The sequence below is a fragment of the Dendropsophus ebraccatus genome, chromosome 14 (assembly GCF_027789765.1).
Source record: "Dendropsophus ebraccatus isolate aDenEbr1 chromosome 14, aDenEbr1.pat, whole genome shotgun sequence".
Lineage (NCBI taxonomy): Eukaryota > Metazoa > Chordata > Amphibia > Anura > Hylidae > Dendropsophus > Dendropsophus ebraccatus.
Window position 1 is genome coordinate 63,382,373 of NC_091467.1, and position 144,179 is coordinate 63,526,551.

The window sequence follows — 144,179 nt, forward strand, 5'->3', positions numbered from 1 at the left end:
CAGGATGATCCACCATGGTCTCCACCATACTTTCTCTCAATTAAGGTCCACCTCAGATGGTGTGTGGTGGAGCTGGCAGCATGGACGCCTCCTCGCTCCCACACCACTTCCCGCACATTTTATTTCCAGCTCCTGGATCAGATCAGAGACTGACAGTGACGGCCTATCCCCATGCCTGGACACCTCGACAAAGCTCAAGTGATCTTCACCCCCGCTCTAGAATTGGGGAAAATTCAGCAAAAATTAGAAATTAAACATCTACTAAATCTGGTTTGGAATGTTTTAATGGAACCTACAATGAGGTCACACTCCACCACATGGTCCCAAAGAAGTGCTGCATGGTGGCAGCCTGATCTACAAGCTCCTCGGTCCGGTCCGACACATAATAACCCACCTGGTCTCTCAGTGATTGGTCGCCTGACAAACATTTGGGGCAGAAGGGACAAATCAGTTCTCGCTTTGAATGGACATCAATAGGATCCTCTCACACCACACCCGCAACACTGTCCCCAACCCCATAGACTTCATGACACATATCAGTGGATGCATCAAATTTGCGACACTGCTGCTCTCATATGACCGTCTTGCAGTGTTGTGGCCAAGATGTCCTCATCTCCTTGTTGATGTAGATGTAGATCCAAGTCAAGAAAGGGAAAACTGAGATGGACGTCGCTACCAATAATCTGAACCCACCGACCGAAGCTCTGTAATAACCAGTAAAGATTGTTATAACTGTGATATATAGGAAGCAGTATTAGGCTATGTTCACACTACGTAAGTCTCCGGACGTAGTGTGTTCCGTGAATAAGCGGTCGGAGATTTACGTAGTTTGCGTACAATGGAAAGTATACGATGTACGGCTGCACAGTTCACACTACGTACGAACTTACGCCGGGATCGTACGCGGCGCCGTAAAAAATGAACCAGACCATTGTTCCAAATGCCGTAACTTACGCCCGTAGCGTTACATGCGGTCCCGTACGTAGTGGTGATTTCTTCATTTTTGCAGCTTTTTGTGCCGATCCAAAAGGTTCTGTCGGGTGTCCGGGGCTAGCCGAAGATTTCCAAGTAAAAGACCGCTGTCAGATCGCTACGTAGGGCGCTCGGGAAGCATAAGTAGACTACGGGCGTAAGTTTGCGGTCCGTACGTAGCCGGCCGCAAGTAGCGTAAATCTCCGGCCGGAGTTTACCGCGTATATGTCCGGCCGCGAAAATATGCGGCCGGACATATACGCAGTGTGAACATAGCCTTATAGTAGTTATATTCCTGTATATAGGAGCAGTATTATAGTAGTTATATTCTTGTATATAGGGCCAGTATTATAGTAGTTATATTCTTGTATATAGAAGCAGTATTATAGTAGTTATATTCTTATATATAGGAGCAGTATTATAGTAGTTATATTCCTGTATATAGAAGCAGTATTATAGTAGTTATATTCTTGTATATAGGAGCAGTATTATAGTAGTTATATTCTTGTATATAGGAGCAGTATTATAGTAGATATATTCCTGTATATAGGAGCAGTATTATAGTAGTTATATTCCAGTATATAGGAGCAGTATTATAGTAGTTATATTCTTGTATATTGGAGGCAGTATTACAGTAGTTATATTCTTGTATATAGGAGCAGTATTATAGTAGTTATATTCTTGTATATAGGAGCAGTATTATAGGAGTTATATTCTTGTATATTGGAGGCAGTATTACAGTAGTTATATTCTTGTATATAGGAGCAGTATTATAGTAGTTATATTCCTGTATATAGGTGCAGTATTATAGTAGTTATATTCCTGTATATAGGGAGCAGTATTATAGTAGTTATATTCTTGTATATAGGAGCAGTATTATAGTAGTTATATTCTTGTATATAGGAGCAGTATTATAGTAGTTATATTCTTGTATATAGGAGCAGTATTATAGTAGATATATTCCTGTATATAGGAGCAGTATTCTGTTTGCTGCAGCTATGGTGAGTGTAATACCTTATCCAGACTTGTGCTGCTTGGGGGCGACCTTCTCCGCCGGCAGTGCTGGCCGGGTTCTGGTGTGGTGTTTTTGGGTCTGGTCCTGTGGCATGGGGGTCGCAGGGCCGTCCCATGGCCCCCGTTCCCTGACTGTGCACGCCTGCGGGGTTGGTGGCCACTGACTGGCACGGTGTGGACTTAGTGTAGGGACCCATGTGTATCAGATACCGGCACGAGGTACATGGGGCAGTATGGCTTGATCAATTCATACACAAAATTCTGATGTGTTTTTTATTTAGCCTAGGGGCACTAGTATCAGCCATAGGTGTGAGGTGCAGCACTCTGCTTCTTCCCTGAACCGCATTATAGTAGTTATATTCTTGTATATGGGGCAGTATTATAGTAGTTATATTCTTGTATATAGGGACAGTATTATAGTAGTTATATTCTTGTATATAGGGACAGTATTATAGTAGTTATATTCTTGTATATAGGGGGCAGTATTATAGTAGTTACATTCTTGTATATAGGAGCACTATTATAGTAGTTATATTCTTGTATATAGTGTGCAGTATTATAGTAGTTATAAGGTAAGAGCTGGGTGGCTGGCACTACGACTGTCCACGATTAGTTAGCGATTCAATGGGCTACTGTCTGGGTAAAATGTCCGGCTAGTGGAGGTGCTCAACGTCAAAGAATACAGTCCAACATGGAAAAGGTAGAACAATAGAGGCGGTCACTCACCACAGAAGATGACGAAAAATCCTTTATTCATCTGGGAATGAACATAGCAGGGAAGGGGGAAGGTGGAGGAGCGGATGCAATAAGACAAATGTTTTCACGCTATACGCGCTTCGTCAGGTCTAACCTGACCTGACGAAGCGCGTATAGCGTGAAAACGTTTGTCTGATTGCATCCGCTCCTCCACCTTCCCCCTTACCTGCTATGTTCATTCCCGGATGAATAAAGGATTTTTCGGCATCTTCTGTGGTGAGTGACCGCCTCTATTGTTCTACCTTTTCCATTATAGTAGTTATATTTTTGTATATAGGAGCAGTATTATAGTAGTTATATTCTTGTATATAGGGAGCAGTATTATAGTAGTTATATTCTTGTATATAGGAGGCAGTATTATAGAAGGTATATTCTCGTATACACATGGTATTACCTTCCGGTGTCTTTACAGAGATAGATCCACAATGTGATGATAAGTAACCCAGACAGCTCCCTAGAAGACAATATCCTTGTATTACTACATCACACTATTCTCCTGAATATATTTCTGCTGCCAGTTATCCTCATTGTTATATTTTCTTTATACTTTCTTTCTCCCTACTCCTCTATGTGTGGGTTCACACTACGGAATTCTCGCAGATAAACTCAGCGGAATTCCGTTGGCTGTCCGCGCCCACGGCCGCACGCCTTTCCGTCGGCTCCATAGACTCCATTCTATGGGCCGGCGTATTCCGCTATCCGACGAAAGAAGTGACATGTCACTTCTTTCGGCGGAAAGCAGAATAAGCCGTCCCATAGAATGGTGTCTATGGAGCCAGCGGAAAGGCGCGCGGCCAGCCGACGGAATTCCGCGGAGTTTATCTGCGAGAATTCCGTAGTGTGAACCCACCCTATATGTGTCAGTCTTCACTGCAGATCTATTATTCTATTCATACATCATAACCTGTAGTCCTCGCTCTTACCTTCCCTCCTCTGCGTGTAACATGCTTCTTATATTACCGGAAAGCAACAGCGCCCCCAGGAGATAAGAGGCCCCCAGCAGACAGACGGCGCAGTGAAGCCCGGACAGTGTCCTCCAGATCACATGACCTGCACAATGAACAATGGGTGTTGTTCCATTATGCCCCTTTATATTTTAGCAACTATGGAACGATATGGGAGTGAGCGGTGACCCCCTGATCCCGGTTACTATCTCACCTGTTATGTCTGGATTTATACCGAGGAGGAAAATCAGGACGGCTGGGATCACGTAGATCACCTGGAGATGACAGGAAACACAATGAAGTGTTATGGTCGCCTTTACAGACACTACAGGGGTTGTTACTCAGCTTCCTTGGAGTCCTGAATGGCAGATTTGTCTAAATATATATACACACACAGTAGGCCAAGGCTGTGGCCTACACATATCTGCCCTGGTGGCGTCTGACTAAAATAAACGGCTGCTCTCCACCAAAAACAGCGCCACCCCTGACCGGTGGTTGTGTCTGGTATCACCAATTTCTTTACAAACAAGGGACTAAATTTAGAGGATTTCCCCAACAAACATTATAGATGTGGCCCCTTTAGGAGAATAATATATATATTACATTTATTAATATACTTATATATTCACGTTACTGGGAGATACTCACTATCCAAAGCTCAGCATCCGGATCATTGATCTGCAGGAAAAACAGAGCAGAGAAAGGTTAGAGGAAGCCACAAGATGGCGCTCAGTACCATGTATAACGCCAGAGGTCTAATGAGACGAGAGTCTGTAATAGAATAGGATCATTACTGCATAAATCCTCTGTGCTGCTGTGACCTCCCCTATAAGATCAGCACACTCCTCTCCTGACATCCTCTGTGCTGCTGGGACCCTGCTCCTCCTCTATGTAACTCTCACCCTGTGACCTCCCCTATTAAGATCAGCACCCTCCTCTCCTGACACCCTCTGTGCTGCTGTGACCTCCCCTATAAGATCAGCACCCTCCTCTCCTGACACCCTCTGTGCTGCTGTGACCTCCCCTATAAGATCAGCACCCTCCTCACCTGACACCCTCTGTGCTGCTGTGACCTCCCCTATAAGATCAGCACCCTCCTCTCCTGACACCCTCTGTGCTGCTGTGACCTCCCCTATAATATCAGCACACTCCTCTCCTGACATCCTCTGTGCTGCTCTGTCCTCCATACAACTCTGTCTGTGACTTTTTCTTCTTAAATCCTCTGTGCTGCTGTGTACACCGTCTCAGCAGCACACACAGGGTTAAACTCACTTGCACATAAGCAGCCAGAGCAAAGAAGCAAGCCATGATGAGATTGCAGCCCCTCCATAGTGTCAGCCGGTATTGGGGACCCCCTACTCCTGCCATGTCCTACTAGCTCCTCCTGGAGTTCTCTTCCTTCCCTGTAACCCCGCCCACATCTTCACAGGCTCCGCCCACAAGCATTAACCCCCTCACTGCTAGCTTACATGACGATAACTTCTCACAGCTGAGGGTCTGTTACAGTGGATGGAGTGTAGACAATGCTCTGTAAGCTAAATACGTGAGGGCCGGGCATAATGTATCATCAGGCTGCTTCACCCCTGTCATAGAGTCCTAGAAAATAGCTGTAATTCAGGGATGAGGAACCTGCGGCTCTCCAGCGTTTGCAAAACTACAACTCCCATCATGCCTGGACAGCCTTCGGCTGTCCAGGCATGATGGGAATTGTAGTTTTGCAATCGCTGGAGCGCTGGTTGATAAGGGTTTTCAACGTAAACAGGGGGCGGGGCCACGAGGGGGCGGGACTTCCCTGAGCGATCACATCCAGTGCCTGCAATGCAGCCGTATGAGGCGACGGCAGCGCCGCCGGGTGACGTCACACACCATGCCGGGTAAGAGGCCCCCCTGCCATTAACCCCTGCAGTGCTGGGCCCCTCAGGATAGCCCCGCCTTCCTCTGCCCTGGCCCGTGCTTCTATGAGGGTCTGGTGGTCACATGGGTCAAGGCCAGGATGTTTGTACCTCAGAGACTACAGGAAGGAGAGAGAGCTGCCATGTCCTGCCAGAGAGCCAGGTAACTCAGGTATCATGGCATTCTGGGTGAGGGGGTAACATGGTGGCGGTGATACTAATGCCCCAAGGGGAGTGTAACCCGCCCAGGAACAACAGAGAGGGCCAACATGGGTGACTGCGGGCACGATACTGGCATATGCTCACTGTCGTAGCGGACCCTCTAAGTGACCCCCTTTAAGTGACCCTCTCCCCTTTAAGTGACGTACTTCCCCTTTAAGTGACTCTCTCCCCCTTTAAGTGACGTACTTCCCCTTTAAGTGACCCTCTCCCCCTTTAAGTGACGTACTTCCCCTTTAAGTGACCTACTCCCCCATTAAGTGACCCTCTTCCCCTTTAAGTGACCCTCTCCCCCATTACGTGACCTTCTCCCCCTTTAAGTGACGTACTCCCCCATTAAGTGACGTACTCCCCCTTTAAGTGACGTTCTCCCCCTTTAATTGACGTACTCCCCCATTAAGTGACGTTCTCCCCCATTAAGTGACGTTCTCCCCCATTAAGTGACGTACTCCCCCATTAAGTGACGTTCTCCCCCATTAAGTGACGTTCTCCCCCATTAAGTGACGTTCTCCCCCATTAAGTGACGTTCTCCCCCATTAAGTGACGTTCTCCCCCTTTAAGTGACCTTCTCCCCCATTAAGTGACCTTCTCCCCCATTAAGTGACCTTTCCCCCCTCTAACTGACCCCATCTGCATGTCAGTCTCCACTGCCGCTACCACATTCTATTCATGAACCAGGAAGCTCAGGATGAGCAGCGTTAAAGAGAAATTCAAGTAAAAAAAGATTTTTTTCAAATCAATAAGTTTCAGGAAGTTTTATAGCTTTGTAATTTACTTTACTTAAAAAAAATCTCCAGTCTTCCAGTGCTTATCAGCTGCTGTATGTCCTGCAGGAAGTAATGTATTCTATCCAGTCTGACTCAGATCTCTACATGTCAGGAACTGCCCAGAGCAGCAGCAAATCCCCATAGAAAACCTCTCCTGCTCTGGACAGTTCCTGACATGGACAGAGGTGGCAGCAGAGAGCACTGTGTCAGACTGGAAAGAATACACCACTTTCTGCAGGACATACAGCAGCTGATAAGTACTGGAAAACTGGAGATTTTTAAATAGAAGTAAATTACAGATTGATATAACTTTCTGACACCAGTTGATTTGAAAGAATTTTTTTTTTCCTGCTGGAGTCTCCCTTTAAGGGTCTTGGTCACATGTAGTAGATTAGATGAGGATTTCAGTGTAAATCAAAATAATACGAGGGGCAACAGTCTCCTTTCTGCCTTAGCTAGAAGCTCCCCTGGAGTAATTAGGATCAGGTCTAGCCCAGTGTCTCCCCCTAGTGGTCTCATCTTCCCCTGACATGATTGTTTCTCCCAGGAGGCACGGCCGGCTCTGTGGTTACAGTCATTTGTTGTGTTAGTTGACCCCTCTCTGTATTGCAGAGGTGGAGCCCCCCGCGGGTGAGGACATGGCGGACCCCTTGTTTACTTTTGGCGTCATCGCTGACATCCAGTACGCCGACATGGAGGACGGTTACAACTTCACCAAGACCCGGATGAGATACTACAGGAACAGCCTGTCCCTGCTGCAGGGCGCCATGCAGGGGTGGGCATCAGAGCGCCTCGCCCCCCACTTCATCCTCCAGCTGGGTGACATCATAGACGGATACAACGCCACCTACAGGTCATCCGAGGCCTCGCTGCACAAGCTGCTGACCGAGCTGGAGAGACTGAAGACCCCCGTCCACCACGTCTGGGGGAACCACGAGTTCTATAACTTCAGCAGGAAGCAGCTGGTGGAGTCCAGACTGAACAGCTCCCGCCTGCCGGGGACCACCCCTCCTGAAGATGGCGCCGACCCCCTGGACTCCTTCTACGCTTATCACTTCAGTCCTTTCCCCAGATTCCGGCTGCTTTTGGTCGACTCTTACGACTTGAGCATCATCGGGAGAGATCCGTCCAGCGACAAGTACGTGAGGTCCTCCAAGATGCTGAGAGAGAAGAATCCCAACGAGGACAAGAACAGTCCGCAAGGTATCCGATTGGGGGTGGGTGTCATGTGACTTATTACTACCTGTCTGTGGTGGAGGCGTCACCGTCATCCCTGGTGCAAGTATAGTGGATGGAGCTGCGAGCCAGATTATAGAGTGCACATTGTGTAAACGTTCACCGTGCAGGGGGAAAACGTCATCTCTCCTGCTGTGATCTGATTTACAAGGTGACTGAATGAATAATACATGGACTCCGCCCTGACATTCTCCAGTGAAACAACATCTGGGTGTGTCAGGTCCCGCCATATTTTTGTGTACAGCAGCAGCTTCCTCAGTGGAGAATTCTATCATCACCTCTTCAGTGTATGTCTAGTTGTGGGATCTTCTGTTGGTCTTTTGCTTTCCCCCCTTTATCCTTTTTCAGGATCACCGGTTGCACTCTTTTGGTGATCTTTATAGATGCTCACTCCCAATTTGAGGGGGGGGGGGCACCCCAGTTCGGGATTTCTTCTATTAGATAAATTGATGTTCTTCCTGTTCTGTAGCTAACATCTCAGCTCTTGGGGCAGGCATCAAAAGGGTTCTTTTACTTTTTCTCCCTGCATTGTGGATGTCTACTCATTATACTCAGTAACACACATGAACAGGACAATGCTGTGCATCACCTATCACAGTTACACTGTCTATAACAATCAGACCACATTGTATCAGTAATAAGGGTTGATTTACTTTTTCTCCCTGCTTTGTGGATGTTTACTCATTATACTCAGTAACTTACATAAACAGTTACAATGTGGTCTGATTGTTATAGACAGTGTAGCTACGGTAGGTGATGCACAGCCTTGCCCTGTTCATGTGTGTTACTGAGTATAGCAGGGAGAAAAAGTAAGTGAACCCTTATTACTGATACAAGGTGGTCTGATTTGTTATAGACAGTGTATCAGTAATTAAGGTTCACTTACTTTTTCTCCCTGCTTTGTGCATGTTTACTCATTATATTCAGTAGCACGCATGAACAGGAAAAGGCTGTGCATCACCTTACATAGTTATACTGTCTATAACAATCAGACCACATTGTATCAGTAATAAGGGTTCACTTACTTTTTCTCCCTGCATTGTGGATGTTTACTCATTATACTCAGTAACACACACATGAACAGGACAATGCTGTTCATCACCTACCATAGTTACACTGTCTATAACAGACCACCTTGTGTGAGTAATAAGGGTTCACTTACTTTTTCTCCCTGCTCTGTGGACGTTTACTCAGTAAGATATGTGAGGACTGTGGGTGTCATTAGGGTTATTTTTTTTCTTTTTTATGCTGTAGGTCTTACTGAACCCCAGTTCGTCCAGTTTAATGGAGGGATCAGCGCAGATCAGCTCAGCTGGATTAATGACGTTCTCGAGGCTTCGGATAACAACAATGAAAAAGTGATAGTAGCAGGTAGATCGCCATTACCTAGCTGTATACCGAGCTGATGTTCGTGATGTCTGGTGCCTCCAGAGGGCGCTGTGTTATATCATAATGCTGCCATCTAGTGGTTTGTTGTATGTCTTCACACTGGTGTAATGTGTTGTTCTTTACAGGTCACCTCCCTGTCCACCCCAACGCCACCGATCCCATATGTCTGACCTGGAACTTTGCGGAGGTCCTGGCTATCCTGCAGTCCCATCCCTGCGTGGTGGCATACTTCTCTGGGCACGATCATGATGGCGGCTACTGCCAGGACCACTGCGGAATCCACCACTTAACCATCAATGGAATCATAGAAACTCCTCCCGAGAGCCAGGCCTATGGCACCGTGTATATATACGAGGACAGGATGGTCCTGAGAGGCCGCGGCCTCCTCCCTGACAGAACGCTGCTCTACAGGGCCACCTAGTGGTGGATGGGGGAAGTTACTGACAATACGGAGGATAAACATGAAATATCAGCGCTCCATCCATCATGTAATATATGTCCACAAATCCTATACGGAACCCTGTGTAATATATACTGTCAGATAGCGGATCTATTTTACACATCAAATATATAGCTGCTTATTTTAGCATCGGTATAACGTGTCATTCTTCTCCAAGAGAGGCAGTATTATAGTAGTTATATATTCTTGTATATAGGGGGCAGTATTATAGTAGTTATATACCTGTATATAGGAGCAATATTATAGTAGTTATATACCTGTATAAAAGAGCAGTATTATAGTAGTTATATTCCTGTATATAGGAGCAGTATTATAGTAGGTATATTCTTGTATATAAGAGGCAGTATTATAGTAGTTATATTCTTGTATATATAGGGGCAGTATTATAGTAGTTATATTCCTGTATATAGGGGGCAGTATTATAGTAGTTATATTCTTGTATATAGGGGGCAGTATTATAGTAGTTATATATTCTTGTATATATGGGGCAGTATTATAGTAGTTATATATTCTTGTATATAGGGGGCAGTATTATAGTAGTTATATTCTTGTATATAGGAGCAGTATTATAGTAGTTATATTCTTGTATATAGGAGCAGTTTTATAGTAGTTATATTCTTGTATATATAGGGGCAGTATTATAGTAGTTATATTCCTGTATATAGGAGCAGTATTATAGTAGTTATATTCTTGTATATAGGAGCAGTATTATAGTAGTTATCCAGTCCAAAAAAGAAGAAAGAGCTAGCACTCACCATTTGCTGAAAAACATTATCCAGTTTATTCGGGGTTCAGTACAGCATGGATCACGGGGAGGGAGGTGGAAGCAGTAGTTATATTCTTGTATATAGGAGCAGTATTATAGTAGTTATATTCCTGTATATAGGGAGCAGTATTATAGTAGTTATACACGAACTGGAGAGAATGGAACGGCTGCACATCCCATCTATGGCTGATACTAATGCCGCTAGGCCTATATTAAAAATCAACACCAGAGTGTCTGTATATGAATTGATCAAGCCATATTGCCCCGTGTACCACCGCGCAGGTCCTCTGGTCCACACGGGTCCCTACGCTAACTCCACACCGTGTCGGTCAGCGACCGCCAACCCCGCAAAGCGTGCACATGCAGGGAAGGGAGGCCATGGAACGGCCCTGCAACCCCAATGTCACAGGACCAGACCCAAAAAGCCCCACCAAAACCCAGCCAGCACCACCGGCGGGGAAGGCTGCCCCCAAACGACAGTTATATTCTTGTATATAAGAGCAGTATTATAGTAGTTATATTCCTGTATATTGGAGCAGTATTATAGTAGTTATATTCCTGTATATTGGAGCAGTATTATAGTGGAGGTATTCTTGTGCTTGTACTTTACCAGTAGAGAGAAGACATTGATCCTATAGGGAGTACAGTATGTTTGCTCCTTTGTATTGTGGATATAATATACTGTTTCTCTGATCTCTTCCACATATACTGGATGTGAATCTCGTTCCTCGCTGACAGTCTCCATGGCTGCACTGTAACTAAGGACGACCATTTATCCTTCATATTGGAGGCAGAGAGATTCTGAGGTCATATCTATGTATTTCTGGAAAATATTTCTCTCCAAAAAATAATTCAATCAATATGTAAAATAACATGTTTACTCCATCTTAAAAGTTCAGGGAGACCCCATAACCTCCATTTGTGTATGTCAGAGTTTTCTTGTTCACTATCCACACACAGGGGCCTCTCCATTACACCTCCTGTCTCTGCCCACACCATCTCCACACACAGGCAGACCCTCCATTACTCCTCCTGTCTCTGCCCACACCATCTCCACACACAGGCAGACCCTCCATTACTCCTCCTGTCTCTGCCCGCACCATCTCCACACACAGGCAGACCCTCCATTACTCCTCCTGTCTCTGCCCGCACCATCTCCACACACAGGCAGACCCTCCATTACTCCTCCTGTCTCTGCCCGCACCATCTCCACACACAGGCAGACCCTCCATTACTCCTCCTGTCTCTGCCCGCACCATCTCCACACACAGGCGGCCCCTCCATTACACCTCCTGTCTCTGCCCGCACCATCTCCACACACAGGCAGACCCTCCATTACACCTCCTGTCTCTGCCCGCACCATCTCCACACACAGGCAGACCCTCCATTACACGTCCTGTCTCTGCCCGCACCATCTCCACACACAGGCAGACCCTCCATTACATCTCCTGTCTCTGCCCGCACCATCTCCACACACAAGCAGACCCTCCATTACACGTCCTGTCTCTGCCCACACCATCTCCACACACAGGCAGACCCTCCATTACACCTCCTGTCTCTGCCCACACCATCTCCCCACACAGGCAGACCCTCCATTACTCCTCTTGTCTCTGCCCGCACCATCTCCACACACAGGCAGACCCTCCATTACACCTCTTGTCTCTGCCCGCACCATCTCCACACACAGACAGACCCTCCATTACTCCTCTTGTCTCTGCCCGCACCATCTCCACACACAGGCAGACCCTCCATTACTCCTCCTGTCTCTGCCCGCACCATCTCCACACACAGGCAGACCCTCCATTACTCCTCTTGTCTCTGCCCGCACCATCTCCAGACACAGGCAGACCCTCCATTACACCTCCTGTCTCTGCCCGCACCATCTCCAGACACAGGCAGACCCTCCATTACACCTCCTGTCTCTGCCCACACCATCTCCAGACACAGGCAGACCCTCCATTACACCTCCTGTCTCTGCCCACACCATCTCCACACACAGGCAGACCCTCCATTACACCTCCTGTCTCTGCCCGCACCATCTCCAGACACAGGCAGACCCTCCATTACACCTCGGGTCTCTGCCCGCACCATCTCCAGACACAGGCAGACCCTCCATTACACCTCGGGTCTCTGCCCGCACCATCTCCAGACACAGGCAGACCCTCCATTACACCTCGGGTCTCTGCCTGCACCTTTTCCAGGCACTTAGGAATTTGGTTCTATAGCACCTGTTACATGTCCGGCTATTTAAAGCAACCACAATCGCCTTTATATTCACTAAACAAGATACCTGGACTGCCATGGACACACTGCCCCCTGCTGGTGTGATGATGTGAGTATACACTGCCCCCTGCTGGTGTGATGATGTGGGGAGGACACACTGCCCCCTGCTGGTGTGATGATGTAGGGAGGACACACTGCCCCCTGCTAGTGTGATGATGTGGGGAGGACACACTGCCCCCTGCTGGTGTGATGATGTAGGGAGGACACACTGCCCCCTGCTGGTGTGATGATGTGGGGAGGACACACTGCCCCCTGCTGGTGTGATGATGTGGGGAGGACACACTGCCCCCTGCTGGTGTGATGATGTGGGGAGGACACACTGCCCCCTGCTGGTGTGATGATGTGGGGAGGACACACTGCCCCCTGCTGGTGTGATGATGTGGGGAGGACACACTGCCCCCTGCTGGTGTGATGATGTAGGGAGGACACACTGTCCCCTGCTGGTGTGATGATGGGAGGACACACTGTCCCCTGCTGGTATGATGATGTGGAGAGGACACACTTCCCCCTGCTGGTGTGATGATGACATAGGACGGTGGTATGTACAGGACATGTGTTGTCTCTCATGACTTCCAGCTGCAGGATAATGTTTCCTATACACACCAGGAATGTTTCCTCTAGATTGTAAAACCGGTCACCAGATTTATTACCAATCCAGCATTAATGGGGAGCAGCGTCCTAGCCGACAGTGTGCAGGATCTACAGGCCGAGCGGTAACATCTGTGCTCACTGTGCTGCAGGAACCGCCATCCTCCATATCCAACTGTATCGCATCCTGTATCCAACTGTATCTCATCCTGTATCCAAATGTATCTCATCTCTGTATCCAACTGTATCTCATCCTGTATCCAACTGTATCTCATCCTGTATGCTCCATATCCAGCTATATCTCATCCCATATCCTCCATATCCAACTGTATCTCATCCCATATCCTCCATATCCAACTGTATCTCATCCTGTATGCTCCATATCCAACTGTATCTCATCCTGTATGCTCCATATCCAACTGTATCTCATCCTGTATCCTCCATATCCAACAGTGTTTCATTTTGTAGCCAAACAAGACCTGCCCAGTCATATCTAGTCTTGTATCCAACAGGGTCCTAGCGCCTCATCCCACATTTATCACCATGAAATCCCTTGTACTGTGTGACTTTGTGTGACAGGCGGTGACACCAAATATTAGCCTGCAGTTTACTTTCCTACCAGCAGATGTCAGGAGATTCTCATAGTAATCTTAGTGGCTTCAGAATGAAAATACACAATATTCTCATTTGTTTTCACTCCTCTCCTGACATCCTCTGTGCTGCTGTGACCCTGCTCCTTCCTCTATGTAACTCTCCCCCTGTGACCTCCCCTATAAGATCAGCACACTCCTCTCCTGACATCCTCTGTGCTGCTTGGACCTTGCTCCTACACTGACTCACACTCTGTGACCTCCCCTATAAGATAAGGCCAGTTCATGGCTAACAGCTGTACATAAGAGGTTCCGCAGCAGCTCTGCCTGTATATGACTGTCAGCTGTACATAAGAGGTTCTGCAGCAGCTCTGCCTGTATATGACTGACAGCTGTACATAAGAGGTTCTGCAGTAGCTTGGGCCTGTGTATGACTGACAGCTGGACATGAGAGGTTCTGCAGTAGCTCTGCCTGTATATGACTGTCAGCTGGACATGAGAGGTTCTGCAGTAGCTTGGGCCTGTGTATGACTGAAATTTCTGCAGCAGCTGTGGCCTGTAGGTGACTGACCGCTGTATATGAGAGGTTCTGCAGCAGCTCTGGCCTGTATATGACTGACAGCTCGGTTTACGGTCTCGGCTCCTCCCTCTCTCCCGGAGGGGGCGGGGTTTCGGGCGGGGAGCGCTTGCGTCACGCTGGGGGCGGTCCCGTGGCGTCAGAGTGAGGGATTCTGGGAGGGGGCCGGCTCAGTGGGGGTTGCTGCATTGCAGCCTTCATTTGGAATCTAATATATTAACAATGGCGACTTCCAATCCGAGCAACAGCGGAGGCGGCGGCGGTGCGGGCCCCGGGCTCCCCGGACAGCTCCAGCAGCAGCAGCACAGCACGGTCAGCAGCATGCAGGGTAAGAGCCCCCGCCGTGTGCCCCGGAGACCCCGTGTACCCTCTGCGGAGGAGAAGACTGAGACCCCTGACCGGGGTACCCGGCTCCTGCACCCTGATCCTGCAGCTGCGGCCCCCCATACCCCCTGCCACCCCCTCCTCCTGCATCTCCTGCCCCCCAGACCTGTGCCCCCTCCTGCCCCATCACCTGTAATCCCTGCCCCCTCCTCCTGCATCTCCTGCCCCCAGACCTGTGCCCTCCCCTGCCCCATCACCTGTACCCCTGCCCCCTCCTGCCCCCCAGACCTGTGCCCTCCCCTGCCCCATCACCTGTACCCCTGCCCCATCACCTGTACCCCTGCCCCCTCCTGCCCCATCACCTGTACCCCCCTAACCCCTCCTCCTGCATCTACTTCCCCCAGACCTGTGCCCCCTCCTGCCCCATCACCTGTACTCCTGCCCCATCACCTGTACCTCCTGCCCCCTCCCCTGCCCCATCACCTGTACCCCCTGCCCCATCACCTGTACCCCTGCCCCATCACCTGTACCCCCTGCCCCATCACCTGTACCCCTGCCCCATCACCTGCCCCCTCCTGCCCCATCACCTGTACCCCCTGCCCCATCACCTGCCCCCTCCTGCCCCATCACCTGTACCCCCTGCCCCATCACCTGCCCCCTCCTGCCCCATCACCTGTACCCCTGCCCCATCACCTGTACCCCCTGCCCTCCTATGCCCCATCACCTGTACCCCTGCCCCATCACCTGTACCCCTGCCCCCTCCTGCCCCATCACCTGTACTCCTGCCCCATCACCTGTACCCCTGCCCCCTCCTCCTGCCCCATCACCTGTACCCCTGCCCCATCACCTGTACCCCTGCCCCTACCTCTGCCCCCTCCTACCCCCTTCTCTGCCCCCAGACCTGTGCCCTCTCCTGCCCCATCACCTGTACCCCTGCCCCATCACCTGTACCCCTGCCCCATCACCTGTACCCCTGCCCCCTCCTGCCCCATCACCTGTACTCCTGCCCCATCACCTGTACCCCTGCCCCCTCCTCCTGCCCCATCACCTGTACCCCTGCCCCATCACCTGTACCCCTGCCCCTACCTCTGCCCCCTCCTACCCCCTTCTCTGCCCCCAGACCTGTGCCCTCTCCTGCCCCATCACCTGTACCCCTGCCCCATCACCTGTACCCCTGCCCCATCACCTGTACCCCTGCCCCCTCCTGCCCCATCACCTGTACTCCTGCCCCATCACCTGTACCCCTGCCCCCTCCTGCCCCATCACCTGTACCCCTGCCCCATCACCTGTACCCCTGCCCCATCACCTGTACCCCTGCCCCCTCCTGCCCCATCACCTGTACCCCTGCCCCATCACCTGTACCCCTGCCCCCTCCTGCCCCATCACCTGTACCCCTGCCCCATCACCTGTACCCCTGCCCCCTCCTGCCCCATCACCTGTACTCCTGCCCCATCACCTGTACCCCGGCCCCATCACCTGTACCCCGGCCCCATCACCTGTACCCTGGCCCCATCACCTGTACCCCGGCCCCATCACCTGTACCCCGGCCCCATCACCTGTACCCCGGCCCCATCACCTGTACCCCCTGCCCCATCACCTGTACCCCCTGCCCCATCACCTGTACCCCTGCCCCATCACCTGTACCCCTGCCCCATCACCTGTACCCCCTGCCCCCTCCGGCCCCATCACCTGTACCCCCTGCCCCATCACCTGTACCCCTGCCCCATCACCTGTACCCCTGCCCCATCACCTGTACCCCTGCCCCTACCTCTGCCCCCTCCTACCCCCTTCTCTGCCCCCAGACCTGTGCCCTCTCCTGCCCCATCACCTGTACCCCTGCCCCCTCCTGCCCCATCACCTGTACCCCTGCCCCCTCCTCCTGCCCCCCAGACCTGTGCCCTCCTGCCCCCTCCTCCTGCATCTCCTGCCCCCCAGACCTCTGCCCCCCTGCCCCATCACCTGTACCCCTGCCTCCTCCTGCCCCATCACCTGTACCCCTGCCCCATCACCTGTACCCCTGCCCCCTCCTACCCCATCACCAGCCACCCCGGTGTCACCCATCTTCTATTATACTGCAGGGGGGGCAGGCTGGTCTCTGTGACCCCCAGATGACACTAGTGACCAGGCTGTATCTCTGTTATCCCCTATGACAGTGATAGTCTACTCATCACACTATTCTGGGTGTACAGGCTGGTCACTAGTGTCATCTGGGGGGTCACAGGGGTAAAGCGCGATCAGGGCTCTATTCTAGGGGGCACGGCGTGGTCCCTATTGTCCGTACTCCTCCTCCCAGTACCTCACCTGTACAGTGAACCCACCGGCCCTCCAGCAATTCTGTTAATGCTTATATTACACTGGTTTATAACCCAGTCTCTGTATAAATCATCATACCGTCCTGTAGTGCCAGTGTCCTCATTATACTATCATACAGTGCTAGCCTCTTTATACTGTCATATAGTGCCAGCCTGCGTCCTCATGCCTCATTATACTGTCCTGTAGTGCCAGTCCGTGCATTGATGCCTCATTATACCATCATATAGTGCCAGCCTGGGTCCTCATTGTACCATCATATAGTGCCAGCCTGGGTCCTCATTATACCATCATATAGTGCCAGCCTGGGTCCTCATTATACCGTCATATAGTTCCAGCCTGGGTCCTCATTATACCATCATATAGTGCTAGCCTGGGTCCTCATAATAACGTCATATAGTGCCAGCCTGGGGCCTCATTATACCGTCATATAGTGCCAGCCTGGGTCCTTATGCCTCATTATACTGTCCTGTAGTGCCAGTCTGTGCATTGATGCCACATTATACCATCATATAGTGCCAGCCTGGGGCCTCATTACAGGGCTCCAGACTAAAAAATTTACCTGGGAGCCATTGGCTCCTAACCTGAAAAATTTAGGCGCCAAATAGAATATTTGCTCGCCAACATTTTAAACCATGTAAAATTAATGTTATGTTACATGGGACTTACTGTGTGCAGAGGCCGCGGCAGCCTCCTCCTCCTTTAGATTCTCTCTTTTCTTAGTTTGAAAATGTTCAACATGGAAACTTGCAACCTGACAACCATATACAGTCTGACTCAGTACTTCAGCTTCACTTGGTTAGCCTTTTAATGAGGCTTACTTTTCTGAACTTGAACTTAAAGGGAACCTGTTGACCCCCGTGCCAGGGTGACAGGCTCCCAACCCCCCGTTAGAACCCCCTATACTCACCTCATCGCGCCGGGTCCCGCTTCTGAAGATGGTCGGGTCACGGAGATCTCAGCCGCTGCAGCCCGGCGTGCGCTGAGAGATGAGTCCAACGCTCATAGAGAATGACGGGAGAGTCCAGCGCTCCGTCATTCTCTATGAGCGTTGGACTCATCTCTCAGTGTGCGCGCCGGGCTGCAGCGGCTGAGATCTCCGTGACCTGACCACCTCCAGAAGTGGGACCCGGTGCGATGAGGTGAGTATAGGGGGTTCTAACGGGGGGTTGGGAGCCTGTCACCCCGTCACCGGGGGTGACAGGTTCCCTTTAAAAGCTTGCAACAGTCTATACATACTGAGCTAGACTTATGACTGCAGCCATAGTGACCCCCCACAAGATGAGTATATAGATAGATATATCTCTCACCTAGTGACTAATGCAAGTGACCCCCTACAATACAGACACCTGAGGGGCCCTGATAATAATAATTGTGCATATATCTATCTCCCAGTGTCTGCAGCCAGTTTGCCCTACACTTATAGATGGCCCCCTCCTTTTATAGAGGCCCCCTCCTCCCCCCCATTATAGATGCCCCCTCTCCCCCCCCATTATAGATGCCCCCTCTCCCCCCCCCATTATAGATGCCCCCTCTCCCCCCCCCATTATAGATGCCCCCTCTCCCCCCCCATTATAGATGCCCCCTCTCCCCCCCCATTATAGATGCCCCCTCTCCCCCCCCCCATTATAGATGCCCCCTCTCCCCCCCCCCATTATAGATGCCCCCTCTCCCCCCCCCATTATAGATGCCCCCTCTCCCCCCCCCATTATAGATGCCCCCTCTCCCCCCCATTATAGATGCCCCCTCTCCCCCCCCCATTATAGATACCCCCTCCCCTTATAGATGCCCCCCCTCCCCCCATTATAGATGCCCCCTCCTCCCCCCCATTATAGATGCCCCCTCTCCCCCCCCCATTATAGATGCCCCCTCTCCCCCCCCCATTATAGATGCCCCCTCTCCCCCCCCCCATTATAGATGCCCCCTCTCCCCCCCCCATTATAGATGCCCCCTCTCCCCCCCCCCATTATAGATGCCCCCTCTCCCCCCCCATTATAGATGCCCCCTCTCCCCCCCCCATTATAGATACCCCCTCCCCTTATAGATGCCCCCTCCTCCCCCCCATTATAGATGCCCCCTCCTCCCCCCCATTATAGATGCCCCCTCCTCCCCCCCATTATAGATGCCCCCTCCTCCCCCCCATTATAGATGCCCCCTCTTCTCCCCCCCTTATAGATACCCCCTCCCCTTATAGATGACCCCCTCTACCCCCATTTCAGATGCCCCCTCCTCCTACCCATTATAGATGCCCCCTCTTCTCCCCCCCCCTTATAGATACCCCCTCCCCTTATAGATAGCCCCCTCTCCCCCCCTTGAACATGGCCCCTCTTCTCCCCCCATTATAGATGCCCCCCTTCTCTTCCCCCCATTATAGATGCCCCCCCTTCTCTTCCCCCATTATAGATGCCCCCCCCCCCCCCCTTTCCTCTATGCTAAGCAGTATTTAAAAAAAATAAACACACAAACTCACCTGACAACCCGCTCCCCCGGCGATCCTCTTCTTCTTCGGACGCTGTCCCCGGCTGATGCGCGGCTGCCGGGGGTGTCCCGTCCTATCCCCGGCAGCGCGGCGCGTCAGTGAGCTCCCTGTACGCCGGGGCTGGGACTTCTGACACAGGAAGCGTCTCTGACGCGCGCTTCCTGTGCCGGAAGTCAGGGCCCCAGGCAGCTTACTGATGCGCCGCGCTGCCGGGGATAGGATGGGACACCCCCGGCAGCCGCGCATCAGCCGGGGACAGCGTCCGAAGAAGAAGAGGATCGCCGGGGGAGCGGGTTGTCAGGTGAGTTTGTGTGTTTATTTTTTTTAAATACTGCTTAGCATAGAGGAAAGGGGGGGGGCATCTATAATGGGGGGAAGAGAAGGGGGGGCATCTATAATGGGGGGAAGAGAAGGGGGGGCATCTATAATGGGGGGAAGAGAAGGGGGGGCATCTATAATGGGGGGAAGAGAAGGGGGGGCATCTATAATGGGGGGAAGAGAAGGGGGGGCATCTATAATGGGGACTTAAAGAGACAGCGCGCCGCCGCCGGGGCCAGTCGCAAATGGCGCCCAGATTAATAAATCTGGGCGCCATTTGCAAAATATTAGTCGCATTGGCGACCATTTTGGTCGCCATCTGGAGCCCTGCATTATACCGTCATATAGTGCCAGCCTGGGTCCTCATGATACCGTCATATAGTGCCAGCCTTGGTCCTCATTATACTGTCATATAGTGCCAGCCTGGGTCCTCATTATACCGTCATATAGTGCCAGCCTGGGTCCTTATGCCTCATTATACTGTCCTGTAGTGCCAGTCTGTGCATTGATGCCACATTATACCGCCATACTGCCAGCCTGTGTCATTATGCCTTATTATACTAGCATATAGTGCCAACCTGGGTCCTGATGCATTGTTCTACCAACACACATTGCCAACCTGCCCTGCTGTGTCATATTGTTCCAGTTATACTGTCATATAGTGCCAAACAGTATCCTGATGCTTCCTTATACTGTCATATAGTGCCAACCTGTGTTCTGGAGCCTCATTATACTGACATAGTGCCAGCCACGTCCTGATGCTTCATTATACTACCATAAGGTGCCAGCTACGCCCAGTGTTTCGTCATATGGTTCCATCCCACATCCTGATGCCTCATTATACCGTCATACAGTGCCAGCCCTCCTCCTCCCATGGGATATCCTGGCTGTTGATGCTCTCCCGGTCCCTCACCCTTCACTGCTGAGTTGGGGGCTGCACCACCTTGAGGATGGTGACGGGACGTGGTGGGTGACTGGGCGACCACTCTCTACTCCGTCATGTCTACAACGTCTGATTATGGTTCCTGCTTCTATCCCCCAAGTAGAGTAGGATGAGTTATGGGACGTGGGATCTGTTGTCTGCATTGACCCCCAATCCTCGCTCCCTATTTGGGTCATGACCACCTGGTGCCCCTGAGGGTTACAATGAATGAGGCTCCGCCCCCTAGGATTGTGATTGAACTAAGAGAGTCCTTCCTAAGGACCGTGATCTGCTGATCTTCCCTCAGAGATTGGGATGAGCTGTGGTGAGTGGTGGCACTGTCTCGCCTCAGTCTTGTCTAGTCTGACTTTATCACTTCTCACCACTATAGAATTTCCCCTCTGGGTGTTTTTTTTTTTTTTCCAGGTGCGGAGACTCATGGGTGATACAGTAAATCACTGTCAGTAACACAGTATCTGTAGACCGGCAGCACAATAATTTACAGTGTCAGCTTTACGAATAGTATTTTTTTATTTTTTAAATGTAGCTCCACCCTCCTGACTTTAGGAATTTTTTTTTTTTAATTTGATAGCAAATGTGAGTATAACAGACCGTCCTATAGGGGGCGCTGCGGCCACCATTGTAGCTTCAGTCTTCATTCCGATACTGTAGAATGTTTTTTGTTTTTTTCCCCCCCTTTGGTCGTCTCTTTGGTGTCTGTGATGTTTCTGCAGATAATGAACAAGAATTTGTGTTTTCTACTTTAGGCCTTCAGATAAACTTCTGTGACAGTGCTCAAAGTAAGCCGTGATTTATCTCTCTCTGGCCTTGTGGTTCCTGTCACCTCCATCTTGGTATTGGGAATGTATCCACTGTCGCTCCCACTAACTGCTCCTTAAAGTGAACCTGTCTGCCTACACTAGGGGTACACCTGGGACCCCTGATACTTATTATAATAATGCCCCCACCGAAAAAAGTGACCTAGCAAATTGTAAGTAGGGATGAGCAAATTTACAGTAATAGGCAAGCGAGGTGCTTCATTAGCTCGGCAATCCGCTTTTTAGTCTGCTGCCTTTTAATTCATTGCCGCTCCTCCCCAGGCGCCAGGAAAAGCTGAATCCAGTCCTGGGAAACTTCTTCCAGTTTCCCGGGACTGGATCCAGCTTTTCCAGAAACCTGGAGAGGAGTCAGCAGGCTGATAAGCAGATTGCCGAGCTAATGAAGCACCTCGCTTGCCTATTACTGTAAATTTGCTGATCTCTAATTGTAAGTATTTAGGATTTATTTTTATTTATACAGTTATTTTTATATTTTATAATTTCCTTTTTTTTTTTTTTTTTTTTTTTTTTTTTTTTTTTTTTTTAGATTTATATAGTTTATAACATTATTTTGCTATATACTTTTAGTTTTTATCTCTTTACATGTATATAAATAAATTAGAAAATGTAAATATAATTATATACATTTTTATAGATTCTACATTTTGTGTAGAATATATTTGTGTTATTACATAATTACAAGATTTTTGCAAATTTTTGTTTTATATTTTTATATATCATTTTTTAAATTTTGTATTTGTGATTTTTTTTTTTTTTTTTTTTGTTTACAATTTAGAAACTATAAATGTTAATGTAATCCTAGTTTAGCATACTAATCCTGGTACAACATTATGATCAAAAGTAAAATAAAAAAAATAATTCCAGACGGTGATGGGTTCACTTTAAGGAGGGGTTCACCATAAAAAAAATCAGCAAAAAAAAAAAAAAAAAGTATGTTAAACTGGTCCCATTGTGCCCACTGGTGCTGTCTGATCTCTCGGGAAGGCGGTTCTGCATCTCCATGATATGAGTGGAACATCTATCAGATAATTTGGGGGAATGGGTTGAGATGTAGTAGATAAAGCCAATGCACTTTGCACTGTTGAACTACACCTATCAGCATGCCCAGATTCAACAGCTGTCAGGCATTGGGAGGTTTCCGGGGTAAAGGGACCACGTTTTGCATACTGATATTTTTATGGTGAAATCTGACCTTTTTTTTTTTATTATTTGCCAAAGCAGCAATCCATTAATCTGGTGGTGGGTCTCTGTATTGTGCACAATGTGATAGAATATTATATATATATATTGGACACAGCCTTTTATTCCAAGGCTTTTATTTTCTGCTATGTAGATCTATATTGAAGACATGAAAACTGTTTTAGATTGTAGGTTCCTTCTCTGGCTTTGCACCCTCTTGGCATTCTCTCGCTCCTCTTCATTGGGTAGTGAAGGACTCTGCACAGGTGCTGAACACTTTACAGCTGGTTTTCCTTCACTACGTGGTTGGGGTTTAATTTGGATGATTGTGCCAACCATGGCATAGGATCCAATCACCCTCCTTCTTGGTCACATGACCCTTATATATCCTGAAGGCGTGTTGGGGGGGTTGGAATGTCGCCGTCCCAATAAGTGCAATCCATACGGAAAGGCATGTGGCTACAGATCGCCGTGTGTCGCCATCACACCACCTCTTTTTGGGATTGACTGACCTTCATGTCCTAAAGTATTGGTGGACCGTTGACCGTCACTTCTCTCTAGGATTTTGCCATAATATGGGTTAGAGCAGCGACTATATCCTGTTGTGGTTGGGAACCCATCCAGGTGACGACATCTTAAAACAGATCGAGAGAATACCAAGAGTGTGCAAAGCTGTCATCAGGGCAGAGGAGAGAACCCCTGAAGAAGCTGCCCCGCTGGGTTTCCATCTGTCCTTTATAGTTGTCTACAAAAAACAATAAAAACCACAGAATGAAAAGTTGTCCAAACCTATGAGCGGCCGTTATGTACCTGCTGGCCTCGGCTTGTATAGTCCCGTATACACAGGTCACAAGCCGTATTGACCGGCGGTGAGATTGCTGAGCTCAGCTTTGGGTGTGACTGGAGTGTAAGACCGTCAGCCGGTCCTCGGTCGCTGACTACCTCTCTTCTTGCCTGAGAGAACCTCTGTTGTGCGGATTGCTGCTTTAAGCTTATTTTTATATATAATTTTTTCATTCTCATTGTGATCACGGTGTCATGGGGAGCAGTGGGGATGGTACTGGGGCTGTTGGTATTATTGTGATATAATGTATTATATATGTGATTATGGTCTCTGGCTCTGCTCAGTTTGGTCCAGTCCTGATCTGGTGACGTCTTCTCTGCTGGGAGTCGATCACCTTCTCTCCCTTCCTCGTCCTAGGCCATCACAGTCCTGGTGCCACCTCCAGCTCCCATCTTTGAACCCCCCCCCCCGCCTGCCCAATATAATGGTGTAAACCATTGTGCTCCTCCTCCTCCTTACTGGTGACCTCTCTGTGCGCACAATTCACCAACACGTAGGAAAGAAATGATCTTTTGGCATGTGTGCACTACAGGGCGACATCTGTTGCTGAGGCATTGAAGACATGTGTCCTGGTGGTCCAGGGCAGTGAGATGGTTAGTGTCAGGATCCCTGGTGGTCCAAGGCAGTGAGATACTTAGTGTCAGGATCCCTGGTGGTCCAGGGCAGTGAGATGGTTAGTGTCAGGATCCCTGGTGGTCCAAGGCAGTGAGATACTTAGTGTCAGGATCCCTGGTGGTCCAAGGCAGTGAGATGGTTAGTGTCAGGATCCCTGGTGGTCCAAGGCAGTGAGATGGTTAGTGTCTGGATCCCTGGTGGTCCAAGGCAGTGAGATGGTTAGTGTCTGGATCCCTGGTGGGCTAGAGCAGTGAGATGGTTAGTGGCGGGAAAGGTAAGTACTCCAGCTTTTATTTTAACGTAAGATGGTGTGGAATGAAGTGTTAAAGGGGTAATCCAGCGCTACAAAAACATGGCCACTTTTCCCCCTACTGTTGTCTCCACTTCATGTGCGGTTTGCAATTAAGCTCCATTTACTTAGATGGAACTGAGTTTCAAAACCCCACCCAAACTGGAGAGAACAGTAGGGGGGAAGTGGCTATGTTTTTGTAGCGCTGGATAACCCCTTTAATTTCCCTAGAAGACTCCTTTAATATTGGCAGTCAGGGGGCAGTGAAGGTGTTAATATCAGTGTTCCTGGTGGTCTCTGGCAGTAATGGTTAGTGCCTGTATCCTTAGTGATCTGGGGCAGTGAATGGGCTAATGTTTATATCCCTGGTGGTCTATGGTAGTGAAGGTGTTAATACCAGTATCCCTGGTGGTCTATGGTAGGGAAGGTGTTAATGCCAGTATCCCTGGTGGTCTATGGTAGGGAAGGTGTTAATGCCAGTATCCCTGGTGGTCTCTGGAGGTAAAATGGTTAGCGTCAGCATCCTTACTCGTCTGGGGCAGTTAAGGGGCTAATGTCAGCATCCCTGGTGGTCTGTGGTAGTGAAGGTGTTATCAGCATCCAGGGTGGTCTGGAGCAGGGTCCCCTCTCCATATCTGGGGTCTTGGCTGATATTAGAGATGGGGGCAAAGAGGAAATAGTGAGGACTCGGTAGCTTTAATGATTAAGCTGTATGGGGGGCTTATCATGTGACCACTGCGGGTCTGGAGGTCGAAGCCCCAACAATCAGCTGATCAGTCATAGGGGTGAGGGGTAATCCTTGGTGGTTTGTGGTTGTCTACACCACCAGTTCCTTTGCTGTGACCTCCAGATGCCCTTGATGACGGCGCCTCCTGCGAGCCTGGGGATCGCCTCCTGGTCACATAACTGGGACTTCTTATTTTGCGTGTGTGGTTTTGTTATTTTTTTTTTAATTTGTAATTTCCCCCCTTTTCATACTGCTCTCGTACTACAGCTGTGCGGCAAGCGGCCCCTAAGGTCGGAGGACGGTGCCTGGTCTGCTGTACTGTATGGGGCCTGTGTGAGGCGCTCCGTGCCCCCGGCCTAGCTTCATCCTTTTATGTGTGCGGAATATTTTCTCTTTCTCTCCTTGTATAGTGTTTGCACACTCAGCAGTTCTGGGGCCGAAAATAGTAACGCAGACCTGTTCAGCCGCATAGTTGTGTCGCCTACCTCGTTCTCGGGCGTAGAGAGTAAATGTTCCCATCAGTGGGGCGGCTTCATGGGTTAATCTTCAGGGATTGGTCGGCCTTGCATTGTAGTGTATTTAGGGGGTCACAGTTACTAGGGGAGACCAGCGGGGGGCAGTATTGGAGAGGGCTAGTGATCACAGTTAATATTGGGTAGAATGAAATACACACACATACATAATATATATATATATATATATATATATATATATATATATATATATATATATATATATATATATATATACTGTGATCACTAGCCCACTCCAATACTGCCCCCCCTCTGGTCTCCACCAGTAACTGTGACCCCTCCAATACTGACCCCCTCCAATACTGCCCCTGTGGCATCCATAAGTAACACTGATCCCCCTCCAATACTGCCCCTGTGGCATCCATAAGTAACACTGATCCCCTTCCTCAAATACTGCCCCCTGTGGTCTCCACCAGTAATCGTGACCCCCTCAAATACTGCCCCCTGTGGTCTCCACCAGTTACTGTGACCCCCCCCCCCTCCCATGCTGCCCCCTATGCTCTCCACCAGTAACTGTGAGCCCTCCAAAACTGTCCCCAGTGGTCTCCACCAGTAACTGTAACCCCCTCCATTACTGCCCCCTGTCGTCTCCACCAGTAACTGTGACCCCTCCAATACTGCCCCCTGTGGTCTCCACCAGTAACTGTGACCCCTCCAATACTGCCCCCTGTGGTCTCCACTAGTAACTGTGAGCCCTCCTATACTGCCCCCTGTGGTCTCCACCAGTAACTGTAACCCCCTCCTATACTGCCCCCTGTGGTCTCCACCAGTAACTGTAACCCCCTCCTATACTGCCCCCTGTGGTCTGCACCAGTAACTGTAACCCCTTTGTGGTCCTCTGACGTCTGTGCCTGATCCTCTCCAGAGGAATTCTTATTTCTTCCATCTTTAGGTCCTCCCTCCACTCTTTCCTCCCGTCACCTTTTATTTTAAGCTGCTGTGTATTGTTTTATTGAGTATAATTCCTGGCTTGTCTGTGACCCGTGGTTTCCTCCTGACGCTCCCAGCTTTGTGCCTCCTGCCCATCACCCCATTGTGACAGCTGCGTCCCCCTCCCCGCTGTGCCCGCTCCTGATCAATAATGTATGTAGCTGCGGTGGGCCGAGCCTTATAGGAATCCTGCTGAGGTGACTCACCTAGGAAATGTGTCACCGGTTCAGGAACGAGAAGTCTGCGGCCTCCATCACAGCCGGGAAGGGTCCCCGGTGCGGCCGTCACTGCCAGGAAATGGATTATGTGAGCCTGACTGTAGACGACCGCCATATGCTGCCACTTCTGCCTCCTGCCTCTCTGTTCTCTCATCTCTGCATCTGCTTAGTGGGAGATCTCAATGTCAGGCTGGGGCCTAAAGCCTAATCCATTAACAATGGGAAAAGGTCGAATTTTAAGGTTTTCCTTCTCGTTTTTTATATATTATGTTTATATTTTTGCCTTTTTATTTAAATAAAAATTGAATTGCAGGTTTTGTTTTTGTTTTATTCCTTTTTGGCTTGTAAAATTTCGGACCACCATCACGTGCTCCACTTATTGGTTATCGGAGGTGCTAGGAAACACGTTGTCTGTTGTTTAACTTGCCTTTATCGCCCCCTTCAGGTAAACGCAAAGCACTGAAGTTAAATTTTGCAAATCCGGCTTTCAAATCCACGGCAAAGTTCACGCTGAACCCCACAATTCAACCTGCGCACTTGTAAGTATCACATTCATCCATGTATCCACCCCCATTCCCAGCCTATGGGGCCTATGGAACAAAATTTAAGCAGAAAAACCAACATATACCCCAAAATAACTCTTACCACTGTAACTTTATCCCTCAAAAATGGCAAAAAATAACACCACCAAATGATAGTAATAATGTGGACATCAAGGCAAATTCTATTATACCTGTGTAAAAGCAAAAAAAAAAAAAATTTGGCACACTTTATCACAGTGTGTGTTAAACAAACTAGTTTAAATAAGTAGAATAAAATATAAACATCGGCAGGTAAAATGTGCAATAAATTTTGCCTAAAAAATTGCGGGACTGGTAAAATTGTATTAAATTCATCTTTTAGTGCTGCTCCCCCATACATGGCAGGGGGGTTGCGGAGCAGTTTTTTTGAGCAGCGAGCACATGGAGGAGGGGGAAGAGATTGGGGGAGGAGGAAAATGTAAATGTTAAAATATAAAATTTCTCTTGTACAAAGGTGGGAGCTGCTAATAATCTGCATATGGGATGCTGCCTATGTCCCAATTGCAGAACATACTCAAAATCAACACAGACAAAAAATGGCGCACCCACAATCATATACCTAATAGATCAATTTTTTTATTAACAAAAAATACAGCAATTTACACAACAAATGGACACACATTTAAAAACACCTAAAAACCCAATAAGGGTGAACCATAACAGGGAAAGCGCATGAAAATATTTGTCGCTCCCACTGCAGCCCCTACACAAAAAGATCTGTACAACATATGACATTAGTGTCTGAGGGTCATTTTGTCATGTGTTGTACAGGGCCTGGAAGGATCTTTTTGTGTAGGGGCTGCGGTGGGTGCGACAAATATTTTCATGCGCTTTCCCTGTTATCCTTCACTCTTATTGGGTTTTTAGGTGTTTTTAAATGTGTGTCCATTTGTTGTGTAAATTGCTGTATTTTTTTGTTAATAAAAATATTGATCTATTAGGTATATGATTGTGGGTGCGCCATTTTTTGACTTTCTGTGTTGATTTTGAAAATGTAAAATTTCAACTTCTAAACATTAAGGGTATATTCCGCCCGTGCCCGGCTCCCCCGCTGTAAGCATACTTTACCTGTCCTTGCTGCACGGGTCCGGCGTCCTGCTCTCCCGTCCGGCCAATCAGTGGCTGCGGCTGGGCAACACACTAATTGGCCGGACAGGAGAGCAGGGCGCCGGACCCGTGCAGCGAGGACAGGTAATGTATGCTTACAGCGGGGGAGCCGGGCGGGAGCAGAAGGGGTTAAGGGCGGTATAATTACATACTCTCTGCGGTCGTTTAGACCGCAGCAAGTATGTAGTGTATGGGAACTGCCAGGACCTGCCGGGCTCGCAGCGAGAATCTCGCTGCGAGCACGTCCGTGTGAATATACCCTAAAGAAAAAATCAGCAGGGTGGGACCATCTAGCCTGCTAATGTCCCTATAGTGCAGGGGTGGGGAACCTCCGGCCCGCGGGCCGCATCCGGCCCCTGAGACCTCCCGATGCGGCCCGCGGCCCGCAGCTCCCCGGTGATGCGCGCCGCTCTGGAGGAGGAAGGAGCCGGCGCACACAGCATCCTCCGGTGTCTGTGACAGCTGCCGGACACAGGAGGATGCTGTCTGTGCCGGCTTCTTCCCCAGCAGAGCGGCGCGTGTCTTCAGTCTCCTGCGGGCCGCGCGCGATGACGTCATTTCATCGCGCGCCGCCTGCAGGAGAAAGGCTGGCACAGAGGACCTGGGACAGAAGAGGACATGGGCAGCGTGGGAGCGGAGGTAAGGTGAGTGGAATGTTTATTTTTTTTATTTGGGGGTTAACTAGGCCACCAGGGACATGCCTGATGGGGGTTAACTAGGCCACCAGGGACATGCCTGATGGGGGTTAACTAGGCCACCAGGGACATGCCTGATGGGCGTTAACTAGGCCACCAGGGACATGCCTGATGGGGGTTAACTAGGCCACCAGGGACATGCCTGATGGGGGTTAACTAGGCCACCAGGGACATGCCTGATGGGGGTTAACTAGGCCACCAGGGACATGCCTGATGGGGGTTAACTAGGCCACCTGGGACATGACTGATGGGGGTTAACTAGGCCACCAGGGACATGCCTGATGTGGGTTAACTAGGCCACCAGGGACATGCCTGATGGGGGTTAACTAGGCCACCTGGGACATGACTGATGGGGGTTAACTTGGCCACCTGGGACATGACTGATGGGGGTTAACTAGGCCTACCAGAGGCATCACTGGGGGGGTTAACTAGGCTACCAGGGACATGACTTGGGGGTTAACTAGACTACAAGGGGCATCACTGGGGGGGGTTAACTACAATAGCAGGGCATCACTGGGGGTTAACTACAATAGCAGGGGAACTAGGGGAACAATACTTTGCCTTGCCCTGGGTGCTGCAAACCCACGCTACTAACTGCCGCACACGGTATGCGGCCCTCGAATGATTTTATTAATGCCCGACCGGCCCTCGACATGGAAAAGGTTCCCCACCCCTGCTATAGTGCATGGCACGCTGAGGGCTTGATGCAGTGGCGTCAGGACACCGATCCCGCTCGCCCTCCTAAGGGTGTGTGCACACTATGGAATTCCCGCGTATGACCCGCGGCGAATTCCGTCCCTCGTACCCGCACGTGGCAGCACGTGTTTCCGCCCGTGCAATAGACACTTCTTTCGGCGGATTGCACCCGTGCATAAAATAATGGCACGGACGGAGATGCGCGCCGCTGCAGGCGGGTACGAACGACGGAATTCGCCACGGGTCATATGCGGGAATTCCATAGTGTGCACACACCCTAATATTTTATGTGGTGATCAGCAGTGATGAGCGCGGTAGATCAGTGCACCAGGTTGGTACTCCCGCCCCCAGTGCACCAAACTGCCTAATTTACATATGATATAGTTCTAAGTTCCTGAAAACAGCACCGAGGATCAAGGTAAAAAAAACTAACCTTTATCCTCAGCACCTCGTGGGCTATAGGGACATATCAGCTGGTTAGAAGGTTCTAACCTGCTGATGGTTTCCCTTTAACAAAACTTTTAATCATAACAATTTTTTCCCCCCCTTTAAAATATTTGTTTAATACTACAAACCAATAAAGAAAAAATAATAAACTCATATTCTACTAGTTAATTAGTCTTTGTTGCAGTTTGGATTGTCTGATACAGTACATAGTAATGGTGCACAGGTCGCCCCTTGCACTGTGGAGGCAGCCATTTTGTCAGTGGGTGGGCTTTTTTTTTTATTTTTTTTGCTCATTTCTCTTAGAAGTTATACAGTATCCAGTTTTTGTTCTATACAGAAATGATTAAGTATTTTTGGAATATCTTTTTATCCCATTTTATTCCCTTGTGACCTCATGTGAATCCCCTGGAGGACAGTGATTTTGGCTTCTTCTCCCTACATGATATCCCTCCCCCCGGGGGCCCCTGTGTAACCCTCTTCCCTTGTGTCTCCTTTTGCCTACGAAGGATGCAGAAAACAGACGCTATGAGGAACTTCGAGACCACCTACCAAAAACAGGAAGTGCGCCTGGCGGGCGGGAAGCAGTTCAGCTCCAATGAGCAGGCGACAAAAAACCGACTGTAAGTGTCTTGTGGTTTATATTGGCAGGCAAGTCCACGGGGTGTGCTCTCCGCCTGCGGCCATTTTGCATGGGCTGGATTTCCCCCCATCCTATAGATTCACAAAGGCACTGTGACGTGAAGCAGCTGCATTCAGCACACAAAATGGCTGCCTATGCTGTGTTTAGCAATGTGCACTTTTTTTTTTTTTTGTTTTTGTGAACAGAAAATATTGGTCCTTCTCGCTGCAGTCCCCAGAGTCGTCTGACACTTCCCTATAGTTTTGGCCGCTTTGCTTGATGTTATATGCAGGATTGTTTCTGCAACTCTTACATAACTTGATGCTCTGACCGTTTTCCCGGGTTCGATGACTAAACGCCGCTCCTCTTTCCTCCGATCAGAGAGCGATTACGAACACACAGCATTGAATCTTCCGGAAAGTTGAAGCTTTCGCCGGAGCAGCATTGGGACTTCACAGCCGAGGATCTGAAGGATCTGGGCGAGATCGGGAGAGGCGCCTACGGCTCGGTGAATAAAATGATTCACAATCCGAGCGGACAGATCATGGCGGTCAAGGTAAAGGAGCCGCGTCCTGGTACAAGCTTACAAAACTAAGAGCGATACATTGGGTCCCCCTAATGGGTTCTGGGCCTGCTGTGACACCAAAACGCCCCAACAAAAGTTATGATTTTATATTTTTTTTTTAATAGCGAATTCGATCAACAGTGGATGAAAAGGAGCAGAAACAACTTCTGATGGATCTGGACGTGGTGATGAGGAGCAGCGACTGTCCGTATATTGTTCAGTTTTATGGGGCACTATTCAGAGAGGTGGGTGTGAGAACATGGGAGGGGCTGTGACAACCGTCTTATGTTGTGGGAGGCTCCAACAACCATCATGTGACTGGAAGGGGAGGGACTGAGACAAATGTCATGCCATAAAAGCAAGCTGGGGTGGTTGTTCTATTTTGAATGGAATATTTCACGCAGTTTGTTGGTGAGGCATATTTATCAGCATGGTCTGAAGGCATCATTTTGTTGCCCCTAGGGGCTGCTTTCATGTGTTGCCCCTAGTTGACTGGTGGGTGACCATCCCCCCCCCCCATGTTACCCCTAACTACCAGTTGGGCCCTAGCATTCATGCATTGCCCTTACTGACTAGGTGAGACCCAGTTCTCATGAGTCACCCCTAAGGTTCAGGGGAAGCTCATTTTTAATTTATGACCCCCAGGAACCAGTGGGTGCCCAACCCTTGCATGTGTTATCCTTAGCAAACAGTGAAAGACCAGATCTTATGTGTTGCTCCTAGCGACCAGGTGGAGCCCAGCTCTCATGTGTTGCCCCTAGAGGCCAGTTGGAGCCTAGCTCTCATGTGCTGGCCCTAGTGACCCTAGTGGCTAGCTTTCCTGTCTTGCCCCCTAGCAACCAGGTGGAACCTAGCTTTCCTGTCTTGCCCCCTAGCAACCAGGTGGAACCTAGCTTTCCTGTCTTGCCCCCTAGCAACCAGGTGGAACCTAGCTTTCCTGTCTTGCCCCCTAGCAACCAGGTGGAACCTAGCTTTCCTGTCTTGCCCCCTAGCAACCAGGTGGAACCTAGCTTTCCTGTCTTGCCCCCTAGCAACCAGGTGGAACCTAGCTTTCCTGTCTTGCCCCCTAGCAACCAGGTGGAACCTAGCTTTCATGTCTTGCCCCCTAGCAACCAGGTGGAACCTAGCTTTCATCTGTTGGCCCTAGCAACCAGGGGGAGCCCTTAACCAGTTCTGTTCCATATTTATTTTACTTCACGTCTTGTCTCTCGCAGGGAGACTGCTGGATCTGCATGGAGCTCATGGCTACCTCGTTCGACAAGTTTTACAAATATGTATATAGTTCATTAGACGACGTTATTCCAGAGGAGATATTAGGAAAAATAACTTTAGCTGTAAGTATGAAGATTTTCTCTATTTCTGGTGTCTGAGATCCCCCGATTATCTGCTATTATATATGGTTATATAGTGTTAGCTATTATATTATATCTAGAGTAAGATTCTCCTTCTCTTCCAGACTGTGAAGGCGTTAAACCACTTAAAAGAAAACTTGAAAATAATTCACAGAGGTGAGACCTGCTACAGTACTTACAACCTGTATTATACCCCAGAGCTGCACTCACTATTCTGCTGGTGGGGTCACTGTGTACATACAATACATTACTGATCCTGAGTTACATCCTGTATTATACTCCAGAGCTGCACTCGCTATTTTGCTGTATTAACCAACAGGGCTGTGGAGTCGGTAAGCCGCAGCTCTGACTCCCAACTCCGACTCCTGAATTTTATCAGGACCGACTCCGACTCCTGCTCCTTCATAAATGGCCGGTCATATACCAGGGGAGTTATCACACTGGCTCAGCAGCTTCTCCCTAATGTCCTACATGATCCTGAGGCGACTTCTGAGGGAATAAGCAAAGCTATAAAGCAGCTTCTCCTGTGTGTGCAGTGGATGCAGCCAGTCTCCAGCCTCTATGTCCTGAACTACTCACAACTAGACTAGATGAAGCAGGTGGTCTTTTCCTGCTGACAGTCTTCTATGTTTCTAACTAAATATTCACCATACTTAAAAAACACTGCTAACAATGCCAGATACCTGTGATAGAGAGAGGTCACACATAGGGATAGAGAGAGAGAGAGGGGTCACACATAGGGATAGAGAGAGAGAGAGGGCTCACACATAGGGATAGAGAGAGAGAGAGGGCTCACACATAGGGATAGAGAGAGAGAGAGGGCTCACACATAGGGATAGAGAGAGAGAGAGGGCTCACACATAGGGATAGAGAGAGAGAGAGGGCTCACACATAGGGATAGAGAGAGAGAGGGCTCACACATAGGGATAGAGAGAGAGAGAGGGCTCACACATAGGGATAGAGAGAGAGAGAGGGCTCACACATAGGGATAGAGAGAGAGAGAGGGCTCACACATAGGGATAGAGAGAGAGAGAGGGCTCACACATAGGGATAGAGAGAGAGGGGCACGTGTGTAAGAGAGGGGCAGAAGATAAAGGGGTATTCTGGGAAACAGTCAAAAATCCAGGGGGGACCGGGGGCGGGTAAATAGGACTTCTAGCACCCCCGGTCCCCCCTGGATTTTTGACTTTCCCAGAATACCCCTTTATCTTCTGCCCCTCTCTTACACACACACAGCCTGCTACAGCAATAGAACACACACACACACACACACACACACACAGCCTGCTGCAGCCATGGTGTACACACACACACACACACACACACACACAGCCTGCTGCAGCCATAGTGTGTACACACACACACACACACACACACACACACACACACACACACACACAGCCTGCTGCAGCCATAGTGTACACACACACACACAGCCTGCTGCAGCCATAGTGTATACACACACACAAACACACACAGCCTGCTGCAGCCATAGTGTACACGCACACACACACACTACTGCAGCCATAGCTCACGCACACACACACACACACTACTGCAGCCATAGCGCGCGCGCACACACACACACTACTGCAGCCATAGCGCGCGCGCACACACACACACACACACACACCTTCAGCCATAGTACGTACACACACACACCTTCAGCCATAGTGCGCGCGCACACACACACACCTTCAGCCATAGTGCGCACACACAGCTGCATAGCCATAGCACACTGAAGAAAAACACAATGACTTCTCCTCCTCTATATTACACAGGAAATCTTCATATTACACTGCTGCTCATATACAATTATCCCCCCCCCACACACACACACACAATAGAAACAAACGGCCAAATAGTGACCAACAACTTTTCCCCTTACCACCCTTATCTAATAGGGCCAGTGTCCTTATTAGAATGTTGCTCATAATATATATTCATTAACAAAACTTATAAATTTCATATCAAAACTCAATCCAAAATTTTTTTTAAAGAATTTTTTTTAAAAACTGGAGTCTGTACATTATTTTTCCCACTCTCGACTCCACAGCCCTGGTAAGCAAAGAGCCCTTTTCTCTCTGTATTACAGATATCAAACCTTCAAATATTCTTCTGGACAGAAATGGAAATATAAAACTCTGTGACTTTGGAATTAGCGGACAGCTCGTGGACTCCATCGCCAAGACCAGAGATGCCGGCTGCAGGCCATACATGGCGGTCAGTGTCCATCTGTACAAAGTTGTCCTATAATAAGTATTGGAGGTGATCGGATAACATTTTTTTTTCTGCTTCCTGTGTGGATAAATGTTAGTGTCCCCTTTAAGAGCAGCGGCGCAGTGTTTATTTTTGCGCCCGTATGCGGTCATGCTCCAGCATCTGGTATCTCTCAGTTTCCGAGCCAAGTTTGGCATTTAAATGCAGGCGTCGGATCCCCGGCATTTCTCCACGTCACTCGAAACGTGTTGGGTCATTCCCAGGATGAAGTCAGCTCCGAGGAATGCAGCGGCTTCCAGGCCAGGACTTCCTATCCCAGTAAAAAATAGGAGCGGGTGCCTGGAGCCGATGCAGCGTTAACCCCTCGATGGGAAGTTGTGAACTGCTCGGACTTGGGCTACACTACAACTTTTGTCATGTGACTAAGGTCGCAATCTAATGAGTGTCACAAAACCTTTTTTGGTTGCTGTGACTTCGCTGGATATTGTGCGAGACTGCAACCTAAAATATATAATTTTTTATTTTTTTTTTGTAATAGAGAAATCGTAACTTTATTATAGTTGTGTGACATTAATGTAGATGTGACTATAGACATGTAGCTGTCACTTAACATGTATATACAGACGTTGCAGGAGGCGGGTTCCCCGGGGGGTTCCTGTTTACCGCAGTGGAGATGCTCTTGGGTTATTTAAGTGTAGACATGAGCTAAGCCTGGGAACGAAGTCGTGTAACACGGGCAGCGGCCCAAGTGATGTCATCTTCTATTTATAGCTCCTCCACGGTATTATAACATCATTCAGCTTTCCTCCTCCTCCTCCTCTCGCTGCTTCCGAGTGAGTAAGCCGAGGTATTTTCTCTGCCGAAACCAGTGAGGAATCTGGTGACGACACAGATCGGCGTGCCTGTGATGGGGAAGGAGCTTAGTCACTGCTCCGGGATGGCAGGCTGTAGTGTGGAAGGAGCTGAGGTCACCGGCAGGGGGAGGGGGGGGGATTCCTGCTGATTTGGAATGTTGTCCCTACAAGTGCTGAGCTCGCATGGAGATGACCCCTTACCCTACTCCAGAGGAACCTTATAAGTAGATGAAGAAGCTACAGAATTACCCCATGGGTGACTCCAGAAGGTCTGCCCCTCTGAGAGGGCTGGGCTGGCTGCATTATTCAACTGCTTGTGAGGGCCTTCCATCAACCATCTCCCACCACTACTGTATGCACGTATCCCTGGCGGGCACCCTCAGCCATCTCTCCCACCACGTGAGGTGTGCAACCTCTGTCCTCTTCTCCCTCCCTGTGAGGCGTGCACCCTCAACCTATTCCTCCTCTGTGTCCTTGATGCCCTTGGCCTTTCACCCTCTCTCTCCCATTAGCCTTCCCTCTCATTGCGAGTCTGGGCCCGGGGCCCTCTGCCTTTCCCCTCTCTGTGTGGGTCTGGCACCCTCTGCCTTCCCCTCTGGGCCCTCTGCCTTTCCCCTCTGGGCCCGGGGCCCTCTGCCTTTCCCCTCTCTGTGTGGGTCTGGCACCCTCTGCCTTTCCCCTCTGGGCCCTCTGCCTTTCCCCTCTGGGCCCGGGGCCCTCTGCCTTTCCCCTCTCTGTGTGGGTCTGGCACCCTCTGCCTTTCCCCTCTGGGCCCGGGGCCCTCTGCCTTTCCCAGTCTATAGATGTGGGGCCTGCGTTATTGGCCGTTTCCCACCGCCGATAAGTCGGTTAGAACAGAATACCAATTTAGTGACTGTAAAACCATGTTGCGGTATCAGTGTTTGGTATCAGCCCGTCCCCCTCCACCCATGCTGATCCTATACAGATGGTTCTGTGGAGGACGAATGTCCAGTCTTGGCCGAGATCCCTCCAGTCACTATTGCTTCTAATTCATAATAGTCTGTTGCTATAAACCACTGCGTTGTGTGACCTGACTATCCACATCCAGAGCTGCGAGCACAGTTCTGCTATCTAGATACACCGTGCACCTTTCTCTATGTTTGCCCCTGTCTGTGGTCTCCTCTTCTGTAGCAGAATTGTGAGCGCAGCTCTGGCTGTGACAGGAGGAGAGCACGCTCCCAGTCTGTGCTGTAATTGAGTAACTGGAGTTTGACCCAGTTTGCGGTTGAGTGTCACCGCCCCCGCGCGCATAGCTGAGCTGTGTCCTCACACATACTTCCAGCATGTTTCTTCCTCTCAAAAAATAAATAGACGAAACACGGGAGGAATCCTGCAGCTTCACCTGGAGCGCGGCCAAGGAGCGGATCCGATGATGTCATTACTACTTGGGGAGGGGGCTGTCACTTCCCAGGACTCCATTCACAGAGCTTGTCCTTTTTAGGAGGTTGTGTGTGTAATAAGGATCTAATGGCCGGGCGCTATGCTGGCCTCTGCAGTTCTACATATCATATAATGAAATAGCATCCATCCTCATCTAATACTTCACAGCTGAGGGTTTGTTACAGTTGCATCTTGTCCTTTATAAAATTAAAGGGACTTATCCAGGATTAGAAAAAAGTTACCTTCTTTCAAAAACAGCGCCACCCCTGTCCTCAGGTTGTGTGTGGTATTACAACTTTGCTCTATTCACTTCAGTGGAACCGAGCTGCAATACTGCTAACAAACTGAGGGCAAGAGTGGCGCTGTTTCAGGAATAAAACAGCTGAGGTTTGTGAGTGAATGCACATGTTACATACCCTCAACTGTGAGTAGGCTTAGGCCAGAAAAGGGGTTTTGGATTAAAAAAAAATTATATATACAGCAAGCGGAGATCTAAATGCGTATTTTTCTATGTTGTCTACACTGTAATGTTAAATCCTTTCTTTTTTTTTTTTTTCTCCCCCCTTATCTTTTTAGCCGGAAAGGATAGACCCCAGTGCATCCAGACAGGGATATGACGTGCGCTCCGATGTGTGGAGCCTTGGGATTACTCTGGTGGGTAGTAACCCTTGTGTTTTTACGTTTTGTTATGTTATAATATAATTGCATGTAATAGTGCCCTAGGGGGACTTACATTAAATTAAAAAGTGTTAATTAAAAAAAAAAAAAAAAAGTATAAATAAAACACACAAAAATAAATTACAGTAATATATTATATATCGTAGTGTGAGCCATTGTCTGATGTAGTAAAATATAACAATATTGTTCCCGCACGGTGAACGGCGTCAATGAAAAGGGGAAGAAAACACCAGGATTCCTGATTTATTTATTTTTTTTTGTAACATTATGTATAATAAAAAAAAAGTCATCTCCAGTCTACACAAACTGATAAAAACTAGAGATCGTGGTGCAAAAATTACACCTCATACGGCCCTCTAGGTGAAAAAAATAAAACAGTTATAAGTGTAACAATAGGAAAAATTTATCATAATTATTTGCAAAAAAAACTTTACGAGTAAAGAAAAAAAAATAAAAATAGTAAAACATAAAAAGCTATGAAATTGTGCAGGTCGTTTTGTTTTGTTCGGAATAAGAATAACTTGAGTTTTACAGTAAACTGCATTACGTAAAAGCCGACGGGAATCCTTAAAATTTACGGCTGCTCTTTGCCAATTTCATCCCATAAACATTTTTGGGGTTTCGTCATACGTTATGCTAGATTGAAAGGCAACATTACAAAGTATACCTATTCCTGAAAAAAGACAAGCACTTACATGGCCCTGTATGTGGAAAAATAAAAGTGCTAGAGCTCTTAGAAGGCGAGGAGGAAAAAAAATTGTCCTGGTCCACCCCACTGTGTCATTAAGGGGTTAAGTAACTTTCCATTATTGCTTCCAGTCATGTACACTCTTCAAGATTCCCCCCCCCCCCCCCCCCCCCCCCGAAGTCCAAATATAAGAAACCTCTGCTCCTAGGGGGTGGTCTGTATGTCTTTGCTACATAAAAGCTCCTCAGGGGCGGGGCCAGACAGCAGGACATTTGTTAGTATTAGAGCCAGATGGTGACTACTCTCTAATGGTGGGCCCTCTATCCCCCAAAATGCATGTGCCCCTTCTTCAAGGGGCTACTTGTGCAGACTAAAGCAATATTAGTCTAGTTTTGCACAAAAATATTCCGTCCTGTCATAAATTGTCTCCTTCTCCCTCCTATAGTATGAATTGGCGACAGGGCGGTTTCCGTACCCCAAGTGGAACAGCGTGTTTGACCAACTGACGCAGGTGGTAAAGGGTGACCCCCCGCAGCTCAGCAACTCCGACGAGCGGGAGTTCTCCCCCAGTTTCATCAACTTTGTCAACCTGTGGTAAGTCAGAAACATGGCTCCTCATCTGCTCCTGAATTCTGCTCCTGTCCTTTTGACACCGCTGCACAAGCGTCTTTACGGCACCAGAGGTGTGTTAGCAATATATGAATCGGCTTGATCGATCAGCCCCTATAAGGGGCAGGGAACCTTGGCCTTCCGGCTTTTGCAAGACTACAACTCCCGTCATGCCTGGACAGCTAAAGCTTTGGCTGTCCAGGCATGATGGGAGCTGGAGAGCCAAAGTTCCCTACCCCTGATCTATAACATACTGATAGCTTAGGTACCATTTTCATAGTGACAGGTTCCCCTATAGGTTTAGAAAATAAATAACAGAAGCTTCCTACAAGTAATTAGTCCCATTAAAGGGTTTTATGCTGCAAAAGATAGATGATGATATATATATATATTTTTTTTACATGTGACTTCACTGCCACCTTCTGGCCAGTTGGTACATTGCATATTTTCATTTATTTATTTTTTTAATACAGCTGTTGCTGCCACCTTCTGGTGAAAAGCTGTAAATCAATTTCTAGTGTCATTAACCCCTTTTTAGGTCCACATTTTATTTTTATTTTTTTTCTGAAAGATTGCCATGGCTTGAAATTTATTTATTTATTTTTTTACTTTACAGCCTTACAAAGGACGAGTCTAAGAGGCCAAAGTACAGAGAGCTTCTGGTGAGTAACTTTAAGGCAGAAAAATCCCCCAAACGTACAGCACAGCCATAACTAATCTTTTTAGATATTGCAGTGCATATAACGTGCCATAGGTGGCGCTAGCTATGACTAATCCTATGTAACTGATCGCATTTGCTGGGGGATGCGTGATTGATCATAGTGGGAATTCTGGGGCAGGTATCTGCTGCCTGTAAAGCTGATGCCAACTGGTAGATGGGCATGGCCCATGTTTATCTAAATGGTGTCCTCAAGTGTATACAGCTGTCATAGGGGCAGCAGTGAGGTCAGTTTGTTTTGCTATTTCATTTTCTTTTATCTCCCCCCCCCCCCTCCCCCCAGAAACATCCTTTCATTGTGATGTATGAAGAGCGATATGTGGACGTCGCCACTTACGTCATAAAGATCCTGGATCAGATGCCAGCCACCCCCAGCTCCCCGATGTACGTCGATTGACCTTGCTGCCACCTAAAACTCTAGCAAACGGCAACGAAAAAAACAAAAACAAGAGCAAGAAAGGGCTGGGAGCAAACCACACACAGACAGAGACGCAACCTGCACGACCACTCGTGACTTTTTTTTTCTCTCTCTCTCTCTCGCTCCGGCACCAAGTGCAATAAGATCCGTGTTTGTTTCCTATCTTTCCATTGTGTCTGTATGCTAAAGTCACTTGTAAATCGCATCCCGTTAATCTGCCGGTCACACCAAGCTCATCCGGGGACTGAAACACGTCGTCTTTCTGTCCGGAACGGGTCAGTGGAAACCGGCGAGACTGGAACAAAACCATCTCCGCTGCTGCCCAAATCTAAAGGAGGCGCCGTAAGGGTCCACCCCCGAGGTTCGCCTGTGTACTGAGGAGTCGAGAGAAAGAGACCGTCATGGAACCTTTCCCCACTCCCACTCTCCTAGAGGCGGGGCAAGGCAAAGAATATGAATTATATATAAATATATATATTTTTTATTATTTTTGAATAAAAAAACAAAAAAAAAAATTTTCTTCACAAAGTGCAATAGGTTAACCGATTCTCCGCCAGGTGGTCCCGTGACGGGTCAAATCTGGACACACTTTATTTTTATCCTAATTTTTTTTTTTTTTTTTTTTTTGCCCCCTCTGGCAGAGAATGGAGTTAAAGATGATTTTTTTTTTTTTAATTTTTTTAAAATGAATCCTATTCTGCTATAATTTTATGTTATTGCGAGTGTCGGTTGAATTTTCTTTTTTTTTTTTTCCCTTTTTTTCTTTTTTTTTTTTTTTTTAAAAGAATCATAAATGGTTTTAAAAAGAAACAACAAAAAAAACCTCTACCAAAAACACACAAAATAAATAATTATGTTGCATTGGAGAAATCTAACATTAAATAAGAGATGGAGTATAATGCTTGTTCCTTCTTGTTCTGTAGAAACTGTTTGGGCTGATGTGGCAGATGTATTTTCAACCATATTAATTGGTATTTCCACACTGAAATGATTTCCTAATGCAGCCTAGATTTCCCATGATACCCCTGGCTTTGCTTTTAGGCAGCAGAGTCTCATCACTCTAAGGAAATAAAATAGAAGCTTCTGCAGTCCTGCAAGGTAAGTCTCATAGGTGGCTTGTGCTCAATTTACATGTAGTTTTGGTGTGTATGCATGTGTGTAATTTTTTTTATTATATATATATATATATATATATATATATATATATATATATATTTAGAGATGAGCGAATCACTCGTTCGTTTCGCAAATCGCATACAAATTTTTCTCATTAAAACAGGCAAACTCTTAGCTCCGATAGAGGGACTATTACAGAGTAGCAATTTTTTTTCAATAGCTGTTGCTGTGACAGTGATAAAATCGGAATATGTCAATTATTCAATTGGTCATGAACATAGACAGTGGTGGACGTTGGTGGATCAGTGGCGTAATAGCAATGTTCTCCCAGGACAGCAGTGGACATTCATAAATAAGTACTTAGTGAGGTATTAAGATGGACACTGCGGTCCCTGTGACTTCCTACAATGCACACCCAGCATCCAGTGACTTCCTATAATGCCCATCCAGCACCTTGGTATAATGAACACCAGTCACCCAGTTACTTGGTATACTGGACAATGGGTTCACGGCTCCCACATAAACCCCCCACAATCCACCCTCCTATGCTCTGTCTCTCTCTATTTCTCTTCCTGCTCTAACTGCTTGCCGCCACCTTCTCTCCAATATACACAGCCGACTGGCCGCCTCCAGGAAGCCAATCACCTTATATCTAGGGGCGTTGCAGCTGAAAGGCGCAAGGGATTACAGTTCTGTAAGCTAATGTGCGGCTGCCATATTAATTCGCTACATATATACATTTATTTTGAACAGGCGGGAGGCATTGGATAGGTAGTGATGTCATCTTGTGTTTACAGGAAGTCAGCTGACCCAGCACAGACCACTTCCTCTGTCATTTTCTGTGAGTCAGGCAGATGATCACATAACCCATTTATAGCAATGAAGCTCGTGGATGCCGCTGTGCTGGGGTGAAACAGATGGCGCTGTAGAGCCAGTGATGGGGAGTGTGCATGATATGGGCAAAAAAAAAAAAAATTACCCTGTAGTGCTTCTTTAAGGCTGGATATAAGCATTAGTCGTGTCAGCTGGTGAATTCAGTGGGAATAGCCACCATCTAACGTCAATGGGGTCTAATGACTCTTTCCTGATGGCCGTTGTAAGAGGAGCGTTCTCTCACCAAGCAGAGTTAGTGCACACTCATCTAAGAGGGGGGAGGCTATGTTCAGCTTTAGGGGGTATTCACACATTCCGGGATTACAGTCCATGCACTGAAGATGTGTTACAGACCGGAATGTGGAACTCCCGAAACAGATTAAATCTATGAATCATCATCTCTTTGGCTGGCACAGATTGGGGACTAAGGGTCCATTTACACAGAAAGATTATCTGCGAAAGATTTGAAGCCAAAACCAGAAACAGACCATAAACAGAGGTCAGGTAATAAAGGAAAGCATAAGATTTCTTCTCTTTTCAAATCCATTCCCGGCTTTGGCTTCAAATCTTTGGCAGATAATCTTTCTGTGTAAATGGACCCTAATATCACCTGATAGTATTCCAAATAATTTACAAGCTACTTAGGATTTTTGATTTTATATCCCAAGTAAAGACTTGCTCCGTGGGCAGTTGTGAATGTTATACCCACTGGTGCTCCAACATCCCGCCTGGATCGCCAGTTGTTAAGAATTTCACAATCTAAAGTTGGGCACAAATAGGCATGAAATACAAATACAGTGGTGCCTTGGATTACGAGCATAATTTGTTCCGACACCGTGCTTGTAATCCAAATCCACTCTTAAACCAAAGCAAATTTTCCCATAAGAAATGATAGAAATGCAGACAATTGGTTCCGCACCCGAAAAATAATGATTTATTATTCTGAATAACATGTTAAAATTATGAAACAAACATCAGAAACAGTAGAATGTCATATTATAAGTTACTGTACAGTAATGGAGAGGATGGGAAACACAAGGGCTGACAAGAGACTGCAGGGAGCAGGAAGAAATGAGCAGGGCAGATGTGGTCACAGTATAGCAGCATTGTCTGTCCGGGGAGAGAGGGGTTACAGCTATGGAGAGATTACCTCCACAGTCCTGTCCCCTGATGCAAGCCCCAGCCTGAAGTGGATCTGCTATGATTTGGAAGGTGAGGGAGACTTCCTGGGTCAGAGTACAGAGCTGTAGACCCCGCTATGCAGACCATGCCCCTCCCCCACTCCCGCTCCCACCCAGTACAGGGAGCTCTTAAACCAAAGCAATGCTCTTAAACCATGTCACAATTTTGAAAAACTGTGAGCTCTTAAACTAAAACGCTCTTAAACCAAGTTACTCTTAAACCAAGGTACCACTGTATAGAAAATGTACTCTATAACCCTATCAATCAAAAGGGGGCACCAGTGCCAGGGCAGCTACTGCACTGACCACTTTAACTATAAGCATGTCTAATGACCCTGATTGACAGAAGCTATTGGCTGCACAGAGCATATATATGGGGGGCACAGGGGGCCTAACTAACTACTATATAGGGGCACATGGGACCTAACTACTACATGTGCTGGAACAAGAAGCTTAAAATGTTTCATGAGATGGTCAGAAGAATACTCTAAGATGGCCCTGACTGGATGGAGAAAAAAAAGAAAAAATGAATGACTAGTCAGTCAAGATGCCCCCTGTGAGACACTGGATGTAACTGCACTCTCTTATAGGGTCTGTAGTAGAGATGAGCGAACCGGGTTCGGGTTCGAGTCCATCTGAACCTGAACGTTCGGCATTTGATTAGCTGGGGCTGCTGAACTTGGATAAAGCTCTAAGGTTGTCTGGAAAACACGGATACAGCCAATGACTATATCCATGATTTCCACATATCCTCAGGGCTTTATCCAATTTCAGAAGCCACCGATAATCAAATGCCGAAAGTTCGCGTTCGGATCGATTTAAGCATGCTCCAGGTTCGCTCATCTCTAGTCTGTAGTGATAGTGGTCATGGTGTGGCAGTATTATGTTGTGGTATCATTGGTAATATCACTCTGTTTTGTTCAGGAGCAGTATTGATGCAATATGGAATCAGTGGTAATATTTATCAGGAATAATGTTATAAGATAACTATGTATTTATTATGGCAGTTGATATAGGATAAAGGGTTGAGGGTAGAGATGAGTGAACCTGGAGCATGCTTGAGTTGATCCGAACCCGAACTTTCGGCATTTGATTAGCGGTGGCTGCTGAACTTGGATAAAGCCCTAAGGCTATGTGGAAATCATGGATATAGTCATTGGCTGTATCCATGTTTTCCAGACAACCTTAGAGCTTTATCCAAGTTCAGCAGCCCCCGCTAATCAAATACCGATCGATCGGGTTCGGATGGATTCCAGCTTGCTCCAGGTTCGCTCATCTCTAGTTGAGGGCATTATGCTGTGTGTGGAGTCTTAGATTATTCTTTAGGGTACAAACACACTGTATTTCCCGCTGCGAATTTGCAGAGATCCCTGCCCTGTACACTCTATGGGCAGACAAACTCGCAGCAGGATGCACATCCCGCTGCAAGTTTGTCAGCAGCCGGCCCCGTTAACCCCCTGCCGCCGGAGTGTATACATAACCTGCTCACCACTCCGGCTTGCTTCAGGGCTCTCAGCATCTTCGGCGAGGCAGCGCACTGATTGGCTGAGCGGTACGTGCCGGGAACCTCCGAAGCAAGCCGGAGCGGGGACCAGGTAAAGTATAGGCTCCAGCGGCGGGGGGGTTAATGGGGCAGGCTGCTGACAAATTCGTAGTGGGATGTCCGCCCTATAAGATCAGCACCCTCCTCTCCTGACATCCTCTGTGCTGCTGTGACCTCCCCTATGAGATCAGCACCCTCCTCTCCTGACATCCTCTGTGCTGCTGTGACCTCCCCTATAAGATCAGCCCCCTCCTCTCCTGACATCCTCTGTGCTGCTGTGACCATCAGGGTGAGTTGGCAATATGTTTATTAGGGGCAGCGGAAGTGGGGTGGGCAATGCTTACTGGGGGTAGCAGCAAGGGACCAAACATTATGTTTATTGGGGTCAGCAGGGAGGGGAGGCAGGCAGTGTTTTTTGGGGACAGCGTGGGGGGGCAGTAGTGGATCATAATGTGGGCAGATTGACTGGGGGGGGGGGGGGGCAGGTTGGGTGGACAGCCCAGGGTACATTTAATCCGCCACTGCTTCCAGGCCGTGTCTTTCAAAATGCGCCCGTGCCTTGGTTTGGGTAAAAAAAAAAATAATTTAATCTGCAACAGCCGAGTTAAAGGGGTACTCCAGCGAAAATCTTTTTTTCAAATCAACTGGTGTCAGAAAGTTTTGTAGATTTTGTAATTTACTTCTATTAAAAAAATCTTAAGTCTTCCCATACTTATCAGCTGCTGTATGTCCTGCAGGAAATGTTCTTTTATTTCCAGTCTGACACCGTGCTTTCTGCTGACATCTCTGGCCGAGACAGGAACTGTCCAGAGCAGGAGACGTTTTCTATGGGGATTCATAGAAAACCGAGAAAGAGTTCCTGTCTCTGCCAGAGATTTCAGAGAGCACGGTGTCAGACTGAAAATAAAACACTTCCTGCAGGACATACAGCAGCTGTTAAGTATGAGAAGACTTGAGATTTTTTAATAGAAGTGAATTACAAATCTATATAACTTTCTGACACCAGTTGATAAAGATTTTTGCTGGATAACCACTTTAATGTGTGACCTAAAGTGTCTGTGCCCTAGGCCGGCAACGCCTCTCCTTTCTCCCTCCCCGCCCTCCTCATCATTAGGAAAGTCCCTTGCAGGATTTCTCCTATTCATCTAACAGTGCACATGTGCTGCTCCGGATTGTTAAGGCACATGCACACTGTTAAGGATGAGGCATTGCAGGCCCAGGGCACAGACACTCTAGGCCACGCCACATTGACTCAGCTGCTGCAGATTAAAAGATAATTTTTTAGCCTAACCAAGGCACCGGGCACATTTTTAAAGACACAAATGGGTTTAAAGGGGGTTTACATGATGCTGTATCTGAGACTGTATCATACATGATTAACTTAAATACACAGGCTCAGCTGATGGTATCTCTTATGACTGGCTTAGATACAAAGCTCAGTAGACAGCGAACAATACCACACGGGAATTTATCAATAGTTTGCCTGGCTTGCTTGATGGATAGGCGAGCAGAGGGGGCTCACGATTTACTCCCAAAACGGACAGCAGTTTGTATGTTAAACCATGTATCTAATCCCATTGTGTTATACTGTCTGCTGCGCTGTTGTATCAAAGGGCCCTATTCCACCGGACAATTATCGTTTGCATAATCGTTAACGATTAACGATCTCGAACGACCGCTATTGCGAAAGACCTGAAAACGTTCACTCATTTCCATGGAACGATAATCATTACTTATGATCGTAATTGCGATCGTTTTTCTTCGCTATTTATTCGCTATTGCGTTCGTATCTATTGCGAATAACTGAACGATGTCTTATTCAATGCGAACATTTTGCGAATGAGCAACAATAAAAATAGGTCCAGGTCTTATAAAGCGATCAACGATTTCTCGTTCGGTTGTTAATCGTTAACTGCATTTCAACCGAACGATTATCGTTTAGATTCGAACGATTTAACGATAATCTGAACGATAATCGTCCAGTGGAATAGGGCCCTAAATCTGTTATATGAGATACTGTCTTCTCAGCTGGCGTATCTAACCTTGTCATGTATGATACTATGTGCTAAGCTGCTGTATCAAAGTCCAATATGTTATACTTTTTTCTTCACTGGTGTATCTAACTGTGGTATACGTGTGTGATAATGTATCTAATCCTGAAATTTATGATACTGTGTGCTCAGCTGCAATATTTTAACCCACTATATGTTAGCGTCTATTTAGCCATTAGTACTATCTACTAAGCTACTGTATCTAAGCTTATGTGTGATATATGATTCTGTGTACTGCACTGCTGTATCTAATCCTGTCTTATGTGATACAGTCTATTGAGCCTCAATATCACGTTACAGTGTTTGCTGAGCCATATATCTAAGCCTATCCTGATTAATACGGTCTTCTGAGCTGCTGTATCTAAGCCTGTTGTGTATGAAACAGTTACTATATATATATATCGATTAAATACAGCAGTTCAGCTGAAAGTATTATGTATCACAGGCTTAGATACAGTATCACAGCAGCAGTCTCTCCTGTGTATTCTGCTGCCGTAGTTGCTTCATGTCCTGAAAGTGTTAACAGTCCGGATCCCTGTGACTCAATCGCGTCTCATAACGCCGTCGTCTTCCTGCTGCCAGCAATGGCGTCCGCTGATCTGAGGGAAGAGCTGAGCTGCTCCATCTGCCTGGAGATCTATAGGGATCCCGTCACCCTGAGATGTGGACACAACTTTTGCCGGGACTGTATTGACCAGGTGCTGGACTCTCAGGAGTCGTCTGGAGTCTACACTTGTCCTGATTGTAGAGAAGACTTCCTGGAGCGTCCGGCACTGAGGAGAAACACAACTCTGAGTAACATTGCTCTGGGCTTCCTCTCTCCTCCAGAATATGAGGCCTCTGGGATCCTCTGCACCTTCTGTGACCTCCCGATCCCAGCTGTTAGGTCCTGTGTGCAATGTGAGACCTCCATGTGCCACCATCACCTGATCAAGCATGACCGCTCCGTAGAACATACCTTAGTTCCACCCAATGCTTCCCCGGGGTGTAGAAAGTGTGACCTACATAACAAGACCTTGGAATATTACTGCTGCCAGGACTCCACCTGTATCTGTGCAAGGTGCGTGTCTTCTGGACATGGTGGACATCAGGTGGAATTACTAGACGATGCTCTACAGAAGAGGAAGGAGAATATGAAAAATGTTCTGGAGAAACTTACGACAAACATAGAAGAGACTAAGAAGAGAGTCCAGAGTCTGCAGAACAGAGAGCTAGACATTCAAGAAAAAGCAAATGGCCTAACCAAGAGGACCCAAACCATGTTTGGGGACCTAAGGAGGCAACTAGAAGTCCTTGAAAAGAGGCTTGTGAGTGAGATCTCCAAGCAGAAAGAACAGGCGACACACTCCATCCTCGATCAGATCCAAGAGCTAGAAGCCAAGAAGAAGGAGTTGACTGGGAAGATGTCCCAACTGAAGGAACTGTGTGACACTGAGGATCCTATAACTGTACTAAGGGAAACACAGGATGAGGACTTTTGGGATATCCAGGTGACAGGACATAGGTGGGAAGACAAACTTTGTGGAGGAGGTGACCTAGATGAAGGTCTGATCTCTGAGATGTGTGAAGAAGCTCTATGTAGGATTATGAGTGGAGTAAAGATAGGGATCCAAGGGCCGGGGCGGACAAGTCTCCTGATGGATATTAACACTGCTGGAAACCATGTTCTACTATCGGTTGACTCAAAAACCGTGACCTGGTCCAAAGAAAACCTGACCTATCCAGCAACCCTAGAGAGATTCCAGTACCCCCAGATACTGAGCATTGATAGCTTCCATACAGGCCAACATTCCTGGGAGGTGGAGACCAGTGACACTGGAGGCTGGAGGGTCGGGATGTGTTACCCCAGTATAGACCGCACAGGAGACCAGTCCCTCATTGGGGACAACAAGAAGTCTTGGTGCTTGAGGTGGCAGAAAAATCAGTACTCCATCCTCCATGACAATGTGGAGACCATGTTATTGGAGCCTTTGTGCCATAGGTATAGGATGTGCCTGGACTATGAGGCTGGGCAGCTGTCATTTTATGAGGCTAGTGACCCCACCAGACACTTACACACCTTCACTGTTACCTTCACTGAGCCACTCCATGTTGGTTTTCGGTTACATAAGTCATGGGTTAAGATTATCAGTCCTGAAAAACATGAGGGGGCGCTATCAAGGTTATCAATGGCTGATATGTACGTATGATGGTAGGTGATTGATGGTTCCCCTACTGCCTTGTGGAGGGGCCCAATGTGGTATTTGCTCTACATATATGTTCTCTAGACTAGACTAGAAGATAAGAATTTCAACCCCCCCTCACTGAGATGACTCTAGCTTCTCCATATCGTAGTGCCTTCAGAGTTCCTCTATACAGCTTATGGCCCCTAAGATGTCTCCAGACCCTCATTGGCCTTTAGTGTTCTGATAACTCTGCTAAGACTCTATGTTAATCCAGAACTAGCTATTGGCCTTAAACTGACCCACCATTGTTGGGCCGCGTTCTGATGCATGAGACTCGAGAGGTCTCGGAGAGGACAACCTCATCTTCTACTGACTGAACCACAGGGTCCACCACATGTATTACATATAAAGGTTAGCTGAAGGAACCCCAGTCAGGTGATGATATTGGCACCACCCTTGGACCCTCTACAAAATGACTGCACTACACATGGTGGCCCGCCAATCTTACTGCTTTTGGAGTAAAAGAACATCAACTGCACACCTTTTTTTTTTTTTGCTTTTATCTGACAAACTTAATCTAGAATCACTGGAAATAAACTGAAAATGAAAAGATGTGGTTGAGGGTTATTCCTGTGGATAGGCAAAACTATTACACACAGAGAGGCACACTATGCTTGGTGGTTATAGCTCACGATCAGGCCTAATGGCTATGTTTTACTCTAGGTGACGCTGATGCTTGAATGTTTTACAACACTAGAATATAACCATTATCATTCTCACTCAGGTCACTGATAACGTCACAGCGTCCTCTATGGTCAGTGTTAACGTCACAGTGTCCTCTATGGTAAGTGCTAACTTTACAGCGCCCTCTATGGTCAGTTAATGTCAAAGAGTCTTCTATGGTCAGTGTTAATGTCACAGCGCCCTCTATGGTCAGTTAATGTCAAAGAGTCCTCTATGGTCAGTAGCACCATTACAGGGTCCTCTGTGGTCAGTGTTTTAGCTTTTGGCTCCCTCCTATCGGACATCCTGGAACTACTTAGGACAGACCCCCCCCAGCGCCCCCAGCCGACAAACGTTGTGACTCTTTAGGCCCTACATTAGGTACTATGCTTCCAACCCACTACCACAAGACAGCATCACACAGCATAGGATTGGATACAGCAGATCAGCAGGCGTTATCAAAGGGGTAAGACAAAGCTTAGTGGTGGACAGGAATCTTAGGTGCAGGGGTCCTGCCATCTCCTGATTGACTAATACAAGGTTCATCAGTCAACAAAAACAATAGCAGATGAGAATAGCAATGTGTGTGATGTGTCCTGCTGAGTGATATGTGTAGTGAAAGTGCTAGATGTATAGTAGATAGTATATGTCCATTGAAAACTCGCTGCGTGAAATCCACGACGTTACGTGTAAACCCACCCTTCGCATGCATGTGCCACTAACATATTAAACATGCATTTTTCCCCACAGGCTTATATATAGTAAAAGAAAAATTCACAATATACCATATACTAACAGCACGCTGCATTTAAAAAAAAACATCATGGACCCAACAAATCTATTACAAAATATGATAGCATTTCATATCATACAGCCATAAGCTGTATCCATGTTTTCCAGGACTCCCTAGGGCGGCATCCAAATTCTTTAGCCACCAGTATTCAAATGCCAAGCTCCCATTTAAGTTAACAGGAACTAATTAGTGATTGATGACGTAAGGGGACGTTCAGACGTAGGGATTTTTGCAATGAAATCCGCTGCAATATTCAGTACCATTATAGTCTATGGCCCTTCATTCTCGCTGCAGATTTTTATTCCACTGCGAGAATGTAGTAACAGCCATCGTTAACTATGTATCTGCCGTGCCTGTAACAATAAGAAACAGCCAATGCTTACACACCTGTGTTCCCCCTGGTGTATTCCTGCTCAAGGCTCAGTCAATCAGTGCGCTGGCCTGCAACAGCCTCTGATTGGCTGAGCAGGCCATCAGTGAGCGGGGACCCAGAGACTTGAGCAGGAGCGCGCCAGGAGGAACGCAGGAGGGTAAGCATTGACTGTTTAATATTTTTACTGCCACAGCAGATAAATAGTTAAACATGGCTGTTACTACATTCCCGCAGCAGAATGAAAATCCACAGTGAAAATGGAGGGCCATAGACTATGACAAAACTCGCTAAGTGTGAACTAAAGGGTGCCTAAAGAGGTTTTCCGATTCAAACTTACTTCTCCTCTATCTGTAGAATAGGGGACAAGTATAAGATTGCGGGGGTCTGACCTCTGTACCTTCCGGGGATCTCTAGATCGGTGTCCCAGCTCCTTTGTTATAATTGGAGCTTGGGTATGCTTCGTGACCTGCAGCTCCATTCATTCTCTATGGAGCCGCCGGAGAAAGCCAAGCACAGCACTCAACTCTTTCCAGCAGCTTCATAGACAATGAATAGAGCTGCAGATCACGCATCAACCCGCAGCTCCATTCATAGCAAAGGAGCCGGGATGACAATCTAGAGATCCTGTGGATGGGGGACAAGTAAGGTTAAATAAAAAAAACCCTTTAAACATGTTTAACATAAACCAGACAAAAAGTGGACCCCTATGCTCTCCAATGCCAGGGCTGAGTTTTATTCCCAGTCCGGCCCTGCTCAGAAGTCAGTATCACACATGATAGGATTAGATACACTGGCTCAGCTGTCTATATTAAACGTGATAGGATTAACTACAATGGCTCAGCAGTCAGTATAATAAATGTTAGGATTAGATACAGTGGCATTAGTGATACAAGTTATATAAGGCTGCTTTTTTTCTGGGAACAGTGCCACACGTGTCTATGGGCATGACTGGTATTGCTCATTCCAACTCAGTAAATGATGCTTAGACACGATACCAGACATGGCCTATGGACAGGAGTGGCGCTGTTCTGAAGAAAGCCACCATGTCTTCCTCAGATGAGTATCTCAGCGTCACCTGCTTACCTCTGGCATCGGCCTGTAGTAGTATGTTCATGGAGTAGACATGTTCATCATCATTTCCATACCTGATCCTGCAGAGTGAAGGAGCTGGAGCTTCAAGAAGGAAGGAACCATTGAGTCTTCCTGTCATGTGTGCTATATGAAGGTACAGGCCCAGTGGCCTCTATGTATAGGGTATGGGGTAGGAAGCATGAAGGGTTGTTTATACCAAGGGGGTATGAGGGCATCGGTATGGGACGTACTCTCAGACACCCAATGGCATCTCTCTGATACATGGTAGGAGTAGTAGTTAGGAGCCCAACTAGTGACCTGATTCCACATCAGGGAATGAGTGAGAATTTTTCATTTTGAAACCAGAAATGGAAAAAAAATAAAAATAAAAAATTGGTTCAAACTTTTTATTATGCAAACAATTTTTTTTAATTTTTTTTTTAAATTAGGAATACATGGCTGCTTTCATCCAAACACCCCTGTCCTCTGATTACCTCTGCAGCTCCACTGAAGTAAATGGGGCTGCAATACCACACACAACCTGAGGATAAGTGGGGCGCTGTTCATCCTGAACTCATCATATAATCAGAATTTACCTGGGAGGTAAGTTAGGAAGCAATGCCCCTTACACGTCCACTGTTACTACATCTGCTTAAGGCTATGTTCCCGCTTGGTAAAAATGGCAGGCATTTTTATTGGACAGCATCATTTACTGGCAAATAACGGCCGTTATAGTAATTCATTATAATTTTGATGGTGTGTGAACATAGCCTGAAGGGGGTTTCCAGTTTTGTGTAAATCAATCTTTCAGTTCTTCATCAATATCAAGAACTCTGCTTACTGTCAGTAAATGGAAATGAGCAATTATAAATTGATAGGTCATTCATGTGTTAATGGAAAACCCCTTTAAGACCCCTGAGATGATCAATCACTTATTACAAATTAGGACAATACATCTAGATATAATATAAGCAAATAAGAGAAGACACACTATCACTTTAAGAGATGGGCATCCAGTGCCAGCCTAAGGGCAGTGCTGGAGGTAATAGGGGCCCACAAATAATGTAACAATATGGGGGCGACCCACTGGTGTGTCCATGATCATATGGGGCCTAATATGTCCAATATGGCCGGTGACCTCCTCACTGTCTAAGACTCTTGAGTCCTCCATATACTATACATTTACATATATTATCCATTCAGAAGGCTTGAAAGCTTTAACGGCAATCCTAGGAAGGCGGCCATATTGGTTGTTTACTCACTGGAAAACAATAGTAGACATCTTGGCAGAACCGACTCCTGAAGAAGAACCATTTACTCTGTTATGAATGTCCATGATTGGTAACATCCATGGAAGAGGGCAGCCATCTTCTACAACCTTCTCCATCATACTTGTCCATAACGACCTCAGCTACAGATCTTCAGGCACCCATCCTTCAGGACACAGAAGGCAGCATAAAGGGGCTCGGTGAAAGTTGCGGTGAAAGTGTGGAGGTGCCTGATGGGGTCGCTGAGCTCGTAGAAAGACATCTGCCCAGCATCGTAGTCCAGATAAACCCTGAACTTGTGAGAAGACAATTGCTGAGGTAACTGAATGACTTTGCTGTCGTGCATGACTGAATACTGGTTACTGTTATTGTAGTAGACCTTACGTAAGCACCACGACTTCTTATTATCCCCGATCCAAGCCTGGTGCCCACTCCGCTCTATACTGGCATAACACAATCCCACCCTCCAGTTTCCAGTCTTACTAGTCTCCACCTCGAAGTAATGGCGTCCGCTGGAGAAGCTCCTGAAACTCAGCACTTGGGGATCCTGAAACCTTCTGGTTGTTTCTGGACGGTTCAGCTTCACTTGGGACCAAGATGCCGTCTTCAGGTCATGTGATATTTTGACATTCTTACAGGCAGTGTTCACGTCCAGGACAATGTCAGTGGGGGCTTGGACGTTGATTCCCTTCTTCACATTTTTCACTATTTCGGATATGCCTTGTATCAAGGCCTCTGAGATGGAACCTTCATCTATATCGTCTACAGAGTCCACCTTATTCCTCTCCTCGTCCGTGAAGACACCACTGAAATGGTCTCTGTCTGACTCTTGCAGAATGGCAACTGGCTCGATCATGTTACACAACTCATTGACATACAATATTTTACTGTATATCTCATCTTTCTGGACTTCCAGCTTCTGGATCAGGTCGGAGGCCATGGAGGTCACCAGGTCTTTCTGTTTGAGGATATCACTGAGGACCTTCATTTCCAGGTCCTCCAGCTGTCTCCGGATGTCTTGAAAGAGGGCGATTACCCTCTTTCTTACACCGGCCGCCTTCTCTTGTACTCCCCTCCTGCGCTCCTGAAGATCTTGGACTCTTTTTTCATTTTCGGCCTTCTTGGAGTTGAGGTTCTTCAGGTGAATGTTCATCTTATCCTTCTTCTTCTTGGCGGCTACTTCGAGGAGATCCACCTGGTGGCCTTGGTGCTCAGGGGCTAGACAACAGGTGACACATATAAAAGCTGCATCTTCTGAGCAGTAATATTCCAGGGTCTTTTTGTGGATAGAGCATTTGCCGTCCTCCATGAAAGCAGTAGGCTCAGTGAGGACATGTTCTCTTGACTTACTATGGACTCTCAGATGTCTCTCACATAAGGACACTTTGCACGACAGACAAGACTTTGAAGCAGGTACCGGAGAGTGACTACAGTAGGTGCAGTAGATGGAAGTCTCTGGTTGGATGGTCTGGAAACGCTCAGCAATGTTTCTCAATGCGATGGATGTATAAAGCAATGGACGTTCTCGAAATTCTTCTCTGCATTCTGGACAAGTATAAACTCTAGATCCCACCTGGGTATCCAGTGCGCGATCAATGCACCCTCGGCAGAAGTTGTGCCCACATCTCAGAGTTACGGGGTCTGTATAGATGCTCAGGCAGATGGAGCAGCTCAGCTCGTCCCTTACGTCGGCAGAGGCCATGACTGATACTGAAAGTCTCGTGTGGACACACGTAGTAGATGTTATGACATGGCAAACTGAGGTAACTCTAAAGTGCCCGGAGGAAGCATAAGCGTCACACCCACTGGATGTATCGCCAAGACTGTAGACATCTCAGAAGGGACATGTGTCTCTGAATATACATCAGGGGGTTAATATGTGAGGTTCTGTGTCCGAAAGATAAAGGAGAAAGTTTACAGAGACCAGGGGTAAGATGAGGGGAACAACGACTGCAGAACAAAGATAACCATTACCGAGTATGTATGTCTGAGCGGACGTGTGTGTGTATATGTGTGTATATGTATATATATATATATATATATATATATATATACAGTGGTGCCTTGGATTACGAGCATAATTCGTTCCGGGACTGTGCTTGTAATCCAAATCCACTCTTAAACCAAAGCAAATTTTCCCATAAGAATTCATTGAAATGCAGACAATTGGTTCCACACCCCAAAAATAATGATTTATTATTCTGAATAACATGTAAAACAAATGAAACAAACATTCAGAAACAGCAGAATATGTGATATTATAAGTTACTGTACAGTAATGGAGAGGATGGGAAACACAAGGGCGGACAGAGACTGCAGGGAGTATGAAGGAATGAGCAGGGCAGATATGGGCACAGTATAGCAGCGCTCTCTGTCCGGGAAGAGAGGGGTTACAGCTATGCAGAGATTACCTCCACAGTCCTGTCCCCTGATGCAAGCCCCAGCCTAAAGTGGATCTGCTATGATTTGGAAAGTGAGGGAGACTTCCTGGGTCAGAGTACAGGGCTGTAGACCCCGCTATGCAGACCATGCCCCTCCCCCCTCCCCCTCCCACCCAGTACAGGGAGCTCTTAAACCAAAGCAATGCTCTTAAACCAAGTCACAATTTTGAAAAACTGTGAGCTCTTAAACCAAGTTACTCTTAAACCAAGGTACCACTGTATGTGTATATATATATATGTGTGTGTGTGTGTGCGTGTGTTTGTGTGTGTGTGTGTGTATATCTCATTATCGTGTATTACGGAAGTCACCTCAAAGCCCATGATAAATGTAAAATGATATCAGATGCACATGGTTAGGAATATAACTACTGTGAACTGTCCCCTAAATACAAGAATATAACTACTATAATACTGCTCCTATATACAAGAATATAACTACTATAATACTGCCCCTATATACAAGAATATAACTACTATAATACTGCCCCCTATATACAAGAATATAACTACTATAATACTGCTCCTATATAAAGGAATATAACTACTATAATACTGCTCCTATATACAGGAATATAACTACTATAATACTGCTCCTATATACAAGACTATAACTACTATAATACTGCTTCTATATACAGGAATATAACTACTATAATACTGCTCCTATATACAAGAATATAACTACTATAATACTGCCCCCCCTATATACAAGAATATCACTACTATAATACTGCTCCTATATACAGGAATATAACTACTATAATACTGCTCCTATATACAGGAATATACTACTATAATACTGCTCCTATATACAGGAATATAACTACTATAATATTGCTCCCTATATACAAGAATATAACTACTATAATACTACCCGCTATATACAAGAATATAACTACTATAATACTGCTCCTATATACAGGAATATAACTACTATAATACTGCTCCTATATACAAGACTATAACTACTATAATACTGCTCCTATATACAGGAATATAACTACTATAATACTGCCTCCTACCTGTGAGGAGGTGTGTTTGTAGCTCTCCTGCATAGCTCTGATGCCTGGAGAAAGCCCAGGGCGGGGCCACCCTGGGTGGGGAATCTCCCCAAGCGAGGCCCAGGCTCCAAGGCCTACACTGGGAGACAACTCCCAGCATTCTAAGGTGGATGAAAATCCCAAAGTTTCTAGTAATCAAAAGAACGTAAGCAGCACAAGTAAACTGAAAGATAACAAGATGGAAGTCAGTGAGAAAACAGCAGCAGCAGCAGCAGGAAGCCCAAGGCAAAGCCAGCAAGGTGAGCACATGGTCAAACAAGCAGGAGAAGCAGCAGGTGCACAGCCCCCCACTCCTGCACCCAGGCAGAAGAGGACATCTCTGGAGAGACAGACTCTGCAGGAGAACATCAGGCAGCAGGTGATGGTCTCCAGGATGGTGGGTCACGGCAAGACCAGATCTGCAACAAAGCTGGAAGGAAAGCTGGAACCAGGTGATTGCAAACAGCCTGAGAGAGCACAGAGGCCTACACCTGAGGAGAAAGAGCCAGAGAGACCAGCAGCACCAGAGAAGGAGCCAGAGAGAGCACCTGAGCTGCAGATGGCGGAGGAGATCCCAGGTCTGGTAAGGAGGATGGGGGAGCTAAAACACCATAAGCAACTGCTGCAAATGCAGATTGACTGTATTTACAATCTAAAAACTGTGCAACCAGAGAGTAACACCCTGTATGATGCTAAGCTGCACTCACTGAGCATTGAGCTGGCTGATGTGGTGAGGGAGATGGACTGTGTCCTGGAGAGGATGGGGCCTCTGGCTGAGACTTACCACAACCAGGAACGCTTTGCTGCCCAAGCTCAGACTGTATCATCCCAGTCTAGACCCTCAGACGCTGCGTCTATGTCCCAGCGAGGGCCACGTGTCATCCTGCAGGCCCCAAGTTTTGTATTCCAGAAGGAGAAAAAAGACCAGCTGGGACAACCACATGCACTACAAGTCCCAGCCAACACTGTACAACAGCAGGACATTGGAGAGTGTGGAGAGTCATCTGTGTGTGAGACTGTGGACAGTAATGTTAATCCTGGTGTACATAACCCTCAGGTAGCAGCACATGGACTACAAGTCCCAGGAGAAGCAACATCGGCACCACAAGTCCCAGCCAACACTGCCCAGCAGCAGGACAGTGGACAATTATCTGGGTGTCAGACTGTGGACAGTAGTGGTGGTCATGGTGTACCTGAGGTGTCAGGGGTTGGAGGGGATACGCAGTCTGTGTGGGACATGGAACCATCTGATGATGCCATGGTTGATGGGGTGGAGGAGGTTAAAAATAATGTTGCATGTGATTTCCCCCCATTAAGCCCCCCACATGTTGAGGCTGCCCCCTCTAGTACAGATCCTCACCCTAAACCCCCTGAGAGTGCCCCCCGTCAGGAACCCCCCAGAAACGCCTGGAGTCGGGGGGCTCCATCATTCACCCCCAGTGCCCATTATACCGGCCAGGCGTTTAAGAGGAGGAACGTGGTGAGGTTCAAACATAAGGGCAACAAGGAAGACCTTCCTGCCAGGAGACTGGTGATCCGGGAGCTCCTGTGCCACCAGATGGGGTTTACACCAGCCGACATCCTGGCCGTAATAAACCTTCCAGACAGACAGGGCTATGACGTTAGCTTTAAGCTCATGTCCAGTCTGGATCGGTTTTGGGCGCAGTTTCCCAGGTTTAGGGACACAGAGGGCTGGAGTAATTTCATCCTCATTCCCATTTCTAAGCCCGATACGGCCACGGTAAATATCATCTTCTGGAATGAGTCTGTTCCCCCCCAGGATATAGTGGTATGGCTCAGACGACACTGTGACCTCATGTCTGACCTCACCAAAGCCCGTGACGATGATGGTATCTGGACTGGAGGGTGGCGGGCACTGGTGAAACTACGGCAGCATAATAACATCACGCTGCATCTCCCCAATTCCTTCTTCATTGGGAGAGAGAAGGGGGTCTGTTTCTACCCCGGTCAGCCCAGGAAATGCTTTAAGTGCGGTAAACTTGGTCATGTGGCGAGTGTGTGCACGGTGCTGAGGTGCAACCTGTGTGGGGAGGTCGGCCATGTCAGTTCCATCTGCAAGAACATCCGCTGTAACCTATGTGGTAGGATCGGCCACCCGCACAGGGAATGCCCAGATGCCTGGCACAATATATGTGGAGACCTCCCTGACCAGGACTTGCTGACAGCGACAGATGTCTTAGAGGAGGAGGCTTTAATATCAGGGACAGTACTGACCAGACAGGAGGTCCTGCAGGGGTCAGACAATGTAGAACCAGGTCCATCATCAGAGGGGGTGCAAGCACACACACAGGGGGTACAGAGACGCACAGAGGGGGTACAAGCACCCATAGAGGCCACCTCAGACCAACAGCAGTCACAGACAGTCTCCTCTAGGTCACCATCTGTATCTGAGGAAATTAAGTGCAATAAGAGGAAGAAAAAAGACCCGTCCACCCGAAAACCTGAGGAGAGTCCCAGCGCAGGCCAGAGGGCCAAGAAACCAGTCACTACCATTGATGGAGTCATGGTCTTATCTAATAGATATGATGTCCTCTCAGAATCAGATGGTGACTATGAGAAAGAGCTAGGAAGGATAGATAAAGAGTGTGAAGAGGACACAGGGCTCCCCCGCACAAAAAAGAAAACACCTACTGTAGAGACTCCAACACAGTCAGATATGGAGACTGGGGGTAGAGACAGCGACTCTGACATATAATGATGGCAGTCACGTATATGGTATTCCTCTATTGTCTTCTCATGGCTGGGTTCTCATTAAACATCATCTCCAGTAATGCCAACAGTATAAAAGTAAGAAGAACAAGACATGCAGTATACGACCATCTGAGACACCTTAATGCTGATGTCATCTTCTTACAAGAGACACGTCTGACGTCATCTGGACTGTTGTCTGAGGCCCAGAGAGATTGGACATCTGGTCCGTCCTTTTGGTCTCTGGCTGTAGAGCCTTATGCGGGAGTAGCCATACTTTTTACCACCACTGACGTGACTGTACATAGGATGACTGAGGTTGTTATGGGAAGGTGTCTGGTCCTTGAGGTCACTGTCCACGGCAGACGGCTTAGATTTATTAACATCTATGGCCCACAGACAGTGACCGAAAGGATCCATGTGTTTAATGAGGTGAAGCCATACCTGTTTACCTCTATGCCCGATGTATTAGCTGGAGACTTTAACGTTGCCCGGTCATCAGGTGACAGGTCCTCCGGCAGAGCTGTGGTCAGGGACTCTACAGTCCTTAATAATATCATTTTGCAGGCTGGTCTGAGTGATGTGTTTACTCAGGGTGGAAGGAGGCCAAAATTCACATACTGCTGTGGTAACAGGAGGAGTAGAATAGATCTGGCGTTTGTGAATCCCACAGAAACTATTAGTGGTATAAATGAGAAAGCCGTCCCATACTCCGATCACCTGGCCTTGTGTTTCTGTCTGGGAGTCGCTAAACGTCCAGATCTTGGTAGGGGGTTATGGAAACTTAATTCCAGCCTCCTGGATGACGTTCATGTCCAGCGTTGTGTTCACTCCCTCCTTCAGAACCAACTTGAGAGAGTGGATTTTTATAACAGTATGGCTGACTGGTGGGAGGATGTCAAGGAGGAGATCCGCTCCCTCTTGAAGAAACTGTCTATTAAGAAAGGGAAGAGTAAGTATGGCCAGTATCTAAGACTGCGTAAAGAATTGGAGTCACTCTATTCGGCGGGTGAGGGTGACCAACAAAGGATTGACCGGCTGAAATCTGAGATAAGGCAGTATCAGTACAGTAGGTATACCTCCCTGGTGGTTGAACGGGATTATGGGTCCTTAGGGTCTCCTGATCCCTTTGAGAATTGCCGGGAGCGGGTGGCAAAGAAATTAATCTCAGGTCTCACTGACTCCCAGGGTGTTTTGCAGGAATCGCGGGAGGGTATCTTGGGGGTCGTGAGATCCTACTATACTGACTTGTTTCGGAGGAAGGCTTTGGATAAGGAAAAAGTGACCCAATTCTTGGAGGCAACTCCAGTGCCTGATACTAATAATTTGGACTTTTCTCCTTTGACAGCAGAGTTAACGGTGGAGGAGGTCAAAGAGGCCATTGATAAGTTACATCTGAAGAAGGCACCAGGTCCAGATGGGATAACAGCAGAATTCTATAAGAAATTCAGAGACCTCTTGGCTCCAATCCTTGTGGATGTATATAGGAATTGTCTAGAAAATCACCTGATGCCTCCATCCATGAGGGTCTCATCGTTGATTCTGCTGTCTAAAGGTAAAGACCCTAGCGACATCAAGAACTGGAGGCCAATTGCCCTCTTGAATGTCGACAGGAAGATTCTGGCAAAAATTCTGTTCTCTAGATTAGTTTGTTTGTCCCCGGCACTGTTGGCAGGCTGTCAGTATGGCACGGTAAAAGGGCGGAACATCTCTGGAGCGGTGCTCTCTATCAGGGAGATGTTTGAGAGATGTAAAGCCCTTGGGTGTGGGAGATATGTTGTAGGTCTTGACCAGGCTAAAGCCTTTGACAGAGTAGATCATGTTTATCTATGGGCCACTTTATCAAAGTACGGTATTCCGGGACAATTCATAGATTGGCTGAGAACTTTGTATTGTGAGGCTGAGAGCTTTCCTCTGATCAATGGTTGGCAGGGTGGCACGTTCAGGGTAGAGGCAGGGGTGCGACAGGGTTGCCCACTGAGTCCACTGCTGTATGTGTTTGCTATCGATCCGTTCCTGAGATCACTGCAGCGGTGGGGTTTTCAGGGGGTACCAGTCCCCCATTGCTTGCCCCTGGATGTTGTTGCTTACGCGGATGATGTGACTGTAGTAATATCTGAGCCTCGTGAGGTGGAGATGTTGTCTGCAGCCATCAGAAGCTACTCGGAGGCCTCAGGGTCTCTGGTCAACCTTGAGAAGAGTCAAGCTTTCTGGACATTGAATACAGACCCAGATTTTGATCTGCCGCAGTTTGCCAAGGCCTCCACCCATATTAAGATCTTAGGGGTTAAATTTGGGAGGGATGACAATGCCAGGCTAAATTGGGAGGAAAAGTTGGAAGCCGGAAATGTAAAGGTTCAGCGATGGAAGAACTGGAGGCTGACCTATAGAGAGCGGATCTCAATGTTGAAGACTTACCTGGTCCCCGTCTTCTTGTACGTCTCTGTCGTCTTTCCTTTGCCAGAAACTTTCTCGGCTAGGCTCTTTAGCCTGTTCTTCCAGCTTTTATGGGGGAACAGGTTGAACCCAGTTAAAAGAGGGATAACTTACCTGCAGAGGAGAGAGGGTGGGCTAGATATGTTAAATCCAAGGGTGTTCTTTGACTCCATGTTTCTTAAAGTCAATTTTGGTTGCCTGGACTCAAACAACAGTCCTCTGTGGGTGAATAGTGTCAGGGACTGGATATTGCCTTTTGCAGAACCTTGGATGCGAGGCGGCAGTCTCAAGAGGGGGAGATGACTCCTGGACACCTTCCCCAGTATCTGGAGTATGGAATACGATGTCTCAAGAAATGGGGTATTGATAAATCTTTCATAGAGAGTAAAACCAGGAAAGATCTATACTCCAGAGTGTGTAAGACCTTCTACAGTGTACAGCCTGTACTTAGGGACTGTCCAACCACAACCCTGCAGGATAGTCTGAGGCTTCTCAATGATCCGCGGCTCCCCCCTAAGTTCTGGGATATTGCCTGGCTGTCATTACAGGGGAAGCTTTTTGTCAGGGGAAATCTAAAGTTCCTCAGTGTGTCAGATCGCATGTGTCCCTTGGGTTGTCAGCAGGAGGAGACTATGGTTCACTTCTTCTCAGATTGTTGGGGTGGACGGAAAATCTGGTGTGACATATCAGCCAAGCTACAGATCCCCACATTACAGTCCCTGAAATACCCAGAAATCATCTATGGGGTCACATCTAATGGGTATAACATCAACCAGGGGACCCTGTATCTGATCATCTCGGTGACCAAGTATTACCACTGGCACACTAGAACAAGAGTCTCCATACATAGTGAGCCATTCAATCACAGCAAAGCCATATCCCTCATTCTGTCAGAGCTCAGGTGGATCCAGGCACTAGAGGTCAGGAAAAAAGGGGAGAACATCAGATTATGGAGGAACGTCCATCTGGACTGATGTATTGTATTGTATTGTATATTGTCATGGAGGCTATTATTTACTTCTTTTTCTTTTCCCCTTTAGTTAAAATGCACTTAAGGTACAATTAGTATAAATTTATTTTCCTTTGCACAAGTATAAGTTATACTGTATGATCATTTATTTATTTATTCTGATGGAAAAGTATTTCTGTATTTATGTTTGTTTTATACAAATAAAAATTGCCTCCTATATACAGGAATATAACTACTATAATACTGCTCCTATGTACAAGAATATAACTACTATAATACTGCTCCTATATACAGGAATATAACTACTATAATACTGCTCCTATATACAGGAATATACTACTATAATACTGCTCCTATATACAGGAATATAACTACTATAATATTGCTCCCTATATACAAGAATATAACAACTATAATACTGCCCCCTAAATACAAGACTATAACTGCTATAATACTGCTCCTATATACAAGAATATACCTACTATATTACTACTCCTATATACAGAAATATAACTACTATTATACTGCCTCTATATACAAGAATATAACTACTATAATACTGCTCCTATATTCAAGAATATAACTACTATAATACTGCTCCTATATACAAGAATATAACTACTATAATACTGCTCCTATATACAAGAATAAGGATACTCGTACTATAACGCTATATACTGTCTGTGATCTGGTTGCAGTTGCGGGTGAGATGATAGCTGATGTCACGCTGCTGTTTACTCTTGTGCTGACAGTTTACAGCTTGTTGTAGTTTGTGTTCTCTCCTGCTGTTGTTGGAGCCGGTTTCTCTTATCAGACTTTTTCTTCTCTCCTTTAAACTTTTGCCAAGAAACCTCAGAGATCTCAGGAGAATAAACAGAGTTTATGGGAATCCCAAAACATGGAAATCTTAGGCCCGGGACCATGAAGGATGACGGGTGAGACTTATAAACATGAGCTGTACTTCTAGGGACGGCAATGGGGTCAATGTCGTTGTCAGACACCCCAGGAGAAGATGGCTCTGGTCTCGGTGACAGACTTCATGTGATGTGACTGGTATTTGTTTTACTCCAGGATTTCCTTTATTATGTGTTCTATTCACATTTGTACCTTCATGTTTAACCCTCTCAGTCCTGGCAACACACATTTATCGCACATTTGTCGGCCCTACTATCGGGTGCGGATGGGGGAATTTTGCTCCGACTAAATTAGTAATGAAAAATATCCATTGCTAACACATTAGAATTTGGTGTGGGGGTCATTTATTCGATTTTGGTGGGACCAGTCTACCCTAGATGCTGATGTTTGTTAAGCATATGTTGGACCTGGCACTTGGATCTCAAGGGAGATAAGCCACCAGAGGTGTCTGGCAGCGGCTTATTCCTTTCTCACTACAGAGAACCAGTTGGCTTGGGCGAACCAACAGGAGGACTTTGTAACAAGAGGTTGGTCGACAACTATTGAAAGTGAGTGGCCACTTTTGTGTTCCAGGAGGTGGCCCTGTTGAGGTTGGATGCTCATCATGGCTGCAGAGTGATGACTGCACTCCCCAGTGGCAAGGAAACAGTCATTTATTTTTCGTTTAGTAACAACCAGAGAATATCCTTCCTTATCTACATAGGAGATCATCCCGACAGTGAGACAGTGACCTTCTGCGGTGGTTGTCTCAACACAAATCACTGATGAAGACAGGACGGTGACCTGGTCCAGTGAAGCATGTTGGGTGGTCATCCTTCCTAGTCTCTTATCTCTCCAGGCTGGGGTGGGAGGTCAGCGCGTCCCATGGTGTCTACACATCCTACTCATCATTGGCAGGGAACAGTGTTTTGTCTGACTTCTTGGAGAATGACTGCTCCCAACTGCGGAGATAACCAAATATTTTGTTTCTAGAGAATGGAAATTAAGACACAATGGAAACTTAAAGTTACCACAAGACCACAAAAAGTACAGACTTTTTGCGAAGGGTGTCAACAACAGCAACACCCCTAGTTGGACACCACAAGGTGACATAAGCAGTAAACTGCCTTTGAGGAAGTGGCATCGGCCACATTTACATGCATATATTATATGTATGGCCACTCACTAAAGGACAAGGGTAGGGAGCTCAGCAAGGGAACATATTGCTACTACTATTACTACAGGGGGGTACAGAAGGGAGGATATTACTACTTAGGAACAACAGAAGGAGGCATTATTAGTTCTTGAGAGCACATAAGGAGCATTATTACTACTTGGGGGCACAGAGGAGTCGGTAATAATACTTGGGAGGCCCAGAATGAGGCATTGTTACTATTTTGGGATACAGAGGGGGCTTTATACTACTTTGAGGCACAGGATTGAGCATTATTATTACTTGAAAGCACAGAAAGGGCATTATGACTACTTGGGGGCACAGAGGAGTCAGTAATACCACTTTGGGGCACAGAGGAGTCAGTAATAATTCTTAGGGGCACAGAGGAGTCAGTAATAACACATGGTGGCACAGAGGAGTCAGTAATAATACTTGGGGGCACAGAGGAGTCAGTAATAATACTCGGGGGCACAGAGGAGTCAGTAATAATACTTGGGGGCACAGAGGAGTCAGTAATAATACTCGGGGGCACAGAGGAATCAGTAATAATTCTTAGGGGCACAGAGGAGTCAGTAATAATACATGGTGGCACAGAGGAGTCAGTAATAATACTTGGGGGCACAGAGGAGTCAGTAATAATACTCGGGGGCACAGAGGAGTCAGTAATAATACTTGGGGGCACAGAGGAGTCAGTAATAATACTCGGGGGCACAGAGGAATCAGTAATAATTCTTAGGGGCACAGAGGAGTCAGTAATAATACATGGTGGCACAGAGGAGTCAGTAATAATACTTGGGGGCACAGAGGAGTCAGTAATAATACTTGGGGGCACAGAGGAGTCAGTAATAATACTCGGGGGCACAGAGGAGTCAGTAATAATACTTGGGGGCACAGAGGAGTCAGTAATAATACTCGGGGGCACAGAGGAGTCAGTAATAATACTTGGGGGCACAGAGGAGTCAGTAATAATGCTCAGGGGCAAAGAGTGAGGCATTGTTACTATCTGGGGGTACAGAAGGGGCATTATACTACAGAAGGGACATCATTAGTTGTGAGTACAGATGGTGCAATATTACTACTTGAAAGCACATAAGGCGGTACTATACCACTTGGGGGCATAGAAGGGGACATTGTTACTACATTTGTCTGATAGATGTGGGGACAAGTCATGGCTAGAAGAAGTCACTGGATGTAGCTGCACTGATGATCATAATATTGTCAGTGTACAGTTTTATTCAGTAGCAGTGCTGATGGTATTTTTCCCTCATTAGACAGTGGTAAGTGGTCTGAATATGGCAGTATATCACCAATATTATTACTACACAAGGGATAATAATTAGAGCTAAGTAACCAAATCTTACAAATTATTATGAACTTTGCAAAAAAGTTTTGTTCAGTCCCAGCAGACTGTTACTTCCGAGACAAGAGTGACAGCCCGCTCAGCCAATCACTGACCGCGGCACTGTCCCATCTGTCAGTCAGTGATTGGCTAAGCGGGCTACCTTTGTGCTCTATCTGACCAACCATTAGTGGTGAAATACTGCAAACCCTCCCCCCCCCCCAATGATGGCTACCAGCATAGGTATAGGTAGATATCATGGATCAGGTAGCTGCGGTGTGTGCCGTGTGTCAGGTAGCCGGGGTGTGGCCCATGTGTGTCAGGTAGCCGCAGTGTGGCCAGGTGTGTTCATGTGTGTCAGGTAGCCGCAGTGTGGCCAGGTGTGTTCATGTGTGTCAGGTAGCCGCAGTGTGGCCAGGTGTGTTTATGTGTGTCAGGTAGCCGCAGTGTGGCCAGGTGTGTTCCTGTGTGTCAGGTAGCCAGGGTGTGGCCATGTGTGTCAGGTAGCCGCGATGTGGCCATTTGTGTCAGGTAGCCGTGATGTGGCCATGTGTGTCAGGTAGCCGCAGTGTGGCCATGTGTGTCAGGTAGCCGCGGTGTGGCCATGCGTGTCAGGTAGCCACGGTGTGACCATGTGTGTCAGGTAGCCGCGGTGTGACCATGTGTGTCAGGTAGCCGCGGTGTGACCATGTGTGTCAGGTAGCCGCGGTGTGTCCCGTGCGTCAGGTAGCCGCGGTGTGGCCATGTGTGTCAGGTAGCCGCGGTGTGTCCCGTGTGTCAGGTAGCCGCAGTGTGGCCATGTGTGTCAGGTAGCAGCGGTGTGGCCATGTGTGTCAGGTAGCCGCGGTGTGGCCATGTGTGTCAGGTAGCCGCGGTGTGGCCATGTGTGTCAGGTAGCCGCGGTGTGGCCATGTGTGTCAGGTAGCCGCGGTGTGGCCATGTGTGTCAGGTAGCCGCGGTGTGTTCCGTGTGTCAGGTAGCCGCAGTGTGGCCATGTGTGTCAGGTAGCAGCGGTGTGGCCATGTGTGTCAGGTAGCCGCGGTGTGGCCATGTGTGTCAGGTAGCCGCGGTGTGTCCCGTGTGTCAGGTAGCCGCAGTGTGGCCATGTGTGTCAGGTAGCCGCGGTGTGTCCCGTGTATCAGGTAACAGAGGTGTGGCCAGGTGTGTTCAGCCGCGGTATGTTCCATGCGTCAGGTAACCGCGGTGTGGCCATGTGTGTCAGGTAGCCGCTGTGGGGCCATGTGTGTCAGGTAGCTGCGGTGTGTCCCGTGTGTCAGGTAGCCGCGGTGTGGCCATGTGTGTCAGGTAGCCGCGGTGTGTCCCGTGTATCAGGTAACAGCGGTGTGGCCAGGTGTGTTCATGCGTGGCAGGTAGCCGCGGTGTGGCCAAGTGTGTCAGGTAGCCGCGGTGTATTCCGTGCGTCAGGTAGCCACGGTGTGGCCATGTGTGTCAGGTAGCCGCGGTGTGGCCATGTGTGTCAGGTAGCCGCGGTGTGTTCTGTGCGTCAGGTAGCCGCGGTGTGTTCCGTGCGTCAGGTAGCCGCAGTGTGGCCATGTGTGTCAGGAAGCCGCGGTATGTTCCATGCGTCAGGTAACCGCGGTGTGGCCATGTGTGTCAGGTAGCCGTGGTGTGGCCATGTGTGTCAGGTAGCCGCGGTGTGTTCCGTGCGTCAGGTAGCCGTGGTGTGGCCATGTGTGTCAGGTAGCTGCGGTGTGTCCCGTGTGTCAGGTAGCCGCGGTGTGGCCATGTGTGTCAGGTAGCCGCGGTGTGTCCCGTGTATCAGGTAACAGCGGTGTGGCCAGGTGTGTTCATGCGTGGCAGGTAGCCGCGGTGTGGCCAAGTGTGTCAGGTAGCCGCGGTGTATTCCGTGCGTCAGGTAGCCACGGTGTGGCCATGTGTGTCAGGTAGCCGCGGTGTGTTCTGTGCGTCAGGTAGCCGCGGTGTGTTCCGTGCGTCAGGTAGCCGTGGTGTGGCCATGTGTGTCAGGTAGCCGCTGTGTGTTCCGTGCGTCAGGTAACCGCGGTGTGGCCATGTGTGTCAGGTAGCCGCGGTGTGTTCCGTGCGTCAGGTAGCCGTGGTGTGGCCATGTGTGTCAGGTAGCCGCGGTGTGTCCCGTGTGTCAGGTAACCGCGGTGTGTCCCGTGTGTCAGGTAGCCGCGGTGTGGCCCGTGCGTCAGGTAGCCGCGGTGTGGCCATGTGTGTCAGGTAGCCGCGGTGTGGCCCGTGCGTCAGGTAGCCGCGGTGTGGCCATGTGTGTCAGGTAGCCGCGGTGTGACCATGTGTGTCAGGTAGCCGCGGTGTGGCCCGTGCGTCAGGTAGCCGCGGTGTGGCCATGTGTGTCAGGTAGCCGCGGTGTGACCATGTGTGTCAGGTAGCCGCGGTGTGGCCCGTGCGTCAGGTAGCCGCGGTGTGGCCATGTGTGTCAGGTAGCCGCGGTGTGGCCATGTGTGTCTTCTCCTCCGCCAGCTCCACAACCGAATCAGCAGTTTTCCTTCTGCAGAATCCTAATGATGTGTCTCATGATCCTATAAACAAGTTGGCGGCCAGATCGGCCGCGAGTCTATAGACTGTTTAGCATTATTGGGTGGGTGGGCGACGGTCGATGTCCCAAACAACTTGGCATGACAAGAAAGGGTTCCATAGGTGAAGGCAACGTGCTGCCGACGTGCCGTGCGGATGAGCGGAGCCCATGACCACGAGTGCTGAGGGGGAGGGGCGCAGCTATACTGTATACAGATCCTGCAGCCATCATAAAGGAAGTTATAACGTTACTGTACATTATAGTGTGACAGATACCTTATATTCACTGCAGGATCCCCCACTCCCCAGGGAGGGTACACAGCGCTGTATATAGGGATGGCACATAACACTGTATATAGGGATGGCACATAACACTGTATATAGGGATGGCACATAACACTGTATATAGGGATGGCACATAACACTGTATATAGGGATGGCACATAACGCTGTATATAGGGATGGCACACCACGCTGTTTATAGGGATGGCACACAACGCTGTATATAGATATGGCACACAATGCTGTATATAGATATAACACACAATGCTGTATATAGATATGGCACACAATGCTGTATATAGATATGGCACACAATGCTGTATATAGATATAACACACAATGCTGTATATAGATATGGCACATAATGCTGTATATAGATATGGCACACAATGCTGTATATAGATATGGCCCACAATGCTGTATATAGATATGGCACACAATGCTGTATATAGATATGGCACCTAACACTGTACAGTATATACGGGCTGCACATAACGGCACATGGACAGCAGATGGCGCTAAAGTCATAATATTAACGCTGACGGGTCTATGGGTAGATATAGTGCACCGTCCATTCTCCTTATTGCCAACCCGATTCCTTCTTTCTTCTAAAGATTTATTTTTGAATAACTGATGAATCCCATAAAATAAAGCAGATTACAGGTGATTCCTGTCTATGTGGGCTCTGTGTGGGGGGGCGGGCAAGATCAGCACATACCCACTAACAATACCAGCCAGTGCCCCAGAGTACAGCCATATACAGTATATGTATAATAGTATACACCCCTCATCCCAGCCAGTGCCCCAGAGTACAGCCATATACAGTATATGTATAATAGTATACACCCCTCATCCCAGCCAGTGCCCCAGAGTACAGCCATATACAGTATATGTATAATAGTATACACCCCTCATCCCAGCCAGTGCCCCAGAGTACAGCCATATACAGTATATGTATAATAGTGTACACCCCTCATCCCAGCCAGTGCCCCAGAGTACAGCCATATACAGTATATGTATAATAGTATACACCCCTCATCCCAGCCAGTGCCCCAGAGTACAGCCATATACAGCAGTGATTTTCAACCTTTTTTGAGCCGCGGCACACTTTTTATACTTAAAAAATCCCGGGCACACCACCAACCAAAATGGCACAAAATGACACTAAAACAGTACATATTATACATATAGTTCACGGAGTTCACTCTTGGGGGTTTTAAATCAGCTTCTTATCACCACAAGAGCTGCTTTTTAAGCCCTCAAGAGTGACATATGCCGGGCAGAGATCCTTTCAATAAATTATTCATTTTAAAAAAAGTGAAATAAAAAAGGATAACCCCCTCATATATACAATCCCATGTAACCTCATACATACAGTGCCATGTATTCCCATATATATATATATATATATATATATATATATATATATATATATATATAACAGTCCCATGAAAACTCATACATACAGTCCCACGTATATGAGCACATAATTATCAGCACCATATACTGTGGTGATGTGCACTGTATAGCCACAGTATATGGTGCTGATAATTATGTGGCTCATATAACTGCAGTATAAAGGGGTACAATGAGAAGTACTATGGCCATGAGGCCAGAGTACAAGTGCCCCCTGCTTTGCCCTCATACAGTAATAATGCCCCCTGCAGTATGCCCCATATAATAATAATGCCCCCTGCAGTATGCCCCCATATAATAATAATGCCCCCTGCAGTATGCCCCCATATAATAATAATAATGCCCCCTGCAGTATGCCCCATATAATAATAATGCCCCCTGCAGTATGCCCCCATATAATAATAATGCCCCCTGCAGTATGCCCCCATATAATAATAATGCCCCCTGCAGTATGCCCCCATATAATAATAATAATGCCCCCTGCAGTATGCCCCATATAATAATAATGCCCCCTGCAGTATGCCTCCATATAATAATAATGCCCCCTGCAGTATGCCCCCATATAATAATAATGCCCCCTGCAGTATGCCCCCATATATTAATAATGCCCTCTGCAGTATGCCCCCATATAATAATAATGCCCCCTGCAGTATGCCCCCATATATTAATAATGCCCTCTGCAGTATGCCCCCATATATTAATAATGCCCTCTGCAGTATGCCCCCATATATTAATAATGCCCTCTGCAGTATGCCCCCATATATTAATGCCCCCTGCAGTATGCCCCATATAATGCCCCCTGCAGTATGCCCCCATATAATGCCCCCTGCAGTATGCCCCCATATATTAATGCCCCCTGCAGTATGCCCCCATATAATGCCCCCTGCAGTATGCCCCCATATATTAATGCCCCCTGCAGTATGCCCCCATATTATGCCCCCTGCAGTATGCCCCCATATAATGCCCCCTGCAGTATGCCCCCATATAATGCCCTCTGCAGTATGCCCCCATATATTAATGCCCCCTGCAGTATGCCCCATATAATGCCCCCTGCAGTATGCCCCCATATAATGCCCCCTGCAGTATGCCCCCATATATTAATGCCCCCTGCATTATGCCCCCATATAATGCCCCCTGCAGTATGCCCCCATATAATGCCCCCTGCAGTATGCCCCCATATATTAATGCCCCCTGCAGTATGCCCCCATATAATGCCCCCTGCAGTATGCCCCCATATAATGCCCCCTGCAGTATGCCCCCATATAATGCCCCCTGCAGTATGCCCCCATATATTAATGCCCCCTGCAGTATGCCCCCATATAATGCCCCCTGCAGTATGCCCCCATATAATGCCCCCTGCAGTATGCCCCCATATATTAATGCCCCCTGCAGTATGCCCCCATATATTAATGTCCCCTGCAGTATGCCCCCATATAATGCCCCCTGCAGTATGCCCCCATATATTAATGCCCCCTGCAGTATGCCCCCATATATTAATGTCCCCTGCAGTATGCCCCCTTATAATGCCCCCTGCAGTATGCCCCCATATAATGCCCCCTGCAGTATGAGAATATGCACCAATAGTTTTAAAAAAAACAAAACAACAAACCATCATACTCACCTAATCGGCGCTGTGTGTTCTCCCTCCTCTTCAGGCTCCGTCCTGTGAGCCGCGGCGACTGAACCTCCGGCAGGCGTGATGACGTCACATCATCACGCCTGCCGGAGAGGTCACGTCCCGGCCTCCCATAGGCTGCTGGCATGAAGTGCCGCGGCCTATGGGAGTCAATGTCAGAGCAGGACGCTGACAGGTCCTGCTCTGACATTGTGCGCGATTGAATGTTTCGCCCGCTCACTGTGTGAGCGGGCGGAACATCAATCCATCGGCATATCCCTAGAAGCTGCGCGGCCGCAGCTTCTAGGGATATTAAAGGGACAGTTTCTAATTTCCGACCGGGATCCCGCGGCACAGCTGGCGGGTTCTCACGGCACACCAGTGTGCCGCGGCACCCCGGTTGGGAAACGCTGATATACAGTATATGTATAATAGTATACACCCCTCATACCAGCCAGTGCCCCAGAGTACAGCCATATACAGTATATGTATAATAGTATACACCACTCATACCAGCCAGTGCCCCAGAGTACAGCCATATACAGTATATGTATAATAGTATACACCCCTCATCCCAGCCACAGTATATGTATAATAGTGTACACCCCTCATACCAGCCAGTGCCCCAGAGTACAGCCATATACAGTATATGTGTGGTGTGGTACACCTCCGGTGTGAAGGCAACACGGCCGGTCACTTGCGAAATGGTGAAGTGTGACGCCAGTTCTATGGTGGTTGGCTGGGCCCAGTGATGTTATGTTGTGACGCCAGTGCTGGTTGGGCACACAGGTATGGTGGCACACCTGCTTTTATTTTAAAGGGCTGGCTATACCTTGTTCCCCTGTGGACAGTGACCTGCCGGGTTTTCGTGGGGTCCCTTGGGTACTTATCAAGGTGGTCCGGAGTGGAGTAGTGACCCACCCGGACTATTGGCACTGCCCCCCACAGACAGGGGAGATGACCCAAGGAGTGTGTGTGTAGTGTGTCGGTGCTTGACGAGGAATCACAGAGTCTCTTTATCACGAATAAAATCTGGTTTTCTCTGAAGATACTTGTATGCAGCAGATCATACAGCTTTGCAGTGATAGAATACTTTACAGTTAAGACACTTGTTACTTTAGGATCCAGATCTGGAGTGAGAATATAGAGAGTGGTACAGTCGTGCTGACTGGGTTTTGTGCTGAGAGGTATGAAAGAGGATCAGAAGAGTAGAGAGGAGGATGTCATAAGCCAAGTAGAACTGTGCTCTGCCGGAACTTCAGAGGTAGAAATAGAAGAATACTAGGAGAAGAGAGAGAGAATACCTATGCCTGTGTTTTGACTTCTTGGTCTTTGCACCACCTATTGCCCACCAGTGTCGAGTGATCCGTCCTAGAGGGTGACACAAGCCCCAGACCTTGTTACCTGGGATGAGCGAAATGTTTAGGGTTCCCCGCCTACACCCATGCTGCGAGATAGAGTTCATTGACTTCTAGCAACTTTACTCTATCCGGATCAGTTCCTTTACTTACTTATGGATACTGTCCTGCACTGTGTCTCTCCTGGTCCACGGCATGGGTTAGGATGATCCCTGACTTGTCCTCTCTAGTAAAAGCTTGACACTGCATAGTGTTGAGTGGAGTTACTTGAGAAGAAACTGTAGGTTGCATGTGCTTAGGTCTGCTTCTAGGCTGCACACTGAGACTGGGGACCTGGCAGGGCCCAGGGCCCAACTGGACCGCTGTACAGAGCGTTCTGGCTTGTGTCCTTCCTCTTCAGAGTCTAATGACAAAAGACCCTACACTTCCTTTACCCATGTGACTTCCTTCCTACAGCCCCTGTAAAGTGCGTTGTGAGGGGGTGAGGAGAGTGCATGTGTGAAGTAAAGTGCGAGAGATGATAGGACAGAAGAAGAAAGTACTCTCATTGGCCTACAGATACATGTGACATACAAATAAATAATAACCCCTAAAGTACTTCAGCCGTGCAATACCTGAATACACACACTTGCAATAGCAACATCTTGTGGTGAAACTTTGGTACTACTACATCAACACACAGAAAAAGTACAGGCTTTTATGAAGGGTGTAACCAATATCAACACCCGTGGTGGGACACCACATATGTATAATAGTATACACCCCCCCCCCCATACCAATACCAGCCAGTGCCCCAGAGTACAGCCATATACAGTATATTCTCTGAATAGCGGCCGCAGAAAGCCACACTATAAAGCGAGCGGCTGCGGCCGCATCTGAGCGCTCCCCCATCAGAACTCCTCACAGCACACTTTGAAGCTTGCGTTCGCAGCCGCTCGCTTCATAGTGTGCACTGACATGGCTTTCTGCGGCCGCTATTCAGTGAATAACGGCTGCAGAAAACTGACATGTCAGTTCTTTGCGGTGCCGCGAGGGATCCCAGCCAGAGCGTATGTGTATACACTGAGACTGGGATTCCTTTGAAGGCAGTACTACGTAAGTTCCATAGTAGTCGCGGCTGTTGTTACAATGGCAGTGATTACTACAGAACTTACGGAGTGGGAACATGGCCTTATACTGCACACAATATCCTCAAAATACCGCCATATAATACTTGGATACTACTGCACACAATATCCTCATAATTCTGCCATATAATACATGGATACTACTGCACATAATATCCTCAAAATACCGCCATATAATACTTGGATAATACTGCACATAATATCCTCAAAATACCGCCATATAATACATGGATACTACTGCACATAATATCCTCAAAATACCGCCATATAATACATGGATACTACTGCACATGACATCCTCAAAATAACGCCATATAATACATGGATACTCCTTCACATAATATCCTCAAAATACCGCCATATAATACATGGATACTACTGCACATAATATCCTCAAAATTCCGCCATGTAATATATGGAAATGACTGCATACTATATCCTCAAAATAACGCCATATAATACATCGATACTACTGCACATAATATCCTCAAAATACCGCCATATAATACATGGATACTACTGCACATAATATCCTCACAATACCGCCATATAATACTTTGATACTACTGCACACAATATCCTCATAATTCTGCCATATAATACATGGATACTACTGCACATAATATCCTTAATATACAGCCATATAATACATGGATACTACTGCACATAATATCCTTAATATACAGCCATATAATACATGGATACTACTGCACATAATATCCTCAAAATACCGCCATATAATACATGGATACTACTGCACATAATATCCTCCAAATACCGCCATATAATACATGGAAACGACTGCATACAATATCCTCATAATTTCACCAGGCAATACATACGTAGGAACTTGCATACACAAATGGTTTAATACTGCTATATAGTATCCAGTATTACCTCTAAACAAATATAGCCATACAATGCCCAAGTAACAAAGTGTCCAAATAATAATGTCATCCAATACATGAATATATACTGTGTCCCTACAATACTGCATATACAGCAATAACTCACCGCTATATTGATCAGTGAGGAGCAGTGTGCAGAATATTGGAGCTGACTACAGATCTGGCTCACAGATCATTGTATAAACTGGATATACTGTAACAAAGCCACAGCTGTGAGAAGGCAATCTGTTTTGTCACCTCGCCCTGTGTAATAGAGATAAATACTACCGCCCTGACTATAAAAGAGGAATGCCCAGAACCAGGTCATTACCTCTGTATTAAGCAGATGGCGGCGTCCTAATGTGCAGGACATGTGTCTGTGTGGTCTCCTCTAATGTCTCCCAATATGATACATCATAAAACAGCAGAAAGAACACACAAAATGACGGTTATAATGGCTGCCGTGCCCCCAGCCCAACCCTGTCACTGCTTAAACAAAACATAGAAAGCTGAAGAAGTGCAGGCAGCGGGTATAATATACAGCCGAATGAGCGCTGCCATCCAGTGACAGCTATGGAAGCCGCCTGTTATAGACACGAGACGTCAACAATCCATGGATGGCCAGTGATCGGCCCCGAGACACAGAGACCGACAGCTACAACAGTATAAACTCTATATACTAAATAACTGCTATGTGCAAGGATATATATATATATATATATATATATATATATACAGTGGTGCCTTGGATTATGAGCATAATTCGTTTCGAGACTGTGCTTGTAATCCAAATCCACTCTAAAACGAAAGCAAATTTTCCCATAAGAAATCATAGAAATGCAGAGAATTGGTTCCACATCCAATCATTTTTTATTCTGAAAAACATGTAAAACTAATTAAACAAACATTTAGAAACAGCAGAATATGTGATATTATAAGTTACTGTACAGTATAGCATAAGAGCATAAAGAGCATAAACCTGAAAAACAGCGTAGCGTAGTACAATAGGCTAGAATAGAGAAGCAGGGATGCTGTCAGAGGTCTGTATGGTCACATGACAGCAATGGGGAAGGGGTGTGTGCTCAGCATGAACCAATCAGGAAGTGAGAATCACAGAGCTGTGCAGGAGGACAGTGACAGAAACTTTTTTATACAGCAGTGTGACTGGCTGAGTGTAAGTGCAGGCACAGTATAGCAGCAGTGTGTATAGCTGAGTGTAAGTCCAGCCACATTATGGCAGCAGTGTATATAGCTGAGTGTAAGTGCAGGCACATTATAGCAGCAGTGTGTATAACTGAGTGTAAGTACAGACACATTATAGCAGGAATGGAGAGGATGTGAAACACAAGGGCTGACAGAGACTGCAGGCAGCATAAGGAAAAGAGCAGGGCATATGTGGGTTCATAGAGGGGTTACAGCTATGAAGAGATTACCTCCTCAGTCCTGTCCCCTGATGCAAGCCCCAGCCTGAAGTGGATCTGCTATGATTTGGAAGGTGAGGGAGACTTTCTGGGTCAGAGTACAGGGCTGTAGACCACACTATGCAGACCATGCCCCTCCCCCACTTCCCCTCCCACCCAGTGCACTGAGCTCTTAAACCCTTAAGGCCCGGGCCAATTTAAATTTTTGTGATTTCGTTTTTTCCTCCTTGGGCTTAAAAGGCCATAGCACTTGCATTTGGGGAGGTTTTGTGTTTACGCCCTGGGGTAAAACTGACTTGTTATACATGTTCCTTAAGTCAGTTCAATTACAGGCTGGGTTCACACTACGTATATTTCAGTCAGTATTGCGGTCCTCATATTGCAACCAAAACCAGGAGTGAATGGAAAACACAGAAAGGCTCTGTTCACATAATGTTGAAATTGAGTGGATGGCCATCATTTAATGGCAAATATTTGCTGTTATTTTAGAACAACGGCTGTTATATTGAAATAATGGCCGTTATTTACTGTTATATGGCGGCCATCCACTCAATTACAACATTATGTGAACAGATCCTTTCTGTGTTTTTAATCCACTCCTGGTTTTGGCTGCAATATGAGGACCACAATACTGACTGAGTTATATACGTAGTGTGAACCCAGCCACAACGATATGTAACTTATGTAACTTTTATTTTATTTGATGGCTTGTAAATAATTAAAACCTTTTTAAAAAATAAATATTCCTTAAAATTGCTCTATTCCCAGGCTTATAGCGCTTTTATCCTTTGGTCTATGGGGCTGTGTTAGATGTCATTTTTTGCGCCATAATCTATCGGTACCTTGATTGCGTATATGCGACTTTTTGATCGCTTTTTATTACAATTTTTCTGGATTTGATGTGACAAAAAAAAAGCACAATTTTGCACTTTGGTGGTTTTTGCGCTTTCGCTGTTTACTGAGGGAGATCAGGAATGGGATAATTTATTAGCTCGGGCGATTACACACGCAGCGATACCAAATATGTTTGTTTATTTATTTATTTTTATTTATAAAATGAGGGAAGCGGGTGATCCAAAATTTTATTAGGGGACAGGATTTTTTTTATTAATAAAAAAAATATATTTTTTTATTTTTACACACATACTAGAAGTCCCCCTGGGGTTAGGGTTATTCCCCTTGGGGGACCTCTAGTATCACTACTCTGATCTCTCATTGAGATCTATGCAGTATAGATATACTGCATAGATCCATGAGATCTGTGATGTATTGCTCTGGCTTGCTGCAGCCAGGAACAATAGATTGCCAAGCCGGGATCCGCTCCATTACAGCACAGACCCCCGGCCGGCTCTGATGCGAGGACCGCTCCTCCGCGATCGCGTGGTGGTGGTGGTGGTGAGCAATCCCCCCACTAGACCACCAGGCGCCTGTCTTTCCCATTCTGTCTGCTGCAGCTATGGTGAGCGCAATACCTCATCCAGACTTGTGCTGTTTGGGGGCAACCTCTTCCGCCGGTGGTGGCGGCTGGAGGTTTTTGGGAGGCCTTTTTGGGTCTGGTCCTGTGACATGGGGATTGCAGGGCAGTTCCATGGCCTCCCTTCCCTGCCTGTGCACGCCTGGCGGGGGTGGTGTTCACTGACTGACACAGTGTGGACTTAGTGTAGGGATCCATGTGTATCAGAGACCTGCACGTTGGTACATGGGGCAGTGTGGCTTGATCAATTTACACACAAACTTCTGATGTTTTTTTATATGCAGCCGAGAGGCATTAGTGTCAGCCATAGGTGTGAGGTGCAGCGCTTCTTTCTCTCCTGGACCATAACTACTATAATACTGCTCCTATATACAAGAATATAACTACTATAATACTGCCTCCTATATACAAGAATATAACTACTATAATACTGCTCCTATACACAGGAATATAACTACTATAATACTGCTCCTATATACAAGAATATAACTACTATAATACTGCTCCTATATACAAGAATATAACTACTATAATACTGCCCCTATATACAAGAATATAACTACTATAATACTGCTCCTATATACAGGAATATAACTACTATAATACTGCTCCTATATACAAGAATATAACTACTATAATACTGCTCCTATATACAAGAATATAACTACTATAATACTGCTCCTATATACAAGAATATAACTACTATAATACTGCTCCCTGTGTGTAAGTATACTGAAGTGAATAACTATTACTACTTTGCTGTCAGGTTGTCACTTTAGAGAGTAGTTTCCACATTTGTGAATCACATGTGTAATGAGGATGCTGTAGATGATGATTTGCAGGCTTTGGATACTGGCACTTTGCGCCCTACGTAGACTTTCCTTGCGCTCTGCCAGGTGATGCCAGGCTCCTGAGTCATTTATGTCATGGTGTGTACACGCAGTAGAACAATATAATCACACTGATAATATCCATGCCTGGTGGCCTGGAGGAATAGAACTGACTGTTTTCATTATTAATAACAACCGATTTTGTTTTTTTTTTTAAATATATCAATGCGGTATATTAAACCTCAGAAAAATTATTTTAAAGTGTAGGGGGTCTCCCAATGCAGAATTTGTAAAAATAAGGTAGTTTCTGTACCTTGACTTACAAATACATGATGGTGGTCGCACGGACTCAGAAGCTATGTCCTCACCTCACTGTTAGACACCCGCACACTACAGCTGTAATGGAGAGGATAAGACAGAACTCACTACCAGCCATTTAAATGGGTTTTCAACAATGGTTTTGGTCTGTCCCTGACTGGTAGGGGTCCAACCCCCATGCCAATTAGATGTGTGCTAGAGCCATGGCAACAATGTACACAGTAAACAGAGCCAGAAGGGGGAAGCTATGTACATTGTGTGGTGGCCATTCTGAACTATTGCAGTAACCCTGCATGGCCACTACTCAATATACCGAGCTGTCTGCTTCCGTCTTGGTTCACTCTGGCAGTTGATGAGTGGGGGCGCTGGGTGCTGGACTCTAACCAATCAGATACTGATGGACTTTACTGAGTATCCGTTGTCAATTTAAAAGGTATGGAAGCACATTTAACACCTTAGAAGCCAGCGTTGCTACTTATTATGGCAAGTGGTTGGACAGGGGGTGGAGTCTCCCTCCCCCGGTTAAGCAGTGTTCTGTTAACATAATTGAGATTATCTGTTGCCCGGTGTAACGCTGGTGGTTTCCTCCCACATTTACTGGTTCCTGTCTCTGTTCTTTTGTTCCCCCTGGTGGACTCCTGGTTACCCGTCTCTGACCGGTTCTTGTGTCCTCCTTCCTCCTTACACTACTTTTTCTGCCCTCTATGTCCAGTGCTGTCCGTAAGGGGTGCTCACCATGCTCTCCCAGCTCCTAAAGCCATTGCTTATAACTGTCCACCTTAAAGAGAATGAACTATCAGGTTCACTCTCTTTAAAATTACAAATGAATAGAACGGCCCTTAGCACGGGGAAGCCGGTGCCGCGGTACTTTTTTTGAACTGCGGCCCGGTTCTCGCATACGGCGCCATTCAATTCATGGTTACCAGGCTGGGGGTGAAGCACTGGAGGCGGGCCGGCCCGCCCCCAGTGAGAGGAATCCCCTGCCCCTCCATGACGCGGCTCCATTGATGATTTGTTTCCGGCTCTCCCTCTCCACAGCATGCCGGATTAAACAATGTTTTACCGGGATACAATGCAGCTTTGCTGGGAGCTTAATCAGCACAATATTAGTAATATAAAGTAATATAGTAAAGATCTCATTAAAAAAAACATTAACGGAATTAATGAAGAGTAAAAGAACAGAGGTAAATTTTTTTTGGTTTTCTTTTATTCAAAAACAAAAAATTGCTTATTTTTGCACAAAAGGGCATAACGCATTTTACACAAAATTTTTGGAAAAAAATATACAAAGACTTTTTCTTGTTAGAAAGTTACATAAAATACATATTTTTATTTTTTTTACAGGGTAAGGCAGAAACTAGGAAGAACCAGAAAATGTATTTGGTATAATTCATACAAGACACTTCCACCTCAGTTGGCCGGAAAGTGATAGGGAAGTAAAAATTAAGGCTGCTATTAGAGATGATCGAAATTACAGCTATAACGAAGCAAAGCACTGGGAGAAGTTTCCCAGGACTGGATCCAGCTTTTCCCAGCACCCGGGGAGGAGTGGCAGTCAGTTAAAAGGCATCCGGCTGATGAGTGGATTGCAGAGATAATGAAGTCCTTCACTTCGTTATTACTATAATCTCGCTCATCTCTAGTTGCAATATAAAAATAAAATCATCAATAAATATAGAGAAATGTGTGTACTGCTTACTGTTCAATTTTGAAATGATACATTTTAAATAAAGTTTTGAATTTCTGAAAGTAAAGTGTAAGGTGGCTGATTACCTCATAACATTTTTGAATGTTAAATTTTAGTTTTAAAAAAATTCATTAAGCATTGAAAATATTTTAATAAATTAAAAATAGAAGTTTACAAAATTGGGTGGAAGTTTATATATATATATATATATATATTTATGCAAATATAATGCATACGCATGACTTTATATAAATTTGTGGTTTAATTTTGGAAAACTTTAAACGGGAAACAGGAAATTTTTTGATCTCTTTGATTCAAAAACATCCATTGTCCTGGCGTGGTCCTAAAACCTATATAGCGTTCAATTTGACTAACACTTCTCATCCAAGAAGGACTTGGTCCCCTAACACATAGCATTCCCAGCATATATTCCAGTAATACCCTAATAGCTAGAATTTATGTTTTGTCCCCTTGGTGGTTAAAATTATTTTTGGATTGGGAATTACTGGATATGTACACGCAGATAGTGTATAGTTTTAAACATTAAAGAAAAGGCACACTGTAAGACAGGTAATCATTTTATATCTTTTATATCTTTACATAGTGCTGGTGGGAAATTTGGATTTTTTTTTCTCCAACTATATGGCAATATTTTAGTACACAACTATTATTATAATATACAATTATTTAAAAGTTTTTATAAAAAAAAAAACTACATTAAAATGGGGCTGAAAACTGTAAAAACAAACATAAACACAACCCTATGTATGAATAAAGGCCGACAAGATGCTTAAAATGAAAAAAATAAAAGATTCCGATTGTCAATTTTTTTTATTTGTAGTAAAATATATATATTTTTTTTCTTTTTTATTTCCCAGGATCTCAAATGTTAACTGTAATTTTAAAATAGACCAAAAAGCTGAGTAAAATAAGGCTTATTTGATCTTTTTTTTTTTTTTTTTTTAAATGTAATTAAAGTTTTGGGGAAATAATAGAAATTCAGAGAAAGTAAATTGATAAGACCTGGTGCTTGCACTTTTGTAATATGGTTTCCTTTTAATTATTTTTTTGGGGGGTTAAAAAAAAAGGGATTTTTTTTTGTGTGATTTCCTCATACTTTGCCTCTATAAAGTGCTCAATATGATCAATATGGAATGGCGTTTAAGTATTTCTTTAAAAATAAACATTTTAGACACAATCAGTGATCATCCTCTATAGTATCAGTGCTCAGTGAATGTTTATGTACATTGAAGGGAAAAAAAGGTGCTTCCCACTTCAGCTACTTCTACGTATTTACAGCATGCAGCCACGTTGTCCCTCTAATTCAGTGAACTTATCACAACTTACATGGTAGAAATGCATCTTCTTGTAGGTTAAAAAAAACAAAAACATACAAAAAAAAATTCTCATATATACAGTGGAAATGTTACAACAATGTGCAGATTTTTTGGTATTATACATTTTTGCTTGTTCTGTTCGCCCACTTATAAAATTCAAAAATAGAGCTGAACGGTCAAGAAAAAAATATTTAGTGTTTTTTTTTTATTTATTTTTTTACATTTTTATTTGAAATCTTCCAGTAGCAAAATAAAAAGTGAGTTTCGACATCCTTATCAATCCCTGTAACATGTAACAGGAATGACGTCTGTATAGTACCAGTCTTGGATACTTTGTGTATATACAGTCTATAAGACACACATATGTACAAAGAACTATACATGGGTTTTGCATGTATAGAGGCTTAAATATTTCATAAAATTTACATGTACAGTTAAAATCTGTGTACGACAGATGCACGACAACTTTTGACCTCACAGAAGTGGTATCTCATAACAGAGACAAAAATCACTGGATTGTTTGGTGGTCAGAAGGTATGGACCAATGGTAGCTTTGCGAAGCAAGGCATAACTCTGGATCTGGTAAGCTTTCCATAGACACCAGATTTTAGTTTGTGGATCCTACCGGTCTACTGTTTATACAAGTTCTGGATAGACCGCCAATGTCCACTGGACACATGGACTGTTGTTCCACCTTGAGATAAGCAGCATCCGATGTGAATGGAAACTGTCACCTCTGCCGCTCCAATGAGATTACCATTTACTTTAAGAGACAATATCTGGATTTGTCCAATGGTATAGGACCACCTCATGTGGTTCCAACTTCCTAAATATATCTACCCTTATAAACTAAGCTGTTGGGATATACATATTTTTTGGAGAGGTCTATTAGTTCTTTTTTGTTGATAGTTATACCTTTAAAAAAGTGCAGCCCAACTTTTACTAATGCAACAGCGCCCCCAGTATAAATAAAAAAAAATGGCAACCAAACCTCTAATTTTTGAAGCCCAGTAACAACCATAAAAAGTCCTGGTACTTGACGATAGTCCAGAAAAGAAGTGGTACAACCCTTTAAATATGTCTAACAGTGACTACTTTAAAAGTTTGATTGGCATATATAATTTAAAAATATATGGATATATATTTTGTACTCATAATTTGACTTTTTGGATTTTCACCAGGAAAAGGGTAGATCTCAAGGAATGAATAAGAATATGGAGATAGCCTGGTCTATCTATCCTCTTGGATGCCTCCATGTATAGAACATCCCTGGGGCTGTTGAAGTCACTGTTGTAGTCCTTGGATACAGTGAACTCCAAAATCTTTGTAGTTGTTTTTAGCCTGGCCTTGGATATGCAAACAGGGGAGCAGAATGTAGCTCATTTGCTCTACTCCACAAGTTGTGTGGACTTTTTGGCAAGTCTAGAGGATATTTTGGTTATTTTTGGCAACAATTAAGGCTCAAGGTACTTAATCTCCCAGAATGTCTGAGCTGGATATTAGTAAGGTCACTTCTAACAGTTTTCAGCGGTCTCAGACTGGATTTTACCACTGTTCTAAGTGCAGGTCCATTGCATTATTTAAGTTGAGATCTGTAACATCAAGGAAATCAGTGTTGAAGATACTGGGACCAGTAGTGGTGAGTGACCCCAAACCTGTGGCTGAGCTTGGTGGAGTCAAGTCCAACCATTCCATGGTCTCCCAAGGAGATTCGGTAAAGCTCAGATGTTGAAGGCCATTGCTTTCCACAGATGAAGGAGACAACTGGGTCTCCATAGATGATAAAGAAGTTTCCAAAATTTCCTCAGAAGCTTTTGCAGGAAAACCTTCTATCACTCGCTCAAAGTGTGGATCGTCATTTCCAATTTTAAGCAGTGGTATTTCATTAGGTCTTCCCATAGGGCTATGAGTGTTGAGTAAGACTTCAAGGTGGCCATCATTGTTCGAGCAATTTTCATATGGAAGATGAGAGTTTGAGGTGGTCACACTTGGGTTTCCAGTTGACACATTCAGCTGATTGAGTTTCTGCCCACATGACCTCTCATCTTTGGCATTGGCTGGCATTTCTGGAACAGTATAGAGTAGAAAATCTTTAATACTAGCACTTTGTAAATGTTCATATAGCTTCATCAACAAACGACAATCCAGAAGAAATATAAGGCCCACAGAGGTATGGTGGCCATAATGTGTCCCCAAAATAATATAACTTGGATTACTTATAAGGTTGAATACCGATTAGTAAACTTGTTAAACTGTCTCCATCTATATAAACAGAAAGTTACTATACAACTTAAGACATGATTATCCCAACCCAACAAAAAACAGATAAGAGTATGGTTGGAGGAGATCTATCCATATGGATACCCTAGTAGGGTCCCATACTTTGTTCCTCCATTGATCATGTATTCTCTATAAATATCAGATTTTTCTTCTAAATTTTTTTGTTGGTTGGTTCTTACCTCCACTTTCTATCAGAACATCAAGAAGTTCATCCATCTGTTGACTCCTTGTGATTTGCTGTAGGAGTAAAACATCATGATGAGCATTAAGAGGTGTAAAATTATGTCTAGAAGAATAAAAAAGTAAAATTGTCTACAAGTAGGTTGAGGGCACAAGAGCCCAAAAGAGTAATTATGGCTTACATAGTCAATGTCTTCTGAGTTTCAATGGAAGATGAACTTTTGCAAATACTATGAGCGTTCCTGATGACTTACACATATAAACAGATCATACTATCCAATACTAACAATACTAACAATTTTGAGTTTTAACACATATTAGGAGCTGCTAAATTGAAAAGACTGAAGCTAAACCATTACAGTTCCATAGGGATCTGTCTAGAGATGACATCATTGGATTCCATGGTGACATTTTTGGACCAGTTGAATAGGTTTCTATGCCAAAAATATTGACGTTCACATGGGTAAATAATATCTTTCCACACGTCATGGAGTAATTAAGCTCTCGTTGATAAATTTAGCACAAACCTTAACTTTTTTTGGTGGGTGGGAGGTTTTTTTTGGAAACTGCAAAAATGTTATGAAAAATTGGCCCTTCTTATTACCTGTCTGACTGCATCCTCATAGGAGGGAAGCTGCTTGGAAACTGAAGAGGTTGCATTAGAGAAATTCGTGCCGGGAGTGGGAAGCTTTTGACCTGCCTGGGGAGATGGCTGTAAAGCACTTATCTGCAAGTAAATAGATTATAGGAAATATGGATTAGAGAAGAACGGTCCTTTTTGGACTAAAAATCTCTTATTTCCAGCCATAATATAGAGGTCTTTTAAGGTACATGGATGTCAGTGTTTTTTATCCATATATTCCAAAGGTAAAGCAACAAAACATCCATGCTATAAGCCTAGATGTACATGCTGCTCCAAGTGTTTGCCCCATTATAGTAGTTATTGGAACTCTCGTGGGCCCACAGAAGCATGTTCACATGCCTTAGTGAAGACCTTGCCTACAGAGTTGACATCATCCTAATATACCAAGAAGCCACCCAGGTTCATTAATGGGAATTGGGACATTTTATACTCAAATTAAGTTAAAAAGGTCCAAACTCCAGAATGATCACCATGGCAACATCCATGTGTCATCGAACGCTCAAACATTTTTCGAAAGACTTTTGAATTTTCTAACCATGGATTGAAAAACTTTATAACATTACGTTAACTTAATGGTGCCAATGTACAAATGTTCAGCTTTAACAAGAACAAATACATCATGCAACTCCTTACCTTCCCTAGCACAGATGGACTTTTTGGTGGGACTCGATCTTTGATATTTTGCTTGTTTTCTGACTGATTAATGTAGGGTGGCTGTAGAGTGTTCTGGTTTGGTGAATAGCAGACGGAACTTCCAGTATTCTGTAAGTGCAAAGTCAAAAGATTTATTATACTCTAATACCCACTATGGAAGACATTGACTCCCACATGGGAGAACATTTCTTGATGGTGCTGTACCTGGGTTGTGTGAATCCGGTGGTTGACTTGTGGTGACACACTACGGGTGTCCCCTTGTGAGCTTGGAGACACAGACAACAGGTAGTGGTTATTGGGAGATGGGGGTAAACTGATGTGCTGTGGACTATTTGTAGTTCCAATGGGAGAATGTTGTGGGGAACACTGAGGGCTCAAGAAAGTGGAGGACATGACGGAATTAGGGTTGGGAGCCTCCATGCAATGGTTGTTCATTAGGCAGGGCATCGGTTGTGTTGTACATGATCCATGTTTTTCAGACACATTGTTTACCTGGGCTTTCAAAGTCATTGGTTTAGATGCAAAGGGGCAGCTGGATACATTTTCTTGCTTGATAGGCACTCCAAAAAAGTGTTGAGATGGAAGAGTCTTGTCGAGAGGTCCACAATTCCCTTTTTGCTTTTGCAGTTGCAGCCTAAGTTCCTCAACTTGTCTTTGCTCTTGCTGTAGCTTCCAGGTCAACTCATTGATGACCTTCTGCTTCTCTACCAACATTTTGTCTTTTTCAGCATCCATGCCTTCCAGTTCTACTTGGTAGCTACCACTGTTGATGCTGCTCATAAGGCTTTCCTCGGCACTTAGGTGGATAGGAGAAGGGTGTAGACCAAACTGAGGAGAAGACATTGGTCCATCACTGAAGGTATCAGGTAGGGATCCATTAACAGAAAGGTCTGAAGAGGCTGGAGATATTGGTGGTGTGGAGCTGGTGCTACCAAACTGATAGAAACCATTTGAAATGACTCCTCCGGATGGGTGGGTTTGGAAGCTCGAGTTATTTGGTGTAACAGGAAAAGTGACAGTTGTGATTTCATTAAATGTTGGGACAGTATTCCCGCCACACTCCTGGAAGGGTCGTAGTCGCTCCATCAGTGAGGTCTTTGTACCCGATACTGGCAGGCCACGTATCCTTAGCTGTTGCCTCAACTCAGATACCTTAAAAAAAGAACAAGAAGCCATTCTATATGAATGATGTTATGATCTATAGATACTTCCAAAGTATGAATTCATTTTTAAAAAATTGAACCATAAAGTATAATTGTTGGGAAAAAGTCAACGCATATAAGTGCCCAAATAGTTAACTGATTTAGCAAACCCAGAACCCACCTTCAAATCATCCAAGTTGGAGGGGAGTAGACCTGGTTTCAAGGAGGACATATTTGCTTGGCCGGAGAATGTGGTCTTTACTGGAGACAGTGATGGACTGTTAACCATTGTCGTGTTAGGATTTCGAGTCATTTGCTCATTTGGCTGCCTTAAAACCACAAAGCAATACAAAGAAATTACAAAACGTTATCTCAATTGACCGAATAAAAGTTTTTTTTTTTACTCAACAGTAAACACTATGATGGACAACAAAATTTGCATTCTCGTGTCTAAATGTATAAATACAAGAACCATAATTTGTAAAGTGTCCTAGGAGTAGGATCCAAATGGACCACTAACATTCTAAACCACCAAGTAGTAACTATTTGTAGCACCACTACTTTGTTCCAAGATACATATATCCATACAGACGTTCCCTGGCACAGAGGCAATACGTACTTGAGATGTGAGTGGTGCATGCCTTGGTAGTTAAAGTGTTGCTGTTGTTGCTGGCTTAGTATCTGCAGCTGAAGAAATAGTTGCTGCTGTTGTAGGAGCCTGGCATAAGCAGAGTCCATGGGTGGAGGAGACTTCTCAGCCTTTTGGTCCGGAGGAATGTACTGGTGATACTTTAGCTTTTTCACCTTTGGCTTGATGTCTTTAGGTTTCTTGTGACGGTTTTTGGAATCTGTGGTTGACTTGGTCTGTAGAGTCCAAATAAGAGCAGAAGTTAGTGTTATAAAACTGTTGAGTAATTTATATACCCTACCAGCTAAATTCACCCAGATATAATGTGGCTGCTATGGGGCACCTTGTTGGTGCGAGGTAGTCCTGGTTGGTCTCAGCCCAATTGCTACAGAGTATTGAGAACCTGCACCAGGACTCTCCAGAGTAACTGCATTTTAGTTAACAAAGGAGTGGGCTATTGGCCAAAGGGTCTTGAAAGAGCCCTTCTGTCCTTCTGGTGGCACCATTGACAGATTGCTATTTAGAAGCTTATTAAACATCACATGTTCAACTGAGGCCTATAGCATTTTATAAAAGCCCACCACAAATCATTACAAGAGGTCAACCGGAAGACCTTTCCAAAAATAAGATTTTTTTCTAATGGTTAACTATTCACCTTTACAGCTGCAGAACCAGGGGCCACATGCCCTGTTGTAGACAACTGGTCTTCTGGGTGCAGGGAACATGGATGACCCTGGTGGGAGCTATTGTCCTGTGGGTCATTTTCAGTTTCTTGTGTATGATTCTAGAATGAATGAGGAAAAAGGTACATATTTAAACTGTGATACACTTCCTCCCTTTCATCGAGACTCCAGACGTTCCAGAGCTCTCAGACACCACACCAGGATTAAGGACGGAAAGTCTAAGATGACAGTCTAACAGGCTAGAGATTTATGACGATAAATTTATATTCATATTGTCAAGCCTGTGGTGGATAGTGTCCTGTATTACACAAAATATTTAGTGACATAAAGGTATAAAAGGTTGTAAAAAATATCCTGGTCTTCACCATCAATGATAAACGCTTAAAGATATAAGAGAACCAGCCTATAGATATAAAAATGACTGTCAGCAGTGGTATATATATATATATATATATTTTTTTTTTATTTTCATTCTTTGAATTTAGAATAATTAATATTTACCTCTATTACTATTGGAATATTATTGAAATTCTATTGAAAGGAATATTTAATTATTTTTATGTTTTTTACGATATTTAAAGAATATTGAAATTTCAAATATCCATATTCATTTTAATATGAACTTATTTGTAAATTGTTCTTCGCAGATTATAAAATGGAATTTATAGATGGGAGTGTTTGTTGCATTGTGCAGCTAATTTTCCTTTATTATTTATCTATATGTAGGTAAAATTAGAAAAAAAAGATTTTTTTTTTTAAGTAAGCTAGTCAAAGTCTAATAACTGAGCTGATATTCATTACGAAATGTTGTGAAATTTTAGTCCAGGCCTAATATCTATTCCCCAACGCTGTAAAGTTGTAATAAAATAATCCACGCGAGTTGTTAAAATATGATTTGGATACCAGAATGACAGAGGCGACAATTCTTTAATCCATTCAGTGTCTGGAAAATGACACGAGTATTAAGATTCCAAGTTTGAGCGAGCGCGCTGTAAACCTGAGGTTGGCAGGCTCCGAATGTTAAATCCCTGGGGGACATTTCATTTACATCAGGATATCTGGAAATATGGTCTCGCTCCGGTTACTGACAGCATATTTCTTCAAGGAAATTTATAACCTAAATTTCTGTAGTTAAAAAAAAAAATTCCCAAAGGCCATATAACAAAAAATAATATTTACATTTCTAAATGATCTAACTATAAAATTTTGAATTATTTTTAGGATGTAAAATACTCCGGAAATTCTTTGTAGCTACTGTGGGGTAATTTACAAAGTCTTGTGAAACAAACAAAACAAAAATTAAAAGCGGTAAATAATTGAATTAAATCATAATTACTAAAACTGATGAACAGATAAAAAATGTATTTCATTCTATAAAATGTTCAATTTAAATAGGTGGAATTAAATTAAATCAAACCTTTAATTTCATTAAATAAATTGATAAAATAAATCAATTAAAAAATAATAAAATTAACATTATAACATTTTAAATGTCTCCTTTAAACTCATAGAAAAAAATTAAAAAATAACTGAATGAAATGTTATAAAATCTTTACCCTTATTTTATAAAATAGGAAATTTGTTAAATATAATAAAATTAAGTTAATAACATAATAAACATTTTAAATATTATATAAATATTACACTATAAAAAAAGCTTTACAAATACCTAAAGAGATTTTTATACAATGATAAGTTTATATATAAAAGAAAGTTATTCTGAAAAAGAAACAGTTAATCATATTTTTTTTAAGGTCCTCTAAATCCTTCGACATGATGTAGGCCTTTTTTTTCCACCTAAAAGCCTTGATAGCTTGCACTGTGAGCGTGATGCCCGCGCTACAACCAGCGAGCCTCCGAGACCAATCATATTTTATTAGCAATCTGTAATTAGATGCAGCATGCAGACAATACCTTGGCCGTCTGCCCTCAGAGCCTGGAAAATTGAGGGCTGCGATGCCAAGTACACAGTGTTACAAAGACAGAGGAATGAGGAGTAAGACGGCCCATGCCAAAGTTCTGTCGTATCTTGGGTTAACAATCCCTCCGTATAACCCAATGCAGAACATAACTATCTTTTGAAAAAAGATTACAAGATGGGACGTTTACCAGCCCTGTGTAATGTCAGGTGGACGTTCTAAACAACATCAGGTAAAGCCTTAGAGATTGTGTCTTTAGAGTCAAGTGACATGACAAATTAATAGGTTCCACCATATGAAAGGTCAACTCTCAAATTATCCTCTGCTAACAATGCACCACAACTAGCTCCAACTAGCATTTCAGCCAGCTACCCCAAGAACTTATTCAGGTATTGGCCAACAGCCTCAAGAACATAACTGTGTAATGACCTACAACGAACGCAGGAACGCAACTCCAGCATGATCAAGTCCAATTGTTAGGCATTTGAATACTGGTGGCTGAAGAAGTTGGCACATATCTATGTAATGACTTACAACCCTTAAGAACATATCCATATGTCTACTAACAAGCTCAATAACATATTCATGTAATAAGCTACATGCATCGGCCACCAACCTCAAAAAGATATCCATGAAACAACCTACAATGTATCCATATGATGGTCAACAACATCAAGAACGTGTCCATGTATTGGCCAACAACCTCAAGAACACATCTGTGTGATGGCCAACAACCTCATTAGTATATTATTCAGTGGTCCCTCAACCATATGGAAAACCGGTAATTGGTATTGTAGAGCAAACTATCATCCACTGAAAGTGGCCTATGGTGTTTGAGAATAATAAATCCTCTGAAAGGTATAGGCGAATCCAAATAGTCACTGGAAAGATAACATGCAACCTATAGTCAGTGTTTAGGCCCCAAACCCCAAGAATGCCTTAGACTGCACATGGTGCATTTGTGTACAATGCTGGAGTATGGCGTCTATAGATGGTTAAGTTGAGCTTCACTTTAAGTTATTAATGGCCGACCTTTCTTTGATGCCTACAACCACCATTATATTTGTACAAGATATGTTTAAGATTGGACAGAATTCCTACCTGTACTGGACCAGAGTCTGGTGAACTTGTGGCATCCATATTTTTGGTCTCTTGTGGAGATGAAGATGAAATTCCCTGAGAGTCATTGCTTCTTTCTTGATCAGGGGACTCGTCATTGCTGCTGTCCTCTTCGAAAGCAAAGGCGTCCACAGGCTTGGAGTAATTGGATGAATTGCCTGCTAAAGAATAACATTATAATCAGGATAAACCCTTTTAAGCACTTAAGTCCCCGGTGTTGGGGTAAAAGTAACACTAGATGTTATCATTATGGAATCTGATGACTGAACATAGACAAAAGTTACTACTGCTGGGATAAGAAACCTCTGGCCTCAATCATTTCCCTCCAGAGACTCGATAACATGTGATAACTGTGGATACTAACCAGAGGTCTAATCTACAAGCAGGTGCCAGCAACCCAGATAAACTTCTTGTAAGTGACACTTGATACTCAGGCCATTGTCTGACAAATTGGTGGAAGTTATTTTTGTCATGGGGGTCGTCAAGTTTGGTTCTCGGTCACCCTTTACATGACATGTTCTGGAGCAAGTACCAAGGTGGGCACCATAAAAAAGTAAAGGATCCTAAAATCCTCCAGTCTCACTAAATTATAATAAAAGAAGATCTCACAGTCTCGACCGTGTAAACCTTCTTCAGTCTGATAACATCCCTCCAGGAAACCATGAATCCTGGTGTAACCAATCCTAGTTAATTCTCTTGTATAGTGAATAACACCTCATCTCTTGTAAGAAGAGAAGACACTGTTGACCCATAGTTTGAATGTTGTAATCAGATACTTGTGAATCTACTCATTACCATCACTATATTTGTGTTATATAAGGGTCCCAAATGCCAAGAGACCACCTTGAAACCAATCCAGGTTCCCTCCAGGAAGTACAATCAATTACAGGCAGGTTTCTTAGTTTTTAACATAAAACTTTGTTAGTTTGTCTGCCCGTGTAGACCACCAAGTCAGTTAGTAACGTGACCCACAGCCTGCTGCTCCTCCTCAATGGATAGTTTTGAGCGCTGACAGGAAGCTGGTAAATGGGGGCTATGATATCAGCCCTTAGCTATGTGCCAGCCGAGAATGCAGACAAAGCTGCCCTCGGTTTGGAAATTATTAAGGTTTTGGCTTCTTCCTCTTCACTAAAGTCGGAGAGATTACGTAAATGACTTGACTGCACTTTGCAGTGTCTAAACATTTTATCTGCAAGAGGTTAAAGCCAGCTGATCCTGCTTTATAGGTTTGGACCAGTAAAGATTTAATACCACTGGGAGGCTTGTAAATCATTATTCTAAGAGAAATGCTGTTAACAGTCCAAACATCTTGATTGCTGAGACTTATCGTCATGAAGAAATCTATGACCTAAAGCCAAACATCTCTACTACTCAACACCAGAACAGTTGTGCCTGTATAGAGCACCCCTAGACTCCAAAGTACTCCTCACAAGACTTGGTAACTAAAAAACACCAGGATACCTGATCCCTCAAAAAGCCCAGTGGACTTGTAATGTCTATTGTTCATTAGCAAGACACCTTGATTCCATAATATCAAGTACCGGGATGAAGAAATTGGACTACAGCTTACCATACGCAACAGATATGTGTAGAAAGAACCTTAAGAATTCGGAAGGGCTGACTGACCATCTAACGTGTATCGGGTTCAATCTTCCTTGACAGAAGATGTCAGGCATGTCCAATTTCCCCTGCCCAATCCATTAGTTTTTGGGGAGCTAGAACACATGCATACTTGGCCAATGTGATCACTTATGTGGGATCTGGAGAGATAGTTGTCAGCCAAATAAATGTGCCTGTCCACCTTTAAAATAAGGTCTTTGGAATGTGAAAATATGCTTATTTTTTGGGGGGAACTTATAAGTTGACCTAATTACATAGGTGTAACATAAACTAAAACTAACTCCTAAAACTAGCTCCCCAACTAGGTTCCTCAGGGCCCAAGGGCTTCGGGAAAGTCTGGTCAAGAAAGTGACGACTATGGGGTCAACTCATGTCATGATGAACGTGCTCACCTTTCATTGCTTCTTTCACAGTAGATTCAAGGGGAATTATATTTTTTTCCACAAGTTCTAAAGGGCCTGGTCTGAGGGCAATCCTTTCATTGAGGTCATCTGCAAGTCGCGCCCTTTTCAGTTTCATCTGAGCCGAACACTCAGCAGATGATTCTAGAAGGATAAATTTAGCAAAGCTCAGTTATGTATCACTGTGTGTTCAACAGATCCCAATGTCTAGTCTGAATTTTTGTTAAATATTTTTTAACTGGATAGTGTTGGGGTTGCTGTTGCACTTAAGCTTATGAAAACTAGCTGTCACTGACAGTAGTGGTGGAAATTGGTACTGCAAGTTGGTAATTGCCATGAGGTTTAGGGTAAAAAGGTTGTCATGTGGACTATACATTTTTGCTTTCATTTGAACAATGTCTAGGTTTACATGGATCAAATAAGGGGAGTATTCCATAAACGGTCCAAATGAACTGGAAGCTTACCTTGTAAAATGTGCATATTAAGAGGATCGGACTTCTCTGGCCTGCTTCTGACCTTGTGCTTCAAATATTCTTCACTCTACAAAAGAGTCATCAAATATGTAAAGTGTTTACACATTTATGGTGGAGAACATCACTAGCATAATCAAGGAGCATTGTGGACACAAGACATTCGGAATATTTGCATTTTCAGGATGCCGTTGTATGTAAGGGTTCAGACTAAATGTGCTCGATGTACCTCCAAAATGTGATGTGAATAGGGCTGTGGGTCTATTATGGTTAGTTGTGGAGTCTTTTTGAGTCCTCCATTTGTCGGTGCACTAGCGTGAATATTTAAACCGTTTTTGACATCCCGGCAATGATAATGAATGATGATGCCAGGACTTCTGAGGTCTGGTTTACAATACATGGTCCGTGTAAGGACTGTATAGTGTGGATGTGTGACTCACCCTAAAGGACATGTGTGAAAAGTTCTAAAGGACAGGTAGAATGTCAAGCATTTCCAAGGTCATAGATGTCTTCCTATAGGTTTTGGGATACATCAATGATCATATTTTCCTCTAATCTCAGACTATAGACTTTTGTGGAGCCCCCACTCCCCCATCTACCCTCCCGTGAAACAATAGACGTCCCCACTTTAGCAGACACTTACGGGGTACATCTAAGGCCATGGCATCTTGACTATTATTGATCTACTATTTAGAACAGTAAACCTTAAAAAGATCTACCTAGAAGTCAAAGTATGCTTATTGCTTTGCATGTAGTTGTGGATTTAATGGGTCAACCTTCATTCACGTTACCCAACGTGATCTCTGCTTCAAATTCTCAGTGGGAACAGCAGCAGTTGTTAAGAAGATTCAGAGCACATTTAGTCAAAATCCGCACAGAGTTGAACCCATGTGAATTTGCCATTATCAGAAGGTTGAGTATTTAGAGCTGATTTATTAGGTCAGGATCTTCTACCTTGGCTCGTTCCAAGTTTTTCCTCTGCTCCTGGAATGCAGCTGGACTTTTGAGGGCTACAACAAAAACCAAAAAAAGAAGATGATTAGTAAAAAAAAAAAAAAAAACACAACTGTGATGTAAAAATTGTACATCTGCGCTACTGAAGTAGTCATTGGCTTATGGTTGACGGCTAGGGTCATGGACCATCTGTGATGCCTGAAGACTGATGATCATGGCAAATATTATCCATGACAAGCTCATGTATAAGGCGGAACCCCTCTTCTCTTATTGCCTAGAACCTTCAGTTATCTAGCAATCAATTCTTATTATGTCTTAGAAACCACCTGATGGTTCCTTAAAGTATTTTTGAATCCTGAATAGAAGATTGGTCCACACTGTGTTTATTTGCCGAGACCTCCAATGCCTTATTCTCACTGAAGTAAGCACAAGTCTTCACAAGCAACCCTGAAGATTTATTAGACCATCACCGGCATACATATAAAACACATACTTATGAATCTTCTGACCTTCCCCACCTCCATCCACAGCAAAGCCTAGGAGACTCACAGATGCCTGCCCGGAGGGAGACATTTTATTCTCCTACTACCTTCTATGGTTCTGAACAATATGGTTTGGATTTACTTGACCATTAGATGGATTTTCTGGTATTCCATCATTGGGACCATATTTGGTGAACGTCAACATTACTAGGAGCGCCAAACCATTGGGTTCCAGATTAAAAGGACTATACAGTGTCATTGAAGGAGATGCAGTGGAGTCACACCAGGGTTGGACAATATCTAAAATTAGGTCTCATAACAAATCAAACGATATTGGTCATCTGGAAATGTTGGACAAATTGCGTAAGCTAGCCGGTGCACCAAAAGTTGGAGGCCTTTACTTAACGTTATGCATACAGCTTAGTTTACAGGATTTGGGGTCTAAACCACAGTTAAGCCTTGCAATAGATATAATATTGAAAAAAATTAGTAATGTTTAACCTTGAAGAGAGCGACATAAAGATGTGTGGAGACCATTCATGCTCATGTGGAAATTCTGGTAGACCAGCTTTGCAAAGCAGCTCTTGGACACCACTTTTGGAGGTAGATTTCTAAGATTTAGGACATGACTGGGGGTCTCTGCAGCCAAACAAACCCCTGCTCTGTCTGCTTTGTACTAAAGAGGAGCGAAAACCCTGACACAGCTGTCTATACGTTCTTCAGGAGAGATTTCTGATTTGGACTAAGGCTCCTATTTGGAGTCAAACACTGACTTAAATGGAAAGCTGCTGCCAAAAGGTGACGTCAGAGAGCTGCTTTGTATGTCCCTCTATCATAGATGTTGACGCAAAATAAAAAAAAATATTTCTTAGTAGCTTTTCTATTTAACCACAAATGATGTACCAGGACATATATGTATGTCATAAGTGGTTAAGAGGTTAAAAAACATGTATGATCCTGGAATGAACTCTTGACAAACACCTCCTGCCCCTACACTTTTCTTGACCTGTTTAAAGCGGATTTTGTCCAAATGTTCCTCCCACCGGGAACGCCCTAGTACCTGTAATCAAACTACTTCCTCAGTGGTTTCCCTCCGCTTTCCACAGAAATTCTACGAGAAGTCACATCTGCAAGATACGTGTCTTTACCGACATCAGTAATTTAGCCTATGAAGGTTTTACAAACGAAACTGTAAAATGTCATTTGTCATTTCCGCAGTATAGGATGAAAAGATAGAACTAACAAGGTCCTAAGACAAAAGCAGTGTGAAAAGTCAAAAGTATTTGAGGCAATGCCAACTTCTTCATATAAGGGGTCTTTGTCTTCTCACATGGTGTCCATTATGGTGATAAATGCCTAGTATACTCACGAGGCATGAGGCCATGATCCACCAGATGCTGTCGGTTCCTTCTCTGCTGAAGTCGTAACTGTAAAACTGTCAGAAGAAGAACATCAACAATGAAGTTGTCCTTGGTGGTGGAAGACCACATGTCTCCAGTGAGAACTCATGCACCCTCTTTTCTACCTTCGATGCCTCTCATTGACATAGTAGGGTTAGACATCACATAATGGTTGGTTAACGGAGTTAATGTTGGGGGTCAAACCTCATGCAGAAGAAAATCATCAAGGATCACACCAAGATGGGGAACATGGTTGGTTTGAGTAGACACATGAATGCGAAATGTATCTTGTCCTTATCGTGAAGAAACTAAGCTGATGTAGACCAAAGATTTCTGGATCATTGTAGACCACTTATGTCTGGACTTTTGGAACCAGGGTAATCTTGGACTGTTTTTTTATCCAACATAGATTCAGATCATCAGTTCCAAATTCAACTTTATCTTAGTAGGTTCTCCTGAACCCCCTAAGTCGGTGGGTGGTCAACCACCTTCACCTGACTTAACTCTACTTAGGGATAAAGTTACCAAAGCCCACGATACAGAAGTAACAGGGCAGGTAGGCACGCGCGGGGTGTATGCTTCAATTTCAAGGCTTTGCGTTGCCTTCTGTGTCTTGGAAGGAAACGTTCTTCATATCTAACTAGTAACAGATGAACGTAAAGTGGTGACAGCTGCAGGAACTGAACATGGAACGCAGCAAAAGTCATACGTTATAAATAAAGGGTTTAATAATGACAGAGAACACGAGGCTCTACAGGGGGGTGGGCAGAAGGCTTGTGTCGAGCCGGACAACGTTATTCTTAGTAAGTCCAAAGTGTAACTGGACCAAGAAACAGTAGTTGGGCCAACTGTGGATGATGGATCAGGCACGTCTGCCGGCAGTGTCAGGACCTATTGTCCATGCTACGTTATCAAAGAGAAGTCTTCTGCTGACGGCCAGGACCAGATGTTACCAGAAGCCTATTACAGAGATATTGATCAAGGGCATTACAGTATTTGTCCTACAGATGAGGCAGATTTCCGTTACTTTCTACAGGCGTATGGTGACCACCTGCCAGATGTGATGTAGAACCTCAAACAAACACGAATACAACACTAAACAAGAGTAGACAATACCAAGGGTATAGCAGCTGTAGGTATATACACCAAAAGATAGGTTATTCCAGCCGGGTACAGATCACTATATACAAGAGATCCCCAGGTTATACCAGCTGTCCAAATATAATTATATACAAGAGATCTGCAGATTTTTCCAGCTGTCCATATATAATTATATACAGGAGATACCCAGGTTATACCAGCTGTACATATATAAATATATACAGGAGATACCCAGGTTATAGCAGCTGTCCAAATATAGTTATATACAAGAGAGATCCGCAGGTTATTCCAACTGTACATATATAATTATATACAGGAGATACCCAGCTTATAACAGCTGTACATACTGTATATAATTATATACAGGAGATACCCAGGTTATACTTGCTGTACATGTATAATTATTTACAGGAGATCCACAGGTTATACCAGCTGTACATATATAGTTATATACAGGAGATCCCCAGGTTATACCAGCTGTACATATATCATTATATACAGGAGATACCCAAGTTATACCAGCTGTACATATATAATTATATACAGTATATACCCAGGTTATACCAGCTGTACATATATATAGGAGATACCCAGGTTATACCAGCTGTACATATATAATTATAGACAGGAGATACATAGGTTATACCAGCTGTACATATATAATTATATATAGGAGATACCCAGGTTATACCAGCTGTACATATATAATTATATACAGTATATACCCAGGTTATACCAGCTGTACATATATAATTATAAACAGGAGATACCCAGGTTATACCAGCTGTACATATTTCACTGTATACTGGATATACCCAGGTTATATCAGCATGCTCCATATAACTGTATACAGGAGATATATAACTTATACCAGCTGTACATACATAATTATATACAGGAGATACCCAGGTTATACCAGCTGTACATATATAATTGTATACTGGATATACCCAGGTTATATCAGCATGCTCCATATCACTGTATACAGGAGAAATATAACTTATACCAGCTGTACATACATAATTATATACAATGCTTTATATGGAGGACGTGTGATGGACGCCTCAGTTATCGAGAGATCGACTCCAGGATGGCGGCACAGTGACGAGCTAGTGAATCTTAGATTCTTCTCCCGAGAGATAATGGTTTATTTACAGCAGTAGATCACATATAATCTCGGGGACGGTGATGGGATTGTATACACAGTGATCTCACCCCTTCCATGTGTCAGAGTGACCCCGATATGAGGATATTTCTGGAGTGACATGGTGGTCGGATGAGGAGGGACTCATCCATATGGAATGTGACCAGAGATAAGACGCTCTGGTCCTACCTACTCTACTGTGTTCTTATATCCTTATGTTTCTTCTACAGACTTCTATAATGGTAGAGGGTGTCACCATACTGCGGATACCACAAACTCCAACACCTGTCACAGAGGGACAGAATACTTTCATAGAATATGCACAAGCCAGTAATACAGTAAACAGGTGGCTATCACCATCCAGAATAGTTGCTGCTTTATTTTTTAACCCAAATTCAATCCACACAATAGTGTGCTTGGGGCAGGGAGAGACAGGTCTCTTGATGCTGTACACACAGGCTACAGGGCTTTCACGTGGCCAGAGGAAGCAGGATATTGGCTGCGAAACAGCTGTAGCCTGTGTGTACAGCACCAAGAGACCTGTCTCCCCCTGCCCCAAGCACACTATTGTGTGGATTGAATTTGGGTTAAAAAATAAAGCAGCAACTATTCTGCATGGTGATAGCCACCTGTTTACTGGCTTCCTGGTTTGGGCAGGTGTATAACTACTATGCTCCTAGTTCCTATAATACTGATCCTACGTACAAGAATATATTTACTATATCACTGCCTCCTATGTACAAGAATATAACTACTATAATACTGCTCCTATATACAGGAATATAACTACTATAATACTGCTCCTATATACAGGAATATAACTACTATAATACTGCTCCTATGTACAAGAATATAACTACTATAATACTGCTCCTATATACAGGAATATAACTACTATAATACTGCTCCAATATACAGGAATATAACTACTATAATACTGCTCCTATATACAAGAATATAACTACTATAATACTGCTCCTATATACAAGAATATAACTACTATAATACTTCCCCTATATACAAGAATATAACTACTATAATACTGCTCCTATATACAGGAATATAACTACTATAATACTGCTCCTATATACAAGTATATAACTACTATAATACTGCTCCTATATACAGGAATATAACTACTATAATACTGCTCCTATATACAAGAATATAACTGCTATAATACTGCTCCTATATACAAGAATATAACTCCTATAATACTGCTCCTACATACAGGGATATAACTACTATAATACTGCTTCTATATACAGGAATATAACTACTATAATACTGTTCCTATATACAAGATTATAACTACTATAATACTGCTCCTATATACAAGAATATAACTACTATAATACTGCTCCTATATACAAGAATATAACTACTATAATACTGCTCCCTATATACAGGAATATAACTACTATAATACTGCCCCCTATATACAAGAATATAACTACTATAATACTGCTCCTATATACAAGAATATAACTACTATAATACTGCTCCTATATGCAAGAATATAACTACTATAATACTGCTCCTGTATATAGGAATATACTACTATAATACTGCTCCTATATACAGGAATATAACTACTATAATACTGCTCCTATATACAGGAATATACTACTATAATACTGCCCTCTATATACAAGAATAAAACTACTATAATACTGCCCCCTATATACAAGAATATAACTACTATAATACTGCTCCTATATACAAGAATATAACTACTGTAATACTGCTCCTATATACAAGAATATACTGTAACTACTATAATACTGCCCCTATATACAGGAATATAACTACTATAATACTGCTCTCTATGTATAACCACTATAATAATATCTTTTATAATGTTACAATGACTATTGAGCAGACTCCAGTGTATCATCCTGCAGCTGGCCCCCTCCCCCATTCATGGTATATACAGAGAACGTGTGGCGTACAGGCGGCAGCTGCTGTAGTCACATGGTGGGCTGTGGGAAGGGTTAATGGGTCTGGCACAGTATTTCAGGGCCTTTCTTCCTGTCTTTTTCTGTTTGATGTAAGTTGGAACCATATGACGGTGGCACCAGCAGCGGCAGTGGCGGTGTGTGTGCAGGACCCTGGGGTCTCACTGCCTGACCTGCACTCAGCTGTTGAGCAAGCAGTGAGGATGATGGAGAAATAGGTGTATGGGCCGAGCTGACAGCTGCGGGGCGGTGTCGTAACAGTGTCCCAGCTCATTACACAATGTAACGGTGCTCATTGCATGGAAGGAAATTACTCAGAGGAATCAAAAGTAACCAACAGAGCTGACAATCAAATCCACCGCCCTCCCTGTATAGTATTGTCTCTAGTATCTGCATCACATATGCTAGGTGGCGTGAGGTACACGGACTACATACATCTGAGTGATATCACTGAGGCATGAGGTAAAGAGTACACTGACTACATATACCTGACTGACATCACTGAGGTACAGAGTACACGGACTACATATACCTGACTGACATCACTGAGGTACAGATTACACGGACTACATATACCTGACTGACATCACTGAGGTAAAGAGTACACAGACTACATATACCTAAGTGATATCACTGAGGCAATAGGTAAAGAGTACACAGACTACATATACCTGAGTGACACTGAGGCATGAGGTAAAGAGTACACTGACTACATATACCTGAGTGACACTGAGGCGTGAGGTACAGAGTACACTGACTACATATACCTGAGTGACACTGAGGCGTGAGGTACAGAGTACACGGACTACATATACCTGACTGACATCACTGAGGTACAGATTACACGGACTACATATACCTGACTGACATCACTGAGGCGTGAGGTACAGAGTACACGGACTACATATACCTGACTGACATCACTGAGGTAAAGAGTACACAGACTACATATACCTAAGTGATATCACTGAGGCAATAGGTAAAGAGTACACAGACTACATATACCTGAGTGACACTGAGGCATGAGGTAAAGAGTACACTGACTACATATACCTGAGTGACACTGAGGCGTGAGGTACAGAGTACACTGACTACATATACCTGAGTGACACTGAGGCGTGAGGTACAGAGTACACGGACTACATATACCTGACTGACATCACTGAGGTACAGATTACACGGACTACATATACCTGACTGACATCACTGAGGCGTGAGGTACAGAGTACACGGACTACATATACCTGACTGACATCACTGAGGTAAAGAGTACACAGACTACATATACCTAAGTGATATCACTGAGGCAATAGGTAAAGAGTACACGGACTACATATACTTGAGTGACACTGAGGCATGAGGTAAAGAGTACACTGACTACATATACCTGAGTGACACTGAGGCGTGAGGTACAGAGTACACTGACTACATATACCTGAGTGACACTGAGGCGTGAGGTACAGAGTACACTGACTACATATACCTGAGTGACACTGAGGCGTGAGGTACAGAGTACACTGACTACATATACCTGAGGGACATCACTGAGGCGTGAGGTACAGAGTACACTGATTACGAAGTGACATCACTGTCAGCTACAGACTACAGATACCTATTGCCCAATATGAAGGAATATCCTTACCAGGATCTAATCATATTGGGGGGGGGAGGGGTGCTACTTCTGATGACATTTTTTACAAGACCCCAGAACATATTGTTCCCAGTCGGTGTTTTCTATAGAAGATGATGAGAAAACATTTAAACATTTTGCAATAAGAAAACTATAAAAACGTTGGGTTTTCATAGACTTGAGAGATGATTTCATCCCTTTAAAGCGATTTTCCGGGACTCTAAAGTCTGTGACCCGATGCACTGATCGAGTAGTGTGGACCCTGAACAGTGGTCCCTGGGACCGCTACAGTAGGGCGGAGACTGGATTTTAACATTTATTCTGCGCTGGATGGAATGATCATGTCTGAATCTTGCTTTTTCCTATGGTCGTAGAAGGCAGACAGAAGCAATCAATCCCGCACTGCGCTGTCTATGTCCTGTATGATTGATTGTTCATGTCTGAATCTTGCTTTTTCCTATGGTCGTAGAGGGTAGACAGAAGCAATCAATTCCGCACTAAGTCCTGTAGGATTGATTTTTCATGTCAGAACTAGGGATGAGCGCAACTGGAGCATGCTCGAGTCCGATTGTTCGGCATTTGAATACTAGAGGCTGAAGAAGTTGGATCCATAGGGCGGCATCCAACTTCTTCAGCCGCTGGTATTCAAATACTTAACGATCGGACTCAAGCATGCTCCAGTTTCACTCATCTTTATATAGGATGTAATCCTATTGTAAACTGTTCAGACATGACCAGTCGATCCTGTAGTACTGATTTCTTATGTTTTTTTCATACATATGTGCAGGTTCTATATAGATTTATTACTAATATTTTACTGCATTAAAGGGGTACTCCGGGGAAAATCTTTTTCTTTCAAATCAACAGTTTTTTTTAGAAAGTTGTACAGATCTTCTAATTAAAAATCTCTAGTCTTCTATCTAGCTGCTGTATGTCCTGCAGGAAGTGGTGTTTTATTTTCATTCTGACACAGTGCTCTCTGCTGACATATCTGGCCGAGACAAGAACTGTCCAGAGCAGGAGAGGTTTTCTATGGGGATTTGCTGCTGCTCTGGACAGTTCCTGACATGGACAGAGGTGGCAGCAGAGAGTACTATACCAGACTGTAAGGAACGCCTCACTTCCTGCAGGACATCCAGCAGCTGATAAGTACTGGAAGACTTGAGATTTTTTAAATAAAAGTAAATTACAAATCTATATAACTTTCTGACACCAGTTGATTTAAAAGAAAAAGATTTTCACCGAAGTAACACAACAACAAACAGCTCCCAAATCTCAGGTTCCAGGACTACTCTATGTTTGACATGGCGTAAAGAGAGATATTGAGGTTAGGCTTTGTGTGGTGTTACCCTTTAAATTATGAAATCATTGTAAATTTAAAGGGAATGTCCACTTTTGCACTCCTCATTCCTGGCGTAATGATTGATCACCAAAATCTCTGACCCCAATGTCTGTAACACTAGACAAGAAGAGAACAATGCAAGAAGCCAGAGCATCGGAAATGAGAATTTTATAGTATATAAAGTCATAGTAACCATGGCTGTCATATGCGCTTCCTCCACTAGGGGTCAGTGTTGCTCTGGGAGACTCTGAATCCTGGTTCATGGTTAATGTTGCAGGCACAGCTGATAGCGCAGGCAGCCAGAGTGACAGGAAACAGTGTCGCCTTATCTGAGTGTTACCTTAATGGTTGTCACTGACCCCCAGTACCTGATAAGAAGCCTCTCCACCTTCCAGAACATTCCAGACCTAAAACAATCCACTGACAGATACATTTCGCCATCTCTACGCTTACCGGGCATCGGGGCGGACGCCATATTTTTATTCAAATTAGTCGATTTTATTAACTTTAATTATAACGGATATTAAATTATTAGTAATTAATATTCAGTAAAACCACAAAACGGCAAACAGGATCGCGGTGTGAGTTTGTTATTCCGTTAGGTTGGTGGTCTGCCACCTGCAGAGGCTGATGGGAGTTGTAGTCTGCAGGCAGCAGAGCCGCTAAGAGTCAACATGGATTCCCTGGTGTAGATTAAAGGGGTTTCCCGATTTTACAAAATATGAGCAAATTTTATAGATTTTATAGTCTCAGTCACTGACTAATGTGGTCGCTGAGCGTGCCCCTGCTGGTATGACATCACACATCACATGACTCGTATCCTTTGCTGTCTGGAGGGATTGTGTTTCACATGCTGGGCAGTGGTTCTAGAGATCTAGAGGACAACAGAACTGCACTGTGAGGAATTATAGCATCTTACCGTATACCTTATAATAGATGAGAATGCAGGCGGCAATGTCTGTGAGAGGGAACAGGAATCATGGGAAGTCTAGTTCTTTGTAAGCCCCGTCAGCATCAAAACAAGGGTGCAGCACAGACATTGGAAAATAACTACTAGCGGAGCAGGCCGCATCACCTGGGGCTCATTCACAGTTTTTTTTTTACTGGATCGGAAAACCCCTTTAAGGATTAGTTCATAAAGTTACACATTTGACCCCTGACATGTCATAGTGTCGGGGTTACGGGCAGCGCACAGTCACTGGACACCGCACGGTCAATACCCAAGTAACATAAACACGTATATGGATATCAGGTAGCAGAGCTGAGTTTGTCAAGTTGTATTATCTGTGAGGTCACATAGGACTGTGAGGGTGTCAGCTCTGCTACATCCAGATGACGGGTCACCCAGATATAAGCTGTAGGTTATCTATTATCCGATGGCTGACAGACGTTATGGACTGGAGGAAGCTGCAGATGTAGCAGAGATGAACTTGTCGTGTGTTTGTTATTGCCGCCATGATATAATATACTGTGGTTTGTCCTCAAATAACAATGTTACTGTTACTGACAAACCGAGCTCTGCTACATCATCTCTACTGTGTATGTAATGTATCTAAGCACGGCTGATGTATCAGCTTGTTTAGAAAAAAGTATGTCTGTGCGCAATGGTGGAAGCAACTGAAGAGGACACTGACTGCACCTGCAGGGAGCACTGACCGCACAACTGCTACAGGGGGGCACTGACCATAGCTACAGGGTGGTACTGATCACACCATAGCTATAGGGGGGCACTGACTGCACCACTGCTCCTGGGAGGCACTGGCCGCACCAAAGGTACAGGGGGGCACTGATCGCACCACATGTACAGGGAGCACTGACCGCACTACAGGTACAGGGGGGCACTGACCGCACCACAGCTACAGGGGGCACTGACTGCACTACAGGTACAGAGGGCACTGACTGCAGTACAGGTGCAGGGGGCACTGACCACACAACTGCTACAGGGGGCACTGACCATAGCTACAGGGTGGTACTGATGACACCATAGCTATAGGGGGGCACTGACTGCACCACTGCTCCTGGGAGGCACTGGCCGCACCACAGGTACAGGGGGGCACTGATCGCACTACAGGTACAGGGAGCACTGACCGCACGACAGGTACAGGGGGGCACTGACCGCACCACAGCTACAGGGGGCACTGACTGCACTACAGGTACAGGGGGCACTGACCACACCACAGGTACAGGAGGACACTGACCGTACCACAGGTACAGGGGGACACTGACCGCACCACCGCTACAGGGGGGCACTGACCGCACCACAGGTACAGGGGGACACTGACCGCACCACCGCTACAGGGGGGCACTGACCGCACCACAGGTACAGGGGGACACTGACCGCACCACAGGTAAAGGGCGACACTGACCGCACCACAGGTACAGGGGGACACTGACCGCACCACAGGTACAGGGGGGCACTGACCACACCAAAGGTACAGGGGGACACTGACCGCACCACCGCTACAGGAGGGCACTGACCGCACCACAGGTACAGGAGGACACTAACCGCACCACAGGTACAGGGGGACACTGACCGCACCACCGCTACAGGGGGGCCCCGACCGCACCACAGGTACAGGGGACACTGACCGGACCACAGGTACAGGGCGACACTGACCGCACCACCGCTACAGGGGGGCACTGACCGCACCACCGCTACAGGGGGGCACTGACCGCACTACAGGTACAGGGGGACACTGACCGCACCACAGGTACAGGGGGGCACAGACCGTACCACAGCTACAGGGGGGCACTAACCGCACCACAGGTACAGGGGGGCACAGACCGCACCACAGGTACAGGGGGACACTGACCGCACCACCGCTACAGGGGGACACTGACCGCACCACAGGTACAGGGGGACACTGACCGCACCACAGGTACAGGGGGACACTGACCGCACCACAGGTACAGGGGGACACTGACCGCACCACAGGTACAGGGGGACACAGACCGCACCACAGGTACAGGGGGACACTGACCGCACCACAGGTACAGGGGGACACTGACCGCACCACAAGTACAGGGGGGCACTGACCGCACCACCACTACAGGAGCACTTACCGCACCACCGCTACAGGGGGACACTGACTGCACCACAGCTACAGGGGGCCCTGACTGCACCACAGCTACAGGGGGGCACTGACTGCACCACAGCTACAGGGGGGCACTGACTGCACCACAGCTACAGGGGGGCACTGACCGCACCACTGCTACAGGGGGGCACTGACCGCACCACAGGTACAGGGAGCACTGACCGCACCACAGGTACAGGGAGCACTGACCGCACCACAGGTACAGGGGAGCACTGATTGCACCACTGCTGCACGGGGCACTGACCGCACCACCGCTACAGGAGGGCACTGGCTGCACCACAGGTACAGGGGGCACTGGCCGCACCACAGCTACAGGGGGGCACTGACTGCACCACAGCTACAGGAGGGCACTGGCTGCACCACCGCTACAGGGGGGCACTGACCGCACCACCGCTACAGGGGGGCACTGACCACACCACCGCTACAGGGGGGCACTGACCACACCACCGCTACAGGGGGGCACTGACCACACCACCGCTACAGGGGGACACTGACCGCACCACAGCTACAGGGGGGCACTGACCGCACCACAGCTACAGGGGGCACTGACGACAGCTACAGGGAACAGTGACCGCACCACCGCTACAGGGGACACTGACTGCACCACAGCTACAGGGGGGCACTGACTGCACCACCGCTACAGGGGGGCACTGACCGCACCACAGCTACAGGGGGGCACTGACCGCACCACTGCTACAGGGGGGCACTGACCGCACCACAGCTACAGGGGGGCACTGACCGCACCACCGCTGCAGGGGGGCACTGACCGCACCACAGCTACAGGGGGGCACTGACCGCACCACAGCTACAGGGGGGCACTGACCGCACCACCGCTACAGGGGGCACTGACGACACCACAGGTACAGGGGGGCACTGACCGCACCACAGCTACAGGGGGGCACTGACCGCACCACAGCTACAGGGGGGCACTGACCGCACCACAGCTACAGGGGGGCACTGACCGCACCACCGCTACAGGGGGCACTGACGACAGCTAAAGGGGACAGTGACCGCACCACCGCTACAGGGGGGCACTGACTGCACCACCGCTACAGGGGGGCACTGACTGCACCACCGCTACAGGGGGGCATTGACGACAGCTACAGGGGACACTGACTGCACCACAGCTACAGGGGGGCACTGACGACAGCTACAGGGGACACTGACTGCACCACAGCTACAGGGGGGCACTGACCGCACCACAGCTACAGGGGGGCACTGACTGCACCACCGCTACAGGGGACAGTGACGGCACCACCGCTACAGCACTGAGTTTACACGAAACGATAATTGGCCCGATCATACGATTAACGATGTCGGAGTAACGTTTTTTTTTTCCATAACGATCAGCGTTTAGACGGTACATTATATCGTACGGAAAATCGTTTTGCAATCGTTTTGCGATCGCTTAAGCCTATCTCACACATTGGTTAAATCGGCGAACGACTGTTTACACGGAACGATCTGCGAATTCTTTGTGAACGACGAACGACGATTTGAGAACCTGTTGAAAGATCAAAATGAACGATTTCTCGCTCGGCGTTTCATCGTTCGCTGCGTTTACACGTACGATTATCGCTCGAATTTTATCATTATTGCGCAAATCTGCACGATAATCGTTACATGTAAACGCACCATTAGACAGACTAATTACCCTGCAGCTGCAGAGAGACTGAGCAGACTGCAGGGACACAGCTGACACCAGAGGAGCGGAGGGTTCCGGATCCTGCAGCAGTCATCGCATCAGGGGATCAGCAGAGATCAGGGGATCAGCAGAGATCAGGGGATCAGCTACAGAGCAGCAACATTTATCAGATATAACAAAACAGTCTGCTGTATGCAGCAGAGAGGAGGTTGTCAGCTGTGGTATAAATGAGGTTGTCAGCAGTTGCAGAGCCGCAGTTACAGGGGTGGAGGTTTCAGCTGTGTTGTCAAATACCGTAAAGCGAGACATGTGGTACGAATATCCTCTGTGTAGCAGAGCTGAGTCATTTGTCATCAGCGCTATGTCACCTATAGCAGAGTTAAATGTAGCAGAACTGAGTATGACATGTGGTTGTGCAGTTTGTTAGTCCTGAAATAACTGATTTAGTCAGCAGTAGCAGAGCTGAGTTTGTCAGTCCCAGAATATAAGAATTTATCGGCAGTAGCAGAGCTGAGTTTGTCAGTCCCAGAATATAAGAATTTATCGGCAGTAGCAGAGCTGAGTTTGTCAGTCCCAGAATATAAGAATTTATCGGCAGTAGCAGAGCTGAGTTTGTCAGTCCCAGAATATAAGAATTTATCGGCAGTAGCAGAGCTGAGTTTGTCAGTCCCAGAATATAAGAATTTATTGGCAGTAGCAGAGCTGAGTTTGTCAGCTGCGGCAGAGCTGTATGTTCCTGCTGTAGTCACAGTGACTTTATCAGTCCTGGAATAATGGAGTGTATCAGGCTTAGCAGAGCCCAACGTGTTAGAAGAAGCCGAATTAAAGTTGGCTGTTATAGCGTAATACAGTTCGTCAGTCCTCGAAGAGCTGAACGTGTCAGCTGTAGCAGGGCCGAGTTTGCCAGCAATGTCACCGATGTGTTTATGTACAAGTGACTGTCAAACTATGGAACGTGTCAGATGTAGCTGAGCTGACCGTGTCAGCGGTTCTGAATATGTCAGCTAAAGCCGTCACATGGGCAATAGCTGGATTTCAAATGAATGAAAGCTGAAATTGTCAGGTGTACAGTGGCTGAAGGTTTTAGATGTAGCAGAGCCGGACTTGTCAGATGTACAGTGGCTGAAGGTTTTAGATGTAGCAGAGCTGAATTTGTCAGATGTGCAGTGGCTGAATATGTCAGATGTAGCAGAGCCAGACTTGTCAGCTGTACAATAGCAGAATAGTTTAGATGTAGCAGAGCTGAATTTGTCAGATGTAGTACACTGACTATTCTGGATGTAGTAGTGCCGGATTTGTCCTATGTACAATCGCTGAATATGTCCGATGTAGCAGAGCTAATAGAGTACATTGATTTTTCTGAATGTAGCAGAGCTGGATTTGTCTGATGTAAAATAGCTAAATGTTGGATATAGCGGTGCTATGTGTAGAATATGAAATGTGTCAAGTGCAGCTGAGTTAGTCAAGTACGCTAAAACTTTATAATTTCAGATGCAGCAGAGCTGAGTTTGCCATCCGCAGCAAAGATATATGGGCCATATACAGTCGTCCTGTACCGTCAATGACAAACTCAGCTCTGCTACATCTGTACGTAATGATGAATGACACCCCCATTGCCCCACTTTACCTGATCTGAATTTGCTCCGTATCAGTAAGGACTGCTCACATCCCAGGAGAGTCATGATGTTCTTCTTATTGCAATTCCCAAAAATCACAAATGAGTCCTTGAGAAAAACACCATGGGGGAGGCGAGAGCGCCCAACATCCAAGCGTAGCCCCTGAGCCCGGCCGGCTCTGCTACCTCTGGAGTCAGTCTGGAAGTCTCCGAGGATTTGGTCCCATCCAGCACTGACCTTAGACAAGAGGCAAATGCTTGTTGTGGGGCTGAGCGGCATTAATTAAGCTCCATCCTCCTCCCCTCCCATCCTCAGTGATGTCCTGGCTCCTGATGATGTCATCGGCCGGGATATGTGATCCCCATCCTCAGCAGCAGCAGTCAGAGCCTCCAGAGCTGCACTCCCAGCAGCACCACTATTCTCTCAGCTTCCTCCTCTTCTCTGTCTGACGCTTCTTCTCCTTTCTCTTCGTGTAACCAAAACGTTTCGTCACAAGGAAATTAACCAATTTTTACCTGCTGAGACGGAGGAGAGCTGAACGTGCGCAGATGTAGCAGAGCTGGGTTTGCAGATGTCCTGTGTAAAACAATATGAAATGACGAGCGTTAGAGCTGCTCCCATATGTGCGGCAGATGTAGCAGAGCCGAGGCTGACACGTTACTGCGCGCTGGCTGATAATACCGCAGCCTGGATGACGGATAATGATATCACGGTGAGTTGTGCCAAGTGACAGACTCTGCTCTGCCGGTCTGTAAATGTTTCTGGAGGTTCTCGACACTAAAACAGTGAGATAATATGGTGGGTTTCACCTTCCCCTTTTTTTTTTTTTTTTTTAAAGAAGAAGAGAAATAGAGAAGAGCTCAGAAATACACCATAATATCTGTTACATCATGCTGAAAAAGACTCATAGCAGTGCCTGACAGGTTACCGCCATACAGTGCTCATAGCAGTGCCTGACAGGTTACCGCCATACAGTGCTCATAGCAGTGCCTGACAGGTTACCGCCATACAGTGCTCATAGCAGTGCCTGACAGGTTACCGTCATACAGTGCTCATAGCAGTGCCTGACAGGTTACCGCCATACAGTGCTCATAGCAGTGCCTGACAGGTTACCGCCATACAGTGCTTATAGCAGTGCCTGACAGGTTACCGCCATACAGTGCTCATAGCAGTGCCTGACAGGTTACCGCCATACAGTGTTCATAGCAGTGCCTGACAGGTTACCGCCATACAGTGCTCATAGCAGTGCCTGACAGGTTACCGCCATACAGTGCTCATAGCACTGCCTGACAGGTTACCGCCATACAGTGCTCATAGCAGTGCCTGACAGGTTACCGCCATACAGTGCTCATAGCAGTGCCTGACAGGTTACCGCCATACAGTGCTCATAGCAGTGCCTGACAGGTTACCGCCATACAGTGTTCATAGCAGTGCCTGACAGGTTACCGCCATACAGTGCTCATAGCAGTGCCTGACAGGTGTTCGCCATACAGTGTTCATAGCAGTGCCTGACAGGTTACCGCCATACAGTGCTCATAGCAGTGCCTGACAGGTTACCGCCATACAGTGCTCATAGCAGTTCCTGACAGTTTACCGCCATACAGTGCTCATAGCAGTGCCTGACAGGTTACCGCCATACAGTGTTCATAGCAGTGCCTGACAGGTTACCGCCATACAGTGCTCATAGCAGTGCCTGACAGGTTACCGCCATACAGTGCTCATAGCAGTTCCTGACAGTTTACCGCCATACAGTGCTCATAGCAGTGCCTGACAGGTTACCGCCATACAGTGTTCATAGCAGTGCCTGACAGGTTACCGCCATACAGTGCTCATAGCAGTGCCTGACAGGTTACCGCCATACAGTGCGCATAGCAGTGCCTGACAGGTTACTGCCATACAGTGCTCATAGCAGTGCCTGACAGGTTACCGCCATACAGTGCTCATAGAAGTGCCAGACGTGTTACCGCCATACAGTGCTCATAGCATTGTCTGATGGGTTACTGCCATATACCGTCTTACTGCCATACCGAGCTCATAGTAGTGCCTGACATGTTTCCACCATACAGTGCTCATAGCAGTGCCTGACAGGTTACCGCCATACAGTGCTCATAGCACTGCCTGACAGGTTACCGCCATACAGTGCTCATAGCAGTGCCTGACAGGTTACCGCCATACAGTGTTCATAGCAGTGCCTGACAGGTTACCGCCATACAGTGCTCATAGCACTGCCTGACAGGTTACCGCCATACAGTGCTCATAGCAGTGCCTGACAGGTTACCGCCATACAGTGCTCATAGCAGTGCCTGACAGGTTACCGCCATACAGTGTTCATAGCAGTGCCTGACAGGTTACCGCCATACAGTGCTCATAGCAGTGCCTGACAGGTGTTCGCCATACAGTATTCATAGCAGTGCCTGACAGGTTACCGCCATACAGTGCTCATAGCAGTGCCTGACAGGTTACCGCCATACAGTGTTCATAGCAGTGCCTGACAGGTTACCGCCATACAGTGCTCATAGCAGTTCCTGACAGTTTACCGCCATACAGTGCTCATAGCAGTGCCTGACAGGTTACCGCCATACAGTGTTCATAGCAGTGCCTGACAGGTTACCGCCATACAGTGCGCATAGCAGTGCCTGACAGGTTACCGCCATACAGTGCTCATAGCAGTGCCTGACAGGTTACCGCCATACAGTGCTCATAGCAGTGCCTGACAGGTTACCGCCATACAGTGTTCATAGCAGTGCCTGACAGGTTACCGCCATACAGTGCTCATAGCAGTGCCTGACAGGTTACCGCCATACAGTGCGCATAGCAGTGCCTGACAGGTTACTGCCATACAGTGCTCATAGCAGTGCCTGACAGGTTACCGCCATACAGTGCTCATAGAAGTGCCAGACGTGTTACCGCCATACAGTGCTCATAGCATTGTCTGATGGGTTACTGCCATATACCGTCTTACTGCCATACCGAGCTCATAGTAGTGACTGACATGTTTCCACCATACAGTGCTCATAGCAGTGCCTGACAGGTTACCGCCATACAGTGCTCATAGCACTGCCTGACATGTTACCCCCATACAGTGCTCATAGCAGTGCCATACGTCTTACCGCCATACCGAGCTCATAGTAGTGCCTGGCATGTTACCACTATACGGTGCTCATAGCAGTGCCTGACATTTTACCGCCATATGGTTCTCATATCAGTGCCTGACCCCTCTGTTCCCCATATAGTTCTAATTGTAGTACCTGTCCACCATGTTACCGCCATAGTATCTGTCCACCTGTCCACCATATTACCGCCATACAGTGCTGATATAATAATGCCATATGCTGCAGGATAGCAGAGCCATATTGTGCTTTACACTATAACTCCACTACACAGCGCCCAATATATACCGACAGTGCTCAGATACTAATGCTATATACTGTCCAATAACACTTGATTACAGAGCCATACAACACTGTGCTTAATACCGCCAGACAGTGCTCAGGTAGTAGTGCTGTACACTGCTTACTAACAGTAATATATCTTTCTATATGATACCCCAGTGGTAGAGAGACCCAGCAGTATATATGTTGCTCAGTCTATATAGATAAGAGTGTGCTATATACTCCTGGTGTCATAGCTGCTGGGAGTGAGATAGGTGGCCTTATGCTGCTGCCTCCTGACACTTCTCCATGTGTCTGCAGTGTTAGAGCCCCCCCCGCCATATGTCATCTGTAGGGCAACAAGGAAGCCTGGGGGGCAACACCTGCAGCCAGATGTGGGGGAGACGAGGGGACCTGGAATGAATATAGTGTTTGTCAGGAACTTGTGGGCAAATTTACTCTAAAACCAGAATGGGGAAATCTGTGACCACAAGAATTTCACCACTAGTGATGTAACAGCGCAGAGAGGCATCTCATCTGTAACAGGAGGGATTAACCCTTACAGAGCACACAGGCCGAACTAACTGCAGGCAGCATCGTGCAGGGCATCCCAGCAGTCATGAGGTTAATGGAAGATAGGGATTAACTACATAAGAATTAGTTCTAGTCATCTGTGCTACAGTCTGATAAAGCGAAAGATTACCCTTATATGTCAGAATATAATACTACTCCCTTTATACAAGAATTCAACTACTATAATGCTGCTACTATATACAGGAATATAACTACTATAATACTGCTCCTATGTACAAGAATATAACTACTATAATACTGCTCCTATATACAAGAATATAACTACTATAATACTGCCCCTATATACAGGAATATAACTACTATAATACTGCTCCTATGTACAAGAATATAACTACTATAATACTGCTCCTATATACAAGAATATAACTACTATAATACTGCTCCTATATACAGGAATATAAATACTATAACTATAGCTACTATATACAGGAATATAATACTATATCACCGCCTCCTATATACAAGAATATAACTACTATAATACCGCTCCAATATACAAGAATATAACTACTATAATACTGCTCCTATATACAAGAATATAACTACTATAATACCGCCCCCTATATACAAGAATATAACTACTATAATACTGCTCCCTATATACAAGAATATAACTACTATAATACTGCTCCCTATATACAAGAATATATCTACTATAATACTGCTCCCTATATACAAGAATATAACTACTATAATACTGCTCCTGTATACAGGAATATAACTACTATAATACTGCTCCTATATACAAGAATATAACTACTATAATACTGCTCATATATACAGGAATATAACTACTATAATACTGCTTCTATATACAGGAATATAACTACTATAATACTGTTCCTATATACAAGAATATAACTACTATAATACTGCCCCTATATACAGGAATATAACTACTATAATACTGCTCCTATATACAGGAATATAACTACTATAATACTGCCCCTATATACAAGAATATAACTACTATAATATTGCTCCTATATACAGGAATATAACTACTATAATACTGCTCCTATATACAAGAATATTACTACTATAATACTGCTCCTATATACAAGAATATAACTACTATAATACTGCTCCTATATACAAGAATATAACTTCTATAATACTGCTCCTATATACAAGAATATAACTACTATAATAGTGCTCCTATATACAAGAATATAAGTACTATAATACTGCTCCTATATACAAGAATATAACTACTATAATACTGCTCCTATATACAAGAATATAAGTACTATAATACTGCTCCTATATACAAGAATATAACTACTATAATACTGCTCCTATATACAAGAATATAAGTACTATAATACTGCTCCTATATACAAGAATATAACTACTATAATACTGCTCCTATATACAAGAATATAACTATAATACTGCCCCTATATACAAGAATATAACTTCTATAATACTGCTCCTATATACAGGAATATAACTACTATAATACTGCTCCTATATACAGGAATATAACTGCTATAATACTGCTCCTATATACAGGAATATAACTACTATAATACTGCTCCTATATACAAGAATATAACTACTATAATACTGCCCCTATATACAAGAATATAACTTCTATAATACTGCTCCTATATACAGGAATATAACTACTATAATACTGCCTCCTATGTATTATATAACCATATTGCTGCCTTTGAGTGGAGCAGGTTGCGGTGTCGTGTGCGGAGCGTGTGGCGGTAATCTGGGGGTAGTGAGGTCCCCGGTCCTGTGCTGTGCTCTGTATACATTGTCCTCTCTGTACAATACATAGTATTAGGATAGTTTATGTAAGTCGCACTCAGAGGGTCCTCGGAATGTACACACGTCCGGCGGCCACGCGCCCTGTATACAAGAGATATAGCGCTGTCACCTCTCCCGTTCTCCGCTGAGACATCCCATTCGCGCTCCTGGCCGTTTTCCTCACATTCCAGACACTATTATTATTATTATATATCTGACAGTTTTCTGGTTAACAAAAAAATTAATTTATCTCCCCCCCTTTAATCCTATAGACAGGTCCTTAAAGGGACGGTACGGATGCGGTTGGTTTTGACGTTTTCTGACTCGTCTTTCCCTCCTGGACAATGATACGTATATATATATATATTTTCGGCTTTGTGACACTGGGGGCGGAGGGGGGAGGGCTGAGTGCGGCTCTCCTTGTGGTAAGTCTGGAGGGCTGGGATCTCTCTCGGAAAACTTTCCAAACAGTTTACACGATGTGTATGTCATTTAGAAGACGTACGGTTTCCAGGCTTCACCTTGAGACAGGCGGGTGGTGTCTGCGCTCTATCTGCGCCATTCCGGCAGGAGGTGCGAAACAGTCATCTCCAGCTGCTGGGAAACTACAACTCCCAGCATGCCTGGATAGCCGTTGGCTGTCCAGGCGTGCTGGGAGTTGTAGTTTCCCAACAGCTGAGGAGCTACCAATAGGTTACTGCACCCATCTGCCCTATGATACAAGCCTTTCAGGACTCTGGAAAAGCTGGATGACAACCTCTTAGAAGCTGTGACGCCTGATGTGGACTGGGTTATCACCCAGCTTTCCCAGGCACCTGAATGTGTCGGCTATATTAGTGGCCACCCAACATTCCAAGGCCCCTGAAAGACAGTTATCTAATCTTACTCCGATTATTCTTCATATTGGCAGAGTTTCCATTCAGGGCTGTAGGAAAACTGAGTTGTATAAATCACTCAACATTCCCCGGCTCCTGAATGGTTATGTGTTGGCTCTATTAGTGGCCACCCAACATTCCCCGGCTCCTGAATAGTTATGTGTTGGCTTTATTAGTGGCCACCCAACATTCCCAGGCTCCTGAAAGGCAGTTATCTAACCTTACTGCTAATATTCTTTATAATTGGCAGAGTTTCAATTCAGGGCTGTAGGAAAGCTGAGTTGTATCCATTATGACCCAACATTCCCAGGCTCCTGAAAGGCAGTTATCTATCCATGCTCCCATTATTCTTTGTAACTAGGCAGAGTTTCCATTCAGGGCTGTAGGAAAGATTAGTTGTAGCAATCATCACCCAGCTTTCCCAAGCTCCTGAATCTGTCGGCTATATTAGGGGTCACCCAACATTTTCTGGCTCCTGAAAGGCATTAGTCCAGTTATTTAATCTTACTCCTATTATTCTTTATAATTGGCAAATTTTCCATTTAGGGCTATAGGAAAGCTGAGTTGTATCAATCATCACCCAACATTCTGAGGCTCCTGAAAGGCATTAGTCCAGTTATCTAATCTTGCATCTATTATAATTGGCAGAGTTTCCATTCAGGGCTGTAGGAAAGCTGAGTCATATCAATCATCACCCAGCTTTCCCAGGCTTCTGAATGTGTCAACTGTATTAGTGGTTACCCAACCTTCCCCTGCTTCTGAAAGGCAGTTATCTAACCTTACTCCTAACATTCTTCATAATTGGCAGAGTTTCCATTCAGGGCTGTAGGAAAGCTGTATCAATTATGACCCAACATTCCCAGCCCCCTGATAGGCAGTTATCTAATCTTACTCCTATTATTATTAACTAGGAAAATGTTCCATTCAGGGCTACAGGAAAGGTGAGTGACACTCTTGTAGTGGCTATGATGTCAGCCATATCAATCATCAACCAACATTCCCAGGCTCCTGAAAGGCAGTTATCTATCCATGCTCCTATTATTTTATATTACTAGGCAGAGTTTCCATTCAGAGCTGTGGGAAAGTTGAGTTGTAGCAATCATCACCCAGCTTTCCCAAGCTCCTGAATGTGTTGTCTGTATCAGTGGTCACCCAACATTCCCCGACTCCTGAAAGGCATTAGTCCAGTTATCTAATCTTACTCCTATTATTCTTAATAATTGGTAGAGTTTCCTTTCAGGGTTATAGGAAAGCTTACACTCTTGTAGTAACTGTGATATGAGCCATATGAATAATCATCCGACTTTCCCAGCCCCCTGAAAGGCAGTTATCTATCCATGCTCTTATTATATAACTAGGCAGAGTTTTCCTTCAGGGCTGTAGGAAAGCTGAGTTTTATCAATCACCTAACATTCCCAGGCTCCTGAAGGGCACACTGAGTCTTATTACTCAATTGTACTCTCATATTTCTACATAACTAGGCAGAATTTCCATTCAGGACTTTAGGAAAGCTGAGTGACAACCTTGCAGTGACTGGGATATCAGCCGTGTCAATAATTATCCAACTTTTCCCGGCTGCTGAACGGCCTCATGAATCCATTAACCTGATTGCATTCTGATATTTCTGCAGATTGAAGTGCAGTTTCTATACAGGACTCTATGAGATGAGCGACCCCCCCCCCCTGTGGGAGACGTGACGGCCATCTTTGTTGTCACCCAGCTCACCCAGGCTTCTGAACGGCACATTTAATCAGTTGCTTAACAGTTTTCCTATATCACAGCATAGTTAGGTCCATTTACCATCCAAGGGAAAGCTGGGTGCCACCTGTGTGGGAATAGTGATGACGGCATTTTATAGTGTCACCCAACTTTCCAAGGCACCTGAATGGCAATTTTTCCCCACATGCCCCTGGTCTTCTATCAGAATGATAGGAAAGCTGAGTGCCATCTCTCCGCTGCTGTGATTTCTGTAATATTGGTTGTCACACAGCTTTCCTAGTATCTTGAATCACGTCTTGCACCTACTTATATTTGCCATTCAGTAATGTATAAGAGTTGACTGATTATATTGGTTGTCACCCAACTTTCCCAGGGTCCTGAATGGCAGATCTGCCTAGATGCCATGTCACTACATAATTAGGTAGACTTGTCATTCAGGACACTGGGTGAATGACACCAGGGTGGGTGTTGGTTAGCAGCCTTCTTGGTTGTCACCCAGCTTTCCCAGGGTCCTGAATGATAGATTTGCCTCAATGCCATGTTACTACATAATTAGGTAGATTTGCCATTCAGGACTGTGGGACAGGTGAATGACACCGGGGTGGGAGTTAGCAGCCATACTGGTTGTCACCCAGCTTTCCCAGATACCGATCCTGACACTTTTTCTGCCAATAATCTGCAGTGAATTCCCGTTTCTGACCTTTGACCCGCAGATCACGGATGACGACCCCTGTGCTCCATCGTCCCAGCACATAGTGATGTCATCGTCTCCGCGCTAATTACACATCCAGTTCTCAGGACGGAAAGTCACGTCGCGAAATGGTGCAATGTATCATGGGTAAAACATTCACTCCTGGCGGCGATCACCGGATGATGGGGAGTGTAGTAGCATCTGGTTCTCTGAGTGTGTATCACACATGATAGGCTTAGATACACTGGACAGTATTACACATAATAAGCTTAGATATACTGGACAGTATTATACATGATAAGCTTAGATACACTGGACAGTATTATACATGATACGCTTAGATACATTGGACAGTATTACACATGATAAGCCTAGATACACTGGACAGTATTATACATGATAAGCTTAGATACACTGGGCAGTGTTACAGATGATAAGCCTAGATACACTGGGCAGTGTTACACATAATAAGCTTAGATATACTGGACAGTATTATACATGATAAGCTTAGATACACTGGACAGTATTATACATGATAGGCTTAGATACATTGGGCAGTATTACACATGATAAGCTTAGATATACTGGACAGTATTATACATGATAAGCTTAGATACACTGGACAGTATTATACATGATAAGCTTAGATACACTGGGCAGTGTTACAGATGATAAGCCTAGATACACTGGACAGTATTACACATAATGGGCTTAGATACAGTTGACAGTATTATACATGATAAGCTTAGATACACTGGGCAGTGTTACAGATGATAAGCCTAGATACACTGGACAGTATTACACATAATAGGCTTAGATACAGTTGACAGTATTATACATGATAAGCCTAGATACACTGGACAGTATTACACATAATAGGCTTAGATACAGTTGACAGTATTACAAATGATAAGCTTAGAGTGTTAGAGGGCAGTGTTACAGATGATAAGCTTAGATACACTGGGCAGTGTTACAGATGATAAGCTTAGATACACTGGGCAGTGTTACAGATGATAAGCTTAGATACACTGGACAGTATTATACATGATAAGCTTAGATACACTGGACAGTATTACACATAATAGGCTTAGATACAGTGGACAGTATTACAAATGATAAGCTTAGAGTGTTAGAGGGCAGTGTTACAGATGATAAGCTTAGATACACTGGGCAGTGTTACAGATGATAAGCTTAGATACACTGGGCAGTGTTACAGATGATAAGCTTAGATACACTGGGCAGTGTTACAGATGATAAGCTTAGATACACTGGACAGTATTATACATGATAAGCTTAGATACACTGGACAGTATTACACATAATAGGCTTAGATACAGTGGACAGTATTACAAATGATAAGCTTAGATACATTGGGAAGTGTTACAGATGATAAGCTTAGATACACTGGACAGTATTATACAAGACAGTATCACACACACATGACAGGCTTAGATACATTTGGCAGTATCACACAGGACAGTATCACACAGTATTTGCTTAGATACGCTGGACAGTATTACATATTATAGACATGGCATCACGTCTGATTTTAGAAACATTGTAATGTATCACATATGATAGGCTTAGATACATGTAATCAGCAGTCACTATCACACTTCATAGGCTTAGGTACAGTAAAGATTATCACACATGATAGGCTTAAATATTTTTGGAATTATTACACCTGGTAGGCTTAGATACACTATGAAGTATCACAAATGACAGGCTTACAAAATGTTTAGAAGTACCACACATGGTAGGTTTAGATACGCAAACATTTTCATATGTTATAGGATTAGATAAATTTAAGAGTATCAAACATAAAAGACTTAGATAAACTGGACAGTAACAGGCATGACAGGCTTAGATACACTGAGTAGCATAACAGATGACAGGCTTAGATACACTGGATAGTATCACATGTGACAGAATTGAATATACTTGGGAGTGTCATGTGACTAGGGAGTATCACAAAGAATGCTTAGTAGTATCACACATGGTAGGCTTAGATACACAAACATCACATGTTATAGGATTAGATAAACTGGAAAGTATCACACTTAGTAAGCTTAGGTACACCAAGGTCCCAAGTGACACAAGTACACAAGTGACAAGATTAGATACGGGCTCAGCAGTGTGGTATCTCTGGAGATGATTAGTCTGATACTGTGGAGCTGTCGCCAGGTATCTGAGCTGGGCTCGGATACTGGATTAGGTCACTTGGTGATTGCTGATGAGGGATTAGAAGTAAATCTGAACCATTTCCCGTCCTGTAATCAGCTCCATCATGACACGAGTGTATATGAGACCCGGGGGGCGATACTGGGGGGCACTGGGGGGGGTCTGGTCCTATTAATTGGACTCTCGTAGTCTCATAGTTCCTGCCTGAACTCAGGAACATTTCTGGGTGCTTACACCTAACAAAGGGGTCCTCCAGGGCTGATAGATACTAGCCTCTCTGCTGCCCGAACACAGGGATACTGCTGGGTGCTTACACCTAACAAAGGGGTCCTCCAGGGCTGATAGATACTAGCCTCTCTGCTGCCAGAACACAGGGACACTGCTGGGTGCTTACACCTAATAAAGGGGTCCTCCAGGGCTGATAGATACTAGCCTCTCTGCTGCCCGAACACAGGGATACTGCTGGGTGCTTACACCTAACAAAGGGCTCCTCCAGGGCTGATAGATACTAGCCTCTCTGCTGCCAGAACACAGGGACACTGCTGGGTGCTTACACCTAACAAAGGGGTCCTCCAGGGCTGACAGATACTAGCCTCTCTGCTGCCAGAACACAGGGACACTGCTGGGTGCTTACACCTAATAAAGGGGTCCTCCAGGGCTGATAGATACTAGCCTCTCTGCTGCCCGAACACAAGGATACTGCTGGGTGCTTACAGCTAATAAAGGGGTCCTCCAGGGCTGATAGATACTAGCCTCTCTGCTGCCCGAACACAGGGATACTGCTGGGTGCTTACACCTAACAAAGGGGTCCTCCAGGGCTGATAGATACTAGCCTCTCTGCTGCCAGAACACAGGGACACTGCTGGGTGCTTACACCTAATAAAGGGGTCCTCCAGGGCTGATAGATGCTAGCCTCTCTGCTGCCCGATCACAGGGATACTGCTGGGTGCTTACACCTAATAAAGGGGTCCTCCAGGGCTGATAGATACTAGCCTCTCTGCTGCCCGAACACAGGGATACTGCTGGGTGCTTACACCTAACAAAGGGCTCCTCCAGGGCTGATAGATACTAGCCTCTCTGCTGCCCGAACACAGGGACACTGCTGGGTGCTTACACCTAACAAAGGGGTCCTCCAGGGCGGATAGATACTAGCCTCTCTGCTGCCAGAACACAGGGACACTGCTGGGTGCTTACACCTAACAAAGGGGTCCTCCAGGGCTGATAGATACTAGCCTCTCTGCTGCCCGAACACAGGGATACTGCTGGGTGCTTACAGCTAATAAAGGGGTCCTCCAGGGCTGATAGATACTAGCCTCTCTGCTGCCAGAACACAGGGACACTGCTGGGTGCTTACACCTAATAAAGGGGTCCTCCAGGGCTGATAGATACTAGCCTCTCTGCTGCCAGAACACAGGGACACTGCTGGGTGCTTACACCTAATAAAGGGGTCCTCCAGGGCTGATAGATACTAGCCTCTCTGCTGCCAGAACACAGGGACACTGCTGGGTGCTTACACCTAATAAAGGGGTCCTCCAGGGCTGATAGATACTAGCCTCTCTGCTGCCCGAACACAGGGATACTGCTGGGTGCTTACAACTAATAAAGGGGTCCTCCAGGGCTGATAGATACTAGCCTCTCTGCTGCCCGAACACAGGGACACTGCTGGGTGCTTACAGCTAATAAAGGGCTCCTCCAGGGCTGATGGATACTAGCCTCTCTGCTGCCCGAACACAGGGATACTGCTGGGTGCTTACACCTAATAAAGGGGTCCTCCAGGGCTGATAGATACTAGCCTCTCTGCTGCCTGAAGACAGAAACACTGCTGGGTGCTTACAGCTAATAAAGGGGTCCTCCAGGGCTGATGGATACTAGCCTCTCTGCTGCCCGAACACAGGGACACTGCTGGGTGCTTACACCTAATAAGGAGATACCATGGGAGAGATTTATCAAACATGGTGTAAAGTGAAACTGGCTCAGTTGCCCCTAGCAACCAATCAGATTCCTCCTCTCATTCCTCACAGACTCTTTGGAAAATGAAAGGTGGAATCTGATTGGTTGCTAGGGGCGACTGAGCCAGTTTCACTTTACACCATGTTTGATAAATCTCCCCCCCCCCCCATGTGTCTTCTGTCCATATAAAGAATGTAAACAATGTGGCCGTCATCGCTGAGCCTGACCCTTACATTTCCCTCCAGCAGTCTACTATAATGATTTCCAGAAGTATCTGGGGATAAAGAGATAAACAACAGATTGTCATCTAGATAAAAGCTTCTGGTATCCAGATAAGTTACTGTGGGCAGGACTGTACACACTGGTATCCTTCACCCAGATCCTGGCTCTAGCATCCAGATAACCAGGCCGGTACACACTAGTGACCATCACCCAGATCACAGCCCCCAGTATCCAGATAGCCTGTACACACTAGTGACCATCACCCAGATACAAGCCCCTCGTATCCAGATAGCCTGTACACACTAGTGACCATCACCCAGATCACAGCCCCCAGTATCCAGATAGCCTGTACACACTAGTGACCATCACCCAGATCACAGCCCCCAGTATCCAGATAGCCTGTACACACTAGTGACCATCACCCAGATCACAGCCCCCAGTATCCAGATAGCCTGTACACACTAGTGACCATCACCTAGATAACAGCCCCCAGCATCCAGATAACCAGGCGGTACACACTAGTGACCATCACCCAGATCACAGCCCCCAGTATCCAGATAGCCTGTACACACTAGTGACCATCACCCAGATCACAGCCCCCAGTATCCAGATAGCCTATACACACTAGTGACCATCACCCAGATAGCCCCCAGTATCCAGATAGCCTATACACACTAGTGACCATCACCCAGATCACAGCCCCCAGTATCCAGATAGCCTGTACACACTAGTGACCATCACCTAGATAACAGCCCCCAGTATCCAGATAGCCTGTACACACTAGTGACCATCACCCAGATCACAGCCCCCAGTATCCAGATAGCCTGTACACACTAGTGACCATCACCCAGATCACAGCCCCCAGTATCCAGATACGTCTTCCTATGCCCAGGCCTGTACACACTAAGGACCATCACCCAGATACAAGCCCCTAGTATCCAGATAGCCTGTACACACTAGTGACCATCACCCAGATCCCAGCCCCCAGTATCCAGATACCCTGTACACACTAGTGACCATCACCCAGATACAAGCCCCTCGTATCCAGATAGCCTGTACACACTAGTGACCATCACCCAGATACAAGCCCCTAGTATCCAGATCAGGGGCGTTGCTAGGGTCCTAAAACATCCGGGGCCCGGGCCCTCTGAGTGTCGTCATAAATGGTTAGCGAAGGAGCCCAGTGCAGAAGTTAGTAACCTCAATGACCGCTCTATTAGCCCTGCTCTATTGCTGCCACTCATAACAACTGTGGCTAAGCAGAAAGAGGCAGCCACCTGGCCTGGGCTCCTGTCAGGGTCACTGTCACCAGTAGCAGTACACCCCAGTGGTGAAAAATTGCCAAGTAAAAGCATTTCTAAGAAGTATGTCCCCTGCTTTTTCCCCTATATAGTAATAATGCATCTGCTGTATCCACCATAGTAATACATTTCCCCCTCTCTGCCTGCAGTAACCCCCCCCCACACATACACACACACTACTCCCACCTGACCCATACACACACACTACTCCCACCTGACCCATACACACACACTACTCCCACCTGACCCATACACACACACACTACTCCCACCTGACCCATACACACACACACTACCCCACCTGACCCATACACACACACACTACTCCCACCTGACCCATACACACACACACACACTACCCCACCTGACACATACACACACACTACTCCCACCTGACCCATACACACACACTACTCCCACCTGACCCATACACACACACTACTCCCACCTGACCCATACACACACACACTACTCCCACCTGACCCATACACACACACACTACCCCACCTGACCCATACACACACACACTACCCCACCTGACCCATACACACACACACTACCCCACCTGACCCATACACACACACACTACCTCATCTGGCAGCCATCCTCCACACATACACATTACCTCACCTAGCGGCCACCCCCGCCCCCCATCAAACCCACCCCCCACCCCACCCCCCAGCCGCCATCAAAGGTGGTTTAATATCCCCTGCTGTTAGTCCCCCTGTGTATACATCTAATACACCGCATATGCATACACACACACCCTAAACACACTGCACATACATCACATACAATACATGCATACACCATATACATATATCATATACACCAACACTGTACATGCATACACTCTATACATCATATAGACACATACACCATATACATACATCATATACACATACTGCACATATATTTACATACTGGAAACATATGCATACACCATATGCACACACTGTACATGCATACACTTACTGCTCATATATCGTATACTGTACATGCATACACTTACTGCTCATATATCGTATACTGTACATGCATACACTTACTGCTCATATATCGTATACTGTACATGCATACACTTACTGCTCATATATCATATACTGTACATGCATACACTTACTGCTCATATATCGTATACTGTACATGCATACACTTACTGCTCATATATCGTATACTGTACATGCATACACTTACTGCTCATATATCATATACTGTACATGCATACACTTACTGCTCATATATCATATACTGTACATGCATACACTTACTGCTCATATATCGTATACTGTACATGCATACACTTACTGCTCATATATCGTATACTGTACATGCATACACTTACTGCTCATATATCATATACTGTACATGCATACACTTACTGCTCATATATCATATACTGTACATGCATACACTTACTGCTCATATATCGTATACTGTACATGCATACACTTACTGCTCATATATCGTATACTGTACATGCATACACTTACTGCTCATATATCGTATACTGTACATGCATACACTTACTGCTCATATATCATATACTGTACATGCATACACTTACTGCTCATATATCATATACTGTACATGCATACACTTACTGCTCATATATCGTATACTGTACATGCATACACTTACTGCTCATATATCGTATACTGTACATGCATACACTTACTGCTCATATATCATATACTGTACATGCATACACTTACTGCTCATATATCATATACTGTACATGCATACACTTACTGTTACTGCTCATACATCATATACTGTACATGCATACACTTACTGCTCATATATCATATACTGTCAGGGGTGATTCTAGCCTCTCTGCTGCCCGAGGCGAACTATAGAATGACGCCCCCCCCCCCCCCCCCCCCCGTCAATCCGCCCACATTATAATCCACTACTGCCCCCCCCCCCCCCCCACTGCTGTCCCCAATAAACATAATGTTTGGTCCCTTGCTGCACAGAGGATGTCAGGAGAGGAGGAGGCTGACTTTATAGGAGAGGTCCCAGCAGCACAGAGGATGTCACGAGAGGAGGGGGCTAATCCTATAGGAGAGGTCCCAGCAGCACAGAGGATGTCAGGAGATGAGGGTGCTAATCCTATAGGAGAGGTCCCAGCAGCACAGAGGATGTCAGGAGAGGAGGGTGCTAATCCTATAGGAGAAGTCCCAGCAGCACAGAGGATGTCAGGAGAGGAGGGTGCTGATCTTTTAGGAGATGGTCCCCCTCTTCCCCCCTTATAGATGGTCCCCCTCTTCCCCCCTTATAGATGGTCCCCCTCTTCCCCCCCTTATAGATGGTCCCCCTCTTCCTCCCCTTATAGATGGTCCCCTCTCCCTTATAGATGGTCCCCCTCTCCCCCCCTTATAGATGGTCCCCCTCTCCCCCCTCCCTTATAGATGGTCCCCCTCTCCCCCCTCCCTTATAGATGGTCCCCCTCTTTCCCCTCCCTTATAGATGGTCCCCCTCTTCCCCCCTTATAGATGGTCCCCCTCTTCCCCCCCCCCTTATAGTTGGTCCCCCTCTTCCCTCTCTCCCCCCCTTATAGATGGTCCCCCTCTCCCCCCCCTTATAGATGGTCCCCCTCTTTCCCCCCCCTTATAGATGGTCCCCCTCTTCCCTCTCTCCCCCTCCCTTATAGATGGTCCCCTTTCCCTTATAGATGGTCCCCCTCCCCCCCTTATACATGGTCCCCCTCTCCCCCCTCCCTTATAGATGCCCCCTTATAGATGGTCCCCCTCTTTCCCCCTCCCTTATAGATGGTCCCCCTCTCCCCCTTATACATGGTCCCCCTCTTCCCCCCCCTTATAGACGGTCCCCCTCCCGCCCCTCCCTTATAGATGGTCCCCCCCTTATAGATGGTCCCCCTCTTTCCCCCCTCCCTTATAGATGGCCCCCCCCTTATAGATGGTCCCCCTCTTTCCCCCCTCCCTTATAGATGCCCCCCCCCTATAGATGGTCCCCCTCTTCCCTCTCCCCCTCCCTTATAGATGGTCCCCCCCCTTATAGATCGTCCCCCTCTTTCCCCCCTCCCTTATAGATCGTCCCCCTCTTTCCCCCCTCCCTTATAGATGGCCCCCTTCCCCCCCCTACCTTATAGATGGTCCCCCCCCCCCCCCCCTGCACAGCAGATAAAACAAAAACAAAAAACAGCACACAACTCACCTGCCCTCCGTTCCCCCGTCGAGCCTCTCTGGTCTGGTCCCGGCTGATGTGCGGCTGCCCGGGGTGTCCCGTCCTGTCCCCGCCAGCGCGCGCATCAGAGAGCTCCCCGTGCGCCTGTGCCTGTGACTTCCGGCGCACGGGGAGCTCTCTGATGCGCGCGCTGCCGGGGACAGGACGGGACACCCCGGGCAGCTGCACATCAGCCGGGGGACTAAGGCTGCATTCCCACGTTCCGTGATCCTGACGGATCACGGACGTGGAATGCATGTACTGGAGCCCCCCCGCCCCCGGGAAGTATCTGTAATGAGATGCTGGGAGCGGGGGGGACTGTATTCATAAGCGCCGCGCTGTAGTATCAGCACCGCGCGGCTGATTTAGTACAGCGCGGCGCTTATGAATACAGTCCCCCCCGCTCACAGCATCTCATTACAGATACTGCCCGGGGGCGGGGGGGCTCCAGTACATGGTACAGTCAGGGCCGTTTTAATACATTGGTGGGCCCAGTGCACAGCCCTCAAGAGTGGGCCCCCCCTTACCTTTCTGCACATTGTATAATGTACTGAATTTGCCCCCACACTGTATCAAGAGCCCCAATACATACAGTAGTTACTTTATAACACTATTTCCACCATTCAGTGATTATATATTACATAAAAACTGCACTAAACAAAACAGAAAGATATCACCATTGATACCATTACATAATACCGCCATACCATGACCCCTATCAGTACAAGCCTATAACAGAGTGAAGTTACATCCAGTGACTCACCGGAGGCGTCTTCTCCGATCAGAGTCTGTCACCTTTTCTTTTTCTCTCCATCCAGCGTGGGCCACCTTGAAGTCTTCTCCTGGCTGTGAATCTTCTCTCCAGAATCTGCCAGACAAATATTTTAGGCTCCAACACATACAGTAGTTAGGTCCCTTATACCCCTATACAGTAGTTACACCCCTCTGTACCCCTACATAGTTACACCCCTCTGTGCCTCCATAGTTTTAAGGTGTCCCTGTAGTATATAGACCCTCATGTGCTCCTCCAGTTATATACAGCCCTCCTGTGCGCTCCCCCATTAGTATATAGCCCCCCTGTGCACTCTCCCCAGTAGTATATAGCCCCCTGTGCTCACCCACAATAGTATATAGCCCCCCTGTGCTCTCCCCCAATAGTATATAGCCCCCCTATGCTCTCCCACAATAGTATATAGCCCCCCTGTGCTCTCCCACAATAGTATATAGCCCCCTGTGCTCTCCCACAATAGTATATAGCCCCCTGTGCTCTCCCACAATAGTATATAGCCCCCCTGTGCTCTCCCACAATAGTATATAGCCCCCCTGTGCTCTCCCCCAATAGTATATAGCCCCCCTGTGCTCCCCCTCAATAGTATATAGCCCCCCTGTGCTCTCCATAATATATAGCCCCCTGTGCTCTCCCCCATAGTATATAGACCCCTGTGCTCCCCAATAGTATATAGCTCCCCTGTGCTCCCCAATAGTATATAGCTAACCTGTGCTCCCCAATAGTATATAACCCCCTGTGCTCCCCCATAGTATATAGCCCCCTGTGCTCCCCCATAGTATATAGCCCCCTGTGCTCCCCAGTAGTATATAGCCCCCTGTGCTCCCCATAGTATATAGCTCCCCTGTGCTCCCCCATAGTATATAGCTCCCCTGTGCTCCCCAATAGTATATAGCCCCCTGTGCTTCCCAATAGTATATAGCTCCCCTGTGCTCCCCAATAGTATATAGCTCCCCTGTGCTCCCCCATAGTGTATAGCCCCCTGTGCTCCCCCATAGTATATAGCTCCCCTGTGCTCCCCCATAGTATATAGCCCCCTGTGCTCCCCCATAGTATATAGCCCCCTGTGCTCCCCAATAGTATATAGCCCCCCGTTCTCCCCCATAGTGTATAGCCCCCTGTGCTCCCCCATAGTATATAGCTCCCCTGTGCTCCCCCATAGTATATAGCCCCCTGTGCTCCCCCATAGTATATAGCCCCCTGTGCTCCCCCATAGTATATAGCCCCCTGTGCTCCCCAAAGTATATAGCTCCCCTGTGCTCCCCCATAGTATATAGCTCCCCTGTGCTCCCCAATAGTATATAGCCCCCTGTGCTTCCCAATAGTATATAGCTCCCCTGTGCTCCCCAATAGTATATAGCTCCCCTGTGCTCCCCCATAGTGTATAGCCCCCTGTGCTCCCCCATAGTATATAGCTCCCCTGTGCTCCCCAATAGTATATAGCTCCCCTGTGCTCCCCCATAGTATATAGCCCCCTGTGCTCCCCCATAGTATATAGCCCCCTGTGCTCCCCAATAGTATATAGCCCCCGTTCTCCCCCATAGTATATAGCCCCCTGTGCTCCCCAATAGTATATAGCTCCTCTGTGCTCCCCCATAGTATATAGCCCCCTGTGCTCCCCCATAGTATATAGCCCCCTGTGCTCCCCCATAGTATATAGCCCCCTGTGCTCCCCCATAGTATATAGCCCCCTGTGCTCCCCAATAGTATATAGCCCCCGTTCTCCCCCATAGTATATAGCCCCCCTGTGCTCCCCAATAGTATATAGCCCCCGTTCTCCCCCATAGTATATAGCCCCCCTGTGCTCCCCAATAGTATATAGCCCCCGTTCTCCCCCATAGTATATAGCCCCCTGTTCTCCCCCATAGTATATAGCCCCCTGTGCTCCCCAATAGTATATAGCTCCCCCTCCCATATAACATTGAAAAAAACAAACACTGTTACTCACCTAGGTCCACGCGTTCCTCTTCTCTTCCCTCCTGTGGCCGCACTTCCTGCGGTCACAAGAGGCTGCACTCCCCTTACCCTCGCGCCGACGCTCCAGTGGCGTCGGGCGCTAGAGGGAGAGTGCGGCCTCTTGTGACCACAGGAAGTGCGGCCACAAGAGTGACTGACAGGGAGGGAGCCAATGGCTATCTCAATGTCAGTGTCGCTGCTGCTGCAGCGCTGAAGCGCCGCAGCAGCAGCGGACGGGGGCAGCGGCGGACGGGGGGGCCCTGCAGGGGGCGCCATGGAGGGGTAAGTAGATTACCCATCCATGGCGCTCCCCCCTGACAGGCTGGTGGCCGGAGCCCTGTGCGACCGCACTGGTCGCACATAGCAACGGCCGGCCTGCTCGGGGGGGGCCCCTTTAACCAGTGGGCCCGATGCACGTGCACCATGTGCCCTCTGGTTAAAGCGGCCCTGGGTACAGTCAGTGGCGGATTATAATGTGGGCGGCCGCCCGAACCGCTCATATTATAATCTGCCACTGAATGCCGCCCCCATGAAGATAGCTGGTGGCGCCGCCTGAGGCAGACGATTCAGGTCGCCTCATCATTGCGGCGCCCCTGTATACTGTACATGCATACACTTACTGCTCATATATCATATACTGTACATGCATACACTTACTGTTACTGCTCATATATCGTATACTGTACATGCATACACTTACTGCTCATACATCATATACTGTACATGCATACACTTACTGCTCATATATCATATACTGTACATGCATACACTTACTGCTCATATATCATATACTGTACATGCATACACTTACTGCTCATACATCATATACTGTACATGCATACACTTACTGCTCATATATCGTATACTGTACATGCATACACTTACTGCTCATACATCATATACTGTACATGCATACACTTACTGCTCATATATCGTATACTGTACATGCATACACTTACTGCTCATATATCGTATACTGTACATGCATACACTTACTGCTCATATATCGTATACTGTACATGCATACACTTACTGCTCATATATCATATACTGTACATGCATACACTTACTGCTCATATATCATATACTGTACATGCATACACTTACTGCTCATATATCATATACTGTACATGCATTCATACATCCTTTACACGTTTACTACACACACTGTGCACCTTACATACATAAGCACACTTTACACACATACACTTGCACACTGCATAGAGACATCCACAGTTCTCATACACGGACAGGCAGGCAGGCACACACACACTCACATAGACACTTACTTTTGTCCTCAGCTCCTGTCCAGCCACCCTCTTCCTCATGGTCCGGCTCTCCTGTGTCCTCCCGCCCCTCCTCCCGACAGCAGGAAACATATTATGTGGAGGGAGCAGGACCCCAGACTACAGCATGAGGCAGCCTACTGGGCCTCTCCAGGAGCAGGGGCCCCGCACTGGCTGTCATCTGACTGGGTAAGGTAAGAGCCCCATCAGATGACAGCTTGCACTCACTGACTGCTGCACATCCTGCTGCGGGGCCAGGACAGTCACATTCAGTGTGCAGGCATCTGACTGGGTAAGTGCCTGAACCAGGGCCCAGTCAGATAACAGCTTGCACCGGCACACACTGACTCTGACTGCACGGGACAGTCAGAGTCAGTGTGAGTGCACTCACTCACTGACAGTCTATAGGAGATGCAGGGGGAGAAAACATTCGGGGCAGCAGGCATTTTATCCGGGGCAGGAGCCCCGGATAAAACTGCCTAGCGACGCCACTGATCCAGATAGCCTGTACACACTAGTGACCATCACCTAGATAACAGCCCCCAGTATCCAGATAGCCTGTACACACTAGTGACCATCACCCAGATACAAGCCCCTAGTATCCAGATAGCCTGTACACACTAGTGACCATCACCCAGATCACAGCCTCCAGTATCCAGATAGCCTGTACACACTAGTGACCATCACCTAGATAACAGCCCCTAGTATTCAGATAGCCTGTACACACGAGTGACCATCACCCAGATAGCCCCCAGTATCCAGATAGCCTGTACACACTAGTGACCATCACCCAGATACAAGCCCCTAGTATCCAGATAGCCTGTACACACTAGTGACCATCACCCAGATCACAGCCCCCAGTATCCAGATAGCCTGTACACACTAGTGACCATCACCCAGATCACAGCCCCCAGTATCCAGATAGCCTGTACACACTAGTGACCATCACCCAGATCACAGCCCCTAGTATCCAGATAGCCTGTACACACTAGTGACCATCACCCAGATCACAGCCCCCAGTATCCAGATAGCCTGTACACACTAGTGACCATCACCCAGATCACAGCCCCCAGTATCCAGATACGTCTTCCTATGCCCAGGCCTGTACACACTAGTGACCATAGATCGGTCTTGCTGTCATTACTCCTGTAAAGACCTTACCGACCGCACTGCTTTGATTTTTATGCCACTATATGTTTCCCAGGCCGCTATATGTTTCCTCAGAAACTGAGTAACTTCCAGGAATCCACTGGGGACGGTGTTTGTGTATCTGGATAATTAGCCATTAATTCCTATTTTTACTGCGGGTCAGTGGTGAAATAGGATGTGCGGAGAAGCAGATGTGATATAGAACAGAGGGGCAGATATTAATCCCATCAGGCAGCCAGAAATGACGGCTTACCAGGAGAAAAGAGGCAAAAAAGTATAAAAACAAACACTTACATGGACTGTGGCAGTGAGAGCAACACACACACACATATATACAAACATATATATACATATACAGTATACTGTTACTGAGGACTGGGGGGCTCACCATGGCCATCTTCACATGTATTTTTTTGTATTTATAGTAAGAATTATTTTTTTAATATTAAAATATTTATGTATTTCAACTTTAAAATTAATGTTTACTATAGAAATAATAATAATAATAATAATAATAATAATTATTATTATTACATAAATGATAAAATGACTATATAGTCAGTAGTAATTAAAGGGAATCTGTCACTAGGTTTATTCCACCTTAAATTAGGGCATAAACTAGTGACATCACTCTGTTTAGCTGTTCTCCTAATACGCAGGAGAATAGGATTCTTGCCACACCCCTCTTCCCACCCTCCAGCTGCTGATTGACATTTGACTGCTTATACACAGCATGGATAAATAACTGCCAATCAGCAGCTGGTGGGTGGAGTTTTCTGCTTCTCATGAATATCCAGGACTACTGAGCTCATGCACATAATGAAGAGGAGTACTTATTTTCAATGTATTCAGGAGGATATCTCTGGATCAGCTGCACGGAACCATGTAAGTGATACATCATTCTGTTCAGCTTCTCTGTCACTAGTTTATGTTACCCTGAGATAGGACACCATAAACCTTCTGACAGTCACTGAGTCTCTTAAAACAATAAAAATAATCATCATAATAAACAATGCTATATAGTATTAAAAAAAACAGTATAAAATATTAAAATATATATATATATATAAAGTGTGAACAATGCTATATGATAGTACAAACCATAAAAGAATTCAATGTGACAAATATATGAGATAAAAAAGTGTAAACAAATCTATATAATAATAAAAATATATAAGTAAAATGAAAAATATATAAATATAAAATACAAAAATGATCAAATTGATGCTATAAAAAAGAGAAATATAAAAATTATACAATCAAACTAAAATAATATAAAATAATTATTAAAAAAAAAAAAAGTAAGAAAAAGCAAAACTAAAAAAAGCCAGTGTGAGTATTTGATGGTTTTTTCCTTCGTCTGCCAGGTGGATGGTGTGCTCTCCCTGTTATTTGCCCTATAGTGCGGGTAATGATACTATATTGGCTGTATTACTATGATATATATATATGCAGTGACGGCACAGGCCGGGGCCTACATATCTCCAGGCAGCAGACATCCTGCGCTGGGCTGAGGCCGGCTGGCTGACACACACTCGTCTCTGCGCCCCCCGGACCCTCTGCGACACTCCGCTCCCCTCCATAGCATAAACTGTGGTTATCTCTTCATATGCAGAGCACAAATATTTAGATAAAGCGACCAAACTTCTGCGGTATAACTATTTTTATTATTTGATCTGCTGACTGTTTCCTGCACAGCCATAAGCCTGAAGCTTCTCTCGCACTACTGACTGACCCCGGGATATCAGCCGCAGTTTACATTAGGAGACCCCACGCTCATTTCCTCCTCACATATATACTGGCAGATAGATTACCGCCAGGTGAATCTCACTGGCCGGGAACATCTCGCTTTTATTAATACAACAAGCAAAAAAAACATATAATTCCTGGGAGGGGAAGCTACATGAAAAGGTGGTAAGACTGAGGGATGGGGGGGAGGGGGGGGAGCATTGTGGTCTGGGGTCGCCTCCAGGGGTAAAGGTAAAAAGTTGCTGTCTGTCATCATTCCTTGTTACAGTGATCAATGGTTTTGGATAAAATTCTAAATTTTCATCAACTTGGTGTGGACACCATTAGGCCCAGAGGATGTGAATTCTGCCCCTAGTCTCTGGTGACACCGAGCACTTTGGGAGCCATTTAGAATGCATAATGGCACCCCCAATTTAGTGTGTACAGTGGTACCTCCTGGTTTAGCCTGCACAACAGCACCAACTAGTTTAGTGTGCACCATGGCGCCCCCTAGTTTAATGTGCACAATGGTGCCTTGTAGTTTGGTGTGCACAATGGTGCCTTGTAGTTTGGTGTGCACAATGGTGCCTTGTAGTTTGGTGTGCACAATGGTGCCCCCTAGTTTGGTGTGCACAATGACGCCCCCTTGTTTGGTGTGCACAATGACGCTCCCTTGTTTGGTGTGCACAATGGCGCCCCCTAGTTTGGTGTGCACAATGGCGCCCCCTAGTTTGGTGTGCACAATGGCGCCCCCTAGTTTGGTGTGCACAATGGCGCCCCCGGTTTGGTGTGCACAATGACGCCCCCTAGTTTGGTGTGCACAATGGCGCCCCCTAGTTTGGTGTGCACAATGGCGTCCCCTAGTTTGGTGTGCACAATGGCGCCCCCTAGTTTGGTGTGCCCAATAGCGCCCCCTAGTTTGGTGTGCACAATGGCGCCCCCTAGTTTGGTGTGCATAATGACGCCCCCGGTTTGGTGTGCACAATGGCACCCCTTAGTTTGGTGTGTACAATGACGCCCCCCAGTTTTGTGTGTACAATGACGCCCCCTAGTTTGGTGTGCACAGTGGTGCCCCCTTGTTTGGTGTGCACAATGGCGCCCCCTAGTTTGGTGTGCACAATGGCACATCCTGGGTTAATGTCCACAATGGCGCCCCCTAGTTTGGTGTACACAATGCCGCCTCCTAGTTTGGTGTGCACAATGGTGCCCCCTAGTTTGGTGTACACAATGCCGCCTCCTAGTTTGGTGTGCACAATGGCGCCCCCTAGTTTGGTGTGCACAGTGGCACTCTTTAGTTGAGCATGCACAGTGGCGCCCCCTAGTTTATCGTTATTCAGCACCCGATTGATGTCATCACAGTCATCTCTGTAGCCGGTGACACGTGGGTTGTATTACAGCTGACCTCCCCGTGTTCCCCGTCCATCAGTGACGATCAGTTGTGCTCCATGCCGTGTAGACGTCTCCTGTCATCGCGTCTGTTCCTTCAGTGCGTGGGAGACTTGCCCAGGGCAGATCACGGGCACCGGACACGTCTGTCTGATGCCGACTCTCCCAGAACCAGTCTCTGGCAGTCGTTTGCATTTTCCCACAAATGTATAGAATATAAAAAAAATGAAGTGCAGGCGAGCGGTGGAGCGTAATCTACGGGAGACCCCAGAGATCCGTAATCCAAACAAATCAGCCGAGACCCCTTCCCTGCACGTAATGAGGGTCGCACTGTGTCTCACCCCGTCCAGAGAAATTTACCAAAGCTATCGATCTATTAGGGCGAAGAGAAACGTACAGGTCTGGGGTGGACGCTGCGCACCGAGCCAACACATTCTACGTAGAAGAAAGAACCAACCTAATAGGTGGCACCTTCTTAACCCTACCCTGAAATGGCGCAGTATGGTGTCACAGTCTGCCAGCTGCCGCTAAGAATGGTCCGAACCTGAAAAATGGAGAAAGCGGAGGAACACCATAATAAGATCTCCCATGGTGCCAGTCATAATAGATCCAGCAACAGGTGTCCAATAACTGTGCAAGCCATAGTGTCCTCATAATAAGACCTGCCATGGTGCCAGTCATTGTGCACCATAACAGTACAAGCCATAGTGGCCCCATAATAAGGGCAACCATGGTACTGGTCATTGTGAACCATAATATTACAAGTCATAGTGGCCCCATAGTAAGGGCCACCATGGTGCCAGTCATTGTGCACCATAACAGTGCCAGCCATAGTGGCCCAAGAGTAAGGCCTGCTATGGTGCCAATAATTGTGCACCATATTATTACTAGCCATAGTGGCCCCATAATAATGCCTGTCATGGTGCCAGTCATTATGCACCTTAATAGAGCCAGCAACAGTTGCCCATAACAGTGACAACCATAGTGCCTCCATAATAAGGCGGGGTATGGTGCCTCTATACCCCAGCAACCAGCAGGATTGTCCCATGGTAGAACCTACCACAGTGCCCCCATTATACCTGTCACAGTAAAATTTAACACTACCTGCCACACTCAGACCTTCTTAGAGTAGAGGGGTGTATGGGGGTCCCCCCCCCCCGAGCAGAGTCCATCTGTCCTGACCTTGTGCATGATACTTAACCCTTGAGCGGGTGGCGGGGTCGCCTCCCTGGGAATGGGCTCCGCTTCCCTTCTCACTGGGTGATGAATGTATCAGACCTTTGTCTTGCGCCCCGCTTACATTCCCACATTGCTCAAATATTTCTCCCCAAAGTTTTGCCCCCGGCGCTCCTGTATCCTCCTCCTGCCTTGTATTTCCTCCATTTACAAGGTTAGGTAATTATGGCGAGAATTCCTCTCCCTCCATCGCCCTCTTCTCGCTGGAAGGTTCCGCGGTTGTGTTCTAGGACGATCTGGAGGAATTCTGCTCAGGAGACGAGCACTGACTTGTATATTGGGCACCGATCCCTGGCATCTGTGCCCGACAATCCACTGACGTGAATGCACTAATGTTATATATCTGGGCTCTGCAGGTGTTCAAGAACCAATGTGATTATCACAGCGAGGTCTATGGCCCTGACCCAGGATCCGCACCACAGGAGCTTACAATCAAATGATAGAAAGATAGCGATATAGATAGATAAATAGATAGATAGATAGATAGATAGATTGTAGATAGAAAGATAGATAGATAGATAGATTGTAGATAGAAAGACAGATAAGAGATATATAATAGATAGATAGATAAATAGATAGATAGGAGATAGATAAATAGATAGATAGGAGATAGATAGATAGATAGATAGATAGATAGACAGATAGGAGATATATAATAGATAGATAGATAGATAGATTATAGATAGGAGATAGATAGATAGATTATAGATAGGAGATAGATAGATAGATTATAGATAGGAGATAGATAAATAGATAGATAGATAGATAGATAGATAGGAGATAGATAGATAATACATAGATAGATAGATAGATAGATATTAGATAGATAGATATTAGATAGATAGATATTAGATAGGAGATAGATAGATAGATAGATAGATAGATAGATAGATAGATAGAAAGGACATAGAGAGATAGATAGATAGATAGATAGATAGGAGATAGATAGGAGATAGATAGATATTAGATAGATAGATAGATAGATAGATAGATAGATAGATAGATAGATAAAGTAGCTTGACGTCACTCGAGATGAGGTGAAAAAAAAGGGCTTACATTTATTCACAAAGTGCACAGCACAGCATACAAAGTAATTAGGCAACGTTTCTGTGGCCTCTCACCACCATTTTCAGGCTTGAAAATGGTGGCGAGAGGCCGCAGAAACGTTGCCTAATTACTTTGTATGCTGTGCTGTGCACTTTGTGAATAAATGTAAGCCCTTTTTTTTCACCTCATCTCGAGTGACGTCAAGCTACTGTATATATATACTGTGGACTCGCGGTTGGAGTATTTGCCTGGCACCCGTATTTTTCCTGTGCTGTTGAAATTACTAAGAATAGATAGATAGATAAATAGATAATAGATAGATAGATAGATAGATAGATAGATAGATAGATAGATAGATAGATAGAGCAGAGTAGCAGCCGCACATCCAGATCCAGAGCAGTGGGTGCTGTGCAGTGAAAGTCCTATGGCGTATCCCCAATGTAGAAACGGCAAGAGACTGCAGCACACCGGAGTAAAGGTGAATAGTGTTTATTCCATCATCAAGGTACATACAACGTTTCGATTCAATCCAGAATCATTATCAAGCATGCTTGATAATGATTCTGGATTAAATCGAAACGTTGTATGTACCTTGATGATGGAATAAACACTATTCACCTTTACTCCGGTGTGCTGCAGTCTCTTGCCGTTTCTAGATAGATAGATAGATAGATAGGAGATAGATAGATAGTTAGTAAATGAAGAAACAGCTGCAGCACTCCGGAGTTGCTGTAAATTACAAACAAGGATGCAATGTTCCGGCCTTTCTCAGGCATATGTATAGTGACGTGATATATAAAGGATCTGACATTCTCATACAATCCCAGTGTACACTATACTGATCCCAAGTGGATATAGAGAGACAATATATAGCGAATATGAATAGAGCCATGCATGATATATTGATTGACAAAGCATTAGTAGATTTTCTCATTGTTAAACAACCTGTCATTCTGATAATTTTTTTTTTTTTTTTCATATTCAAGTATTTATTAAAGAGTTTTCATAATACAAAAGTACAAACAGTAGAGTAGAAAAGCACGGTCAAAACACAAAATCCAAAGATAAGAATAACAGGCATATCGGATGCTTGGTGAGTATGATTATTTTTTATTCATAAATCTCTTGAAGACCTCTTGTCTCCTCTAGGGGGTCAGCACTACAACCCGCGTCCATCTTTCTTGATAAAGTCTTAAGACCTTTGGTTGTGGATAGTAAATCGTATTTACGTGACACCCTGGATATAGTAAGTTTGTACACATTGATCTCACACATACGTGTTCCATAGATTATCATTACCAGGTACTGTGCGGAAAGTATCCGAGCTGGTACTGACAAAGAACTCTTATGTTTAGGAGGACACATTGCAGGAGATTTATCAAACATGGTGTAGAGTGAAACTGGCTCAGTCGCCCCTAGCAACCAATCAGATTCCACCTTTCATTTTCCAAAGAGTCTGTGAGGAATGAAAGGCGGAATCTGATTGGTTGCTAGGGGCAACTGAGCCAGTTTCACTTTACACCATGTTTGATAAATCTCCCCCTATGTGTGCATTAAGTTTCACTTTACACTATGCTTGATGCATCTTCCCCATTGTATATTGAAAATAAAGGCACGGCCATGGGTACAAATGTTGCACCTACTATGGCTAATATTTTTGTAGCTTCAGAGGAAGCCCAGAATTATGGACTCCACCACTTCAGCCCGGTGCTGGGGCGGAGGAGGAGGATCTGTGATGATATCATGGTGATCTGGACAGGCGGATTTTCATTCATCCCTGAATTCTCTTGATTCTACTATCCAGTTCACTCTGATGCATTCTACACAGAAGCTTCATTTTTTGGATGTTTCTCTGGGAGATGATGGATTGCGTACAACCTTATGGCTGAGTTACACTGCGTTTTAGCAATCCGTTTCCCCCCCCCCCCGATCCATTTTATGCGGATAAAAAACGGTTGCATTTGTGTCCGTTTTGATCCGTTTTCCCATTGACTTCCATTTAAAAAAAAAAAACAACGGATCAAAAAGCACCTTTTTTTTAGAACATGGTCGACCACATTTTTGTCTATGCTAAAAAAAGGATGTGTGTTGATGCATTTTTTTTTATCATCTTTTTTTTTATTATTAATGGAGGTCAATGCAAAAAGATATCAAAATGGATGCACACAAATGCATCCGTTTTCTCATCCGTTTTTTATCCGTCTTTTGCATAAAATGAATGAAAAAAAATAGATTACTAAAATGCCTTGCAAATTGTACCGACACATTTGGCAAGGGGCCTATTACACGGGACGATTATTGTGTGAAAAATCGTCATATCGTTATGTGTAATTGCAGGCAACAATCGAAAAATTGTTCATATGTAGTTGATCGTTGATTTAGATCTGAACCTAAAATTATTGTTCTGATTGCAATATTTTTTACTTCATTTTTGTTATTATTATTATTTTTTTTATTTATAACCTTTTTTATTGTTTCAAAAAACTAAAATCACATCAGAAAGAACATTGAGTATCCTTTACATCCAAAACAGTACACAATATAACCCCCCGACCCAACCTCCCCCTACCCCCCACTCTGACCTAAAATTATCGCTAATCGTTTGCTGTAATTCCACGTTCGTTCGCTTAAGTTCCGCATTTTTTCACTAATCATTCAGTGTAATTGCACAATGTCCATTGCTTTGCTGGGATCAGAAGGAATAAACGATCATAGTAACAATCGTAACTAACGACCATCGTTCTGCGTAATATGGTGAACGATTTCAGATTAACGATAAAACATTCTCGTTTGCGACTGTTTATCATTAGTAGTTAATCGTTAAAAATCGCTCCGTGTAATAGGACCAGAGCGATAATTCGGCCAATCGATTGTTTAAAGATTTTAAAGCAATAATTTGGTTTTTATAACGATCAGCTTTTAGACAAATAAATCGTTAGAAAAATCGTTAGAAAATTCTTGAGAAAAATCGTTATTGCGATCGTTTTTAAGATTGCTTGAGCCCATCTTTCACATAGGGTGAATTTTTGAAAGACTGTTTACACGAAGCGATCTGCGAATTTTTAGCGAACGTCGAACAACGATTTGAGAACAGGTTGAAAGATCAAAATGAACGATTTCTCGCTCGTCGCTTGATTGTTGGCTGCATTTACACGGAATGATTATCGCTCAAATGCTATTGTTATTGCGAAAATTCAAACGATAATCATTCCGTGTAAACGCAGCATTAGTCTATTGTGCTATATAACAGTTTTGGAGAACGTCCTCCTCCTGGGGCGTAGCTAGGATACATGGGGCCCCATAGCAAGAAGGTGGTTACTGGCAGCTCTGGTAGTGACTGGAGTATTAGAGGTAATGCAAAGTATTAGCAGAGTAGATCAAGATCTTAGAAAAATCTAAACTGTAATGTAATGTTGGAAAGTGGAGTTGTCCTTTAAGGAAGGGATAACAATGTGAGGAGGCTGGAAAACATAACCGGCTCTGTGTACAGTTAAAGGCGCAGGACATAGAATTATCTCCTGACAGCTTCTTAGATAAAGCCACAAGTCATCCGCAGGTTACTATACCCAGAGATGGATTTCATGACACAATAATCTTGTTTGACAATAGAAAGGCCGCTGTGAGGAAGAGCAGGGACAGCGATCCAGCTACCGAGAACCGCGACACAACGTCCTACCGAGATGGTCAGAAAAGCGTCCAAGCTACAGGAAAAATACAGAATATAGCACATATATGGGATAGATGGATGGATGGATAGATAGTGTCAGGGACGGGGAGGTAGGGACAACACACGACAGTGAGCCCTGCTACTGAACCCACCAACTGTCCCTACCTACTTGCCTCAAACGGCCCTAGGCGGCCGTGGACAACCACAAAGACATTCCCTGTACTAGATACGTGCACACAGAACAAGACAGACAAACAAACACATTAATGGTTAGTCAAACAAGCAAGGTCAGAATCAAATGGGCAGCGTAGTACACAATCGGGTAACAATCGGATAGTCAAAAAGTCAAGCCAGAGGTCAGGTAACAAAGTCGGAAGAGCAGAGGGAGTTAGGACGGGATCACAAGTATAGACAGGGGGAGCTGGGACCAGGGTATGAAAGCTAATAGCCAACGATCAGTAAATGACTGCTGTCTCTTTAAATACAGGACCAGAAGCCCTGATCAGAGTGTAATTTGTCCGGTCTCCTGAGTCCTGACAACCATCAGTTGCAGCGCTGCAGAGCAAGTGGCAGAGACGTCTTCCACTCACCCTGAGCACCGACACCGCTCAGCTGAGCACTATACCGCTCAGCTGGGCAGCCGTGTGTCACTGTAGCCCGCGGGGCCCTTGGTAACCAGGGACGCCATCAGGTATCTGTGACGTCACGCGGCCCCGGATGGGAAGACGGCGTTGCGCTCCAGCCGAGGAGGACGTCGCTGGAGTGCGGTAAGGTAAGTTCCTGACAGATAGATAGATAGATAAAATTTTCATTACTCTTAACCGCTTATCAATCACCTTACTGCTTCAAACCACTGAGAGAAGAATCAGCTCACTGAGGGATCAGGTGAAGCAGGCAGAGAGAGACCCAGAGAACCT

At 45.8% G+C, this 144,179-nt stretch overlaps 6 protein-coding genes across 12 annotated transcripts; 3 read left to right on the forward strand and 3 right to left on the reverse strand.

Moving 5' to 3' along the window:
- Positions 1–266: 266 nt before the first annotated feature.
- On the reverse strand, positions 267–5,111 carry TMEM220 (transmembrane protein 220). The gene is made up of 6 exons (XM_069953021.1): positions 4,959–5,111; positions 4,335–4,364; positions 3,901–3,961; positions 3,666–3,792; positions 3,137–3,196; positions 267–704 (listed from the first exon to the last, which is right to left on the reverse strand). The coding sequence occupies exons 1-6, from the start codon at positions 5,052–5,054 to the stop codon at positions 572–574; spliced, it is 507 nt and encodes a 168-aa protein (XP_069809122.1). The 5' UTR covers positions 5,055–5,111; the 3' UTR covers positions 267–571.
- Positions 5,112–5,472: 361 nt separating this feature from the next.
- ADPRM (ADP-ribose/CDP-alcohol diphosphatase, manganese dependent) lies at positions 5,473–9,775 on the forward strand. 3 transcript variants are annotated; one of them, XM_069953020.1, is made up of 4 exons: positions 5,473–5,560; positions 7,177–7,767; positions 9,055–9,171; positions 9,315–9,775. In XM_069953020.1, exons 1-4 carry the CDS (start codon positions 5,515–5,517, stop codon positions 9,608–9,610), a joined length of 1,050 nt encoding a protein of 349 aa, XP_069809121.1. In that variant the 5' UTR covers positions 5,473–5,514; the 3' UTR covers positions 9,611–9,775. The 3 variants fall into 3 exon arrangements, with proteins under 3 accessions (XP_069809121.1, XP_069809119.1, XP_069809120.1); XM_069953018.1 differs by lacking the exon at positions 5,473–5,560 and adding an exon at positions 5,567–5,750; XM_069953019.1 differs by lacking the exon at positions 5,473–5,560 and adding an exon at positions 5,567–5,741.
- Positions 9,776–13,205: 3,430 nt separating this feature from the next.
- On the forward strand, positions 13,206–41,516 carry MAP2K4 (mitogen-activated protein kinase kinase 4). Of its 3 annotated transcripts, XM_069953014.1 has the most exons (13): positions 14,606–14,781; positions 21,574–21,606; positions 27,426–27,519; positions 31,013–31,126; positions 31,507–31,681; positions 31,816–31,935; positions 32,905–33,024; positions 33,147–33,198; positions 35,138–35,265; positions 38,094–38,171; positions 39,329–39,477; positions 40,109–40,154; positions 40,494–41,516. In XM_069953014.1, exons 1-13 carry the CDS (start codon positions 14,676–14,678, stop codon positions 40,605–40,607), a joined length of 1,329 nt encoding a protein of 442 aa, XP_069809115.1. In that variant the 5' UTR covers positions 14,606–14,675; the 3' UTR covers positions 40,608–41,516. The 3 variants fall into 3 exon arrangements, with proteins under 3 accessions (XP_069809117.1, XP_069809115.1, XP_069809116.1); XM_069953016.1 differs by lacking the exons at positions 14,606–14,781; positions 21,574–21,606 and adding an exon at positions 13,206–13,236; XM_069953015.1 differs by lacking the exon at positions 21,574–21,606.
- Positions 41,517–47,966: 6,450 nt separating this feature from the next.
- On the forward strand, positions 47,967–50,216 carry LOC138772542 (E3 ubiquitin/ISG15 ligase TRIM25-like). Its single transcript, XM_069953011.1, has one exon. The coding sequence runs from the start codon at positions 47,977–47,979 to the stop codon at positions 49,579–49,581; it is 1,605 nt and encodes a 534-aa protein (XP_069809112.1). The 5' UTR covers positions 47,967–47,976; the 3' UTR covers positions 49,582–50,216.
- Positions 50,217–52,869: 2,653 nt separating this feature from the next.
- Positions 52,870–55,504, reverse strand: LOC138772543 (nuclear factor 7, brain-like). Its single transcript, XM_069953012.1, has one exon. It carries the CDS (start codon positions 55,485–55,487, stop codon positions 53,925–53,927), a length of 1,563 nt encoding a protein of 520 aa, XP_069809113.1. The 5' UTR covers positions 55,488–55,504; the 3' UTR covers positions 52,870–53,924.
- Positions 55,505–81,267: 25,763 nt separating this feature from the next.
- Positions 81,268–111,842, reverse strand: MYOCD (myocardin). Of its 3 annotated transcripts, none has more exons than XM_069951780.1 (13): positions 111,178–111,842; positions 95,754–95,809; positions 94,794–94,869; positions 94,321–94,473; positions 92,291–92,466; positions 89,243–89,371; positions 88,579–88,823; positions 88,141–88,288; positions 87,022–87,969; positions 86,797–86,925; positions 86,125–86,247; positions 85,520–85,577; positions 81,268–85,126 (listed from the first exon to the last, which is right to left on the reverse strand). In XM_069951780.1, the coding sequence occupies exons 1-13, from the start codon at positions 111,443–111,445 to the stop codon at positions 84,606–84,608; spliced, it is 3,030 nt and encodes a 1,009-aa protein (XP_069807881.1). In that variant the 5' UTR covers positions 111,446–111,842; the 3' UTR covers positions 81,268–84,605. The 3 variants fall into 3 exon arrangements, with proteins under 3 accessions (XP_069807881.1, XP_069807880.1, XP_069807882.1); XM_069951779.1 differs by having other exon boundaries at positions 92,291–92,469; positions 111,178–111,841; XM_069951781.1 differs by lacking the exon at positions 86,125–86,247 and having other exon boundaries at positions 92,291–92,469; positions 111,178–111,839.
- Between the last annotated feature and the right edge of the window lie 32,337 nt (positions 111,843–144,179).

Excerpts from the sequence above, each read along its gene's own strand:
- TMEM220 (XM_069953021.1), bottom strand. The coding sequence starts at position 5,054 with ATGGCAGGAGTAGGGGGTCCCCAATACCGGCTGACACTATGGAGGGGC. Across the intron at positions 3,962-4,334 it reads CGGATGCTGAGCTTTGGATA|GTGATCTACGTGATCCCAGC; the intron begins GTGAGTATCTCC and ends TGTCATCTCCAG. Across the intron at positions 3,197-3,665 it reads TTACACGCAGAGGAGGGAAG|GGAGCTGTCTGGGTTACTTA; the intron begins GTAAGAGCGAGG and ends ATTGTCTTCTAG.
- ADPRM (XM_069953018.1), top strand. The coding sequence starts at position 5,645 with ATGAGGGTCTGGTGGTCACATGGGTCAAGGCCAGGATGTTTGTACCTC. Across the intron at positions 7,768-9,054 it reads GGACAAGAACAGTCCGCAAG|GTCTTACTGAACCCCAGTTC; the intron begins GTATCCGATTGG and ends TTTATGCTGTAG. Across the intron at positions 9,172-9,314 it reads TGAAAAAGTGATAGTAGCAG|GTCACCTCCCTGTCCACCCC; the intron begins GTAGATCGCCAT and ends TGTTCTTTACAG.
- MAP2K4 (XM_069953014.1), top strand. The coding sequence starts at position 14,676 with ATGGCGACTTCCAATCCGAGCAACAGCGGAGGCGGCGGCGGTGCGGGC. Across the intron at positions 21,607-27,425 it reads CTTCTGTGACAGTGCTCAAA|GTAAACGCAAAGCACTGAAG; the intron begins GTAAGCCGTGAT and ends CGCCCCCTTCAG. Across the intron at positions 31,682-31,815 it reads GACAGATCATGGCGGTCAAG|CGAATTCGATCAACAGTGGA; the intron begins GTAAAGGAGCCG and ends TTTTTTTAATAG.
- LOC138772542 (XM_069953011.1), top strand. The coding sequence starts at position 47,977 with ATGGCGTCCGCTGATCTGAGGGAAGAGCTGAGCTGCTCCATCTGCCTG.
- LOC138772543 (XM_069953012.1), bottom strand. The coding sequence starts at position 55,487 with ATGGCCTCTGCCGACGTAAGGGACGAGCTGAGCTGCTCCATCTGCCTG.
- MYOCD (XM_069951779.1), bottom strand. The coding sequence starts at position 111,445 with ATGCCGCTCAGCCCCACAACAAGCATTTGCCTCTTGTCTAAGGTCAGT. Across the intron at positions 86,926-87,021 it reads ACCGGATTCACACAACCCAG|AATACTGGAAGTTCCGTCTG; the intron begins GTACAGCACCAT and ends TTGCACTTACAG. Across the intron at positions 85,578-86,124 it reads ATGAGGATGCAGTCAGACAG|CAAATCACAAGGAGTCAACA; the intron begins GTAATAAGAAGG and ends TTACTCCTACAG.